Source organism: Crotalus tigris, unplaced genomic scaffold (genome assembly GCF_016545835.1).
Source record: "Crotalus tigris isolate CLP2741 ecotype Arizona unplaced genomic scaffold, ASM1654583v1 scf7180000017622.5263843, whole genome shotgun sequence".
Classification (NCBI taxonomy): domain Eukaryota; kingdom Metazoa; phylum Chordata; class Lepidosauria; order Squamata; family Viperidae; genus Crotalus; species Crotalus tigris.
This window is the reverse complement of record NW_024096517.1, coordinates 2,758,574-2,902,752: the sequence shown is the minus strand read 5'-3', so window position 1 is coordinate 2,902,752 and position 144,179 is coordinate 2,758,574. Positions and strand designations below refer to the sequence as shown.

General features: G+C 42.2%; 1 protein-coding gene across 2 annotated transcripts; it reads left to right on the top strand.

Moving 5' to 3' along the window:
- Positions 1-24,805: 24,805 nt before the first annotated feature.
- On the top strand, positions 24,806-129,890 carry PCDH19 (protocadherin 19). 2 transcript variants are annotated; one of them, XM_039330229.1, is made up of 5 exons: positions 24,806-27,505; positions 31,670-31,997; positions 85,871-85,929; positions 94,181-94,350; positions 127,457-129,890. In XM_039330229.1, exons 1-5 carry the CDS (start codon positions 25,359-25,361, stop codon positions 128,047-128,049), a joined length of 3,297 nt encoding a protein of 1,098 aa, XP_039186163.1. In that variant the 5' UTR covers positions 24,806-25,358; the 3' UTR covers positions 128,050-129,890. The 2 variants fall into 2 exon arrangements, with proteins under 2 accessions (XP_039186163.1, XP_039186154.1); XM_039330220.1 differs by having other exon boundaries at positions 94,178-94,350.
- The last annotated feature ends 14,289 nt before the right edge of the window (positions 129,891-144,179 follow it).

Genomic DNA, 144,179 nt, shown 5'->3' with positions numbered 1-144,179 from the left:
GCCTTGTTTTCTGCACCTAGTTTTGCAATATGTCCCTTTACTTTCCTGATTTCAAGAAGCATTATTACAGGAGTGTACCATTTTACTTTTCATTCTTTTTTTTTTTTTTTTTGCTAAAAGCAGCACAGATTGGTTGCTAGCCGGGTCTTATAACCCCTGCGGTGTCTCCCAGATGAAATGGCTTGTGTACTGCATCTTTTTTGGCTTTACTGTGATCTTTTCTGACTTTCAGGGAGAAATGTCAGAGCTATCTGTCATGCAGTAGAGGAGAAATTGGTGTAAAACCAAAGGAACTCACCCCCCCCTCCCCACAGCAGGGCAGGATTTAGCCCAAGTCAGATAAAACTTAACTGATTGATCTCTTCTTCCTTTGAAAAAAAACAACAACACCTCAGCAATGAGGTAAGTGGCTGGCGGCGGCCTTTGTGTGCACACCGGGTGACTTGTGTGGGCTTGGAGAATTGATTTTATTTGATTGATTGACTGATTGGAGTGTTTAGATCTCGTCCTCAGTTGCAGAAGTTTCCCAGAACAGCTTACAAAATCACAAAAATAAGCTTTTAGGCATAGATTTTTTTTTTTAAAAAAAGGCATGAATCAGAAGGAAAAAGGACGGGAAGGAAAATGACAACAAAGAAACAGACAAATAGCACTAGCACTTAGACTTATATACCGCTTCATAGTGCTTTATAGCCCTTTCTAAGTGGTTTATAGAGTCAGCATATTTTCCCCAGCAATCTGGGTCCTCACTTGACTGACCTTGGAAGAATTGAAAGCTGAGTCAACCTTAAACAGGTGAGAATCGAACTGCGGGCAGTCAGCAGAATTAGCCTGCAATACAGCATTCTAGCCATTGTGCCACCACAACTCTTGCTGGATTTGTTTGTGTTGGAAGTGAGCCTTTTGGGATGGATAGATCATACCCTTCCTAGATGGTCTTACTTTTGTTCTTTATAAGGCAACTAATCCTGACACCTTCCCTGCGAGCCAATGAAGTCCTCGCTTAGCTGGTAATTGCAGCTGGAAATGGGTGCTTTTCTGTTATCTTCTGCTTTCTTTTCTCAAAAGGCAACTGATTTTATTGCTGAGTATTAGTGAAAGGAGTAGATAATTAATCAGAAATTTTTAATGAGTCTAAAGTTCTGTAGGAGAAGCTACCTAGAAGTCATAAACTCAGACAAGTTAACTCTGCACAAATAAAGATGAGTAGAAGCTGCTGGCTAACTGAAACTGCAAGCAGAGGAAATATAGAAATAACTATAGGAGCCGAGCTTTGCTAACAGAAAACTAGATTGTGGTAGATGAAGACAGTATACATGTGGAAATAAAGGGGCCTCCTGGAGATGTGGGAAATGGATAAGACGCTTTGGGGTTAGTTTCTCGGATGTTTTAGACAAGAGATGTTGAGAGCGATAGGGAAGGAGGAAATCTGCAATGGGGGTAGGAAATAAAAGTGTGTCAATATCTGTTTAAGATGTGGCTGGACTCCCATGGGTGCTTCAGCTCACCAAGCCTTTGCAAATGCTTCTTTTAAAATAAAACTTTGTCGCTGGAATTCCAAGTGAGTTTGTTTGTTTTGGGATCTTGAGCCACGTTCCAAACATTAGGAATCTAGCAAAATCTATTACACCTCTGATGTGCTTCTTGTTATCATCTTTCCGTCTTGGAACACAGTGTGGTGCTGTGGTTAAGATGTTGGGCTGTGCTGTTTTCCCTCCCCCCCCCCAATTTTGTCAACTTTAAGATGTGTGGACTTCAGCTCCCAGAATCCCCCAGCCAGCACTGAAGTTCACATACCTTAAACTTGCTGTGTGTTTGAGAAACATTGTGTTAGGACGTGAGGAACTCAGATCTGCAGCCACTTCAGTTGTGGAAGTTCACAGAGTGACTTCGGGCCATCCAAATTTCCTACACCAACCTAGGAAAATGGAAGGAAGGTTTGCTATAGATTGGCCTTGAGCTGTGGCAATAAAAACGGGTCATAAATCTGATGAAGAAATAAATATTTCACATTGACATAGATTAGAATGTGTAACCGGGAAAAGCAGTTTGAGGATTCTGTGGCCAGCATTGTAAAATGGAATATGGTTTTCTTGTTTGTGGCTTAGCTTTTGTGGGATCCGGGCATTTTGTGGTTTATTTACTGAATCTTGATCAAGCAATAGCGACAGTAGCTGAAAACGAATTTTGCAGTGAGCAGGGTGTCTGGTATCCTAAATCAGCTCTGTAATTTTAGGAACTGGAGCAGAAAATCTAGTTTCTTGGTTCCCATTTCCAGCCATAAAAATACAGTAGTGACAAATTCAACAGCTAAGATTTTTCTGCCCTTGTTTTACTTAAGCTGCCACTTCTCTGTGTATGAGGCTCACCCTGTATGCATAGAAGGTTTCTTTTTAGGAACAAAACCGTTTTTTGAGGGGGGGGGTTCTTTTCTACCAAGATGATACGTTTTATTCTAAGTTTTTAAGTCTCTTAAGTGATCCAAAGAAATTGCATCTTTGTTGAGAATTATTTGCTAACTGGATATCTTTAATCCTCCGAGGGTAGAAGGATACAGCTGTGCTGATTGGGGATGATGGGATTTATAACCCATACCCAACTGGAGGACATCAGACAGCGGAAGTCTCGTCTACCCATCCTGTAGTAATTTTGGTGGTGGCTTTTTGCACACACCCCACTGCAGTTTTTAAAGCAATAAATGCTTTAATAGAAGTTCCATCTGTTGACCGCTGGTTGGTTCCTCTCTTAAATTTGAACATTTCCAAACGAGAGACGTTTGTTTTTGATAGGTGATGCAAATAAGCATAAAACACAGTTTGGAAAACAAAGACATATTTGTATGCCTAAATAAATAAATAAATAACTCAAAACAGCTCAACTGTAGTGCTGAAGTTAATTAAAGAACTGGGGCTTCTTTTAGCTGATATTATAATGAATCGCTGGAGTTTATTAGAGACTTCCTAACATATGGTCAGTCCCATTGCCAGATGCAGTTTGTTTGGCCCTGAAGATTTAAAATTATTCAAAACAAACGAGCAATTTCTTGATCATGTAGCTATCCGTCTCAAAAATACAGTGTGTTGTTGATCAGTTTGCAGTTCAGAGAACAAGTTGTCTGTATGAAAGATGGATTAATTACTCTGGTTCAGTCTTCCCCAACATGAGTTTCAACTAGCAACATTCTTTGAAGAGAGGATGAAGGAATAGAAATGTAATTTGAGCAAACAGAAGTATGGGGAGTGAATAATTATTCGTTTTGAATGAATTTCCAGATCAGATAGATTGCATCCTAGGATACTGAAGTAACTTGCTAATAATTTGGCAGAATCTTGATGTATTATGAGAAATTATGGAGAACTGACAAAGTTCCAGACAACCATCAATGTCCTTTTCTTCAAAGGAGGACATAAAGAATTATAGACTTGCTAATCTGACACGGATACCTGGAACAGTTCCAAGGTGGACATAAGTTTGTTTGCGATAGCGGTAAATATCTATAGTTTGGGTATAGGATGAGAGTGGAGGTTTGTTCTCCAAGCTTGTGGGTTGGTTTATAAACATTTCATTACCAGGCTAGACAACATCTTCAGCAGAATTTAAGGAATTTCAGAACACCAACAGTGACATTCCCTAAATTCTGCTGAAGATTTTACCTAGCCTGGTAATGAAACCCACAACCTCGGAAAACGAATCTCTACCCGCATAAGTTTGTTTTCAAGATGCTTTGCAGATCGATGGGCTGAGGGCTTTGTGAAGAAAAAGTCTTGTCAGACTAGCATTATCCCATTTTTATAAAGCTAGGTCTAAGTTTTGCAGGAGCTTTTGGGATGCTCTAGATTTAAAATAGCCTAATTCCAGTAACATATGTGATAAAGTAAGATATTTAGATACTAACAGGCACCGATAACGTAGATAAGTGTGATATAAGCGTGATAGATCAGTGTGATTGGATGGCAAAGAAATGTATATGAGCAGTCCAATCATGTACCTTTCAATTCACTAATGATCTGGGTGAAGATGGAGAGAGGGGATATTTATTAAATTTGTTTGGAGGGATAGCTAATAACTACAAAGACAATAATAAAATTTGAAACCAACTTAACAGATGAGAGAAATGAGTAGAAAATAACAGCAAGAAATTCCACAGAAACAAAAGCAGCAACAATAACATCTTTATTATGCTCTTAGTCCAGGCCAGAAATAGAATTACAAAGCTTAAAAATATAATAGTGTTAATATACTTGGTAAATGTCGGCTTCTATATCCAAGACAGCTATTCACTCCCATGGAGATACAGTAGCCTACTTGTGCAAAAAACCAAAATTTGCTGCTAAGTAAGTTACTGCTAGTCTCTTTCAGTAAGTAAATAATCAATATACAGTACTATATGTCTGTATGATCTGGGAAATTAGTTAATAAAAATTGAATTAGTCTCAGCTGAGAATTGGTATGAGGCTTGCAGTGTAAAAAGATGTGTTTGATTTGGTCTCATGTTCTCTGCTGTGCTGGGGCAGAATTTCTGGGAAGAAGGAAACATGCAATCTTCTTCTTCATTTAGGAAACAAAGATCAAATTCACAAATACAGACTGTGGATTATCTGGCCTGGCAATAACATTTGTGAAAGTTTGGAAAGTTTGTTGAACACCAGTTGAAAATGAGTCAGCAGTGCAGTGGGACTGCAAAAACAACGTTTTAACATTATTCACTTTTAATATTTATTGTCTTTAATGTTTTTTAACATTTTAATTGTCTTACATTGCAGCTTTACGATGTTAGAAACCAGCCAGCCAGATGGGTGGCGTACAAATGTACTAGATATTAATATTAAATCTATATTAATATTAAAATGGATTAAATAGCGTTAACAGAAGCATAATTTTCAAACTGTATGAAATATTAGCTCCATTCTTGATTAAGCCTATCTCAATGTCCTGTTCGGTTTTATATTTTAGCAAAAATCTGGGCAAAGTGAAACAGGCTTAAAGAAGGCAGCGTGGATGATTAGAGGGCTAGAAATCAAAGTTGAGACACTGAATTTTGAGAGAAGAAGTGGGAAGGAAATAGGACGGTTCTTTTCAAATTTTGGGAAGGAACTTCCATTGTGAAGAAGTTTGGACCTGCTTCTATCGTGAAGGACATGGAATAATAACTTAAGCTACAGAAAGGCAGATTCTAATTTAATTTACAAGAAATTTGCAGGCAGAAAAGAGAAGTTTGACAATAAAGCGAATTACCCAAAGAAGTGATGGTCTCCCCATCACAGAGTGAACCACGATTGGTTTGAGATGCTGTGCGTGGGGGTTCTGTACGCGGCAGACAATTGAACTAGGTACTCTCAGTGGCCCTTTCCAAGGTTATGATTCCATGTTTCTATGTTCTCAGATGTGGATGTGTACACATCAATGTGGCTCACACATTTTGCAAATTCTAAGAATTGAGTGTACTGTCCCAAAGGTGCTTTTTAAGGAAGCAAGTGGACTTTCTTTTTTTTTCTCTCTTTGAAGACGTTTCGCTTCTTATCCAAGAAGCTTCTTCAGCTCTGCCTGGATGGTGGGCAATGGGAGGATTTATACTCCTTGTAGACAGCCGGTCATTTGTATTCTTTTAGAGAGTCGTTGGGGCCATTTGGAGGCTTACCTGTGTCCTCAGGGTCACCTGAGTGGTGCAAATTTGTGTGGAGTCTTCTTGGCTGCAGGATGTTTTCTGCCCTGTGTCCCTTCACGGTTGAAGACGGGTGGAGGCTGTGGGAGATGAGTCTGTGTTGTCTGCATCTCCAACTGAAGCGCAAATGGTTCAGTCAGAGCTGAAGAATCTTCTTGGATGAGAAGTGAAATGTCTTCAAAGTAAAACAAGGAAGTCCAGTTGCCTCCTGAAAAAAGCACTTTTGGGACAATCGTGACCTGGAGGACTGAGAACCTCGTAGACTGTTGAGTGTATTATATATGAAAACCCACCACTGTAATTTACCAGCTGCCGATTATTGTAGTAATCAGTGCTCAGTCATTGAAGGGTGCCAAGAAATGGCTGCTCTCTACGCAGTTTTTATTGCTTAAATAGAGATTACAGGAAGCAAAAGTTTATACATGACAATAGCATTTCATTGGTTAAACTCCTAACCAATCCTCAAGAGCAAAAAGCCAGAGGCCAAAACCAGGGAATAGTTAATAGAATCTTGTTGTTTGCGTGCTAGCTGTTATCAGAGAAGCAAGATCACACAGACCCGCGTACTTTCACATCGCTATGGTGATGTGAGCAGGTGGGGAGATAGATGCAGAGAAAATACAAGCGTTGGAGGGGCAATTTTCCACACACGACCTATGCCTGTCTCTCATCTCTACAGATTATAAGTTAGGGGCAGTGTTTTTCAAACTTGATAACTTTAAGAGAGGTGGACCTCAACGCCCAGTATTACCCAGCCAGCATGTAATACAGGAGTTGAAGTCCACCTGTCTCAAAGCTGCCACTGTTTGAAAAAACACTGTCCTTAACTCTCATGTTGCATGCTGGCTGGAGAATTTTGAGAATCCACCTATTGTAAAGTTGGCAAGTTTGAAAAAAAAAACAGGCGTGAGAGTATTGAGTAAATGTACTCAACGGTGATTTGTTTTCAGTAAACGCAGTTCAAAGAAAAGCTGGCTGATGATTTGTGAAGAAGTTCAATGAAGTTCATCTAAACTTCCCTGGATGGACAGTGCAAATTCTAGCCTTGTGACTAGAAATGGATTCCAACTTCTGGGCTGCTGAGCCAACATCCTTGGGTGGTTGCTAGGAAACCAGATGCTCCTGCTGGGTGTAAAAAAGGAAAAAAAAAAAAAGAAAAACAAGTAGCAAGCTCTTTTTCTTTAATCTGTCACTTTTTTCCTCTGGTGGAAAATGAACTCTACGATAGTATCTACAAGTTGTGTCCTTGTTATAAACAAGTTTTCCAGCTTTTGTAAAACTAATTATGTTCCCGGGGAGAAGAAGGGGCCACTTAGAGATCAAAACGCAAATGTCAAGGTTCCGATTAAGGAAACCATGTTCTAAGTTGCCACAATGTTTACTCATCTTTGGTGTCTTTCTTTTTATTCCCAACTTCAGCTAGTTCAGGGGTTCTCAACCTTGGCAACTTTAAGACTTGTGGACTTCAACTCCCAGAATCCTGAGCCAGCAAAGCTGGCTGAGGAATTCTGAGAATTGAAGTCCACAAGTCTTAAAGTTGCCAAGGTTGAGAACCCCTGAGCTAGTTTGTAAACATGTTGGTTTTGTTTGTTTGTTTTTTCCCTTTTTCCCTCTCTCACCCCAAGTTTATCTGGACCAGTAATGGGATTATTAATCCATTTTGCTAGCAAGGCATGCACGCATGCAATAAGGCCGGCTGTATAATGGGGGCGAGCTTAGTTCCAAAGCTGCTAAATCTATTTTGAGTAGCAAAGTGGATGTGGTATTAATGACTCCAGCTAAACCCATCCTGATTAGGGGTGGAGAACATCAGATAATGAACTGGCTGACAAGTCACTCCAGCTTGCCTCCCTAACTGGATCTAGGAGCTCAAACGTGCTTGAAAACTGGGATTAAACAGTTATCTCCTAAAGACATCACTCTGATCCCTGCAATTTCATAATAGCAGTGGTGTCCTTTTGCGTCAGAACTGGGAAACTTGGCATTTATACTGCAGCATTTCCCTTTAGTGAAGGCCATTTGATTGCCAGAAACAAATTCAGGTCAGTTGTGGATAGTGTAATTAACACAAGGCCCATCATTACATGAAACTATGGGACTTTCAAAATGAAATGAGAAGGGGAAGGAATAAAAAAGATGGCAGCGGGAGAAAGAAGAGGACCTCTTATCCATTTAGGACTTTGGTTGTATTCATGATTGACCTAGCCTAATGTTTCTCAACCTTGGCAAGTTCAATTCCCAGAATTCTCAGCCAGCATTAACATGGGAGTTATCTGTTAATCGTAACTAAACTTAAGATGTGTAGACTTCAGCTCCCATGTTATATGCTTGCTGGCTGGGGAATTCTGGAAGTTGAAGTCCAGATTTAAAGCTGTCAATATTGAGAAACATTGAACTTATTGCTGACCATCATCTTTAACTCACTAAGTGATTATTCTTAAATGGAATACAGGCTTTGACATAAAAAAAAAAATAGTTATTTTCCCTGGGTTAGTCCGCAAAGGCCAAACTTGATGCTTGATTTAGCCATGGAAATCTGCTTTGAAAAAGACTCTCTTATCCTGGCTGTTATCATCTGCAGTAAATAGCAGATAAGATGAGTCAAGGACTGTTTGATTTAGCTCAACCCAGCTTTGTGCATCTTTAGTGTTAGTTTTAACTAAGGCTCTTTTCTTGCATAGTTCATGGGTTGTCAGTAAATAGCAGATAAGATGGGTCAAGGACTGTTTGATTTAGCCCAACCCAGCTTTGTGCATCTTTAGTATTAGATTTAACTAAGGCTCTTTTCTTGCATAGTTCATAGGTTGTGTACATGATCCAGAATACTGGATGGACTTGTTTCTGAGAATTTACATTTTCATGACCGTACAACCCAAGATGAATGGACATATCTCTTGTTTTCTCCCTTCTCAACAGTTTTCTGCAGGATTTCTTTGATGGCTTCCCACTTTTGTTACAGTTAGCACCACCGGTGGACCCTGTAACTCCTATGCTTCATCTCCAGGTATTAAAACCATTATTGGAAATGCATCTGTGTCGCTGTCCTAGATTCCAATCTCTCCTGACCTGTTTGTATTAATTCTTCTCACTCTCCAGTGTTCCAAAACGCTTCCCAATTTACCGTCATCTGCCAAATTCATTAACATGTTGTTTACACTCTCTCACAGGGTCATTAATGGAGGTATTAAATAAGAGCAGGCCAAACCCAGCTCCCCACAACACCCCATAAACGCTTCCCCCTGTTTCTAATTACCTTTGTTTATGACCCTTCAGATGGTCTTCAACCCACCGGGTGCTCATCAAGTGATTGGAATTAATTTTTCAAGGAAGGCTTCCTGCAACATAGTAGTGATTAGCTGACTGATTCCGGTTATATCGCTAATAGAAGGTTGTTTCTTTCATGGCTGCCCTTCCCCTCCTGTGATTTGCCAGCTGTTTTCTTCCTGGAAATCTGGTATAACAGGAACTGCTTCCAACTAAATTTCAGATTAATATGGTGCTACTATTTGTCCTCTGGTTTCAGAGGCAGTTTTCTGTCCCTGCGGAGGAGACTTCATTTATCCAATTCATTGCCAGTATGTCTTTGAATATCTATGGATAATGCCATTTCTTGCAGGATCCAATCTGAGTTAGTCACCAGAGGTTAGGGTTGCTGACTCAGATTGGATCCTGCAACATTATCCTGGGACATGTGTATTTCCCGCTATTCACAAAGCTGTTGCTTTGTTGAATTTGGTTTCTTGGTCAATTGTGCAGAATATAGGTATGATAAATGTTGAGCTATAGAAATTCATTGAGCTTGATTTGGGTTGAAGATGTTACCCAAATGTATCATCAAATGTCTGCAAATGAAAAACCAAGCCCAGAGGACGCTTAGAATGCACATAGCTTTATTGTTGCCAGATAATGGAAATTTCTTCCCACTCCTGCCCCCATTAATCTGTAGCCTCCGTGGCGGCCCAGTCTTCTCTGTCTGAAAAAGATGCTTTATAACACTATTATAACGCTAACAGATCTTCCGTATTGTGCCTGTCACAAGGAGAGCTGAGAAAATAACCAAAGACCCCTCACATCCTGGAGATGATCTGTTTCAACTCCTCCCCTTAGGATGCTACTATAGGGCCTTACGTGCCAAAACAACTAAACACAGGGACAGTTTTTTCCCTCGTGCCCTCACTCTGCTGAGCACCCAATTCTCACAGTGCTCTTATGTCTAAGGATATTTACCCATGTAGTAGGGCTGTAGTGTTATTATCCTTCTCATCCTCTCTACTACCTCCTCTTATTGGTATCATTATTATAATTATTGTTACCCTGTTGCTTTGCATATGTACACTAAGAGCGTCTGCATTGGAGACAAATTCCTTGTGTGTCTAATCACACTTGTTCAAATAAAGCCTATTCTATTCTATTCTATTCTATTCTATTCTATTCTATTCTATTCTATTCTATTCTATTCTATTCTATTCTATTCTATTCTATTCTATTCTTACTCTAACTTTAACTCCTATTCTATTCTATTCTATTCTATTCTATTCTAGTCTAGTCTAGTCTAGTCTAGTCTATTCTATTCTATTCTATTCTCTGTTCTGTTCTATTCTCTGTTCTATTCTATTCTATTCTATTCTATTCTATTCTATTCTATTCTGTTCTGTTCTGTTCTATTCTCTGTTCTATTCTATTCTATTCTATTCTATTCTATTCTTACTCTTAACTCTATTCTATTCTATTCTATTCTATTCTATTCTCTGTTCTATTCTGTTCTATTCTATTCTATTCTATTCTTACTCTAACTCTTAACTCTATTCTATTCTATTCTATTCTATTCTATTCTATTCTATTCTATTCTATTCTCTGTTCTGTTCTATTCTCTGTTCTGTTCTATTCTCTGTTCTGTTCTATTCTATTCTATTCTATTCTATTCTATTCTATTCTATTCTATTCTATTCTATTCTATTCTTACTCTAACTCTTAACTCTTAACTCTTAACTCTATTCTATTCTATTCTATTCTATTCTATTCTATTCTATTCTATTCTATTCTATTCTACTCTACTCTACTCTACTCTACTCTACTCTACTCTACTCTACTCTACTCTACTCTATTTCCTTTCATCCCATCCCATCCTATTCCATCTCATCCCATCCCATCCCATCCCATCCCATCCCATCCCATCCCTAGGGATTTACTGAAAATATGAGGTTTTTGAAAAGCTGCAGAATTTTGGAGCAATGAGTATACTATTAATGATAACAATAAGAACCCAAAAAAGCAAGCATCTGCCACACCATACCCCAGACTTAACAACTGTCCATAAGAAAGACGAAAAAAGTCTGGATAGTAGACATTGCAATACTTGGAGACAACAGAACAGAAGAGAAAAGAAGTAGAGAAATTCACAAAATACAAAGTCCAGCTAATAGAAGTAGAATGACTGGGACAAAAAAGAGCAGAGAGTGTACCGATAGTGATAGGCATTTTAGGTGTCAATCCCAAAACAACTGGAGCCCCACTTAAATGTTATTGGCATTGACAAAATCACCACCAGTCATTCTGATCTCTGCCTCTTATATGTGATATGGTTTCAAGGCTTCCGTTGGCCTTGTTTTAAATAAACATTACCATAAAAGAAAGACACCCCCCCCAAAAAAATCCTATACTATATGTTGCAATCTGTGCATGGATATTTGATTAATTCCTCTTCTTAAACCCTCAGAAATGTTACTTTATCCCACAGAGAAGAACCTTGTAGGATGAGTGTTATACTTTGAATATCAGGGTTGAAAATGTTTAACAGACCAAAGTAGCAAATTCATAGTTTCATTCAGGTCTGAGCTAATGAACTGCAGAATACCATGGAGAGCACATTATTCTTTACCTATGTTTGTTGCATTGTGTAAATCAAAAATCCCTCTGTGCAACAGCACCATTCTTTGGCAGCCTTGTTTTCATTAGAGTTCTGTTTAAAAAAAATCCGAAGAAATACATAGCAAATGAGGACCAATAAACCTCCTACTAAAAAATGTACGATGTGGTTGAGGGATCTCTTCCAGTTCTGTTTAACTTTAAAAAGTCTGGCACGCCTATGGGTTCTTTGCCGAAGGACCTCCAGCATTCCCTTTTCCATCTTTTCTTAGAACGAGCATGTATCCTGCAGCGTTGCTGTTAAGTAATAACCTTCAATCACTGTGTACATTTCTTTTTAAAGCAAGATTACGTTTGCAGCCTCTCTGGACAGTGTTTTGGAGAAAAGAACAAACACCACCCAGTCTGCATGTACACCACAAATGAATATGATAGGCTGAAATCCCCAACTCTACTTCTAGAACAATTTGGGTCAGAATTCTTATCAATAAAGCAGAATATTTTTAGCTCAGAGTTGAAATGAGGAGTCCTTGGTGCTCTCTGAGCTTGGTGGTTTTCTTGCAGACGTTTCATTACCCAAACTAGCTAACATCATCAGTGCTAGTCCAGAGAATTCCCATCATAGGCTTGGAAGGGACCGTGGATGTTCCCCCAGATGTTCTTCTACATCTGTAGTAGAGATTACCTTTGAAATGCACACGTCTGAGGGGGAGCGAGGGCGTAAAAGTGTCAAATCGCTCCCTGCTTACCTTTGCACCCATTCCCACAAACTCGGCTTCCCTCGGCTTCCCTCTGACTGCTCCACACAGCTAAAGTCTGTCTTTTTTCAGTTTGGCACCAAGTGCCTTTGGGAAGTCACAATGTCTCAGTTGCAATATGAAGATATATTAGCCTCAGCACTTTTGTAAAGATTGCTGAGATTGTATGTATGTCAAGTAAAGTACTTTAAGTGGTCTAAATAAAGCACTGTGGGATGCATTGGGGGAGACCATCGTTTTGCATAGCTTCAGAGACGAGACCAGAAATATATTGGTTAAGTTCTCTTGGGCCAAAGATCCTTCCTTTCTCTTGTATATCCCACAATGCTTAAAGTCCAGGCACAAATATTCTGGGGAGTATTCACTGATCTTGTCTGTGCTCCTTTAGGTTTAAAATTCCCAGGGAGAGGAGGAGATTGGTCTTTAAATGAAGGAAAACCTGGGGGACCCCACCCCAAACAAAAGCTTTATAGCATTTCAACAAAGCATCTTTGTTTTTGGGGTCCATCAAATGGCAGATTTAATGGGTATTCAGTCACAAAAATGAAGATGGGTCCGGCAAGCTCTAGAAATAAAACAGATACTTTAAAATGAAAATTAAAAAAAAGCATAAAATGTGCCACAATTCTTCAGTTTCCAGATTGAAATCCAATTAAGCCTCGTGCGCGTGCAGAAGAAGCACAGGTGGCCGTCGACCGGCCACCCCAGTTGAGCCCAAAGTTTCTGTTGTTAAGCGAGACGGTTGTTAAGTGGATTTTGCCCCGTTTGATGACCTTTTTTTGGGGCACAGTTGTGAAGTGAATCATGGTTGTTACGTGAATCTGGCTTCCCCGTTGATTTCGCTTGTCGGAAGGTCACAAAAGGGGATCACGTGACCCCGGGGACGCTGCGACCGTTGTAAATATGAGTCAATGGTCAAGGGTTTGAATTTTGATCGTGTCACCCTGGGACACAGCAAACATTCTAAATGTGAGAGTTGTCAGGTTTGAATTTTGATCACTTGACCCTGGGGATGTTGCAACGGTGGTGAGAAAAACAGTCATAACTCACTCACAATTTTCAGTGCCTTTGTGACTTCAAATGTTCATTAAATAAACTTGTAAGTCGAGGACTGTTTGTAACACATTCCTCTCTCTCTCTCTCTCTCTCTCTCTCTCTCTCTTCGTCCTTCTCTTCCTCCCTCCCTTTCTTTTTCTCTTCCTCCCTCTTTCTTTCTTTCTTTCTTTCTTTCTTTCTTTCTTTCTTTCTTTCTTTCTTTCTTTCTTTCTCCCTCCCTCCCTCTCTCTTCTTCCCTCTCTTCCTCCCTCCCTCCCTATTCCTCCCTCTCTTCCTCCCTCCTTCCCTCTTTCTCTTTCTCTCTCCTCATCTCTCTCTTCCTCCCTTTCTTCCTTCCTCCCTCCCTCCCTCTCTCTCTCTCTCTCCCCCTCCATCCCTCTCTTCCTCCCTCTCTTCCTTCCTTCCTCCCTCCCTCCCTCTCTCTCTCTCTCCAGACTGAATCAGGAAAAAACTTATAATCTGATCCGGTGCTGTGTAACATTTAAGGGATGCTGAAGATAGCTGTGGCTCACCCATAAAATGATCAACTAGCTGCTTCTGGCAAGTAGTAGTTCTCCAGGCTGAACTGGCAACTAGTGGCGAAGAGATTTCGTTCTAGGATTCCCAAGATCCCCTCTGGGTGGGGAAGCTTTGTGAGCTAAGTGGATGCGATGCGCATAAAGCTCCGAAACAGGGGTGAAGCTGGCAGTGCCACCAGCTGCTGCTAGATGTCCCCCTTGCGTCTTTAAAAAAGCCTGTGTCCAGATTTCTCTCTCTTCTGCTGCTTCGTGCTTTCGCAGATAGAGACACTATAGGAAGAAAAAGAAGACGCTTCTGCAGCGATTAGCCCCCCCCCAATGCATAAGAGGTTTATTCTTTTTTCACAATAAATTCCAGCTGCAGGGATTTGCTTTCGGTGACCGTTGGGCCGATACAGGTATTAAAATATAATAGGAACTGTGAGAGGGGAAGGGCTGTAACGACTCAAAAATAACAACGTGCAGATTTCCTGGCTCTACAACTGGATCCTGAAGTTGAGGAGAGCCCAGCATAGATTTGTCCACAAGGATATTCAGGGCTGGGTCTCTGCTGGGGCTGCCTCTTGGAGGGAGAAGCTGAAGGCAAGAGACAGAATATCTTGGGGTCATTTTTTTAAAAAAAGAGAATCCCTTCTTTTGTTTGTCAGCCATGTTCCCCAAGTTGAACTAAGTGTGTCAATCAAAGAGATGCTTCGGAGCGTCTGCTGTGGCTTTTAAAGTAAATTATACTTCAGTGGGATGCTTAAGATGGCAAAGTGTTGCTTCCCTTCCTGTTTTGTTTTGTTTTGTTTTTTGCCTGTAGCTGCAGAGAAAACTTAAACAGAATGAAGGGAAGGTGGCAAAGATACTTTCTCAGCTTTGGGGGGGAAGAGGTTACAGCTGTCTTGCACGTCAGGGTGGGCTTTGAAAGCAGAGGAGCAGACCCTTGTAAAAGTTGGCAATCTTATTTCTTTTGTGTGTGTGTGTGTGTGTGTGTGTTGTGTGTGTGTGTGGGGGGGGGATGTTTTGTTTCCCAAAGGAGCAGAGCTGCTCAGAAGCAATGGAGTTGAAAATAGGATCTTGGCAGGCATGACATATTCATCCGAGGGTGTGAAAAGCTCAATTTAATTCCTTCTTTTATGCACAGGGTCAGCTGTGGTTTATGTCTGCCTCTTCCAGGGCCAGGAAAAAAAAATGGCTTGGAAAAACCTTTCAAACTTCTGGGAGGCAGGAATACTGCAGTCTGGGTGCGGGCAAAATCATGGTCTTGTCTGCCTCTTTAAATCCTTTTTCGTCTTCAGAACTTCTCAATGTTAGGATATCTGCTCTGGAGTTTATCCTGGTTTGTAGCATAAGACGTGTACCTCTGTCTCTCCCGTACACGTTTATTCATTTACCTGAGTGTTCCTTCCATTTCTGATAACCTGTGGGGATTGCTAATGGCGGAGAGAGCCCGTTCAGACTTTTTCTCCAGCTCAATCAAATCTTGAAGGCGCCAGTTTACTTTTATTGATCAGTAGGTTCCTGACAAGGATTGCCACAAGCAGCAAGATCATCTGTTATTTATTTATTTTTTAAAAGACTCTCTGAAAGTGAGGCAGGCAGAGGCCTTTAAAAGAAAGAGAGATTACTCCTAAAAGCTTCCATACACAGGCTCTGAAATCAGCGGTGAAGAAGCTAGCAGGTTATTATTTAGCTGAAATGTCCCAAGTGAACATTTTTTAAAAATGGTTGCCAAACAGCAACAAGGGGACTATGGTCCAGCCATGAAAATATTCTCCATGTCCTTTCCAAATGTTTTTAACTGAATTGTCACAGCCTTGTGGAAAAGCTACAATCCGGAGAAGGATCAGATTTGACTTTTAAAAAAAATAAAAAAAATCAATATTTTCTAATGCCAGGGATGTTGCCACTTTGATTGGCTGTATGGGACAGTCCTCTACTTATGAACGTCAGCTGATAGGAACAAACCTGTCTGTAGCTCCAACCTAAGAGATCCTGGAAGGCAGAAGAAGGCAGAAAAGGGTTAGTTTATTGTATACTGCATTAAGTATGCTTGGCAGAAACATTTAGAACCATTCGAATTTATGAGGGCCATGTATCCTTGGCCAACATATTCTCCAATGAGCCTGAAGGCAGGACAAGAAGAAATGGATGGAAACTAATCAAGGAGGGAAGCAACCTAGAACTAAGGAGAAACTTCCTGACAGTTAGAACAATTAACCAGTGGAACAACCTGCCTCCAGAAGCGGTGAATGCTCCAACACTAGAAGTTTTTAAGAAGAGACTGGACAGCCATTTGTCCGAAATGGTATAGGGTTTCCTGCCTGAGCAGGGGATTGAACTAGATGACCTCCAAGGTCCCTTCCAACTTTATCATCATCATCATCATCAATAATAATAATAATAATAATGGTTGCACTGCTGTCCCCAGGATCATATGACTACAGGTTGGGCAGGCCAGCGCTTGTGACTGATTGCAGTGTGTCACAGTCATGTGGCCACAATTTGTGATTTTATTTTACTTTTTGCCCAGAACCCCAGAACCTATTAATGGATAGGTTCACTTATCAAACACCGTACTCTCTTAATGATTCCAGCATTTGCTTAGCAAGCCCAGAAACATATGACATATGACCATAAAGACTTGTGACCAGATTTCCAGTTCCAATGACATTCGTAAGATGAGGGGCTACCTGTACATACACACATATAGACACACACAGACATACACAGACACACACATGGAGAGATAGAGATAGATAGATAGATAGATAGATAGATAGATAGATAGATAGATAGATAGATGAGATAGATAGATGGATGGATGGATGGATGGATGGATGGATAGATGGATGGACGGATAGATGGATAGGGGATTAGATGGATAGATCGATAGATAGATAGATAGATAGATAGATAGATAGATAGATAGATAGATGGCGGGATGGAGGGATAGAGGGATAGAGAGATGGATGGACGGATAGAGGGATAGGGGGATAGATAGATAGATAGATAGATAGATAGATAGATAGATAGATAGATAGATAGGCAGATGGATGGATGGATGGAGGGATAGAGGGATAGAGAGATGGATGGATGGATGGATGGATAGATGGATAGGGTGATAGATAGATAGATTGATAGATAGGGAGAGAGAGGTGTTATGTTTATGTGCAAGGTTTTACAAAATTTTTATTACGGAAAAATACAATACTTGCCCTTCCCCCTTCCCTTTATACGTAAAGAGTATCCAGAATATGAGTCCCCTTGGATTCAAGTCTCTAACACTTTCAGCTAGGCACGTATTCGTGAGCTATGCTACATGACTGCCCTTTTTACATTTTCAAGTTCAAATATTGCATTTTGATATACATATTTATCCTGCCTATTTATTTATTAACCGCATGGTAATGTGTATGCTGCCGTATTTTCCAGAGGCGCTTGGTGATGTATGTTAAAATCAGAACCCATTAAACTAAATCAACCTAATGAATTAACCAATAAATGATATAAAATCACATCAGTAATAAAAATTATAAGCCAATATAAACAGGCATCCAAGGAGCAGAGTTAACTCCCTTCTGAATAGCTTCAGGTTTTATAGCCTTCTTGAAGCTCAGGAGCTCAGAAGATGCTATCCAGACCTCCAGCTAAAGGCTGTTCAAGGCTGGATCCAGTTACTGAAAAACCTGTATTTATTCTTCTCTCTAATTCTCCTGCAGCAGAAGGATCCTCAACCTATCCATAGGGAATGTGAATGCAACATGGACAGGATCCAAATTCTGAACCCTGTAGAGCTTCATCAGTCCAAACCAGCACTTTAAATGAAGAAACCTATTGCTTAGCCATGTTCCCGTACAATATGATGTTTCAGGTTAGGTAATCACGGTAGGGTGCATCAACCATTTGCTTGGGATCATAGCGCACATTAAGGCATGCCTTATGGTTTATAAATCACACTGGTTAGACTCAAAGGCTCTGCTACATCAACCAAGAATTTTTTTTAGCTTTGTATGTGTTTATCAATGTTGGACGATGAATAACAATAGTTGCATCAAAAACAAAGAATATGATGCTTTAATGTGCTACATGAGCCAGACCATCAAGGTAATGGGATTGGGGTTTGGCTTAATTTAATGTGTTGTATAACAAAGTCATTGTGGGTTTCTTTTAGTTTCTTATGATTTATCAGTTGTTGTTTGCAACTTATGATTAATGATTGTAACTATGATTATGACTTATGACCTATTACTTGCTGTTTATACAGTATGTATACTGTGAGTTTATGCACTGGAGACAAATTCCTTGTGTGTCTCATCACACTTGGCCAATAACAAATTCTATTCTATTCTATTCTATTCTATTCTATTCTATTCTATTCTATTCTATTCTATTCTATTCTATTCTATTCTATTCTTTAAAAATCTGACTCTATTCTCAATAAAGGTTCTATTCTATTCTATTCTATGCTATGCTATGCTATGCTATGCTATGCTATGCTATGCTATGCTATGCTATGCTATGCTATGCTATTCTATTCTACTCTACTCTACTCTATTCTATATTCTATGACTGATGGATAAATGCAGCATATTTGTTTGTGATTTTTTTTTTAGTTTAAACACATACACACTCACACACAAATAAAATGTACTTGGCTTATTTATATTTGTGTAAAAGTATGAATGGACATATGAATGCAGGAGACTGATCCAAACCAGACTACAGAAACAACTGATCTGGCAGGCTTCAGCTTGTGCAGTAGAAATATGTCTGATGTGGATGTGGATTGTAAGACTTCGGAGTTAGTGCCATCCATGATGGGTTTCCTGTCATAATGTATCTGGAATTCAAATTGAACCTTGGCAGATAATTCAATAGATGGCCTGTGTGTGTGTGTGTGTGTGTGTGTGTGTGTGTGTGTTGGAACACTCATTTTGCCTGTAATGGTCTCTAAAGCTCTAGTACAGGTAATCCTCATTTAGTGACCGTAATTGGGTTTGACAACTTGGTCATTACACAAAGTAGTTGCTAAGTACAACTACAACTGTGCTTATAATCTGAGTTCAGTTTTCTTTTGCTTATAGACTTGTGCAGTTGTAAATGTGAGGATTATTTGTAAAGTTACTTTCTTTTTCATCATTGCTGTTACTGTGAATGGTTGCTAAACAAGACAGTTGCTAAACAAGATCTACCTATACTGTATCTATTACTAAGAGATTGGGGCTGTAAAAATGTGGATGACCACTAGATGGCAGTAGAACAAGGTTTGTTATATCATGCCTGCCATCTATTGGTCATTGTGAAGTTGTAGAGATTAAATATATGGTAACCCTATTAGTATTTTCATAGAAAGCTGGAGAAAATCCTTGTCCAAGGTTCTGAAGTGAGGGATTGATGGTGCTCTCTGAGCTTGGTTATTTTCTTGCAGATATTTCATTACCCAAACTAGGTAACATCATCAATGCTGGTCAGGTTTAAAGTTCTAAAGCAGAGGTGTCAAACTGCTGACCTGCGGGCTGGATGCGTCATACCAAAACCGTGCCCACTCCATTGCCGGCAATGGGAAAAAAAGTCACGATACGATACGTTGCAACATGTCACGTAATGTCGTGAGTTTGACACCTGTGTTCTAAAGAGATGCCACTGGTTAGCATAACATCATTTCTGTCAGTTCTTCAAAGCAGACCAGCTGAGAAACAGACACTACAAGGAATAGTGGAAGTCTACATTATTAAAATAGGCTATACCTCAATAACAATATCTTGAAAGCCTAACAGTGTTTCTCCTTTCCTCCTATTATATCAAAGAGAGAGTCAAGGCAGATCAATCATGAGTTTCTTTCTCACACGTTCCTGACACTAAGCTCCTATGTTACTAGCATACAAAGTTATCTCAGTAAACTAGTGATCTGATTCTATGTAAGATGGTGTCCTTTCTTCTGAATCACTTCTTGAGGGATGAACCATATGTGGTAAGATCTCCACAGATGTCAGCTCCTAGTCCTACTTTCTCACTACTCCTGGCTTGTGAGACCTTACAAGGTGATGCTATGTCCTTTTGATTAACCTGGTGCTGGAAAAATCTAAACCAACAGGCATCTCATGAGCTTTCACAAACAAACACAGTTAACTCTCTGAAAAGGAGAAATCCAGATGAAAAGACTTGAACACCATTTCTTTCATGACATGACTCTCTTTCAAAGGCTGTCAGAAAACTACTTTCTTGCAATTATTTCTCCATCTCTTTCATCCTCCTAAATATATTTAATCTATCCTACAGGCTTGTTGTAAACATCAAAATGAGACAACTACTATTTTTACACCTAACCTATGATTAACCCAATCTTTCTTTCTTTCTTTCTTTCTTTCTTTCTTTCTTTCTTTCTTTCTTTCTTTCTTTCTTTCTTTCTTTCTTTCTTTCTTAAGTTCTGGATTTGCACAGCGCAACAAACCAAACACGAATCATACAAGTTAGGATTATCCAATGGAACAAAACAAAATGTGATTCATTGTGTTGTGCAAATGCACCCAGTTGAATTCTTTGAATATCTGAGAACATGAAGCCAATGCTTATGTTTATAGGTCATTGGAGGGGCATTGTGAAACTCCATGAAATTCATTGTTTTCATTATTGTCCCATTCCATTTTTATGAGCCAATCCGGTCTTAAGAATGCTACTTAGCTGCTAAGTCCCGCTGAATCCCTTAGGGGCCTAACTCCTAGGACACTAGGTCTAGGAAGGCAATCTTAGAATATTTGTAGGAGTTACTGACCATTTCTACTGTGGTTTCCATTATGGATTGCTTTGAGAAATTGGCTGTTAGGAAAGCGGGTAATAAAGAAAAACCTTTAAAATGGGCACATAGTTAAGTGCACTAAAATCAATGGGCACTTAATCATGTGTTGCACTATGGTCATGGCAATAAGTAGACTCAGCCCATCTGAATGTTGGGTCTTTATCTTATCCATCTTCAGACTCTGGTGTTGCTTATCCTATGAAAATGAAGGAAAATATTCCTGTGTTCTACTACACTACCATTGATTATTGATTAGATAGGACCCGAGCTGTGGATTGGTTTGAAGCTCTGGCACATTGTTTTTGTATAAAACAGAATCGTTCTCTGGTGATGCTTCTCTCTTGAGAGTAGATGCTTTGGATGGTGTGGCCTATAAAAAATTATGAATCTATTTTTAACTTTCACTGGTCTTAGGGATGCCCATCGGATCAATGTAATGGCTCCATCCATATTGCCTCAAGATCTAATCGTTAGTTTACTTGGCCCCAGTATTGTGTCAATTAAAGGAAGCACATGGTGGCTGGTCTCCTCTTAAACTCCATCATCTGCCCGCTCTCTAAATTTTAGATGAGTCATTCTTTGTGATGTGCCAGATAAAACATAACTTATGGAGACAGGTAGAAACCAACTTGGTACATTCCAGCAATAACTGTGAAGTTATTTCTTGCTGCGTGGAAAAATACCTGCTGTGGGGGGCAGATGGCAGCAATTACCCCTCCCTCTTGTCTTTTTAAATGCTTTTATTCTTTCCTTCACTTACTTTTCCCGAAAGGGGTCAGGACTGCATTATACAAACCACAGAAAGCAATATACTGAGCCTAACTAAACTAAAATCAAACAGAATAGACCCCTGGACAAGGATCTTATTCAGGGAAATCAATTCTCAAGGCAGTCGGATTGATTTATAAGCATACTTTTTAGTTTCATTGATTTAAGGATTCAGTGTGTTTGAAAAGAACCCCTGGAACATCTCTTTACAACTTTGGCATTCTATTCATCTAGTGACTGTAATTAACAAGCACACACCAGGAAAAGAGGAGGAGGTGTCTTCCCCTTTCTTTTTATAGCCCTAAATTTATTAAGACGAACTGACCTCATTCAAGGCACATTCCATGTTTGGGATTAATGCAGGTCCAGGCAACAGAAATATGCAAACTAATGCCAGGAGTGCTTTGCTCAGTGCAGTGAAGAGGGTGGAATTAGTTAATTTACCAATCTGTTGGAACCCTTTGGTTCATATAAAAGGCGTAGATGTATAGGTTATTTGAACACTTTCTCAAGCAAAGAAGTGTGTGTGGAAATTCTCTATGTGTAGGGCTGCTGATAAACCTCTTGTCTTCTCCTCTAGTGATTGAGTTTTGGTTTTGCAGATTAAAGGGGAAAAAAAATTGGCTTTGAAATAAGATTTCTTCCTGGACTGAAGGAAGTGGCCCTTAAATTGCAACAGAATTAATCTACTCTATTTTAGTAGAATTACAAGACCTTTCTCTGGCTGCAGTCAGGTCATTGCTCACCTGTCTTTTCAATGCTTCATAGCAATTGTGAATTTATAAGTAGGTTGTTTCAAAGGGCATTAAATGGAAAAGTTTACCTGCTGCAGAGTTAAAAGCGCACTCAAGGTTTGTGGAATAGAATGCAATGGGGCTCTGTTCACCCCGCATCCTGAGTTACGAACCACAGCTTAAGATCCCCAACAGCTGGGTTTGCTAAGCAAAGCAAGCAAACTAAATTATGGCTAAATGCCATCTTGCAGCTTAGCCTCGCATGCCGCCCCACTGTATGAAATATGAAACCGGGTTCAAACATGGCACTAACCACCACAGTGTGAGTTGGGCCTGGGCCTAGCAACACGCTCAGAACCCAGTTCCGTGACAGCACTTTTATTCAGTAGACTATGACTTGGTGCAGTGTCTGAAACCAGACCAGACTGAGAAAAAGGCATATATAGCACTGCAGTGCAAGACACCTTTTTTTTTTCTTTTTTGGCAAGATCCAGAATCCCCCCCCCTCCTGTTTTTTTTTTTTTTTTTTTTTTTAAAAGCTTCCTCTCTTTCTCTTTCTCCGGGTGAACAAAAGCCGGGTTTAAGAAGCAGATTCCAGACAAAGTTGCATCTTGGGGGGGGGGGGGATTAAGGAGAGGAAAAGGGCTGGAGGGATCTCTTCCTTCTCCTTCTCCTCCTCCTCCTCCCCCCTGCAGCTTCTCCCCAGCCAAGCTGCCCACCGCCCCCCCGTGCGTGGAACAAATCCATTTCACCCAAAGCTTTGGGGGGGGGGGGAAGCGTCAGGACCAGGGAAGCCAATGAAAGCCGCCCCGCCGCGCGCGTTAGCCGAGGCAAAAAAACGCATTAAGGGACGTTTCCAAACAAAAGCCAGAGCGGGACTTTTCTCCGCTCCCGGGAGCAACGCCAGGGAGCGTGACCGGGCTTGGCGGGTGGAGGGGGGGGGAGACGGGCTTCCAAGCTTGGCGTCCAGGGCGCATCTGGGGCTGGTCCTCCTTGCAAGGCTCGGCTGGCCCCGCGGGGAACGTCCAGGGGTGTGTTTGTGCGTCTTAAAAGCCTGGCCTCCCCCTCCCCCAGCGCCAATTCCAGCCTGAAATGAAGGGGGAGGGAGGGAGGGGAAAGAAAGGGATAGGAGAAGAAAGGGAAAAATAATTGCTCCCGAAACCCCCCCCCCCTTTCTTTTTCTTTCTTTCTCCTCTTGCACCCTCGGCTCAGACGCCGACACCAACACGCAGACACAGACACACAGACACAGACAAAACGCTACTGCTTTTGATTCCTTCGGGTGCCGCGCTTGTCCACTACACCCGCCGCCCCCCCCGCCCCTTTCCTCCTCGCCGGCCCCGCCCCTTCGGCTTGGAACGCGTTTCCCCGCGCTCCGATTGGCTGAAGCCCTGCCGTAGCTCGGGACCCGAGCCGCTGTACCGCTCCTGCTCGCGGGCGGCCGGCAGTTTTGCAGCAGCAGCAGTAGCAGCAGCAGCAGAAGCAGCAGCAGCCGCGGCGCGCAAGGGGAAGCCCGGCTCGGCAGGCGGGCGGGCGGGCAGAGCGGAGCGGAGGGGCTGAAAGCCGCGAGAGGGAAGCCAGGAGAAGGAGGCGAAGGAAGGCAGCCGGCCAGGAGTCGGAGCCGGCGGCCAGCCACCTTGCAAGGCACTGCGGGTGCGGGGCTGGCCTCTCCGCCAAGGCGCGCGCCGGAGCCTCCTCGGAACGGCGTCCGGAGAGGCGAGAGCTTCCCGTGGGCAACGTAAAGAAGGTGGAAGGGGGTGAGAAAAAAAAAAAGGCAAAGAAAAAAACAAAACTCCAGCGCGGGGCGATCCGGCGCTCCTGCAGCTGCCTCGAGAGAAGCTGCTGTTTTTGTTTTTTGTTTTAATTATTATTATTATTATTCTTTTGGCTGCCCGCCGCTTGGCCGAGCCGCGGAGTTGCTCCGTTGGCCGCCCGTGGACGATGAGCGGCGCCAGCAAACTTTCCGGGCTGCTGCTTTGTTCCCTGCGGCGCTGGGCGGCTGGGTGGAGGCCGAACGCCAGATAATCGATGGGGGCCCCGAGAGGAGCCGAGAGGCGCCCGGGAGAAGCTGGAGCCCGGCGGCGCTCCTGAGCGGCCCCCCCCGCCCCCGCCTGCCCTGCTGCCACCTTGCCTGGCGCTGCCCGGCCGAGAAGCTTCGCGGCGCGCCGCCTCGGCTTCCCCTCCGCCGCCTCCGGGAGCTGTCCGCGAAGAGAGAGAAAGAGAAGAGCGCGAAGGGGGTGAGGGGGGGGGTCCGGCGTGTCTCCTCGCCCCCCCCGCCCCTGCCTCCCCCCGATGCCTCCCCCGGCGATTTGGGACCGCCATCGCCGCCTCGCCTGCCCTTCGGTGGACTTCCAGGGCTAGGGACTCTCCGGAAAGGTTGCCGTCTCGCCGGCCTCCCTCCTTCCTTCCCCCCACCCCCTCGCCCAGCCTCCCCGCGACTTCTCCTGCGTGACTCCCTCTCCCTCCTCCCCGGCTCTTGGGGTGCCTCTTAGCCTCAGTTTCCCCCTCTGGATTCCCTTCCATTCCCATCTTCCACTGCCGTGGTTCCCCCCTCCCTCCCTCCCTCTCTTTCCGCGGAATTCGTTCGCTGCCTTGGTCCGCCGGAGGTTGGATTCCCTTCTCTTCCCCCCCCCCTTTTCTTCTTCTACTTTCTCCTCCTCCTCCTCCCCTCCCCAGCTACTCCAGTTTCTTCACTAAGGGTCTGTGCAAAATTGGGGAGGGGGAGTGGCGGCGGAGACAGAGAAAGGGGTAAAGGAGTGGTTTTTTTTTTTTTTAAGATTTGCGCATGCCAGGTGTAAGTCAGCTGAGGTCCCTCCTCCCCGATTCACGATTGTGTGTGTGTGTGTTTTTGAAAAATTGGGAATAGATTTGCCAATTGTGTAACTCCTCCCGATCTGGTGAGTGGAAGGGAAGCGGTTTATCTTCCTTAGGGCTAGGGAGGTTGCTGAATAAGGCTCCGCTGCACTTGGGAGAGACCGCTGCACTTGGGAGAGACCGCAGTGAAGAGACCAGCTTGTAAAGTGAGCCCAGAGAGAAAGGCTGCTTTTCTTTCCTTCCTTTCCCCTCTGATTCACTCCTTCTGTCTCTTCCACAACCCCATCCAGTCAAGCCTTCCGACTTCCCCTCCTTTCCCAGACACCAAATCAACAGGCACCCGGAGAGATAGGGAGGAGGAGGAGGAGGAGGAGGAGGGGGTGGCACGGAGGGGTGAGAGCTATGGATATTCTCTGCCCCCTGCTCCAATTTCTGCTCGCTGTCTGGTGGACTGGTGTAGGGGCTCTGATCAACTTGAAGTATTCGGTGGAAGAAGAGCAAAGAGCTGGCACTGTGATTGCAAACATTGCCAGAGATGCCCGAGACGCGGGATTTGTGCTGGATCCTCGCCAACCCACGGCTTTCCGAGTGGTGTCCAACTCGGCACCGCACCTGGTGGACATCAACCCTGGATCGGGGTTACTAGTGACTAAGCAGAAGATTGACCGGGACTTACTTTGCAGACAAAGCCCCAAGTGTGTGATCTCTTTAGAGGTCATGTCGAGCTCCATGGAGATCTGCGTGATCAAGCTGGAGATCAAAGACCTCAATGATAACGCTCCCAGTTTTCCCACCGATCAAATTGCGCTGGAGATCTCCGAGACAGCCAGCCCGGGGACCAGGGTACCACTTGAAAGTGCTTACGATCCGGACTCGGGCAGCTTTGGGGTGCAGAGTTATGAGATCACCCCCAACGATCTCTTTGGCTTGGAAACCAAAACCCGAGGGGATGGTTCTCGCTTTGCCGAGCTGGTGGTGGAGAAGAGCCTGGACCGAGAGACCCAATCTCATTACAGTTATATGATAACAGCTTTGGATGGTGGTGACCCGCCCAACTTTGGAACGGTGGAGTTAACTATCAGAGTCATTGACTCCAATGACAATAACCCTCTCTTTGAAGAACCGTCTTACACCGTTAGTGTGCTGGAGAACGTTCCTCCAGGCACACCAGTGATCCGCCTCAACGCCACTGACCCTGATGAGGGCACCAATGGGCAAGTCTTGTATTCCATCCACAGCTATGTCTCTGAGAAGGCCAGGGACCTCTTCCAGATCAACTCTCAGACAGGCCTGATCACAGTCACTGGTGCGATTGACTATGAAGAAGGTCACGCCTATGAACTGGATGTACAGGCTAAAGATCTGGGTCCCAACTCCATCCCAGCACACTGCAAAGTGACCGTCACTATACAGGATGCCAATGACAACCCCCCTCTCATTAACTTGCTCTCTGTGAATAGCGAGCTGGTAGAAGTCAGTGAGAACGCACCTCCAGGCTACGTCATTGCCTTGGTGAGAGTTTCTGACAGGGATGCTGGGGCTAATGGCCGCGTGCAGTGTAAACTGTTGGGCAACGTACCCTTTCGCTTGCAGGAATATGAGAGTTTCTCCACCATCCTTGTGGATGGACGTTTAGACAGAGAGCAGAGGGACCAGTACAATCTCACCATCCAAGCGAAGGACAATGGAATCCCATCTTTGCAGGCCACCAAGTCCTTTACCGTCAAGATCACAGATGAGAATGATAACCACCCTCACTTCTCCAAACCTTATTACCAAGTCATTGTGCAGGAGAACAATACCCCTGGGGCCTACCTCCTTTCTGTTTCTGCCAGGGATCCTGATCTTGGTCTAAATGGCAGTGTCTCCTATCAGATTGTCCCATCCCAAGTAAGGGATATGCCTGTTTTCACCTATGTCTCCATCAATCCCAACTCGGGGGACATCTATGCTTTGAGATCCTTCAACCATGAGCAGACCAAATCCTTTGAGTTCAAGGTCTTGGCCAAAGATGGAGGCAACCCTTCCTTGCAAAGCAATGCCACCATCCGAGTGATTGTCCTGGACGTCAACGACAACACTCCAGTGATAACAGCCCCTCCTTTAGTCAATGGGACTGCAGAAGTCTATATCCCCAGGAATGCTGGGGTTGGCTACTTGGTGACCGTGGTCAAGGCAGATGACTACGACGAAGGGGAGAATGGGAGACTTTCCTATGAAATGGCTGAAGGGGATCGAGGTTTTTTTGAGATTGACCAGGTCAATGGTGAGATAAGGACCACCAGAGCATTCGGGGAAAATTCCAAGACAACGTACGAGCTGATTGTCGTGGCCCACGATCACGGGAAAACATCGCTTTCAGCATCTGCCTTGATTTTGATATATCTTTCTCCGGCTCTGGATGCCCAAGAATCCATAGGATCTGTAAATTTGTCCCTGATTTTTATTATTGCTCTGGGTTCAATTGCTGCCATCCTGTTTGTGACCATGATCTTCGTAGCAGTCAAGTGTAAACGGGATAACAAAGAAATCAGGACTTACAACTGCAGGTAAAGTACCGACATCTTTGATATTAGCCCTTGTGTGACTGCTTAACATCAACCCTTTAAATGTGTCACTAAATAACTGTGTCTCTTTCTAACCCAGCAAAGACTTTACTTGCTTTCCAGATAAGGCCCTATAGAAAGGTCAACTGCAGATTCCAGTTGGGGTCAAGTGGATATATTAGGGTAATTTACATTCTTTGCCTACCCAGGATTGTTTAAAAAACAAAAAACAACTACACACACACACACACACACACACACACAAGTCCCCTGGCCATGGCATCAGGGTAGTGAAAGAGGGTAAATATAGGGAATTGTAATAATAGTGGTACAACAGGCTTTTGAAGTGCAATCTTGAACGGGCAACGTAATGTATCTCTTGTGTCCTGGTTTGGATGCCTTTCTTTTGTTTCTTTTCTTTTTTTCGAAGGAGGGAAGGCTCAAAAATGAGAGCTCTCTGGATCAGTTTGAGAGTCAGCTCCCTTCTAGCGATGCTTTTTCACAGTGGCTGCAGTCCCACTGCTATCCTGTCCCCGCCAGATGAGGTCACTGTGGCTGTTTTTTTAAGAACCCAGTTTGTTTTCTTCAAGAAGGAGTTGGTTGGGGAAAAAAAAGGGAATGTGAAAGCTGGTGGAAGAGAAGATAAAAGAACGCAAGGTTTTGCTAGAAAGATACAAAGATATTTTTGGGGGTTGGGAAGGGAAAGGCAGGCCTCTTTGAATTGTCTGCTTGGGGGGAGAGATAGGAAAAAAAAAATCCAGAAAATTTTGCTTCTTGTCTGCTGCTGTTTTTGCAAGGAGAAAAGGGTAGCAAAGCTAGCTTTCCTTTAACCCTCTTCCCCTGTTCCAACTTTATCCATTCTCTGCTAAAAAAAAAAAAAAATTCAGGGTTGCTTTTTAAGTTGCTTTTCCCTGTTTTGTTTTTCTTCCCAGTAGTATTTGAATGAAGCCTGGATTTATTTATTTTTTTATTATAATGGTTGGCAGCATTCAGGGATGTGTTTGTCCAAGACGGAGGGTTACATGCAGCCTTGCCCCCCCCCCCACGCCTGCTTTTGAAATCTTAAGACACGGATTTGCGTCCCCTTGAATATGTAACGGCTGTGTGATCATTGTCTGTCTTTTGCTATTTTCTGTGTCGCACAAGTTAGTAGACAAACGCTAACCACACATGAATATCAATTGGGTGCCATAAAGGAACAGCTGCAACTGCCTATAAATGGTTTAATCCTGTTACGAATGAAATAGCCATAACTTCTCCATTCCTTCAGTTCTCGGCCATTTCAGAAAGAAGGGGATGGAAATGAGTGTTGTCGTGCTTTTTTTTGAAAAACCCTGAATGCCTCCAGCCATTTGAAGCCTGGCGTTTCTTTAGTGACTTACTCACACTGTTCATATTCACAGAGTTTGGGACTTGTGTTTCTCACTAGAGTTTTACAGAGTGTTTATATCTCCCAGCTATACAGTTTCAGGGCGTGAAAGTATGTAGGCCACCCTCTGCAAATAAGTCCACTGTGTTTCCAGGGGTTCAGCTTTTAAACAAGATCTAATATGTTGATTTTTTTTTACCAGCTCAGCCCATTAAGCAAGAATAGGTGCTGAAGGAAAACAAGACTTCAGTTGAGTCAACGGCCCTCACAGATTTCCGCTTTGGTGTAAACTAGTTGGTTTAGCAGGATGGCTTGGGGATTAATGAAGTGCACCTTAATTAAATAATTGGCCAGTAGAAGAGAAAAACACACTTAAATAAGGCACAAATGAATGCCCGAGTAGGCAAGATTTCAGAGTCCTTTCAACCCACGAGATGTTGAACAGGGCAGGTCTATAGGAGCCCTTCCAGAAGTGAACTTCATCCAGTTCAGCAGGATTTCCTTTGGGGGGAAAATGTATTTAAAATATTAGCCGCTTAGTGAAAGTGTGCTGAGGTTTTCCTCCCCAGAAGCACCCTGTGGTTTTCTAAAATATGGCAAGAGGCATGCTACGAAGAATATATCTTGTTATTTGTCCATTGTGCCGTTGAAATCAGGGTTAGGGGAATGTAAATCTCCCTTAATGTGTGGTAGGGAGGCCCCGTCCTTTGTCTACCAAACCAGGGGCAGAGATGTTACATATATGGACAGGTTAGTTGATGCTTCCTCTCAGGTGCTGATAATTTGCATAAGCCTTCTGGATCCAAACTCTAAGCATCCAATGTAGGCATTTGGATAATCTCCATCTCTACCTGTTGCTAAATGGTCATTAATTTTATTTCTTGGGGGTTAAGCAAGAGCTGTTTGAGCCTGCAAGGCTGCAGTGATCGTTTGAGCAGATAATCCAGAGAGCCTGAAATAAAACAAATGGGAAGCACTTTCCATTTATTTGTTCTTTTTCTGTGTTGCTCCTTATGAAATCACACAGTCCTGCATCGGTGGCAAAACAAAGCTTCTTTCTTTCTTGCATTCCCTTCCGAAGAATCGCATGCTGCAGTGACACAGCCTAGCTATTAACCTGCAATAGGACGTGCCATTTTTTAAGAAAGTGGATTTTTTTTTTTATTCTTTGGAGACCGAGAGAAAGATCTTTTTGGATTTTCTCCGTGACTTTTTCCCTTCAGCAAAAGTCTCACCTTGCCTTTATCTGTCAGGTGAAGATTCTCATAGTTAGCCTTCCAGAAATGGGGCATCATCCCGGGGTGTGCACTTGAACTCCCAGAATTCTGCACAATGGGAATGCTGACTGGGGGGGGATTGTGGGAGTGAAAGTCCCCATATTCTGGAATGCATTCAGTTTAGGTCATTTGTCTTGTAGTTTTGTTGCAAAGCTAGCATAGGGAATGAACTTTAATGGTGGCATTTTTTTTTTTTGTTTTTTAAGCTCAGCAGGCTTGACTTTGGGAAATGAACATTTTCCAGCCTTTGGTACAAGTGAGATCTATTTCTGACTTTTAAAGCCTGGCCACAGTGCCTTCACATCTTCCTTTAATATCTACGTCTGTGTGGCACTGATAACAAGACACAGTCCCCAGTGGTAATACTGAGTCACAGTTACTTTAGGCTAACTCATCAAGATAACAACTGATTGCATTCTTGTCTCTAATTATTTTTCTGGCTGTTGTTTACTGATAACTTTTCTCCTCCTGCTCTTTCCTCTTTTCTCATTTTTCTTTCCCGGGTGAGAGATAACGGCGTATTTCGGTTAACCAGTTAAAGGTCAAGAAATGTGCGTGTGTGTTATGCATTCCTTTCAAAACACACTGCTCTCACCGCTGAATGGTCTTGCAGGAATGGTGTTTGATCCTGCCAGATGGGTGGACTGCATCTCCCAGAATTCCTGACCTTCAGAGCCTTGCTGAGAATCCTGGGGAACATGTGGTCCACGCAACTGGAGGGAGATGCCAGGACAGAAAACAGGAACGACTTGGGATGTAGTATCAGGTGGGATGTTTCAAGCTGTGAGATATCATGAGGAAGAACCACCACTGAGGAACAAAACCTACCAGATGGATCTTTTTGAATATTGTATTAATCTGGCAAATTGACTTCATGAGATAATTGGCCTGCAGAAATCCTGGCTGCTGGGGACCGAGTCGGTGCGAGGTAATTGACTCCAGTGGCTGTTTATAAGCGTGTATTATCTAGATAGAACACCTTTGGGCAGGCTGAAGGAACATAACCTGGTTTACTGCTCTGGGAAATGGCACGGAACAATCTCTCTGCCCATTTCCCTCCCTGCTTTCCCCATTTCTGCGAATCCATTTAAATAATTTTTCTGATCCTTATTACCAAAGGAAATGCATTTGCATACTCTTTTTTCAGTTCATGGATTTTCACATCATTATTTTTTTCCCCCCCATTTTCTGCAGGCTGAACCATATCTCGGGTAACTAGATATCGACCGTTCTCAGCAGCAGAAAAAAAACAAACAAACCAAAACCCCGAAAACAAGAGGAATATTTTTCTCCCTCTCTTTTATTCCTCAATGGTTGTCCTTGTGTGTCGGATCCACAAACTTGTTTACGCTTATGAGAGACACACCCCAAGACCCTTCGCTGTCAAAAAAAAAAAAAAGAGCTGAGCCGTCAGTCACTCTGCATGTGGATGGGAAATCGGTCTCTCTGGGATGCCCTCTTGACTAGCGTGCCGTGTGTGGATGACGTAAGGTTCTCACTTTGCTTTCTTGTGTCCTGCAGAATTGCAGAGTACTCCTACGGGCACCAAAAGAAATCCTCCAAGAAGAAAAAAATCAGCAAGAATGACATCCGCTTGGTGCCCCGGGATGTAGAGGAGACGGACAAAATGAACGTTGTCAGCTGCTCCTCCCTGACCTCCTCCCTCAACTACTTTGACTATCACCAACAGACTCTGCCTCTGGGTTGCCGCCGATCGGAAAGCACCTTTCTCAACGTGGAGAATCAAAACAACCGGAACGCTGGCTCTAACCACAACTACCACCACACCTTCACGGGCCAGGGACCCCAGCAGCCGGATCTCATTATCAATGGGATGCCTCTCCCAGAGGTGAGCTCTTCTCTTGGATCGAAGAGGGCTTTCCCTGCCTGGTGAAAAATCCCCCTCCCCAAAGGCAACCATGAACGAGCTTTGGTTGGAACTGGCAGCTTGGGGCTAAATAGGAAAAAAAAAGCATTTTTTGAGTTGATGTTGGCTGCCATCTTGGGTGACTTTAAAAATTGGACCAGCTTCCCCGAAGGTAACCTTCTCCAGATGAGCTGAACTCCTGTTCACATTATCTTTACGATGAGAATGGTAGTCCAGCATATTTGGAGAATGCCAAGTTGGGTGTGATGGATCCATCGAAGAGACATCTGAAAGTGACTGTTAGCTAGGATAACAATGCGGGCTTTTTATGTCTGGGTTCCTCCTGAATCCATGCAAATTCTTGAGCGTAGAACGTTGGAGCGTATGGCTGTCTCTGAACGCTTTTCTAGTACACCTGAATGGCCGCTCTGGGAAACAAGCTTAATGACTCCTGACCTGAGTTAACAGGTCTTGTTTATCTTTGCTACTTATTCTGGACTTCCTGTAGAGTCAAATGCACGGATTTGATTTGACTTGAGTGTGTTTTGTGGAGGACCATTGTATCCCTTGCATTATTGTGGCTTTCTCGGGGTTTTCCTCCATCTGATGTGGTTTAGTAGAGTTGTAGACTAAATAACGTATCAGCATTTACTCCATGTCAGTGTTGTGTTGATGGTAGCAGGTTGAACCTGTATAGACTAGTGAAGGAAAGCGACCTAGAAGATTGAAGTGCTGTTGTTTATTCACCAAACATAGCAAGCTCTTCATTATGACCTCATCTATCTTTGTAAAAAGGATCAATTCTTGCTGCTCAAGTTTCGGGCGTCTTAAGGGTAGCAGGCTCTTCTCTTAACTCTAAAGATCGCAAAATTCAGAGAAGGACCCTTAATAACTTGGTCAGAGATGGCAGTATTAGCTTCCAGAGTTTGATAATTGCCATAGGATTACTCCTGCTCTTTCTGAGATTTGGGCTGTTAACGTTTATGAGGCCAAAACGATGCCTGAGTGAGAAATGAGGTTAACTTTGCATAGGTAGTCCTTGACCTATGTGGCCTCCAGTGGCCAGGCATCCAAATTTTAATCATGTGACCATGGGGATGCTACAACGCTCATAACCGTGAAAAAATGGTCATAAGTCTCTTTTTTTCAGTTGTAACTTTGGTCTCTAAATGAATTGTGTGTGTGTGTGTGTTCCAAGAATGGACGGTCCAATGAAGATTAGCCATAGCCAACAGGCATAGAATACTCATTAATGCTTTTGGGTCAAGAGAAAAGTCCTGAAATGGGGATTCTGGCTGAAGGGCTGATTGGAACATGATTAGATAAATGCATGTCGGCTCTTATTAAAAGAGCTTCTTTTTTAGGCAAGGCTAGTTTTAATAGCAGACAGTAGATACGATTGTGGTACGTTAAATTCAGGCCACACGGTCAACTACTTTCTGAGTATTTGCTGAGGATTCAGTCTTAAACTAACCACACTGGCTACATTTGCAAAATACACTAACCCTCAAAAAACAAGCAAGGGTAACACACAGCAGCTTGCACGAATGCAGCTGCTGAGTGTACACTATACCTGAACTAATTACATACGTTGTGAGCATAGCCTAGTGACATGTGATGACTTCGGTAGGAGATAGATTTACGTTGCAAAGCTTAATTGGGGAATTCATGGGGGGAAGACAAATGTCTAAAAGATCAGAGTTCTCAATCAAATGTTCTCATGTTTGTTTCTGTTTCATTGTATAATGTGATGAGGGAAGAACTTGGTTTGTCCCCAAAGTCTTTGGAAACAGGTGCCTGGATCCAGTGAATAAATAGAAGGTAAATATGTTTTCTATTCAGATCTGGGGTTTGTTAAATCTGCTAGGCAAGCAAGAATTAAAGAGACACCAACAAGGTATCTTAAATCCAGGCTTGGGTTAAATACAAAACCTTTGAAAGAGCAAAAGCAGTTTCTAACCCTCATTTACCATGAGTCCATTAAGCTGGAGCCTCTTTAAAGCAGAGTTTTTTCAAGCTTGGCAACTTGGATTTCAAACTCCCAGAATTCCCCAACCAGCATAAACACTGATTTAAATGATCTGAAATGCTTCTTTTGGGGTTTCTCTCTAATGGGTTGAGTTGCAATTTGTGAGATGAGATGCCAAGGATTGGCCTAGGGCAGGGGTGTTCAAACTTGGCCCTTTTATGACTTGTGGACCAACTCCCAGAATTCCTCAGCCATCGTGCCTGGCTGAGGAATTCTGGGAGTTGGTCCACGAGTCATAAAAGGGCCAAGTTTGAAGACCCCTTGGCCTAGGGCCTCTTGATGGTTCTTCTTCCTTCTATTCCTTTCCCAGACTTCTCGCCGTCTTTCACAGGGACAATGGTAGTCTTCTACCTGGATTACAGGATTGCTCAATAGATGACGGTGCTTATATCTAACTACAAAATGAGATGAAGCTTTCTCTGTGCCTTGTCATGAGAGAGGTGGGATGCTTTGAAATGGAGGAAGCTTAGGGACACAGCTCTAGTCAAGTGGTGAGACAGTCATCTTGCGTGCAGGAGGTTCCATGTTCAGTTTCTAGCATCCTCAAGATCAGGGACTCTTGTGTCTTTTGATGAGCCAAGATTTGAAGCATCCCTTATTGACTATACCGATGAGTACTCAGTTCCTCAACTGGGAGGTAACAAATGACGGGGAGATGTTCTTTTCTCTTTGAACTTTTGGGATTAGCTACTCATCAGAGTAAAAAGTATAGAAATTCCTGGATTAATTGCATGGTCTGGTGCAAGATCCGTAGAGATTTTGAACTTCTAACAAGGAGATTTGGCTGCTATGTGCTTAAGGAGATGTAGGATGGATTATTTGACTGACACCACTGCAGATTTCCTTGAAATGAAGCCACCAATCCAAGGATACTCTTCCTTCATCCATTCATTCTTTTCAATTTTGAAGTGGAAATACTGTTGGGCCCACCAACATCCTTACAAATATCTAGTTTACCCCATCTCCTTGGATTTGAGATGGTTGGAGAAACATGCTATGATATATCAAAGCTTTTTGTTAGAAGACAAGCTCTTTTTTCTCACTGCTGGGAGTTGAAAATACTCATTCAGCTATAGTATGTACCCAATCCGGTTGGACATTTTTGATTAACACGGATTTGCTTCTCTTTGAATTACTTGGCATTAAGTAAATATCAAGTAGTTTTTTTATAATGGCATTGTCGTATTTCTTACTTTACATAGAATAACAAAGCTAAGAAGTTGGTGAAATATTGATGAGTTGTTCCATACTGCTTCTTGTTTTTATTTCATTTTGGGTTCCTGGCTAAATACATGGATTCCAAGCTTATTTCTTTGCAAAAGCAAATACTAACTATGGCTGCATCCACACAGGAGATTTGGAAGCTATACTTGCACAACTTGCTATGACAGCTTAGCTTTATCCTGATTATTTAGTTTTTGGTAGAGTTTTGCACACTTCCATTCACTAATTTATCCTCCTGTGTATTGAGTGAATGTGGAAAAGGGATCCTTTTAGTAACTCTTTTAGTAACTCAAGATATGTGTGATGCAGAACTATGTTTTAAATAAACTTTAACTAAGATATGTGTGTTAGACAAACATAATCTGTTACTTTGTTTGAAGCTGAGACTGGCAACCTGGTATTGGATTAATATGATGTGGGAACCAGAATGTTGAACTGGTGCAGAGGATTCACAATTTTTATTTCTTTTAGCGAGTGTTTCTTTGAGTCAGTTTTTGATTCCTGGTGACTACTTGGATAAATCCCTGCAGTTTTCTTGGGAATAGAATAGAGTAGAGTAGAGTAGAGTAGAGTAGAGTAGAGTAGTGTAGAGTAGTGTAGAGTAGAATAGAAAATATGAAATGGAATGGAATAGAATAGAATATTGTCATTTAAATGTACAGTAATCAGCATACATTAAAATAAAATTACATTGCATTCAGTTCTAAACCCCCCCCCCCATTATGCATATACCTACATACACACATATATATGACACAGGGAAACATCACAGTCTTTGCCATTGTCTCCTTCCTTGGGCTGAGAGAAAGGGACTGGTCCAAAGTCACCCACCTGGTTTTGTTCCTAAGGTGCGTCTAGAACTCACAGTCTCCTGGTTTGTAGCCTAGTGCCTTAAATACTACACCAAGCTGGTTATCAGAAAGCTGCCATGGTGGAATAATGATCACTGATGACTGAATGAGCCGATCAATTACAACTATCATCCCCTGCCCAGCGAACAGTAACTGTAGTATGTTTTGGTTTTTGGCGTAACAGTTTAAATAGAGGCAGTCCTGGGCATCTCTTCCTTGGTTTGAAGTAAATACCAGGGAGAAAAAGATGGTTGATGGGACTTATTTTTAGCCTGGCTTCATGCCACAGTTTGGAAATCTGAAAAAAATATAACGGTTGCTTGTACAAGTCTGACGTTTATTTCTGCAAAGGACTTAATAGATGTTTGTAGATCAGTTGGTCTGTGGACCTCAGTCTCTCCATCTGCAGTATTGTAATGATGATGGTGGTTTCTTACTTAAGGGGCGGGGGAAGATAGGCAATAGGTTAATTTTCCCAGACAGCAGAAATTAAGATGGAAAGTTGGTCAAGAGGAATACTATGCAACCCTTTTCTGTCTCCATTCCCTTTGTGTTCTGTGAGAAATATGGGGACTATGTCTGCTTTGTTGGTATCTGTCCATCTATCCATCCATCCATCCATCCATCCATCCATCCATCCATCCATCCATCCATCCATCCATATAACCAACCAACCAACCAACCAACCAACCAATCAACCAAATGTCTTCCAATAGACCTTGCCTTTTCTCTTCCTTAGCCTTCTCTGGCTGCATTTTCCTGTGTGTTTTCCCTTTTCGGATTGCATCATATCACACCCAAGAATTTCACATGCCAAACCCAGTACTTGGTCTCTTTAAGATTACCCACACCAAGTCAGCACCAAGGCAACTTCTGAATTGCTGCAGAAGTACTTGGCGCAAATAGTGAACTCAACAGACTGTAGCAGTTACAGTGAGGGAGAATATGCATATATATATAAAATGCAATTAAGGGCATGCAGCAGATGTAATATGACACCGTTCCAGAGAATTAAACCTCCATGTCAGTGCCAGTGTTGATACGGGATGTATAATCACATTTCTCCACTGCAATTGAATGGCATCGACCTGTGAATAATCACCCAGGTATTCCAAAGGTAGCTGCTCTTATAGTCTTGTACAGTACTTGGGTTATTATTTGACAACTGCGATGAGATGGAAGATGACCAACCTTTTGAGTTTCACGGGGTTCTTTAAGTAATGGAGCTGAAACAAAATTATGCTTATAAAGTCAAGGCTTTGAGGCAGGGTCTCTGGACCAATGGTGCAATCTATTTTTACTCCTAAGTTTATCCCAGGAATTGGTGATGAATGTTCTCAGGATGCTTGAGAATTTCTTTCAAATTTCTTTTGGTGGTGTTTTTGAGTTTGCTTTCTTACTGGACATGGTGAAGGATGTGTGGCTGTTAAGAGCACTATTTTCTGTTGTGTCTTCCGATGAGACTGAATGTTCCTTGGCTGCCTACACTTTCCAGGACTGGAAAAGTCCCATAGGAAGCTCTTTCCTGTTCTTCTCCTCTTTGGCATTTAATCCAAGTGTAGGAAGCTGAAGAAACTCCTAAGTGCTGGAGAGGTGATAGTATAGTGTAAGACAGGGTATATATCACATCCCTTTGCCCTTTTATAACAGAATGTCTGTGTTTGCAGAACAAGCTTGGCAAAATCAATTGAAGGCCCAGTATTTGCATTTGCAAAACTTGGTTAGTTTGAACTTTGATTTGTTTTGGGTCTCTTGGACTATTGTGCAAACCCAGGCTGTATGAATGCGGTAATAGTTGATGCTTTGTGTGACTTCAGAAAAATAAATGAAGAAAGGTATTTTATGAATATGAGCAGTAAGTGCAAGGGGCACTATTTTGCATCCGTGTGAATGGCGCTAAAATTCTCTTTTGAAAGAAATGTCAAAAGCAAATTCTCATCGGTTAAAGTAAGAATGGGTAGAGAAAAAAAAGAATACCATTTTTGTGTAGGGTGCATGGTCCACTCTACTTTGAGCAAACACCATGTGTTTTTTGGGGGACATGTCTAGCCTGTGTCTTACATCTGCCTCTGAGTTATATGATGCAAATAATTAACGATTTAAAAAAAACCTATAACGGTTCAAGAAGTTGAGAAAATGGCAGCTTGGGTTGGCCTTTAGAGCAAGGCCAACAATAACATTTAAGCACTTTACAGAATTACGTGTGGCGTGAACGGTGGGCTAAATTTGGAAGCGGTCAGAGTAACTAAAAGGCACTTTGTACAACTGGCGTTTCTTAAAGAGAGGCAGATTTGCACAGATGTTTTCGTCCTCTTATTTGTGAGCCGGGCATTCATTGTAGAGAGCTGTCTTTTCCTCAACATCAGCACTCTTTATAATGAGGACGACAACGATGACAAAAATGAGGATAATAATTAACAAGCAGTTACCTACCTACTTAGAAAGCAAGTCATTGCCAACCCTCATTGCACGGAAAGGATTCAGCTAATTGCTAGTACTTTTTAGCAAAGAATTTTGAACGTTTGAGTGGAAACTGCTAAAGATAACACACAGGAGGGAGGACTGCTTGGTTTCACCCTGTTTGTTTCCCCCCTGGTGTGTTTTCTTGGGCTTTGTCTATTTTGGATTTATTATTTATTAATTGTTAGATTTCTATCCCACTCTAATTACTCTGTAAGTAACACAAAGCAGTGAGCCTATATAATATACCTTCCTCCTCCTATTTTGCTCACAGCACAACCCTGTGAGGTGGGTTGGGCTGAGTGTGACTGGCCAAGTCACCCAGCCAGTTTTCATGCCTAAGGTGGGACTAGAACTCACAGTCTCCTGGTGATTGGCCCAAAATCACCCAGCCAGCTTTCATGCCTAAGGTGGGACTAGAACTCATAGTTGTCTGGCAATTGGCTCAAAGGTAATTTTCAAGCCTAAGGAGGGACCAGTACTTAGAGTTCCGGTAATTGGCTTGGCACCTTAACCACTAAGAGACTTATAGTTTTGAGTTACAGGGAGGTTTTTTTTCCTAACACTTCTGGTGGACATGTGGCTTTTCTCTTATTACTAGGATCCATAGGCAAAATGCTGCTTGGGGCAAGTTATGAAATCTCGTGAGCTTTATATGCCACTTACCGTGAGATTCTTCTTTGTATCTTGGTAGTGAGTGGGTATCTTTAAGGGAAGCGAGAAAGAGAAAAGTACCTAATAGAACATCTCTCTGTCTTTTTAGCCAGAGAAAGGCTAAGACTGGAGTTGTTAGGCAACTGGTCTTTTAAATCTCAAGGCTCCTTTTTATTGTAGCAGTTAAGAACTTTGAAGTAAAAAAATAAAAAAAGTCCCCGCAGAATAGGTGTTAGTAAAGCTTATTTCTTGTTCTGTAAAGCAGGCTTTCTTCTACCTTCCTTCCCCCCCTCCCCAGCTAAGATATAGAATTGTATACTCTAAAAACCTCTTTATAATACAGGCGAGGTCTAGTTTTTGTTCTAAAAGGGAGCTCTCCAAATTCTGAACCATTCGATGCTGAAGAACAGCTAAATATCAAGGCCAGAATGTTACATAAAGCAAGTGCATCTGATTCTCCCAATTCACCAGGTTTTGTTCTAAAAAGGGTAGCCTTGAAGAAGCTCTGGTTTCTTCACTGGCAACTTTATTTGGGTTTTGCCCAGATTTCTGAGAACATGCATTTTGGGAAAGATCTGGTTTTAATGAAGGAGAATATTGGTAGTTCAGGGTTGAAATGAGGGGTCCTTGATACTCTCTGAACTTGGTTGTTTTCTTGCAGATGTTTCATTACCCAACTAAGTAACATCATCAGTGCCAGAAGGGAGTGGGGTTTGTGGATAGGAGGAGGAGGAGGGGGGAGGGGGAAGAGGAGGAGGAGGAGAAGGAGGAGGAGGAAGAGGAGGAAGAGAAAGACTGTGGGGTCCTTGGTACTCTCTGAGCTTGGTTATTTTCTTGCAGATGTTTCATGACCCAACTAAGTAACATCATCAGTGCTAGAAGGGCGTGGGGTTTGTGGATAGGAGGAGGAGGAGGAGGAGGAGGAGGAGGAGGAGGAGGAGGAGGAGGAAGATTGTGGGGTCCTTGGTACTCTCTGAGCTTGGTGGTTTTCTTGCAGATGTTTCATTAGCCAAACTAGGTAACATCATCAGTGCTAGGGATAGCCCCCCCCATTCCATTCAATATCTGCTCTTTTATTTTTCTGAACATCAAGCAGTTCTTCCTTTGAGTTCCAAGACATATCACTAGCACTGATGATCAGATCTGATTTTTTTTTTCTTAATTACAGTGTCAGATATCGGAGGTTGAAGTTGGCAACAGAAGAAACCTGGAATTCTGGAGCAACACAACGTGGCTCCAGATGAGTTCACAAAGCCACAGGGTGTAGCACACGACCAGAGTAACTTTGCCTACATACGTAGCAATGGTTCTTTTTCTTTTTTCTTTTTAGCTTTTACTTGTTTCCAAAAGGAGTTGAAATTTGTATGAGATATTGGTGAAATGCCAATCAGGCCCTTTTAATGGAGACTCTCTGCTGTAGCTCAGAGAAGTAATGAGATAGCACCAGGCCATGTTACTCCAGTGTAAGATTCTTCGGAATAGCAGGGGTTTTTCTGGCTTAGCTTGTAGTTGGGGATTGTAGATCAGAACGGTCCAATGTTGGTGAAAACCAGCTTTTGGACAGCAATAAACAAATGTTGCTGGAAGGACGTGCTTTTGGTTTTTCATTTCCTGTTCTCAGGATGAATTCAGGCAACTCACAATGGAGAAAAGGCGTTTTCCCAATAAGTCTGTTTGTAAGCATTTTGGACAGGGGTATGTACGTCAGAACTCATGTTCCTAGGTTGAACTTGGTTTCCTGCAGGGAATCCCTGGTCTACAGTCCTAGCAGGATCATGCTGTGGAATTTTGGTGGCAAAATACCAGGTTTTGGTGGCATTCCACCCCCCCTTTTACATTGGTATAATTCCTTCAGCTTGACAATCATTTCAGATCACTCACTCCAGTGATGCCACACATAGAACTTGGCTGCATCGTCTGAACTCCGTCTCCTAAATGAAAGCTTATGGTGATGTGTGAACCCAGCCTCTGTGACTATTTTAATGAATCAGGTTCATGCAGACAATGGCTTAGCATGATGTATGATGAACTCAGCCTTATTTTGGGTGGTCTGATTCATCCCATCATTCAAGATGCTTTTAGTGTGGAAGTCTTATCTTAAACATTGGTACTATGTAGCTTTGCCTTTCTTGGAATAATAATAATAGTAGTAAAGTTGGAAGGGGCCTTGGAGGTCATCTAGTCCAACCCCCTGCTCAGGCAAGAAACCCTACACCATTTCGGACAAATGGCTGTCCAGTCTCTTCTTAAAGACTTTCAGTGTTGGAGCATTCACCGCTTCTGGAGGCAGGTTGTTCCACTGGTTAATTGTTCTAACTGTCAGGAAGTTTCTCCTTAGTTCTAGGTTGCTTCTCTCCTTGATTAGTTTCCATCCGTTGCTTCTTGTCCTGCCTTCAGGTGCTTTGAAAAATAGCTTGACTCCCTCTTCTTTGTGGCAGCCCCTGAGATATTGGAACACTGCTATCACCTGGTAGAATTCCGGGGGAAAAAAGATCTCAAAAACTGGTGGGTTACATTTGAGATATTGTTTAGCTGAGTAGATCATGGTCTAATTCTGCATGGGTATCCTATTTGCATAAAATGCTAGAAAAGCATCATCCCTGGCCTGGGTTGATTTGAAAACTGGTCTTTGGTCTGAGATACACTCTTATGACCCTTCAAACAGAAAATGCTCAATTCTTCCCCAATTGGTCCATTTTGCCAAGTACCTCTTGTAAAAGTTTAAACCTTAAACCTCACCCCAAGGTTAAAAAAAACTAACAACCCTGAACATTGCATCCTCCTTTAATTGAAATGTAGAAGTGAGTTTGTGTTAATTAAGAACAATACTTGAAAGGGCATTTGCCTCATTCACATTGCAGTGCAGTTGATTTCCCGGGTCTCCCCAAAGTGTAAAATTAAAGCTTTGGGTTAAATAAACAAGTTTGGGAGGTTTTTATGTGAAAGGAACAGCATGTCCTTGTAGTAGAAATTTATTTTTAAAGATGGAACTTGCCATCTGCAATTTGCGTAGGCATATGGATAATGAGTGTGTGTGTGTGTGTGTGTGTGTGTGTGTGCATGTATACATACACATAGACACATACAAACACACGAAGTGCTAACCCAGCCAGTTGATCAAGACTATTTTTTAAGTTGGTGAAAAATATTAATAAAAATTATTGGAGGTTTCTGCTGTTCGGTTATAGGAGAGCTGTTTGTCCCATATTATGTAGGACAGTTCAGGTGCATTTTAAAAATCCAGATGGCAACTGCCCAGCTGGACAACATCTGGAGAGTAGATTGAGTTGGTGTCTGGTCTTAGTCTTTCCCACTATAGTGAAATATATTATATTTCTATTGCGAATAACTGTCACAATTTGGAAATTTGCTCATAAAATTGAGCATATGCAGTTTTAATACAAACCGGTGATATTTTTTTTTACATTTTTTTTAAAAAATGAAGGTATAAATGATTACTCTGTTCAGAAGATTCATTTTTTATTGCAGAATAGTCTATTGGAATTTGGATCGGTATTAATTTCTATGTTACTATGGATTGTAGTTATTTTGGTGAGCTCTGGAGTGTTTAACAGGTGGGCAGGATGCTGGTCCAGGAACTAAACTGTGCCATTTGGTTTTGTTCAGATGAACAATTAAAAAGCTCCTTCCCAATGATCTAATCTAAGCTTCTGCTTTTTTTTTCGTATTTGTTTTGGTTTTGACAGTCACATTGGATGGATGGAAAATATCGTGAAAAATTATCAAAACATAAGTAATGCATATGCTCTGGTTTATAGAGCAATAGCAACAAAAAAAGTTTATTAAGGGGTCTCTAGAGACCCCTTGCAATTTTTAAGTGGTTTGTAGAGTGGGGAAAAAAACCAAAACCCTTTAAGAACTACTCAGTTTGATTCATCGTTTTAAGTGCTGCAGCTTCAGTGAAAATGCTAAAACCCATGCTGATAATATGATGCATGCAATGCTATTTTTATGGATTCAGAACAAAGTGATATATAACAGAATAACAAAGTTGCAAGGCACCCTGCAGGTCTTGTAGTCCATCCCCTGCTCAGGAAACTTACATCATTTCAGACAAATGGCTGCCCAGTCTCGTCTTAAAAACCTCCAGTGATGGAGTTGTGGGTGCTCCATCACTGGAGGTTTTTAAGACAAGCACCCACAACTTCTGGAGGCAGGCTGTTCCACTAATTAATTGTTCTAACTGTCAGGAAATCTCTCCTTAGTTCTAGGTTGCTTCTCTCCTTGACTAGTTTCCATCTGTTGCTTCTTGTCCTGCCTTGAGGTGCTTTGGAGAACAGCTTGACTCCCTCTTCAGCATTCTCTTAAAGCAGTGGTTCTCAACCTTTTTAATGCCGTGACCCCCAACCGGTCGTAAGTCGAGGACTACTCAACCGGTCATAAGTCAAGGACTACTCAACTGGTGCAGCACTGTTTGCAGAATGGGATTTTTGGTGGGCTCAGCAGGGCAGAGACAGCCTGGACAATTCCTATTGGCTTTTGAAAGCCAATAGAATTAGACTCTATTCAAGAGAGTCTATTCTATTGGCTTTCAAAAGCCAGTAGAATAAAAGGGAGTAGCACAGCTAAGGAAAAGGAGAAAAAAAATGGCAGACAGCCTTGTTTGGTGACCCCCGTGAAATGGTCGTTCGACCCCAAATGGGGTCCCGACCCACAGGTTGAGAACCACTGCCTTAGAGAGTCCTTGAGGCCATTTTAAGCTTTACCTGTGTCCTCAGAGTCACCTGAGTAGTGCAAATGGGCATGGAGCCTTCTTGGCTGCAGGATGCTTTCCTGGCAGCTCCTGAGATATGGGAAGACTATCATCTCACCCCTAGTCCTTCTTTTCATTAGATTAGACATACCCAATTCCTGCAACCTTTCTTTGTAGGTTTTAGCCGCCAGTCCCCTAAATATATAGTTGTGGCCCTCTTTGAATAATTGTTTGCTCAGAGGGTGACGGTGGATAGGCCATTGCTTTCTACAGCTCCTCTCTAAGTGGTGTTCCAGATGACCCACCCAATGTCAGGAGATTGATAAACCAGATCACCTTGTCTCCCTTGGTGTTTGTACTCCCCCCACCCCCCCCAAAGTCAAAACGTCCCCTGGATCCCTGCTCTATTTTCAGCCTTCTTTTTGAGGAGATTGTCAGCATACTTTTCCATTTTCTTGCAGCCTTTCTGCGGATGTAGCCCAAATTAAGAGTGACACATCATCGTGTAGGAGACAACTTCAGCTTCCAGCAAGGTGTCAGCCTTAGAGGGTAGACCAGATCAGGAAATAGACTTCATTGGAAGAGTAGCACTCTACTGGGTTGAGATGGGATATAAAATGAACTCTTGCCAAGCGGATTGTGCTTTGTCTTCCCAATAAATCAGGGAGGAGCCCCAAATATAAGGGATCCTCGATTTACAACAGTTCACGTTTAGTGACAGTCCAAAGCTACAATGGCACGGGAAAAAAGTGACTTACGACCATTTTTCATGCTTAACGACCATTGCAGCATCCCCAGGGTCACGTGATCAAAATTCAGGACATTGGCAACTGACGCCTATTTATGACGCTTGCCCCGTCCTGGGGTCACGTAAATCCCCTTTTGTGACAAGCAAAATCAAGGTGGAAATTCACTTTTAACAACCCTTGTTACTAACTTACCAACTGTGGTGATTCCCTTAACGACGTGGCAAGAAAATGGAGCAAAATGCACGTAGCACATGTTTCATTTAGCAACAGAAATTTTGGGCTCGGTTGTGTTCATAAGTTGAGGATTACCCGTACTATCTTGTGTTCCCAGGACTTAAGGCATATATTTCATCTCTTGTTGGTTGACGGGTTGGTTGTTTATTTATCTAACCTAATGTGTGTGGCTGTCCCATCTCACCAGCAAGTAAGATCTACACAAGGTTTCTGGTCTCTCCGGGATGTACCTAGTTTTTGTTTTGTTCTTTTTAACGTATACCGCATTAGCAAACAAACTAATCAAAATGGTGGTGGAATTTAGTATCAAAGTTACTTCCTCAACCTTAGAATAAAATAGAGCTGGATGGGACCTTGGAGGTCTTCTGGTCCAGCCCCTCGCTCAAGCAGGAGAACCTATATTATCTCAGACCGGTGGCTGTCTAGCCTCTTCTTGAAAATCTCCAGTGATGGAGCACCCATGATTTCTGGAGGCAAGCTGTTCCTGGTTGATTGTCCTCACTGTCAGGAAGTTTCTCCTTAATTCTTTTTGGTCAGTTTCCAACCATTGTTTCTCGTCCTTCCCTCTGGTGCTTTGGTGAACAACCTGCCCCCCCCCCCGCCTTGTGGCAGCCCTGATACCATGGGATGCGTTGTCCCAAATGTGTTTTTACAGGAGGCAAATGGACTTCCTTGTTTTCCAATTTCTCTGGGCAAAGATTTTTTAAGTCTTTCTAAATATATTCCGTCTCATGTCTGTGGTGCAGGAATTATTATTTTTTATTGGTTAAGCTCCTGAATAGATCGTTAACATGGGTGCACCTTAAAATCCTTTGGGCTATTTTTCTTTAACAATTAATCATAGGCAAATTTCTACGAATGTGCTTATGTCCTTCAAGGCAAAATGAATGCCCGTTTTCCTCCAGCCATCCAGCTTTCATATCCAGTGATGTCTTCCTGGTTTTGTGAACATTTGTGAAGGAAGAATTGTGAAGTACTCGAAAAGCAGAATCAAAGAAAATTGTCTTCCTTTCTCTCCCTTCAACTTGTCCTCCTATTCTTTGTTCTCTTGTTCATTGTCTGTCTTGGGGGGGGGAATGGTCAAAGTGTTTCATTTCAGGGTGTATGTGAGAGAGAGAGAAGGAGGAGGTGTGTATTTCAATTCTGGTGAGTGTTCTTCCTCTAATGTACTCCGTTTGTGGAAGTCGGCTTGCATCTGGCATGGGAACACTGAAATAACGGTAACAAATTGTGCCATTTAAAAGCATAGCAGGGGCCAAAGAATACCAGGCAAATTACGAAGGAGAGAACTGGAAGGAGGTTGGCGATGAGTAATGCTGTCTGTAGAACTTAAAAATCCTCCAGATCAGACAGTTTTCAGTGTACTGTGCTATCAAAATAGATCTTATTTTAAGACTGGCTCACTCCAGTTGGCTGTTGTAGATGAACGGATGGAACAGCGGGGCTGCAGCCGCCAAAAAAGCCAGTGCTATCCTAGGCTGCATTAACAGAGGGATAGAATCAAGACCACGTGAAGTTGAAACACAGCGTTGCAAATTGAGGATTAGCTGTAGTTCCCAGAAAGAGAAAACAAGAAACTGACTTGTCCCAAAGATGCTTTTTCAGAAGGCAACTGGATATTCTTGTTTTTCCTTTGAAGACATTTTGCTTTTCATTCAACAAGCTGATGATGATGATGATGATAATAATAATAATAATGATGATGATGATGAGGATGATGATGATGATGTTGTTGTTGTTGGAAGGGACCTTGGAGGTCATCTAGTCCAACCCCCTGCTCAGGCAGGAAAGCCTATACCATTTCAGACAAATGGCTGTCCAGTCTCTTCTTAAAAACTTCCAGTGTTGGAGCATTCACCGCTTCTGGAGGCAGGTTGTTCCACTGGTTAATTGTTCTAACTGTCAGAAAATTTCTCCTTAGTCCTAGGTTGCTTCTCTCCTTGATTAGTTTCCATCCATTGCTTCTTGTCCTGCCTTCAGGCACCTTGGAAAATAGCTTGACTCCCTCTTCTTTGTGGCAGCCCCTGAGATATTGGAATACTGCTATCATATCCCCCCTCGTCCTTCTCTTCATTAAACTAGACATACCCAATTCCAGCAGCCGTTCCTTATATGCTTTGGCCTCCAGTCCCCTAATCATCTTTGTTGTTCTTCTCTGTACTCTTTCTAGAGTCTCGACATCTTTTTTACATCGTGGTGACCAAAACTGGATGCAGTATTCCAAGTGTGGCCTTACCAAGGCATTGTAAAGTGGTATTAATACTTCACGTGATCTTGATTCCATCCCTCTGTTAATGCTTCAGCTCTGACCGGATGGTGGGGAATGGAAAGATTCATATTCCTTGCAGACAGCTGGTCATTTACATTCTCTTAGAGAGCTGTTGAGGCCACTTGGGGGTTTATCTGTGTCCTCAGGGTCACCTGAGTAGTTCAAATGGATGTGGAGCCTTCTTGGAACAGCTGAAAGGACCGTGTTGTAGACTGGAGATAGATGGTATTGTATCCCTCCCCTCTCTGTTGAGAGAGAGCTGTTGAATTTTGACCTAGATGGCCTCTTTGACCCCTCTTTCAAACCAGCGGTCCTCTCTGTCCAAAATGTGGACTTTGCTGTCTTTGAAAGAGTGGCCTTGGTCTTTTAAATCCAGATGGACTGTGACAACTTTGGGACGACTATGACTATGGATGACTGAGAATCTCTATAGACAAGAAACTGACTTCTCTTGTTCAACTGCAAAGTCCTTTACTCTCTCTTTAGATCCTATTTACTCTTGTAGTAGGCAGAAGCATCATTGTTCATAGAGGAGCCGTGTTCCTGGTTTGCTTTTAGAGCTCATACTTAGTAATTAAATCATGCTCAGCAGAGCTGTGCAGCTTGTTGGGAGTCTTAACATTGCACAAGATTCTGACAAATCTGTTTTTCTGATAAGGAGGTGAGGTCACCGTATCTCATTACTATTTTTCCAGTTTTGCAGCAAATGAGACCTGCATGAACAGGTCATTTCCCCAATTAGCACATCTTTCTTTGCTTCATTCCGACTGTCTTTTATTGCTGTGTGGTGCACAGATGCCAATTTGGGTGAATATGCTTTTTAAAGCTTCAAAAAAAAAAAAAAAAAAAGATGAACGTTGGTTTTAAAAATAGCCAGAAGGTCTTCTTGATTTCTCCAACCTCTCCCTGGTTCTTCTTATCATGCATGGATTAATAGGTTTGCTTCGCTCAGCTTAACTTTCGTTCTCCTGAATCAAAATAACGTGTAGGAGCTGTTGGTCTTCCATTCATAAGGAAGCAGTTCCTGTCCCATCTAGCCCGACCAGACTGGACAACTGATCCTACAAGGAAACCCACTAGATTCCTGGCAGATGGCCTGCAGAGGTAGCCCCATTGTCATAACTGGGAAAACTGGTCATAGGTCACTTTATTCAGTGCCGTTTTACCTTTGAACGGCTGGTAAATGAACTGTTGAAACTTGAAGACTACTGTAGAGACAGTGACGTTTTGATCCCTTGCTGGAATAGTGAAGCTATTTTCTCCTTGGCTTATCATACTTCCCAAGTATTTTTCTAGGCTTCAGGTGAAGTGCTTAAAAGACAGTCTGGACCCTCTCTTTCTACATCTCCGATTGACCAAAACTTCTTATATGAATTCAGACAACAAAGGCAGGTCTGTTTTGCTGTTTAAGGTCTTACCTCTTTTAGCTTTGAAGATGACCTTCCAAAACGTTGGGTCAAGGCCCAGAAGGTGAATAGACTGTTTTTGGTTTTGCATTCCCCCCCCCCCAAAGACTCCAATTTTATTTTATTTTCTCTCTTGGAGTCTCTGCAATTCTTCGTGATTGTCTCCAGGCAGTTTCTGACCACAGTTAATAGCTATTTTGGCCATGCTCTGGGATAGCAGCTGGTGTTCACAATTCATCTTTTACCCATCACTATTTTTCTGATGTGTGCAGATTCCTGCCTCTCATGAGAGCCCATGTTGGGAGGCTTCCCACCCGTACCCTCTCTTGTCTGTCAGCAAGAAATAAATATATTTGTTAGTGCCAAACAAATGGCTCAGTACAATAGCTCAGGGTGTCAAACTCAATTTCACTGAGGGTGGCATCAGCATTGCGGTTGCCCTCAGGGGGCCGGGTGGGTGTGGCCAGGGTGTGTGCAGCCTACTGGGTGGGCGTGGATGGAGTGGGTATGGCCTACGGGTTGGGCATGGCCAGCTCTACATCGTTTGCGTCAAGGGTGCCTGTGGGAGACTGGGCAGGAGTGGGACAGATCTGAAGGTCTCTGGCAGAAGGGGGTGGGACCAGGGCAAGCGCCAAGGCATGGTCCATTTCTTCATTCCTCACAAAAGGTGACACCTCCCCAGCATGCACCCAGAGGGCAGGGCCGACAGGACAGGGGCTGGTTCCTCGCTGTTTCTGGACGGCCTTGTGGAGCTAAGACTGAATGCGTTTCAGCATAGATGGCCACCACAAAATTGTACATTGGCTCCCGGCCGGCCTGGGCCAGGGCCAAGGCAGTGGGGGCCGTTCCCTCATTGTTTCCAGGATAGCTTCGCGGGCCACATGAAACCACTTCACGGGCCTTGTGTTTGACAAGCAATAGCTACTTCGCTGGTACATTTCAGGATGCAATAGAATGTCATCGTTGAAGCAGGCATAGAGAAAGATGTACTGGGGGAAAAAAAAGATTCTGAATTTCAATCTCAAATAGCCCTTGAAGACCCTTCAAGATGACACCAGCAAATGTTGGTGATGAGCCTTCCTGCCAGAATTGAACAGTGATTGTTTCATCATTACATTTGTTCTGACATAGTTATGCTTTTTTGAGGGGGGACGAGCGGTTTTGAAGATTAAAATAGAGTTGCTTTACAGTTCTTGCCTTATGACTGTTGGTTTAACAATGGTTAGACGTTATGGCAGTACTGAAAAGAGAAGCGCCAGAGCCTCAGAACCCAAGAATGGGTTTTATGGGGTCTTCCTCCTAATGGCATAAATATTACATTTTATTATATTGATTAAACTGTGTACCGCCCAGAGCCCCCCCTAATTGGGAGATGGATGGTTAAGAAGTTTGATTTATGACCTGTTCTATGACTGTCGTACCCGGTCACATGATTGCAGTTTGGATGCTTGGCAAGCAGCTTGCATTTAGTTGCAGCATGCTGCGTTCAGCTGATCATGATTTAACAGAATAACGGTTGGAAGGGACGTTGGAGGTCTTTTAGTCCAGCCCCCTGCTCAGGCTTAATGACCACGCGGTTCACTTAACAACTGCACAATTTGCTGAGCGGCTATTGTAAAAAGGGTTGTTAAATTGTTCTGGTCATGTGATAACTCCCTTAACCAAGGGTAGGCAACCCTGGCTCTTTTATGACTCGTGGACTTCAACTCTCAGAATTCCTGAGCCAGCATGGCTCAGCTTGGAAACTCTCCCTTTCTCCTCAGCATGGCTGGCTCAGGAATTCTGGGAATTGAAGTCCACCAGTCATAAAAGAGCCAAGGTTGCCTACCCATGCCCTTAATGATCACATCGCTTAGTGACCAAAATCCAGGTAATCCGAGGTATAAAATGCGGGGCAAATGCTCTTTGAAAAGCTGACTTGGGGCATGGATAAAACCTACAAAGCTGGTCTATGAGGTGGATTTTTTCCCCCCTCCTTTAAATTTGCTAGTTCTGCTTTTCGAAGAGACAGCATTTGGAGCAAGATCCATGCCCTGAACATTAATGCAAAGCTCTTGGACTTTTCTCATTCTCGTACCACCCAGTTATCATTTTAAACTGCTTGTGAACCCCCCTCAATCCCCAACCCAACCCAAAGAGGCAATGCCACTGGTGCATTTGGTGGGGAAATTGCTTTCGGTGTAAACAGAAGGCTTGCCGGCCTTGTCCTGATAGCATTTTTTAAACAACTTGCAATCTGGAGCAAACTAATGGCTTCTGTCAGCCAGACAAGTGATTATTACTCAGCCTGAAATTAATTCTCTGTTTAATGTGGAATTCTGGAAACTTGGCTCAAGGCCCAGGGTTGCAGACAATGGGGGAGGCAGCCGCAAAAAGTGAAAAAAGGACCCCAGTTTCCTCACCTAATAAAAAAACTCCCCAACAGTTGTTTGTAAAGCTTCTCGTGCTGAGATTCATCATTGGAAATGGATGGAAAAAAATCTTCTCTGTTCTCCTGGGAGATCTGTTTCTCTGCTGTCTCTGTAATGGCAGGGGTCTGCCACAGGGCCAACTTTACAATTGCAGCATTGGCGAATTGCATTAACTCACCCTAAATCAGGTATATGAAATTCTATTAAGCTAAATCCCCTCTGGCATCTTCTCCCTATCATCGTGGCTAGAGATATGCAGGCTAAGAGAACCGTAGATCGGCTGGCAGATCTATTAGGGAAATGATGGTTTTGAAACGATAACATTTGTCTTTGCCCTGTAGTCTTGCAGTTGTCGCTGTCAAGTGTAGCTTTACTTGCCCCCCTACTCTCCTTTCTGTCTCGCTCGGTCTTTATTACTTTTTTTTTCTTAGTAGTGGTTGCTGAAAAAAAACAACAACCCAAAGCCTTGCAGATAGTTCTTCCTTCTAGGTCAAGAGGGGAAAGAAGATGGCTTGTAGCCGAAAGTGCTAGACGGAAAGATCAAATGGTTCAAAGGCTTTTTATCGTTGCATAATGCTCTTGGAAAATGATGTTCTTGATGACTGCTCCAAAAGGAACAAGATAATGAAAATGTGGAGTCTAATCTTAGCCCATTTTCTGGCAAGTGGTTCCTGTCTCCTGCCTTCAGTGGAATTGAGGTCACTTTATAGCATCTAATTCAAAACTCCTACATGGCTGCATGCAATTCACATCTGATTGAGATTAAGAGAGGGAAATTCAGTTGGACAGTGACTATGTGAGGAGGATGGTGGTTGAAATGCAACATATCGGTTGGGTGTCATGAGTTGTGGGAACACTGATGTCTAAGCTCCCTAATGATGGGTTGATTGTAGATGAGAGAGAACGAAGACACCCAGATGTTGCCAAAAAGTACAGATGCCCTCAAATCCAGCTCATCTCCTGATCAATTCCATGGACCCAGCTGTGTAGGTTTCTCAATAAGAGTATAGAAATTAATTGGCTTTCTTGTTTTCTGGAGTGGTTTTTGACTGCTCAAGTCTTGCAAAGCTTTCAAACCCAGGTAGAATCAGCCAGGTACTGTATCTCGCTACCAGACTGTAATCTTGAATGGAAATTAAAAGACACAGATAACTCAGGATCATATTGACATGAACATAGACTTAATGACACGTAAATGATCATACAATGTAGGGATTGTAGGAGTTGAAGTTCAACACATCTGTTAGATTTTAGGAGTTATTAGAGCTGAAATGTTATGTCTATGCCTGATTGCAAGCAAGAGAAAAAAAAAAGAATCGATACTTTAATGGGAAATCTATGCTGGATTTTTCCAGCAAGGTGTACATCTATATATTTGCTTGTACCATCACCTGGTACAAATTGTCTGATTGAACATTACCATTTGTTATGGACTGATTCATATAGAACACTGTGCCACAAAGTGGCTTGTTTGGTTTTCAGTGAGCATGAGGTGCAAATCAGCTAATTATATTTGATTTAGCAAACCACGGTTAAGAGAGCTATGGTTTAACATGATGTGTCTACGTGGTTTGTATATGGCTAAGTTAATTTATGCAATTATGGGAGTTAATTAATTGACTACGGGAAGTCAAACATGCATTTTGAGCATTCAGGACACCTACAGGAGAACCCCCCCTCTCAGAATTGTGGAGATGGGCCCAGGATTTTGAAACTATTATTCTTGGAAAACCATCATTCTGCCTCATTGATACAACATATACTAGAGTTTAATGGTGGGTCAAAAATCTGTCTTGCAGTTTCCCAGACAATTCTTCCTCTGCAAAAGAAAGCTTCTGTTTTGCTATCCTATTCTCAGGGTGTTTGAGAATATATTTGGTGTTTCTTCCAGTTAGGGATCTTCAGCAGACTTTGATGGCAGATGGTGCTCTGTAGGGTTGCTGTCTCTTCCACATCTTTCTTTCCCTTTTCAGCCTCTTTGGTTGCCCACACTTCCCAGTTTAACAAAAGGTCCCTGGGGGGAATCTGGCGAGTCCCATCCATTGGAATTGAATGGAGAAGCCAAAGAGGCTGCAGGTTACTGGGAAGAAAATTGTACAATGAAAGAAAGTTTCCCATTAGATCAGTACAAGGATGCCACCTCCACTGGCAGCAAGGACAAGACTCCACCCTCACGCTCCGTCATGCGGAGATGATGCTGCAGGGTGCAGGTGAAGGGCGTGGCCGCCATGGCACTGCAGGGCCGCCTGGGCGATCTGTGGAGGCGGTGGTTGGCCCTGCAGGTAGGCAGGGTGGGGGCAGAGCAGGGGGCAGAGCGGTGGCGGGTGAGGCGGTTTTGGGGCACTCAGTCTCTGAAACAGTGGTTCTCAACCTGTGGGTCGGGACCCCATTTGGGGTCGAACGACCATTTCACGGGGGTCGCCAAACAACGCAGTCCGCCATTTTTTCCCCCCTTTTCCTTAGCTGTGCTACTCCCTTTTCTTCTATTGGCTTTTGAAAGCCAATAGAATAGACTCTCTTGAATAGAGTTTAATTCTATTGGCTTTCCAAAGCCAATAGGAATTGTCCAGGCTGTCTCTGCCCTGCTGAGCCCGCCAAAAGTCCCCTTCTGCAAACGGTGCTGCACCAGTGGAGTAGTCCTCGACTTACGACCGGTTGAGTAGTCCTCGACTTACGACCGGTTGGGGGTCGCGGCATTAAAAAAGGTTGAGAACCACTGCTCTAAAAGGTTTGCCATCACTTAGGTCATTTGGCCTGATCTGGGTTCATCCTGGCATTTTTCCTTTGGATGTGGGAGTTCACGCCTGGGATATTAAAAATAAGGAGAGCTCTGAATAAAGGAGAGAACTCTGAATATGCAGAGGGTTTTTTCCCATTAGAAGAGGACTAGGCAAACTGTTGTATCCTAGGAATGTCTTTTGGAGGGAAGTTGTAATCACTTTTACCAAATGACTGCCACGGGGAAAACATTCAACACGGTGGATTTTATCTTCCTGGGATAGCTTTGTTCCCTCTTTTCCTATTTTCTGGATAGGGTTTATATGGCACCCAAAGAGTGGTGCCATGACCCGCCATTTTTATTGTCCAAGAATAGCTGTACATCCCGGAAGCAACATAAAAATGTGCTCAGAAACCAGTATTTTGATCTGCAGCCACCCAGCTTCTTGCATTTTACAAAAGTAAAAAGAATCTTCAGTACAAAAAGAAAAAAGTTTGGTTTGGAGAAAGCCTGCCACTTGGCATATTGATGCCTTTAAGCTCCATATTATTTATCTGTAAGCTGAACCAGAATTTAGCACTGTGAGAAGAAACGTATTTCAGTCTTCAGCTTCCCAGGGCATTGCGTATGAATGGTGCTGCTGTTGAATTTGGAAATGTTGGCTTCCGTTTTCCCCTCGTGGTATACAATCATGAAGTTGATCAGATGACAGAAGACAAAATTATGCCTGGTGATTGAAACGGAATACTACCCAACCCTGTGGATTCTACCCCACTTTTGGCAGACTAGAAAATAAAACGTATTTACTCTTGGTGTGACAACAGAGACCTCATGGATTTCCTGATGGAAATCTCGTGACAAGCTAGTTTCCCACAGGACTTACAGTATATATTAAATACAATAAAAATGTTATTCAATGGAAAAGAACCCAACTCTCACGGGCACTTTTCTCCATATAAACATGATTGTGTTTAGGCTGCCAGAATATTTGCCATAACAAGATCTTTAATTGGATGCTGTTCCTCATTCTTGGGTAACCCCCCCCCCCCTTCGAAATCTTTGAATCCCATCTATATCATGACCCCAAATTATTTCAGTCTTACCAACCACTCATATAAACTGTGACTGTCTGAAGTTACAATAGTGCTGAAGAAGGAGTCTTACAACCGGCCCTTGAGGTTGCGGCCATTGCAACATCCCTGTGGCTGTGTGCTAACTATCTGGATGCTTGGCAACTGGCTCACAATTACAATGTCGCAACATTCGTAACTTTCAGGAAAACACGGTACCTATATCAGCATTTCAAACCCCCAACAAGCTGCTGTCATGTCATAGAATGCTTGCAAAGAAAAATTGATTCCAGCCTTAGAAATCTGGGTACACCCGCCCACCAGTTTTGTGAAGAAAGCAAACGGTTAAACCTTTTTGATAGATGTTATTTGCTTATTGCGTTTGGATATTGTTGTATCCTAACGTAGGACCTTCACAGTCAGAAATAACTGTAGTTAAAAGACCTAGAGTAAATAATATTCCACTCAAGCAAATCAAACATCCGCTCAAAGCGTTATTACCAATGTAAAAATCAGAATCGTTATATAATAAAGCTGATGGAGCAATCGGTCAACAAGCTAAGCTTGTTAAGCTTGGAAGGAGAAGTTAGCTCCTGGTGCTGTTAGCTGCAGAGAAGCAAAAGAGACCAGGGGAGTTTGGAAGCTGGAGGATTTCTCCTTAGACTTTGAATTCCTTTGTCCGTGTGACACTAAAGTGATTGTTTTGCCCAGCCTGTTGATAAAAGCAAAACCAATGGAATTAGAAAGGAAGGCTACAGTTTCATCTGGATAGAGAAACTAAAGAAAGTCTGTTCATTTGAGCCTTCCTTTTCCTTTCCTTTTCCTTTCCTTTTCCTTTCCTTTCCTTTCCTTTCCTTTCCTTTCCTTTCCTTTCCTTTCCTCTTTTCCTTTTCTTTCCTTTCCTTTCCTTTTTTCCTTTCTTTCCCCTTTTCCTTTCTTTCCCCCTTTCCTTTCCTTTCCTTTCCTTTTTTCCTTTCCTTTCCTTTCCTTTCCTTTCCTTTCCTTTCCTTTCCTTTCCTTTCCTTTCCTTTCCTTTCTATTTATTTTCTATTTTCCATATGGTGATGGGGAAAGGCTAGAATTTAGGATGCCTGGGATGGAGATGAGAGTGGAAATCAATGTGCTTCCAGGTGGGACCTCTTCTTCTTCCTCCTTTTTCTAGCTCTCCCCTCCCCCCAGTAAATTCACTCTTTGCTGCCATTTTTGTGTGTGAACAAATATTTTATTATGTGGCAGAGATACCTGTGCTTTTTTTTTTAGTGCTTTCCTTCCCTCCCTCCCTCCCTCCCTTTTCTGCATTCGGTGGCAACACTATTCTTCTCCATTGCATTTTGTCTGTTGAAGTTAATGGCATCGTCAATATGAGCGTGTGAGGTAATTCAAAATACTGAAATAACACTTGGGTTTATGTGTTCCCTGATTAGTTTTAGTGCCTTGGCTGGAAAGTTATTGATCCATCTGGTATTTCATACTTGAAACTCTACCTTTGATGCATTCTGTTTTACCAGAGAAGGGTGATCAGTCATCTCCCCTTGCCTCATCATCCCTAAAAACAACGCCCTGTGTGGCGTTGCCAATCTCTGCAAGGAAATTTTTTGTAATGGGGAAGAATGGAGTTTGCGTCATGCCACGTGTAGCTTACAGCAGGCCCAGCAGAGGGAGGTTGGATGCATCATAAATGTTACACATGGCAATGACTGATGACAAAGGTTTTCTTTCTTAGTTCAGACAAGCTTTTGGGGACATGGGGTGATTGTTGATTGAGAGTGGGAAGAATTGTGATGAGTGTTTTTTTTTTCCTGATAATTGAAACCCTGCCCTTGTTAAATGCCGAGTTTCAGATGCATTTGCTGAGAGGCGGAAAGACTTAAATGGTGGTACCTGAAATTCCTTTTTAGAAACCAACTAATTGCTGCAAAGTCTGTTGCAGGAAGATAACTTTGGAGAGATGTGGAGCTTTAATGTGATTCATTTTGGGATGGGGCACAGCATCCTCCTTCCCAAGTCACGTTTGTTTCTTGCTCAAAAACCAGATATTAAATTGGACGTGGCCGATTTACGTGGTCAAAGTATTGGACAAAGACTCTGCACTGTCCAAGGTAGCCATTTAACTCTGCCCAATCGTAGGAGCAACTGTTCAGGATTGCGGTAGTTTTGCATTGTGTTCTTTGCTTCGTGGAAGAGATTGTGAAAATGAGGACAGCTTACCTGATTTGTCAGTGACGTTTCCATTTTAAGTAGTGTATTTTGAAGGTGGTGGACGACTCCAAGGCTGTCATAATCTACTGAAGGACTTGAGAAATAAGGAATGATGTCAGAGAATTGACTGTATGTTCTGGTTCTCCAGAACACTGCATGCAGATGGGGAAATAAATGCTTTTGAGGTCATTGCATTACTTCAGGAGGAAGCTGGGCCTTCCATCATGACTCTCTTCTTTCTATAATCTATTCTATCTTTCTATAGTTTATCCAAACCACGGGTCACAAGTTCATTTATTTTTTACATAAATAGTGCATAAGGGGTTTCTGGTCATACAGAAAGGTAGCTATTGTGCTTCTTTTTTTTTTTTAAATCCAAAGAAGAAACATCTTTCAATTCTTGCCAGATCAAAGCAGGAAGCTCCTGCCCTGTTCACACAACATACTTAGGTGGCTCACCAGGAGAAGGATAAACATTTGCAAACTCTTAAACCTAATCTAATGAACTAGTCTTGCGCTGAGTTAAAGGTAAAGTAAAGGACTCTGTTTGGTTTCTGGGTGCTGACTGCAAAAGCACCAGGTCCAAATCCTGCTTGGATTTTGGCACAGACCTTTTTCAGCCAGTCTCCAGAAATCAGCGGGATTCCTCTCGGTAGATGGCTGCGGCTTGCAACATTCCTTGCCGGTTTCCCCATTGACTTTCTGGGGAAGCCTGCAGGAAAGATTGCAAATACGATGCCGCAATTGCAAGGCACCTGGCAACCAGTTGAAAATGCAGATGGGTTGCCAAGCATCCAGATGACAATCACATGACCATCGGGACGTTGCAGTAGCCATAACATGGGTTGTAAGCCCCATCTTCCAGTGCTGTATGGTTGTTAAGAAAAGACTATCTCTACGGGCCAACCCAGCTGTTTGTTACTTGGTCAGGTCCTCTTGGCACAACAAAATACGATGATGTGGAAGCCCAGCTGGACTGTGTTGCCATGGCACCTTAACAATGATTTGCCCTCCATATGTGGCTCCAAGCAAATTACTTTTCTGCTTCCGTGAATCGGTTTGGCATTAATGGGATCTACTTTCCATCTGATGTGAACTCTAATCCGTGCATTTAAAATAAAAACTCAAAATAACACAAAAGTGCAATTTCCACAGAGGTGTATTTTAGAAAATGACTTGATTGTTAAGGTAGTTTCCTGATGCTACTGAGGAAGAGGAAAAAAAGAAGATAGTTGTGGGGGGGGGGGTTATTATTCCCGCTAGGGTGGAAAGGAAGTCTAAATTACTATGGCTGTTAATTATTCATATTTTGTAGTGGGAAAAGAGGACAAAACACCAAGACTTGCAAATAAGAGACTGCAAAAATTTGCAAGATGGTATTGATTGTTGCTGGGGGCCATAATCTATTTCCATAAAGGGGGGGATTTTCTGGAATGCAGAAATGAAGAAAGAGGAGGAGGAGACGACAGTTGTAAGGGTTATTTTGACTGTTCAATGACCTGTACAATTACAAACTGGTAACAATTTGTGAGTGAGGGTTTGTGGGCTGCTCCCAAGATGTTTGGAGGTTCCTTATCATCTTTGGAGACCTTAACTCGTGTCCTTTGAGCTTAGAATGTTCTGTGAACTCGACTTTTGTGCTATATTCAAGAATTATAGCAAGCATACCATGATTTGACACCATGTATTGCTGCTGGCTCATAGAGAGGAGGAAACCCCTGGCCATCATAAACATAAGAGTAGAAGGTTGCTGGATACTCTTTTTCCATTATCTCTGTATATCCAAGCTACCAAGATTGCTGGAATGGAGCCTATATATTTTGACCCCAAGTGGTTAGCCCAATAAAGAGAATCCATATTAAAGAACAATCCTCTCATCATCACTGGAGAGCAAAACTGGAATCTTCTCCATCCCAAGTTCACTGCTGGACACTGAATATTTTTCCTTTAGTTTTCTTTTCTTTTCTTTTTTGTATGTCTGTCATCAAATTAGTGCTGACTCTTCATGACTGCCTGGAGAAGTCCCTGAAGTTTTCCTAGCAAGATTTTGAAAGTGGTTTGTCCTTGTCTCCTTCCTACAGAGGGAGAGGGAGAGAGATGGACTTAAGGTCAACCAGTTGGCTTAGTCTAGTGGCCAGGGGTAGGCAACCGTGGCTCTTTTATAACTCGTGGACTTCAACTCCCAGAATTCCTGAGCCAGCCATGCTGAGGGGAAATTGAGAGGTTTCCAAGCTGAGCCTTGCTGGCTCAGGAATTCTGGGAGTTGATGTCTACGAGTCATGAGGCCATAATTTCCCCAGGTTGGCTCAGGAATTCTGGGAGTTGAAGTCCACGAGTCATAAAGCAGCCTAGGCCTAGGCCAGAGGTAGGCAACCTTGGCTCTTTTATGACTCGTGGACTTCAACTCCCAGAATTCCTGAGCCAGCATGGCTCAGCTTGGAAACCTCTCCCTTTCCCCTCAGCATAGCTGACTCAGGAATTCTGGGAGTTGAAGTCCACGAGTCATAAAAGAGCCAAGGTCTACCCTGATCTAGCCCAAGACAGGACTAGAATTCACCATCACCTGGTTTCTAGCCTGGTTCGTTAATTACAGTATTACACCACAGTGGCTCTGTTGTCTTTAATAGGAAGCCTTTTCTCCTGCCAGTGGAAGCCACAGCACAGAACACCAAACCTCATAAAACACTTTGCCAAGTTAAACTTGGTGATTAGTAATCGGAAGAGAGAGAGAGAGAGAGAGAGAGAGAGAGAGAGAGAGAGAGAGAGAGAGAGAGAGAGAGAGAGAACTCCTTCCACAAAAAAGCCTACTATTATGATTTGAGAGGTTAGACAAAACAGACATTTAATCATCTTGTAAGGCAACCAGCGATGAACATGGATTTGAATGGATTTTTGACATTAGCCTGATTATGTAAATGAGAAGTCTTGATTTTATGAGGACTTGCTACAATACTATTAATGCACCCCAAGTATGAAGGATAAACCAGAGGCTTAAGTTGTAGAAACTGAGTAGATTTAGAAGAGATGCAAGGAAAAGGTCTTTCTGCTGTCAGAATGATCAAGGAGTTGAAACAGAAAAGCCTGTTGACTGTGGATTGGGGAGGAAAAAAATACCCCTGATGGCTTGTATTTAGGGGCAAGATGGAATCCAATTCATCTGGTAATGCTAGATTTTCCAGTTAAGTCAGAATAATAGGTGTTCTCATGGCTTAAGGAAGACATTTAGACAGGGGAGCAGACAATCACTTTTAAGAGGTTTGAAAATATTATGAGAGGAGAGACATTGCTGGTTTTGATACACATTTTCATTTCTCCTGCCCTTACCTTCACGTGTCACAATCTCTTCCCATCAATCTCTTTAGGAGATATAAAATTAGGACGAGTTAAAAAAATCCTTTTTTTAATGCTTCCAGATTTAAAGAGGGCGGGGGGGGGGACCTATTTTCTGTTTTCAACTTTGAAGCTCTGAATTTGGGGACCAAAAGGATCAAACGTTTTAAGTGGAAGGAATATTTGTAAGCTTTGGAAGCTGGTTGGGAGATCACATGATACCAGGATACTTCAACCATTGTAATTACGCCTTGGTTGCCAAGCGCCTGAATCTTGAATCAAGTGACTGAGGATGCTGCGACGGTTGTAAGTGCTTGCCCCAGTTGTAAAGTCATCTTTTCAGTGTCCTTGTAACTTCAAACGGTTGCAAAATGAATGATTGCGTGGTGAGGACTATATGTATTCGTTGATTAACACAGGGGCAGCCTACATTAATCTGTGGATATAGCAGAACCGCAAGAGATGGTGAGTTCTAGACCTGCCTTATAGACTAAGCTAGCCGGGTGACCTTCATCTGGTAGGTCTCTCTCTCTCTGTGTGTGTCTCTGTCTCTCTCTCTCTCTCTCTCTGTCTCTCTGTCTCTCTCTGTCTCTCTGTCTCTCTCTCCCTCCCTCCCTCTCTCTCTCTCTCTCTCTCTCTCTCTCTCTGTGTCTGTCTCTGTCTCTCTCTGTGTCTGTCTCTATCTCTCTCTCTCTCTCTCTCTCTCTGTGTGTGTCTGTCTCTCTGTCTCTCTCTTTCCCTCCCTCTCCCTCTCCCCCCTCTCTCTGTCTATCTCTCTCTCTCTGTCTCTCTCTCTGTCTGTCTCTCTCCCTCCCTCCCTCTCTCTCTCTCTCTCTCTCTCTCTGTATCTGTCTCTCTGTCTCTGTCTGTTTCTCTCTCTCCCTCTCCCTCTCTCCCTCCCTCCCTCCCTCTCCCTCCCTCTCCCTCTTTCTGCCCTTGGTCTGCTAGTCCTCTTCCCCCATTCTCTTTCTCTCTCTGTGTGTGTGTGTGTGTGTGTGTGTGTGTGTGTGAGAGAGAGAGAGAGAGAGAGAGAGGGAGAGAGAGAGAGAGAGACTGACTTGCGCTCCCCCCCCCTCTGTCTGTCTGTCTGCCTGTCTGTCTGTCTGTCTCTAGGAGGCATTGGCAAACCATTTCTGAAAAACCTTGCCAAGAAAACCTGCAGGGACTTTTCCATCCAGGCAATCATCAGGAGTCAACAGTGACTCAAAAGAGTCAGAATTTAATCAACACCTCCCGTTGACTCCTTCCCAGGTAATAGTGGGGTGGAGCGGCGGAGTGACCTTGCTCGATCATTGTTATCACTCTAGATTGGGGATCCAGGTTGGTAATTATTGGGGATTAATTTGAATGGACAGGAGAAGCCCACTTCTGGCAGGTTGGGCAAAGCAGCTGCAACAGCCGCACAAACAGATCTTACGAATCAGGTTAATTGCAAGTATTAGTAATTGTTGTTTTGCTCTTTACAATTATTGATGGTGTTCTACACACATACAAAAAATAAAAAATCCACATTGCATACATTGGCAGGATGTAACGGAAAGAAAATGAATTTATTCAAGACAGTTTTAAATACAGCTAGTCCTCAGCTTTATGACCATAGCTGAGCCCAACATTTCTGTTGTCAAGTCAGACATTTGTTAAGTGAGGTTTGCCCCATTTTGTGACCTTTCTTGCCACGGTTGTTAAGCGAATCACTGCAGCTGATAAGTTGATGGCCTGGTTGGTAAATGATTCTGGCTTCCCCTTTGATTTTGCTTGGCAAAAAGTTGCAAGAGGGGATCACGTGACCTTGGAAAACAGTATGAACAGTTGCCAGGCATCTGACTATTGATCACATGATCATGGGGACGTTGCAAAGGCCGGAACTGTGAAAAATGGCCATAAGTCACATTTTTCAGTGCCGTTGTAGCTTTGAACGGTCACGAAATGAACTGTTGTAAGTCAAGGACTACCTTTACACCAGCGGTTCTCAACCTATGGGTCGCGACCCCATTTGGGGTCGATCGACCATTTTTCGGGGGTCGCCAAAGGTGGCGATCCGCCATTTTTTGCGGCACCGTGCACGCGCGCCGCGCATGGGGGTGGCGCCATGCACACACGCCATGCATGGGGCACCGCCGCACATGCGCGTCGCGCATGGGGCGGTGCCGTGCACGTGCGCCCCGCGTGGGGGGTTGTCGCGCATGCGCACCGCGTGGGGGGGCAGTGCCGTGCATGCGCACCGCGCATGCGCAGAACGTTTGTGTGACGGGGGTCACCGTGACACAAACGTTGAGAAGCACTGCTTTACACGATCCTTCCTTTTTCCTGTTTCCTGTTTTCTCTTTCCTCTTTCCCTTCCCTTCCTCTTTTATCCATCTTCAATCCTTCTGACTCTTAAGTGGCTTACAGCCAAAAAATAAAAAGAAACCAAACAATCCATATAATAATAGATAAAAAAAAGCATCATCAAGGTCAACTTTTATGACATCTCTAATGTAAAACATCTATCACAATATTCAGTAAACTGCATCACTAGTGAGAGCAGCAACATACAACTCAGTTACATTTGTCCTTTGCTCCACTTTTCCTCATATTGTTCTTAAATATGGCAGCTAACCAGGGCGCTCCATTGTTAGAAGTGACATCTGGTATATGCCTACTCGCTGATCCCATTGTCTGTGGGATAACACACTGAAATGAGGATGCTATTATTTCATAACAATGGAAGGCTGGATTATTCAGCAAACTGACTGATGGGAAATTCAGCAGAAGAATACACTATAAATTGAGGGGATGTGTCTCCACAAGATACAGTGTGGATGACCAACTAGGTCTGCCTTTAAACCTAAAGGTAAAACTCTCCTTTAAGTCAAGCTTCAGGTCTGATCATTAAGACTCAGGCAAGCAGTTTTCTTGAAAATGTGAGGACATCTATTGATGAAAATAGTCCAAGGTGTTTTTCGATTTCTCTACCTAATTATTAGTCATGGGATTTCCTGATGTCTCTAATATTAATCAGGTCTGATGTTGCTTCATTTTTTTTGAGATTAGCCAAGGTGATAAGGTTACACAGCGTTTGGAATGAACTAAAAATGTCTTGTGTAGTCTTACTTTTTTGTATGATCCAGGTCTCCATGTTAAAACATAAGGTCGTTTGCTGTTGGGCAGTGTATGTAACTCTGAATATAGCCACAATGTTTTCTGAAGCCAAATTTAGGTTTTAACATTGTATATGCTAAATACACAATTATATTTATACATTGTATAGTAGTATGATGTATATTTATACATTGTGTCATAGTAGGGATAAATATATCTCTACTGCATGGGATATTTACCCATGTAGTAGGACTCTATTGCTATTATCCTTCTCATCTTTCCTATTACCTTCTCCTATGGATATCTTATGATTTATCACTTTGTTGTTTGTATCTTAATGATTTATGATTGATCACTTGTTGGTTGTATGTACACTGAGAGTTTATGCATCGGAGACAAATTCCTTGCGTGTTCCATCACACTTGGCCATTAAAGAATAAAGAATGAGTCCTGCCATGTAGACAGTTAAGTGACACCTACTTAGCTACAATATTTCCTGATATAATAGCTGGGTTGACAGTGCACCTGTTGAGCTCTCTGCCCCGTCTAATATTTAAAAAATATTTTCAATTTTTTTATGATCAGGATATAAAGGAATCAAAAGCAAAGCAAAGTGCCGCTCTTAAGCAAAACTGTTATAGTAGTCCTCAACTTACGACAATCACCAAGCGATTATTCGAAGTTACAACTGATCTGAAAGAGGAGACTTATGGATTCAAAGATCTGACAGTTGACCCCTCTCTATGGTCACAAGACTGAGCTTCAGGCGTTCAGCAGTATGACTGTCACAAGACTGCATTTTACAATTTTTGTCCCAAAAATCACTTCAGTTTTGGCCAAAACCAGTGGTGGGATTCAGCCGGTTCACACCACTTCGGCAGAACTGGTAGCTAATTTTTGTTGCCCAGGTCCAGAATGGACTTCCGGAAGCGGCATCCACACAGAGAACCGGTTGTTCACATATTTGAATCCCACCACTGGGCAAAATCATGTCCATAGCAAACCACTGGTTTGATTATCAACTCTGATGATTGCTTAATGACTTCCCCCAAAAAAGGTCATAAAGTCAAGTCAGTGACGTGTCCCATTTTATGACATATGGCTGCAATGGAATATTTATGGCATATGCCGAGGACTAACTATATTTCAAAAATGCCACTGGGTGTCCCTTGAATTCCGGAATCATTTTTAGGACATAAACAAGGCCCAAAGCTTTTATTTATTTATTTTGCCTTTTGGTACATGTACTGGACAAAGCCATCAGGCCAGGCATTTTTGTGAATGCTCATAGCATCATCTCAATAGTTTACTGCATATTTTGGGGGGGGGGTTTACTCTGGTGGTGTTTCGAAAGTTCTTTCAGGATCATGTGTGCTAAAATAGTAGGTTAGAAAAAACCCCAAACCTATAGCAAACACTGTGAAGCAGTCTAAATTTAAAGCATGATTTTATAAAAGACTTGCAGATGTTTCAAGGCATAACAACGCAACCCTGCGTGCACATTGTTTCAAATATTAAGGAAAACACCAAATACACAAAGAACTGCTAACATGCTAATGGTTAACAAGCACCCCAAACTGTACTAAATGTATAGATCTTTTCCGAGCGTAGTTATTAGCAGACAAGTTAATTATATCTGAAACTAGGCTGTTTCACATGCACTGCATTCATTGTTGTTGCATTAATTGATTTCACAAAGCAATGCATATTTTAAGATGGGGAAAAAAAGATCTGTGAAAAACATAGCTGAGGAGAAGAAAAAGGATTCGGCAGAAATGTTTTTGAACATCACCTTTATCTGATTCTGAAGCAAATTGGCAAGAAGGTTCGATCATGGCTTTTTACATAAGAGTGGAAAAGGAAGATGTTGAAGGAACACCTTTTTAATTCAAAGGTTAACTTGAAATGTAATTATGGGAGAAGAAATTCATAGTAGAGCTCTGGTGATAGGACTGGGAGGAATTAGTTTTTTAGTTCCTTAAGGTTGGATGGATGGATAGGAAGGATAATCCCTCTCAGCTGCCCATTGGGTTAGAAGATCCAGTGAGAGCAAGGAGAAATCCACAAACCCTTTATGGAGATTCTCAGTCATCCAGGTGATGGTTGTCCCACAGGTGCTTTTTCAAAAGGCAATTGGGCTTCCTTTGTTTTTCCTTGCAGACATTTCACTTCTCATCCAAAAAGCTTCTTCAGTTCTCTGTTCAGTTCTCCATCACCCACCATGAGGTTTATAATGTCTATTTTTAGTTTAAGGATAAACCATAGGATTATCTTAGTCGGGTAGCCCAAACGTGGGAGCTAAATGGAATTTTGACCCAGAGTTTCATACATGTTTTGGCTTAAGACAGTGGTTCTCAACCTGTGGGTCGGGACCCCATTTGGGGTCGAACGACCATTTCACGGGGGTCGCCAAACAACGCAGTCCGCCATTTCCCCCCCCCTTTTCCTTAGCTGTGCTACTCCCTTTTATTCTATTGGCTTTCGAAAGCCAATAGAATAGACTCTCTTGAATAGAGTCTAGTTCTATTGGCTTTCAAAAGCCAATAGGAATTGTCCAGGCTGTCTCTGCCCTGCTGAGCCCGCCAAAAGTCCCATTCTGCAAACGGTACTGCACCAGTTGAGTAGACCTCGACTTATGACCGGTTGGGGATCGCAGCATTAAAAAGGTTGAGAACCACTGGCTTAAGAGCTCAGGATTCCATATAGGTTTACACTCCCTCCTGTCCACCATCTTTTTAAAACTTAACCGTGCTGCTTTACTATAGCTGCTACAAGATTTCCAATAGCTCAACTCTGATAAATAGCTGGTGTTACTTCCCATTTTCAGGGGGACATATTTATGACCTCATTACGAATTGCAGCCCTGATCTGAGTTTCTTATCCAATATTCCCTTTCAGAACAAGAACCTACCACTTTAATGTTCCCTTGGCATTCTACTTTTATCTTCTGGTGCAGATGCAATAAAGGGATAGGAACCCCCCCTCCCCCAAATCTTAACTCATCTATTACCAGCTCTGCTGTTTATTTGGGAAGAAAGTCTGAATTGCAGGGGATTAGCACATATGCAAAATGATCTTTTTGCCTGAAGGATGCTAGGATGATTTCCCCTCTCCCTCCTGCCCACCATCTTTTTTTTTTTTTAGTGCTTATCATTTTATTGGGAGACCATAGAAGCTTATCTAAGTCATCTCACTCTCTTTAATAATCTCCATCAAAATCCAGTGGCCTTTATGTTACTGCGGCAATAATTAGAAGGTTGGTGGAGTTAAGCAACCGCCCAGACTGACTCAGAGAAACATTCATTGTGGCTCATTAAATTTGGAATTAGGACTTAAAAGGTCAGGGATAAGTATTCTGTTTATATTTCTGGGCAGTAAATCTAAAATGGACATTGCATCCATGCACCTCTCTTCCCCCTCTCTAGGAGCTCGGCTCGTCATTGGTTGAAGCAGCCGCTGGGTTGCCTGATGAAAAAGCAAAGTGAGCTCAGCCCGCATTGATCAGAGCTGAGATGAACAACCGTCTTCCCTGTAATTACAAAACGTCAATATCAAAAATAGCCAGTGCCTGGTGTTTAGCAGAGAGAAAACGAGGCGATTTTTGGTTGCTAAAGCGAAGGGGGAACAATCTTGGGGACTATTGAGTGTGTGTGTGTGTGTGTAGACTTGCAATAAGGGAAGGTCGAAAAATGGTTTCTAGGAAAGCTGGAAGAAAACAGAACTCTTTCAGACATTATCGAGCCTATTTGCGTGATTGGTGGTGAAATGGGTTTTAATGATAGATAGCGGTCTGAATAGCCTCTGTCTCTACCATTCCGTCTCGTTTTGGAGACCATGTTGAATAATAGAATAACAGAGTTGGAAGGGACCTTGGAGGTCTTCTAGCCCCACCCCCTGCTCAGACAGGAGACCCTGTACCCCACCGGACAAGGGGCTGTCCAGTCTCCTCTTAAAAACCTCCAGTGATGGGGCACCCACATCTTCTGGAAGCAAGCTGTTTATGGAGCTCAAACTGAAGGAAGGCTTACTGTCTGCATGACCCTTCAGAGCACGATAGTTCACCGGGATTCATAATCAAGGAATAAATAACAGAATTAGTGTGGATGATGACGCAGACGGGGGGGGGGGGGTAGGTGGAACAAAGTTCAAATGATCAAAGAAGTATGACATGCCTATTCCAAACAATTCCTCATTTGCTGGCAGTTGCTTTACAATCTGGCAGGATCCTATCAACGTAAAAAGCTGTTGTGCACCAGCAGGGCTCCATGAGTGTTGCTTTGTCATCAGTGACTAGATGTAGCTTTCCGGGTTTTAGGTGGGAGTTTTTTCAGCCTAGCTTGGGCTCCAGCTGATACCTTCTACAGCAGCGGTTCTCAACCTGTGGGTCGTGACCCCATTTGGGGTCGAACGACCATTTCACGGGGGTCGCCAAACAACGCGATCCGCCATTTTTTTCCCTCAGCTGGCGCAGGGGGCGGCGCCGCGCATGCGCGCCACGCAGGGGGCAGTGCATGGGGTGCCACCGTGCATGCGCGGTGCGCAGGGGGTGGTACTGCGCATGCGTGCCGTGCAGGGGGCGCCGCCACGCATGCGTGCCGCACAGGGGGTGCCGCCGCGCATGCACGCCGCCTCCTTATGACCGGGGTCGCCGGTATAAAAAGATTGAGAACCACTGTTCTACAGGTACCATAACATAGCACTACAACCCCCTTCTCTGACAGGAAGCCATCGTTGCTCTGGATAATTGGAAGAGATGGTATGCAACTCCTGACACTTTGCTCCCATAGAGAGAAGTCGGAATCCTCTCAAGGAAGCTTTGCCATAAGATTGGTGTCTGTGGATTCAGCTGCCTCTGATGATTGGTGGGTTCTGCTGCTGCCTCAAACTCCATTGGACGTAATGGGCGAGCATCACCAGTGAGTGGCTGGTGGTGATGAATCACAACCGTGACTGGTAGTAATTGGCTACCTGGTTGGGAGCTTGGACAGAGAGACGGGGGTCCAAATATGGTCACGACAGGAAAAACATCCTTTCTTTTGCACTGGTCCCAGTTGCCTCTGTTTGGGGAGGGTGCACAGTTTATGCCCCTCTGCTCTGGAGCGATCAGAAACTTTGCTTTGTTCAGGATTGACAATCCGGTCTGTGTGTTAAAAACAGAAAAGTAGGAGATGGTAAGAATGAATTTGCTAGGATGCTGCATTTGGGGGCTGAAAACACTTGTTGACAGGAAACGCGACTGCAGCCATTAAACGGGATGAAAATAGCACTTTGGAAAAAAGAGAGAAGAGGATGCATGAAAAGGATGATTTGCTTCATCGGGAAAGGAAAGAAATATATCCCATTTCTCTTTCCCCCCCTCCCCCGGGCAGCAGGGGATTATGGGACTCACCCGCCATGCCGTGATGTGATTTGTTCTGTTTTTGGCCTAGTGTGCTATACAGACTCACCTCTCGTGATTTGGTCTCTGGTGGTGTCAATGGTGTGGCATCTTCATTATTGCAAGGTAGTAAATGACGTTAGGTTCTTCTCTCCATGTGCACTTTTCTGGCTGCTGTTGCTGTTTTCCCCTCTGAAAAAGTGTGGAATGGAAGGAAGGGATGAGATGATATTCCTCGGGAAGTGTTTGAAGCTAGCAAAGTTGCATATGGGCAACGTTCCTCTACGTACGGCCCAACATTTCTGTTGCTAAGTGGAGACAGTTGTTAAGTGAGTTTTAAGGTGTTCAAACCAGTCAGTCCTAGAGAAGATCAACCCTGGCTGCTCTTTAGAAGGCCAGATCCTGAAGTTGAAACTCAAGTACTTTGGCCACCTAATGAGAAGGAAGGACTCACTGGAGAAGAGCCTAATGCTGGGAAAGATGGAGGGCAATAGAAGAAGGGGACGATAGAGAAGGAGGTGGCTGGATGGAGTCACTGAAGCAGGAGGCGTGAGCTTAAAGGGACTCCAGAAGATGGTAAAGGACAGGAAGGCCTGGAGGAACGTTGTCCATGGGGTCATGATGGGTTGGATATGACTTCGCAACTAACAACAACAAACCTTTCTTGCCAGCTGTTAAGTTAGTAACATGGTTGTAAAGGGAAGCTGGCTTTCCCATTGACTTTGCTTGTCAGATAGTTGCAAAAGGGGATCTTCCCATGATCCCAGGGCACTGCGACCATCATAATATGAGTCAATTGCCAAGAATCTGAATTTTGATCATGTGACCATGGGTCCTAAGTGTGAAAAACGGTCATAAGTCACTTTTTTCAGTGCTGATGGAACTTTGAACGGTCACCAAATGAACTGTTGAAAGTCGAGGAGTACCTATACATGGAAAAATGATCTTTTGGTGAAAAAAAGTGCCCCTGGCCCTCACTTTTCAGCCATCTTGTAACCAAAGCTGTGTATGGAACTAGATTGCCTGTGACTTTAGCAAACAAACCCAATAAATAATCCAAAGCAAGCATCCACAGCACACCTCCCTCAGTGAAAAATTCACCCAAAATGTATTGGAGGAAAAAAAGCTAGGGAGCAAACAAACATTTTTTACCAGATAAAAAAGACTGCATCTAAAAAAAGGATGTTTTGTTTTCGGTATGGTATGGTATTTGCAGCCTTAACATACTCCCCGAGATATTTTGTTACTGCTAGTGTCGAGAAAATGTGTTTGTGTTGTGAAAAAAATCGGATCTTGTTAGTTAATAAGAGCGACTGGTAGGTCTCATGGAGAGGACTTCAAAGTTATTAACTACGTGTTGAATTATGCCACACCAATGTGTTCTACAAGCATCTCCTGCAGATCGTTGGTGTGATATAGAAGATGTATGCTGATAGATGGGCAGGAGGGCGAAAATAGAGCCACTGAAGACTATCTTCCCCAAATGGGCTGTTGTATGCAAAACCAGCACGGGTGAGCTGATGAATACACGCAGCGTGATAAACCCCCTTTGTCTTTGTACAAGCTGTTGCCGATAGCTTTTAACGAATTCCACTTTGGCTGTTTCTGAAGAAAATCGATCTTTGTAATTCCTTTGTTCACGGAAGGCCACCATAGGGGTCAGTGATGGATTGCTTGTTGCTTTTTTTAAAAAAAAATAATCGTTTCTGATCCCAGATTTGTGTCCAACTCTAAAAGTGGCCAATTTGATTTGATGTAAGGGGATATTACTGACAAGGGATGAACAAACAACAAGTGGGCCCATCATGTTAGGGTCTAGATGTGTCGATCTCACCTTGTCATTGAATGAACTTGAGGGTTGAGTGAAATTTTCTGCCCCTTGAGATTGGAGGTCCTTGTGCTTCCACCCATTGCTCCTTGCCTTACTCTTAGGTGCTATGGAGAATACAAGATGTCTTCCCTGTGGTAGCCCTTCAAATATTAGAAGACTGCTCTCATGTTTTCCTCCCAGCCTTCAGACTTGAATTACCGTTGGAAGTTACCATATTTTGTAGGCATGTATTTCCCCAGGCCAAATAATCACGGAAATTATGAGTTGGCACGACTATTCCAATGGGTTGGAATACATTCAACACTATCTTTATAGGTTTTTGATGGCTTGCTCTGCAGGACACAGGATGGACAGCATATAGAAAAAACAAACCATGACTGAAATAATCTTACAAGTGTGGCTTGGGAAGACTCTCCATACTTGCCAAATGATTGGACTACGTGGTTTTGCTCCCTCCCTTCTCCCTCCTGGGTCCTTTGAAATAAGCCTACCTGCCTGACGTAAGCTTAAACACTGTTTTGATGAATGATGAATACGGATGTTGACATGTTGGGCATGCCAAAATGAAACTGGGAATTGGGGGAAGGCTGCAGTTGATTACTCTTTCTGGAAGATCTGTGTAGCAGTGAGTGAGATGGGTCTTGGTTCAAAGGTTTGTGCTATTCGGTGACCAAGAGTTATGTGGGAGCTTTCTTCATCAGCTGTGCAAACGGTGGTGATGAGGGGAAGATGTAACTTTTATGCTGTTGGTTTCTTTGCTATTTATAGGATAGGTCCTTGCGTGTTGCTCAGAGGACATGGTTGCATCATGTATGTGGCTCTGGCAGCCAATCTGGAAAATGGGGGGGGGGTATCTGGACAGGATAGCAGGAGCATCAGATGTCCCTAGATAACACATCAGGGCAAAACACTTTTTATTCTCTACCCAGAACTTCCCTGATGGGGTCAGCCTTTGAGGTAGGCCAGGTAAAGAAACAAGACACTGGGGACTTTATTGTTAAAGGGTAAATTAGGTAAAATCTTGAAGCCAGTCCAAATCCTTTCAAGACCACGAAGTCGGGGCAGGGTTCTTCTTGAGTCTTTTTCTTGTTGATGTCAACGTTTCCCAAGGCTGAGCAAATTTTTTCCTCTCTCAGTTCATTCTAAGAGCCAGATATAATTCTTCTACAAACAGGCAGGTGTGAACCAAGTCAAGTGAAGCAACTTTGCTAGCTCTTTTTTTTTTTTTATTGAAAGTTTTATAAATTTTACAAAAAGACAAAAATAATACAAAACAAAAAACAACATGTACAAAAAAAAAACTAAACATCACATATAAAAAAAAAACCCCATCCCCCACCCCTCACAAACACCCTCCCTTCCCCCCCCCTGAGCTTCCCAGAGCAGAATATAGGCTTAGTTAAAAATTAACAAATAAAAATAAAAAATTAAATTAAAAAATTTTATATTTATATATATAAAAAAAGTATCTATATATAACATTCTCTATATATGAAAATAAAACTTATGAAAAAGCTATGTGATATTTTTTAATACCCAATCTAAATTGTATAAATTTTATCCATTTATCCCAAACGGCAAGAAACTTCTCTTGCGTTTGTTGCTTTAAGAAAGCCGAAATCTTTGCCATTTCCGCCAGATAAGCTACTTTAAGAAACCATTCCTGCAATGTAGGCAAAGATTCCTTCTTCCAGTATTGTCCTACTAACAGCCTGGCGGCTGTAATCAAATTTAACATCAATACAACCTCCTTTGTATCACAATCTGTAACAATGCCCAACAAAAATAATTGCGGAGTAAATTTTACCCTCCTTCTAAAAATTCTCTGGATATTCCACCATATCTTTGCTAGCTCTTTTTGAGGGCTGCGTTTGCACCTAACCGACACGCAGTTGGCATGTATGGGAGCCAGCACAAAGTGAGGTCTATATCGTGCAAGCCCAGATAATTGTGGTTTATTTAACAAACTATGGATCAAATCAAATCAAATGACTCTTCTGATCATAGGACTGGACGATGTTTTCTTGGCAAATGGCACTACAGCCTCAGAGGTGAGACCTGACCCAAAAATCACTTTGATTTCATTTTATTTATATTTAGTTGCAATCAAGCCTCGTTCTACATATGGACTAATCGTGATTGAAAGAGTTTAGAGAAGAGTAACAAAGATGATTAGGGGACTGGAGGCAGAAATACATGATGAATGGTGGCAGGAATTGGGTATGTCTAGTTTAACGAAGAGAAGGTCTAGGGGTGACATGATAGCAGCCTTCCAATATTTCAGGGGCTGCCCCAAAGAAGAGGGAGTCAAGCCATTCTCCAAAGCACCTGAAGGCAGGACAAGAAGCAATGGATGGAAACTCATCAAGGAGAGAAGCAACCTGGAACTAAGGAGAAATCTCCTGACAGTTAGAAAAATTAATCTGTGGAATGACTTGTCTCCAGAAGTTCTGGGTGCTGGAGATTTTAAAGAAGAGATTGGACAGCCATTTGTCTGAAATGAGTATAGGGTTTCATGCTTGAACGGGGGGGTTGGACTAGAAGACCTCCAAGGTCCCTTCCAGCTGTGTTATTTTGTTATTCTGAAGCAGGTCTAGTAGAGGCACTCAAGGGTGATGGGCAATATAGAAATTTTATAAATAAAATAAAATAAATAAAATAAAATGACACTATAATGGGAGACCTGCAGATAACGCACAGCTTCATCAACCAACACACTCAACTGATGCCTGTTTTCGCCAAAATGCTGTCCTATGTTTGATTTTGATTCAGCCTGTTGTGTGAATCTAGCTACTGGGGCTTTTTCAGAAATCATGAAAATAAACCACAGTTTCATGCAGTCTATAAAATTATTGCTAAGCTTTACTTCTCTTCCCTGTGTGGTGGCAGACTTAGGACTCAAGGGTATGGAAAGAAAATAATAACAGGACTGGATTTTATTAATTCCTTAGTTGCAGAGAATTAAAATTTCCCCCCTTTTTCTTCACGGGGGGGGGGAGAACCTGGGAGACTTTCTTCCTAGTTCTTTCTAGTTTAAGAGTTGCTTGGATATCAAGGGGGGCATTCCACAGCTTTTAGCTTCAGTGGAATTCCTGTGAATGGCTCATGGACCTTCTTAATGAACAACCCTATTCTCTCCAGAAGGCTGCAACTAGTTAATAAGTAAATAAATAAAAAAAGAGAGATTAATCCATCTGAAAATGTCCCTGCTGGATGTCTGTTTCGGAGGGTTTCTGTTGATATATTTGTATTTTGTGTTGCTAAGACAACAGCTAAGAGCACTTTGAGAAATTATATATTAGTAAGCTGCATGGGGGCTCAGAGGCTTTTTCCGTTGATGGAGCGACGGATAAATGCTTGCCTGTAGAAATCAAACTGCACTCTGTGTGTGTGTGTGTGTGTGTGTGTGTGTGTGTGAGAGAGAGAGAGAGAGAGAGAGAGAGAGAGAGAGAGAGAGAGAGAGAGAGAGAGAGAATTACTTGGTTGAATTTGAGTTTTAAGCAGTGAGAGAGACATTCTTGCTGTTATTGGCTCATTCTAAAGAACTTGATTACAAAGGTGCCGACAGTATATTGGGAGTTGGGGTAAGAAGATGGAGATGGAGAAGGAGGTATACTTGGGATATTCCTCCTTCTTCATTGGTTAAAAGCTGGATGGCCTATTGTCCTCAAGAGCAGTAGTGCCCCAGGGCCTGAATTGTTGGGCTAGGTTGAGGATGTGATAATCTGGATGTGGTCCAGACTCAGTTGCACATACGAGATTAAAAGGGATATTGCAGCCAGGGAACATTGTTCAGTGTAGAAATTGACCAATAGCATCTTGAAATTGAAAAAAAAGGAAATTCAGACAAGGTCAAGCTTCATTGGAGGCTTTCAAGCATGAGGGTAGACCAGTGGTGGGATTCAAATATGTGAACAACCGGGTCTCTGTGTGGATGCCACTTCCGGAAGTCCGTTCTGGGCCCGGGCAACAAAAAAGTAGCTACCGGTTCTGCCAAACTGGTGCCAACTGGCTGAATCCCACCACTGGGGTAGACCACTATCTAATGGTTTGATGGATTCCTGAAATGATTTGGAGCTTGGACTGGATGATCTCCAAGATCTTTTCCAACTCTTCAACTTTCTTGTTTTGTGATTGCATGATATTTTACTATTTTTTTCCAGAATAAAACCACTTTCCTTGTTTTTGTTTTGAACATATAGTGTCCTTTAAAGTTAAATGGGCACACTGAGGTTGGCAAGAGGAATAAATTCCCAGCCACAGATCAATTCAGCACAACCTGGGTGGTAGAGAAAACAACAGTTGGGGTGCAGGGACGAAAAAGGATTCCAACCCTTGCGGTTGATAAGCTGGTTTAGGACAGAGGTGATCTCCTTGGCTCTTGAATGGCATGTCAACATACAATGATGGTGGTGCCAAGACTAAAGCTAAACTTGAATTCAAACATAATTAAATGAAAGTCAGTTATTGTCACTTTCCTGGTCTTTTCTCCTTAATCCGTGCTCACTTTCCTGTTAATTCACACAACATTCATCAATTAGCAACAATTCTGGGGGCTATACCAAGTTCAGACCTTAGGTTGTGGTTATTTGATACAAAAGTTCTTTAGTGATTTTATTGGTGGAAGGGGGTGGTTTCTTTTTTTGGGAGGGGGAACTTCAAAGTGGATGTGATAAATCCAACCCCCTAGTTTGGGATGAGCAAAGGAGGCAGGGTGGAGATTGATGCAGTCTTCACACATAAGACAACCGTCTCTTGTTAAGTAGCCCCACTTCCATCCTTGCTTATAAATCTGTACATTGGTAGAAAGCTCTCTGTATATTGTTACTGTACTGGATTTCTTTGGCAGTTGTTTGAGAACCCTTTTGTGTTTTGCTTTTTTTCCTTTTTAAAAGACTGCTGCAGGCTTTGGCTGTTTAATGTTTTCCCCAGAAGTCTTTGCAAACACAGAGATCAGACAGCATCCTTCCAAAGTGTAGAATAGTTCCATTAGAGCTGGCAAAAGCTAGTTTATAATCGCTCTGCGCTCACAACCGGCCCCCTTTCCTTAAATGCCTGATCTTGAAAGGTGCATTGCTCCGTTTCCTCCCTCACAGCAAGACTCCCATCTGCTCACCCTTTAACTTCAGCCATTCATGCACAGAACTTCCTTAACTCTTCTGCCCTGAGTCAGATAGAAAGTGACGAGTGTGTAAATGTGTGTGCAGGCAGCCTTCAGAGCTGGCAAGCAGAGGAGCTTTGCACAGATGGGGAGCAGAACAGCCTGGGCATTAGCAGCTGGCCTGAGGAGTTGGGGAGTAGACTGATTTTGCCAGAGCCAGCATAAGATCATCTGAATGGCTCCCAGTAGAGGACAAGTGCATTGAAGCCCTTCTGACAATGTTTTCTTGCCTCAATGGCACACACGAAAGCCACCTGCTTTGCAGATCCGGCTGATGGAACTATGGGTGAGGGAATATGCCAGGGGGAAGATTCAAGACTGAATGGGAGAATTAAGCCAGCCTAGGGATGACAATATGCTGGATTCTAAACCATCGTGCCCTGCCAATTTGTCACTTCATTTCTGCCTTCCACATTAATATATTCTTTTTCGGTGGTAGAGCCAGTGGTTGGAAACAGCCTCCAAAGCTGTCCCCCCCCCCCGACCTCTTGGTCGGTTTTCCGGAAACTTGAATAGTTTTGGACAACCTTTGCTTGAATCTCTGCTCGATGCCATCCTGCTTTCTGTTTCTTGTTTCATTCTTTGTTCTCGTGGTTTTTGCATGCTTATGTTTGTAGAGAACCACAAGGATGACATTGGAAAGGCTGCAGGGGGACGGTTAGCAAAACGTGAATTACATGAAAGGGTTTGAAAGAAATTCAAGGTTGCTGTGCCTTGACTTTCTTTGGCATCGGAAGGAAGGAAGGAAGGAAGGAAGGAAGGAAGGAAGGAAAGAAGCACAAATGCCATCAAGCTCTCAAGTTTCTGCTACTGTTATTTACTAATCGCATGTATATAGCTACCCATTTCACCCATATCGAAAAGTTCCACTCTTTCATATGGAGTCCCTTTCCTTCTTGAAAGGCTGACATGTTTTTATATGGAAGCTGATGTGGTCTCACCATTGTTACAATCGGGCTTGTTTGGCTTTAACCTCACCACAAAATTTTTAATTGTTGTTTATATGCCCTGTAAGCCACCAAAAGTCACTGGGTTGCAATGGGGCAGAAGTTAAGTAGGTAAAAAATTTTGGCGTGAAACACAGCACAGATTGCAATTTAACTCATTGGCGCTGCAGAGATGTGATTGTCTTTCCTGTTTTGAAGCTTGATATTGCTTAACTTCACTGATTCCAGACAAGGAGAATTTGAAGGAAAAGAGTAGAGGGTCTCTCTCTCTCTCTCTCTCTCTCTCTCTCTCTCTCTCTCTGTGCCAGTCCCCATCTGAAGTTTTGGAATGCTTCTACTATCTTGGCAGCAGCAAAAGGTTAAAAGATTGGTGCCAGTGAAAGCTGGGGGAGAACATTTGCTTTCTAAGATAAAGAGAGCGAAAGAAAGGGATGCAGGATTTTAGATGATTTGTGAGTTGAAGGTTTTCAGCTCCCGGCTGTTCTGCAAATCAGTTAAATGAAGAATGATTAGATCAGTTTCCTCCAACTGGTTCTTGGGAATTCTGGAACTTGGTAGGTCCTAAATACGCCTGAAAATGTGTTTAACAGAAAAGCTGGCTTGGGGGAACATGTATGGGAAAGCTGGCTTAGGGGAAACATCAGGAGTAGGCTTGCAAATGACAGAACTGGGTCTCTAAACAGCAGAGCATGTGTTTAAGCAGCCTGGCCCCCCAGCTGGCATGTTCCAGAGGCCCCGAGATGGCAGCTCCCTAGATGATCAGCTTGCATGGCTGAGAATCCTGGATGCTGCCATTCCAACCTCTTTTGGAGAGGGCAGAGTTGAGAGTGGGCTTGTTTAGAGACATACCTTTTGAAATGAAGTTTTTGTCTGGCTTCCATGGCAGCCAAGGATCACCAGCCTGCCTCTTCAAATTTGGAGGCTGAAGACGCCCTCTCAGCCTGCTCTACAGAAATTAATTGAAGTTTGAGTAATGGTGGAAGAAGCACTTAAAGGAGGCCCCAGGTGGGGGCTGACTCAGTTGGCACAGAGGCTGGGATACAAGGGGGCCTTGAGCCCCTCTGGTATGCTGCAGGCGACAAAGATAGTAGCAAAAGAAAAAGAAAAAGGCCAACCTGTCTACTTGGAAGAAATGTGACTCGGCAAATTAGTCAGAGCTGTAAGAAAGCAGCTTGATGGACCCTTCAGGGCAAGTAACCTTTTAGTTCCCTCCCTATGACTCTGCTTGTTTGCTGTCATGTGGACCGGAAATGGACTCTTCTTTGATATTTCTGAACGTAATACTTGTGTCTCTGAACTCTTCTGCAAAAAGCAGGTTTGGGGGCTTGTTTACTGATGTAATGGGGTGTGGGAGAAACCTGGGGAGGCTGGGTGAAGAGACACTGCCTAGGGCAGAGGTCCCCAACTTTTGGGGCACCAGGGACCAGTTCCGTAGGGAGAGGTTTTTCCATGGGCTGGAGACTGTGTGCTGCCTGCATCCCACGGATGGGGCTTTGCTTGTTTGTGCGGACCAGTTGCTGGCATGCCATGGCCTGGTACTGGTCCACGGACCTGGGGTTGGGGACCCCTGGCTTAGGGAACAGTTAGATAAAGGACTGCCTAGCCCACAGCTGGATAGTGGGCAGGGCAAGGGCCTCAGGAGAGACCCTCTCTACTTTCCTGGGCTGCATAGGGTGGGGGAAGAATTGTACTTTCATACTTGCAAGATGCTGTCCGTGTAGCATTACAACAAAGTAGAATTAGCTCCTCTAATTGTGATTCCTATCTGGTTTACCCCATGAGGCTGAGAGCTGCTGAAGAAAACTTTTGAGTTTGCTGTGTGTTTTGCGTTTCTTTGATTAAAGATTTATGACTGCGACAAATACCTCGAATTTGTGTCAGAAGCTGGCAGCTCAGAAGAGCGATGCCCTTTCCTTTCCTTTGGAGTTGTTGTAGAAAAACAACAGGAGCTCCAGTTTGAAGGAGTCAACAGGATAGGACAAAATTATGGGCATAATATTTCCCATCAGATGCCTCTGAAGAATTCATCGGTAGGATATAGAGATGACAATTTTCTGGCAATGAGCACACACGGTGGCTGCACAATTGTCACCATTGGTAGATTTCCCCTTGTGAAATTAATTACTTTTTTTGACACTATCTCAAGGTGAATATTCACAACTGATAGATGAAAAGAATGGTCAGGTAGCCCTTGATTTACCACATTTCATTTAGTGACCATTTAAAGTTACAACAGCACTGAAAAATGTGTCTTATGACTGTTTTTCACTGTTACGACCTTTGTGGCAGCCCCATAGTCTTGTGATCAAAATTCAGATGCTTGACCACTGGTTCATACTTATGACCGTTGCCGTGCCCCAAAGTCACGTGATCCCCTTTTGCGATCTTCTGACAATCCCAGTCTATGGGGAAGCCAGATTCACTTAACAACCGGGTTGCTAACTTATCCACTGCAGTGATTCACTTAACAACTGTGGCAAGAAAGGTCATAAAATGGGACAAAACTCACTTAGCAAATGTCCCATTTAACAGCAGAAATGTTGGGGTCAATTGTGGTTGGAAGGCGAGAACTACCTGCCTAAGGGGCTTTCAAGAATGTATTTGGTAAGAACGAGAAGGAAGTCCTTTGTGGAGGTTAGTCTTGGCAACTTTAAGACTTTAAGACTTGTGACTGTTGTGGAAATCTGGGAGTTGAAGTCCAGAAGTCCTAAAGTTGCCAAGGTTGGAGACCTCCGGTCTACACCTACCAAGCTTCTCCAAACAGGATCAACCTAGAATCTTTCCTCACGTGAAGGAGCCTTATGGGTAACAGGTAGATCAAAACACAGAACAGAGCTCTCAGTTATGTCAACACAACTACCAATCGTATAGCTCAGAGGTCCCCAACCTTTTGGGCACCAGGGACCGATTCTGTGGTGAGAGAGGTTTTTCCGCAGACCAGAGGGGGTGTGGTTTTGTGTGCTGCCTGCATCTCATGGATGGGGCTTTGCTTGTTTGTGCGGACCGGTTGCTGGCATGCCGCGGCCTTGTACTGGTGCATGGACTGGGGGTTGGGGACCCCTGGTATAGTTTTAAAACCAAGCACAGCCGGCTGTGGTATAAAACCTCAAAGCTCAGAAGTGCAGAACAGAAAGTGTCTTAAATCAGCAGCCCCCAATCTTTTGGGCTCCAAGGACCACTTCGGTGCACAGCATGTTTTTTCATGGACTGGGGAGGCGTGGTTTCACTTGCTGCCTGGTTCCCACACGTGCACAGATGGGGCTTTGCTCCTTTGCGCAGCCTGGTTCCTATGGATGACTGTGGACCAGTGCTTGTCTCAAGCTCCAGGTTTGGAGACCCCTGCCTTAATTAATGGGAGTGGTGAGAGAAAGCAGCACTGGAATTCAACTACAGTATTGAAATGCCAGTCTGACTGAGAAGGCCAAGAGAATGCCAAGCTATAATATAAAAAAAAAGTCTTGAGAAAACAGCATAAGAAAGATTCTCAAAAGATTTGTTTTATGTATAAGAAGGAGAAAAATTGGGATAGACTTTCAAGATTCTGATTCCCTTAAGATACTTTCCAAGACTCCTATTTCCTACATTTACCTGCCTTGAAGGCCTGACAGAGATGCACCCAAGAGAATAGCACTTTCATTCTGATGGAAGACAGTCACCTGTGCTAAATAGATTCATCTTGGATTGGAACAAAATAATCCTAGTTGCGACATCTCTTTTTATCTGGGAAGGTGCAAGTTGAATTTGAGCTTGCGATTGATGTCCCACTGGGCTGAGCTGAGATCCTGGCAACCACTGCTGAGTTCTTGCCAGCGAATCTGATACGGTGCATGTAAATTGGTATGTAGGCAAGGACCTTTCCTTTTATTCAGTCAGTGTGGTTCCTGTGTATGTTGCCGCTAATCCGTTCACTGGCCACACGGTGTGAACAAACACAGGCCTAGACTTCGGTAAACTCCAAGAAGGCGTTCGCTGGAATCCTCTAGGGTTGGCAAACCGTACATCGTGGCGGTAAATTCTCCGAGTCAGTATACTTAACCCTTCCTTTCTTTTGTACGACTTGCATCAGCATCTTTCCCCTACTTAATAGCAAAGCGATTCCAGCTTGAGGGAGGAACAAGGCTGAAGGCTTGCAAAGAAAAAGTAGAGGCGGGATGGGCCTCCTCTGCAGCCCTCATCTTCTCTCTGCTTTGCACTCTTTCGGCAGACTTGGGCCCAGCATCTGATGTCCCCTTGCCCCCTCTCTCATTCTTGGGTTAGCACAGCTGTAGCCATGACAGCCTCTTAAAAAAATGGGCTACGCTGCCAAAAATCCAGTTTCATAAACTGGAGGCTGCAGCATTTTTAGAAAAAGAAAGAAAGGAAGAACATTTTCCTGCTGAGACTCTGAGTGCTTTGGTTGCTAAACCATCCTGCAAGCACAAGAAGGGACGACAGGTCAGAGGCGGAGGGTTTTCTGCACGAGGTTTCCAGCTTGGCGATCCAGCAGTGACTACAAAGCCAGAACAATAACCGAGCCAGGTTGGCGAGGTCAACTTTCCCCTGGTTCGTTTGTTTGTATCCTGTCTTTATTATTTTTACAAATAACTAAAGGTGGCGAACATATCCAAAACATGATTCTCCCCCTATTTTCCCCACGACAGCAAACCTATGGGTTGGGCTGAGAGAGAAGGACAGGCCCAAAGTCACCTAGTTGGCTTTCATGGCTAAGGTAGGACTTGAATTCACCGTCTCCTGCTTTCACCGTCTCCTGCCTTAACCACTAGACCAGACTGGTTTTAGATCAGTGGTTCTCAACCTGTGGGTTGGGACCCCATTTGGGGTCGAGCGACCATTTCACGGGGGTTGCCAAACAACGCAGTCCGCCATTTTTTTCCCCCTTTTCTTTAGCTGTGCTACTCCCTTTTATTCTACTGGCTTTTGAAAGCCAATAGAATAGACTCTCTTGAATAGAGTCTAATTCTATTGGCTTTCAAAAGCCAATAGGAATTGTCCAGGCTGTCTCTGCCCTGCTGAGCCCGCCAAAAGTCCCATTCTGCAAACAGTGCTGCACCAGTTGAGTAGTCCTCGACTTACGACCGGTTGAGTAGTCCTCGACTTACGACCAGTTGGGGGGTCACGGCATTAAAAAGGTTGAGAACCACTGTTTTAGATCAAATTGGTTCTTCTTCAGATAAAGTCCTTATCCCTGGGAAGTACTTGTTTTTTTTTAATTGTATTGTGCTTGTATTTTTTGAATTGTTTTTTGAAAATTGTACTTAATTGTACTGTGCTTATATATTTTTTTGAAAAAGAGTTATGGTTGGTGGCCAGGGCTGCTTTAAACATTGCTAGCTTGGAACCAAAATGTAGCCTGCACATTTGTTGTATGTCCTTGCTTGTGATTATTCTAGGAAGGACTGCAGCCCTTTTCATTTATCATGTATTCGTTGAATGTGCATGGACTTCTTCATGTATGGAGTGTACATGTGTAGGGATTTGTAATTGTCCTAGGAAGGGATTGAAAAGTTGTCCTGTGGGTCCAGGCCTCCAGCAGATGTAGACATTGGGCTTCAAGTAAGGAGACACTGTGGTTCATTCTTGCCTGTTCAAATAGGATGCAACGTGAGTAATAATACAAAACCTGACTGGGGCGTAGGGTACTGGTGGTTCTGCTTTCAACTCTGCTAGTATTCCTTGTTAATAGCTGCCTTCCTCTTCTCTTGAGCACTTGTCCTTAAGATATCACAGGTAGGCTGGGAAAGGTGTGAGCAGTGCCTGAATCCATGCACAGAATGATTGACAGATGGATGGGTTGGCTCTTTAGAACGACAAATTATTTCTGGGTAGACTAACTGAGTGACAGAGTTGGAAGGGACCTTGGAGGTCTTCTAGTCCAACCTTTTGCTCAAGCAGGAAACCCTACCCCACTTCAGACCTATACCATTTTCCTCCTCCTCCTCCTCCTCCTCCTCCTCCTCCTCCTCCTCCTCCTCCTCCTCCTCCTCCTCCTCCTCCTCCTCCTCTTCCTCCTCCTCTTCTATTCTGAGTCTGCTTTCCTGTTCCATCTTCCAGGTTTTGGCCATTTCCTATTGAGGATCTTTAGTCTGTAATGTTTACACGAATTTCTCTCCAGATCTCTTTATCTCTTAGCTTCTCCTTGCTCCTCTGCTTTGATTCCCCCTCTTCTGTTCCCTTATCTGCTGCTTCTTTGTTCCTGACCACTCCAGCTTCGGTATATCTTACCCTTCTATAAACTGATCCGTTTCTGTCTTTTTTTTTTTTTTAATATATAGTTGATACTTCCCCCTGAGGAATCTAAATGTTTGTGAACATTCTGAGACATCGTAGCGGCTCCATCAGCAGGCGAGAGGCAGCTGATCGAAAGGCTGCAGCCTGTTTTTAGTTTATTATATATCAAGATAAAAGGAATTTGGATCTTTTTCTTCCAGGACCTGATATGCGGGATTTAACAGGACTGGGGTATTTTGAGATGAAGGTGGGGCGGGGGGAGAAGAAAAGAGGTCTTATTGCCAATACAAATTCCAAGGTGAAACAGCTGTCACATCTTCTTAGCCAACACATAACATACCTTGCTGGATATTTCTTCATGTCCAACTCGATTTTCATCTAGCCAAGCAACACAGAGTGGCCTCCTGGGAACTGTTTTCAGAACCTAACACGCTGCAACTCTAAAGTTGCCTTTCCTACCCAAACAATGGAATTTTGTAAAGAGTGTTAAAAAACAATCCACCCAACGTCAGCGTGAAGAATCAGGACAGTATGTTAAGATTTATGGCTCAAGCCTATTCACAAGAATCTGGTCAACTAAAGTTCAGTACTAAATTGGTGCCAGGTAGGAGTCAGGGGAATGCAAGAGGGGTTGCAATTGGACTGTTTGTGGCAATGTAATGATTCTAGGCTGATGATGCATTTAACGCCCCCCCCCTCCAATCTCTACCTGCTCTTCCCCTACATCCAGTTAAATAATGATGGTACCCTGATCTTTGTAGAATTTCTGCTAACTGTATTACATATGTAGAAATAAATGATTTCTAGAGCCCGTAATTGAGTTGACCCTTCATCCCTGTAGTCCTTGTGTAACTTTAAAAGTGTGCCATTTGTTTCATAATTTTCCCAAAGCAAGGTAGGATGCAACTAGAGATGTGATAATTGCTAAATTGCCCTAAAGCTTGTGATGTGAATTTGGTCCTCTGGTCTAACCATTCTTGTGGAGTTGTCCTAAAACAGTAGTTCTCAACCTGTGGGTCGGGACCCCATTTGGGGTTGAACGACCATTTCATGGGGGTCGCCAAACAACGCAGTCTGCCATTTTTTCCCCCTTTTCCTTAGCTGTGCTACTCCCTTTTATTCTATTGGCTTTTGAAAGCCAATAGAATAGACTCTCTTGAATAGAGTCTAATTCTATTGGCTTTCAAAAGCCAATAGGAATTGTCCAGGCTGTCTCTGCCCTGCTGAGCCCGCCAAAAGTCCCATTCTGCAAATGGTGCTGCACCAATTGAGTAGTCCTCGACTTACCACCGGTTGAGTAGTCCTCGACTTATGACCGGTTGGGGGTCGCGGCATTAAAAAGGTTGAGAACCACTGTCCTAAAAGAAAAGCAGGGCAGAAATGCAAGTTGTAGAGAAGCAGGGAAGTCAGCCAGCTGGTGGAATTTACTACCTACAGTGTGGCTGGCTATAATTATTTATTTGGAACAGATTTACCTCTGCCTTGAGTCAAAAAGTCTCACAAATGTATTTTGCCAAAGGTCAGGCTTACAGACTTATGGACTTACCTATGAGAAAAAACTGAGGAAGGGGAGGAGAGAGGGAGAGAAAAAAAAGCACTTTTCTCTGTATTACAGCTCTTTAAAAAGGATCAGCTAGGAGAAAAAGAACAGACTGCATGATGGAGTGGTTGCCACCTGTTGCCTATTGAAGAGGGAAACGGGTGGTGGAATACTGTACGTGTACATTATCTATTGATTTCTATAGCCACCATTTCATCCAGCACCTCTGGGCACTCTACATCATAAGCCATAAAACTGATTAAAACCATGCAAGGTAAATATATTTGGCACCTAGAAAAACCTGCTGCTTTGGATTTTAATGCAGCCAGGAAATGAGGCCCTTAATACACTCAAGGACCCAGGCACTAGTCTTGTGAAAAGCCAACAAGTTTGAGGTCATTCTGATATCCAAAGAGAGAATATTTCTGAAAGTAAAGACTACTGCAGAGAAGGCACATCTCCTGGTTTCATCCAGCCCATGTTTCTTGGCTGCAGGATCTAATCTGGGTCAATCCCAGGGATCAGAGCTTTTGTCTTCTGAGCTTTTGGACTCCTGATGGGCTCCAGCTGAGTCTGAAAGCTCAGAAGAGTAAATTCTGGTCCTGGTGACTGACCCAGGTTGGATCCTGCAACATTATTGTGGGACACGTACGTTCGCCTTCATTTCTTGGCTGATGGGACCCTCAGCATGCCTGCCTGAATTGGATGGATAGAAACAAATGGGAGAAGACGGTCTCTAAAGCAGTAGTTCTCAACCTTTTTAATACCACGACCCCCAACCGGTCGTAAGTCGAGGACTACTCAACCGGTCGTAAGTCGAGGACTACTCAACTGGTGCAGCACCGTTTGCAGAATGGGACTTTTGGCGGGCTCAGCAGGGCAGAGACAGCCTGGACAATTCCTATTGGCTTTTGAAAGCCAATAGAATTAGAGTCTATTCAAGAGAGTCTATTCTATTGGCTTTCAAAAGCCAATAGAATAAAAAGGAGTAGCACAGCTAAGGAAAAGGGGAAAAAAATGGCGGACTGCGTTGTTTGGCGACCCCCGTGAAATGGTCGTTCGACCCCAAATGGGGTCCCGACCCACAGGTTGAGAACCACTGCTCTAAAGTAATCTTCAGGGATTTCCTTAATCTCATTACCTATGACACAGACTGAACCTTCTGCTGTGTTACGTACAGTAAATGACTTGGTGTTCTCCATGCTTTGACTGGGCTGTGATGCCCTGAATGAAACGACCACGTTGTTGGTGACCCATGGCTAAGCTCTGCTGAAGTTCCCCTTTATGATTTTTGTCCCAACTGGCTTAGCTATTCCCAAATGCCAGCGAACTTTGTGTGTAACCATCTCTGTTTTCTTCCGTTCCTTTCAGACCGAAAACTACTCCTTTGATTCCAACTATGTGAACAGCAGAGCTCATTTAATAAAAAGGTAGGTGGGGTACTGGGTGTATTTGGGGGAGGGGAAAGGACTCAGCTTCACACCAAAGCCAAATTGTTTAATTCATTCCCATCGGCTTATTATTTCCTTTGCAAAATCTGCTCTCTTGATTTGGGGATGGGGCGGTGATGGCGGCGGAGGGGACAGCTTACTCAAAGTAAATAAGTAAAACTTTACATCTTAGTAAACCCCCGCCACTTTTGGCTTTTAAAGGCTTTTTTTTTTGTCAAACCCAACCCAACCCAATCCAAAACTCATTCATACATAGGAGTGGTGTAGAGTCAGGCAAAATTCTGTTATCCTGACAACTTAAAAATTCATAGAGTTTATTTCACTGTATAAAATACAAAATGGGGAAGCTGGTGCTGGAGATTTCTCTAAGCTATGGAGGAAGAGAATGGGGGGGGGGAGGAACTGCCACAGATTGATCCTGCATCTTTTTTTTTTTTAAAGAAGGATTTGGCAAGGAAAAATAATATTTGTATTATGATGTGTCCCCATCTCTTTAACTCAACTATTTCCTCCCCGTTCAAAGAATTTGTTTATTGCCCAATTTCTTTCAAGCATAAACCAGAAAGTGAATGTAATTCCTTGGGAATGTGTTGATAATAATAATTACTAACATCTCAGTAGACATTATCTGGAGCGTTGGAACTAGATTATTCTTTCCTTCTTGTATCCATCCAATACCTCCACTTTCAATGTCTTTAAATAAAGTTCTGAAATAGGATTCAGTTGCCAGGGACTTGGTATCCGCTTCTTCATCAATCAACCTCATCATGATTTAAAAGGGCTAACCATCTTTTGACCCGACAGGGATGATTGAACTTTTATTCTTACCTGCCTCAGCCTCACCGAGGCTGTGAATGATGGGGTTTAGAGTCCAACCTCAGGATGGCCATGGACTCTGAATGTCCTAGTCTAAAATTGGTGGTGGTGTCAAAGGGTTTTGGGTAGGTGCGTTTGCTTAACTAAATTGTTAGGTCAGAGATCTCATGTTCTATCCGTTTGATGGGAGGAGCAAAGATTATTTTGCGCAACCAAACAAATGAACGGTCCACGTGTGCAAAGAGCACGAAGACTATAAGAAGCTTGCTCGGCTTGAAGTTTTCTTCCTTCTTGACTTTTTAATGCCTTCTAAGCTTGGATTTCTTTAAACACATCACATTTTACTTAATTCTAATCTGGCTGGCTTTCTGGGCTGAATTATAATCATTCCATCAACTGATAAATTTTTTGAAGACACTTTGAGGTGACACCCTGCTGCTCGCTTCAATTCCAGGCCGGAGGTAGCAAATGGATTTCTTTCTGAGACCCTAAGGCACTTCCCGGATCGCTTTCATCCTTTCTTTATTTCATCCCATCTTTCTTTCTCCCCCCCCCCCAAAACTCACTTTGCCAACCTGGATTTCTGGTTCCCGGGTTCTCCGTAAATGTGCTCGCAATAAGGTCGGTGACTTTGAGAGCGTGAAAGAGAGAGAAGGAATGGCCGAAACCCCCCGAGTGTCAGCAATACATCTTCCTAGTTTTTATCTTTGAAGCTGCAGAAGACTCCTCGCTGTTTCCGTTACAACATACTCTGGGATTTTTCTCAATTTAATCTTGGTTGTCACAGGAAATCTTCCATTTAATTCACACAGTAGGTGGCTGCTCTAACCCATATGCCCATACGCGGAAAGGGAATAAGCATGGGTTTGCCGCGGTTTTAAATTTGCATGGTTGAATTACGCACTGTAGATATTTTTGTCCCATCTGGCAAAATGTGTTCGATTATAACTCCCGTAGATCCTGAGTTGAAGGAGGGCGGCTGAACTGTAGGAGATTCGTCAGATTTTGAGCCATCAGGCAATGTTTTAGTGCATCTTGTTCTTACAGCTGTTGGAATTCTTTTTAGGAAGAAGAAACTTGGGTGCAGATGAGGTGAAACAGGGATACAAACGACTGGGAATGTTGCTGGTGCTTTCCAAATCTGCTTATTGGATCTACCTGATCGTTGGTTCCTTTTCAACATCTTCTATTCTGACAAATGGCACCCTCTTTTTTGAGCCAGGTCGTTACAGGTCGTCTTTGATTGATGACCGGTTGCTTAGCAACCATTTGAAGTTATGGTGGATCCCAAAATGGGGACTTATGACCCGAATTCAAAGTTCCAACATCTGCTCCTCCCCCTGCAGTCATGTAAAATCAGGCAACGGTCATGTGGTGACCTATTTTAGGATGGTCACGACTTATGACCGAAATTGTGGGCTCAATTACAGTCCTAAATTGAGTACTACTTGTATTTAGAGGCTAAACTTGCTTGCCTATGAGAAGGATTGCATTCAAGAACTAGTCAATCTGGTTTCAAGTCCCCATGGCCAGGAACAATTGGTGGAAGCAGGGTTAAGAATTGTGGGGACTGAGCTTGGTTGTTTTCTTACAGACAGTTCAGCTACCTCTGACGTTACCTAGTTGGATAATAAAACATTTGCAAGATAACAACCAAGCTCAGAGAGCACCAAGGACAGTTCAATTCATGGGCTACAAATATTCTCTTCTATTGGTAATAGTAAGATTCTCTGAAGGACATTTTAATGCAAGAATTAGAGATATAGTACAGAGTCTTGAAAACTGCATCAAGAACCACCACGACCTTATTTATTAATGAATTCATTGAAGTGGACTCTTATTTCCCAGATTTTTGTTGTTGTTGCAATCTGGAGTAAGCTGCCTTTTCTGAGATAAGGTATTAATGAACTGCTCTTCTATCTGTTGATAGTTGATTTCTAACATTTCTCCTGATGTTTTCCAAGCCTCTTTATAAACTCACATCCGATAGATGGGAGTTTTTGTTTTGGCTTTAAAATAGGAGACCAAGAACAAACATTATAGATGGAGCCAGTGGGGCCATGTGTGCATGTGTATGTGTTGGATTGTGAGTGTGTTTGGTGCTGGGCTCTAATGCTGATTTTTTTTAAGGTGCTGCTGCTAAAAATACACATTCAGAACCCCCCCCCATAACTGTTACTTGATTAATTGGCGGCATTTTTGAAATCTATCAGAATCGGTTTTCATAATCAATTTGTTCTAACACAGTGGTTCTCAACCTTTTTAATGCCACGACCCCCAACTGGTCATAAGTCGAGGACTACTCAAGCGGTCGTAAGTCAAGGACTACTCAACTGGTGCAGCACCATTTGCAGAATGGGACTTTTGGCGGGCTCAGCAGGGTAGAGACAGCCTGGACAATTTCTATTGGCTTTTGAAAGCCAATAGAATTAGACTCTATTCAAGAGAGTCTATTCTACTGGCTTTCAGAAGCCAATAGAATAAAAGGGAGTAGCACAGCTAAGGAAAAGGGGAAAAAAATGGCGGACTGCGTTGTTTGGCGACCCCGTGAAATGGTCGTTTGACCCCAAATGGGGTCCCGACCCACAGGTTGAGAACCACTGTTCTAACAGATGAATTGGTTCAAATGCTGCGGTCTTAATTAGCATTGCAGTAACTACTTTTCATTCTCTTTCCCAGCTCTACTATTAGGTTGCGTCGGTCATCTGGGAGGAATTATTGTTAATGGGTTGGTGGAATTCATTCTGCTCTTTCAGAAGATCTGATTATCCTCCTGCCTAAAAATCCCGTGCGTTTAGGCGATGACGGTTGTAAGTAGGAGATGAGAAGTAGCGCCCGTTCCGAAGGAAGTGTTTGTTAAATAGGGTAGTTCATCATATTTAACCACGGTGGTAATTGCTAGTAGGGGGAAAATTGCCTCCTGTGTTGAATTGCTTCTTGTATTCCAATAAAGATTTCTTCCAGGGAGGGAAGCTATTCATGGTTTTCTCCTCCAGAGCCATCATGACAGGAAATGGACAGTGAAAATGATGTAGGCTCAAAGCTGAGGGTGGTGGGGAAGTGTAACTGAAGAAAAATCTCACTGTACTTTGAGAAAAATGGGCTTGGGGTGTAAAGAATTGATTTGTCTCCTCGTGGGAGTCTTGTGCTGCTGGAAGACACACGTGAACTGAACAAACAAGTCTTTATTGCAGTCTTAGACTGAAACATGTATTGTCTGGATTGGTAAAAGTTGAAGTAAGGTAGGTTCCCTGTTGGAAGCTGGGACTACTCGGAAGGTAGTTAAGTTTAAGAACAAGGAAAGAAAAAATCAAAAGTTCAAGAACAAAGCATCCAGAAATGGAAAAGATACAAGGGAACTGGAAGTCAGGCTAAAGCCAGGAAGCAAACAGCTGTACATCTTGTACACTGTCCAACGAACCATCTGAATGTTGATATATTGCTTCACTGGGTATGTGATATGTGTTTCCTTGGGAACAGTTATTTTGCTACTGAAGCATTATTGCTCTGCCTGTAACTCAGACTTTCCAATGATATTGATAAGAATTCAGGAATGTCTATTGCCGCAACTGTGTCGTGACACAAGAGAAGTTCACAGAGCCTTCATGGGCTTGCAGAGAAGACTTACTAACATCTGAGAATGCTAGGAGCAGTTTCTGCTGATTATAGTAGGAACCTGGTGGCCTATCACATTACAGCTCTTTTTCCTGAGGATCACAACAAAAGATATTTCAAGGGATTGTGCAGCCCTATAGACCTAGTATCTTTTCTTTGAAATGACCGTGGGGAGAAAGCTGGAATCCTCAGCTGATTTCCCCATTTTCCAAAGAGACCTTCTAGAGTTTTTGTCTGGTTCTTAAGCCACAGCATTAGCTTCTTCACAATACAAATTCTTCCCTTCTCCAAAGACAGTTTGAAGGCAGGCTGGTATAAAAATGGTAAAGGTTTCGCCTGCCCTGTTGTGTCTGACTCTAGAGGTTGGTGCTTATCTCAATTTTCTAGCCAAGGCAATCAGTGTTGTCCAAAGACACTTCCGCAATTATGTGGGTGGCATGACTATATGCTGAAGTGCAAGGAATTCTGTTGCCTTCCCACCGAAGTGGTACCTATTTATCTATTTGCTTTTGCAGGCTTTCAAACTGCCATGTTGACAGGAGCTGGGGCAAGGATGGAAGCTTAACCTGTCACGCGGTATTTGGGTCTTGAACTGTCAACTTTCAGGTTGACAAGGTCAGCATTTTAACTGCTAGGTCAATACCTCCCTCCCCTTTTAGACTGATATAGGGGGCAGATATAAGAGAATCTAGATTTCTTCCGTGGAATAATTAAATAGTGACATGTAGGGTTTATTTTTTCATGCTAGAGCAGCATCTATAGAGGTTGTAGGTTATTCTTGGCATGCTAAAGTTTGATAGTTGATACATTTGGGAGAGAGCATTGAATTAAAGACCCTGAAGAACTCAGTCAACAACATAGGTTCTTTTATAAAGTTTTAGGGTCCAGCTTTTCTAGTGTTTGAGCTGCCGAGGAACAGAACCAGAGTGGACTTCACTTGGTGCTGTGGAGAACCGATACCTATCCTGTGCAGGGTGGATCAATGGGCCAATGATATAAGGCTGGTTGACAAGTTCTGTTTAGTCTTTAAGTACCTTTCCTTAGATATTAAGGGATAAAACTAAGAGAAAGGGTAAGAATGTTAGCGAAGGGGTATTGCCGAAGTATTATTCTAATGAGTGTCACAAAATGGCTGAAATGTCAGCTAGTAATCCTCTGGTATGTGTTTAATCCAGCAAACCTCCCCCCCCCACTTTCTGGAGAGGAATGATTGCTGCCTTAACGTTGCAGTATGGAATCTTAAAAAACTTTTTACTCCTTTAATCTGTTTAGTCTTTTCTGAATTGATTTCTTACTAGCTTTCTGTAGCGCATGCATGCTGGATAAATCTTAGACTTAAAGGGATTCGGCAAATATGTCTTTACTTTAAAAGGTCATGTTTGAAGATGTTCCAGGCTTGGTGCTTGTCTATAGAGATGTTGTTCCTCTTCTCTGCATGCTGTTTCAGCTTCACTAGGACATCCCAACCTGATTGTTTAGATCAGGGGTGTCAAACTCGTCACGTCACGTGACATGTCACAATGTATCGTGACTTTTTCCCCATTGGGATGGGCGGCGGTTTCTGCATGATGCATCCAGCCCGCAGGCTGGCAGTTTGATATCCCCAATTTAGATGGAGACCTGACCTGGGCTTTGCAATGGGTTGTTTATCTAAAATCTTGCCTTTAAAGTCTACCTGCTTTCCAAGGTTCAGCTGCCAACATGTCCAATCGGACTCTTTAACAAGTGCATGCAAGCACATAATTTCTGAATGATTAGCTGCTGCCTTATTGGAAGAAGAGTTAGCTAATTAAGCAACCCTGATGGCAGCTAATTGGAACTGTAAGGTTAGCAAGCCATTTCCCTCCCAGTCACACGATCAGTAAGAATCTAACTCCTGGAACTGTGAGAAGCACCTTAGAATTATTTATTTGTTCTCTGCTGGGATATAGTTGTGGTGCTGGGTTTGCACAAGACAATAGGTAGTGAAGTCTGTTTTGAGTTGAACTCAAGGCTTGATGACTTCATGGAGACACCCATGTGGTTTTCCGGTTAACAAAGGAAGTGGTTTGCTATGGTTCTCTGACGGGATGAGTTTTTTTTTTTTTTAATTTCTTAGAAAGGTCCTTCAGGGCCACTTACAATATGTAGCAACTGCCTGCAACTCTTTAAAGCAGCTACATCTTTTTCCAGGATCAAACCGTTGCATTGATACTAAACAGCTTAGAGCTGGGGGAATCCCCTAATTAGCTTGGACATAATATTTAGCACTGAGCTCCTCTTAAGCACTAAAATTATTGTTGTTGCTATTATCAGATGATTATCATTTTTATTAAGGAATAACATGATAATAACATTTTAGGAACCTAGAAATTATTCTTGTTACTTTATTATTTGTTTGCAGCTCATAGTGCCTTCTCAGGTGGCAACCTATAAATATGTTAAATAATAACAGCATCCCGTTGAGGAAAAAAGCTGAATTTAAACCAAATGTGTCACTGAGTACATTCTCAGGCTGCTATAGTAGCTTGAAAACTATAGCTGGCTTGGGAAATAATGTCTTTGTTGCCTCAGGCAGCTTGGAAAATCTGTGTATTCTTAATAATTGCATCAAGTTCATGGGCCTTCTATTCAGCTGCTTTGTCTTCTTAGATCAGTGGTTCTCAACCTTTTTACTGCCGCGACCCCCAACCGGTCATAATTCGAGGACTACTCAACTGGTTGTAAGTCGAGGACTACTCAACTGGTGCAGCACCGTTTGCAGAATGGGACTTTTGGCGGGCTCAGCAGGGCAGAGACAGCCTGGACAATTCCTATTGGCTTTTGAAAGCCAATAGAATTAGACTCTATTCAAGAGAGTCTATTCTATTGGCTTTCAAAAGCCAATAGAATAAAAGGGAGTAGCACAGCTAAGGAAAAGGGGGAAAAAAATGGCGGACTGCGTTGTTTGGCAACCCCCGTGAAATGGTCGTTCGACCCCAAATGGGGTCCCGACCCACAGGTTGAGAACCACTGTCTTAGATATTTGCTATCTCCTGATGTGGTGGAATCTCCAGCTGGACTGGAGGAAGGTGTTAAGAGGAGCTTAGAGTCCTTGCACTGCAGAAAGCAGTGGTACAGGCAGGATATACACTAGAATCCCTGAACTTTTATCTAACCATTCCCAAGAGATTGCAGTCAGTCTGGTGACATTCTTGTAACGGAGGGGACTAACAATAAAGCTTCTGCTTGAGACCATCCATGAGCGATTCTGGTTGTTTGTGCTTGACCCCTGGCCTCAGAATTCTATACCTAAGTAAACCTCATAGAGTTTATTTTTACATCAGTGATACTCACGGGGATCTTCTGTTTGTGTGAATTGCAGCCTTTTCTCTTTGTGTGGCACGGACAATGTCCATAGGATGGCTTGCTGTTGTGCTTCTAGGGTCTTCTAGGGATTTTGCTCCCTCCCTCCAATCTGCCTGCAATGTTTCTTTGGTTCTCCTCTGCCTAAACACTCTCCCTGTCCTCACTCTGTTCCACAAGCAGGTATACTCGCAGGGTGGTCTTTTTTTCCTTTTCTTAAAAACCTTCTGGGTCTGTCTCCAGTTCCAGCTGCCTCACTACATGAGAAGATGGGTGAGCAGAGTGGCTAACTTGTTGTATTGGAAACGGTCTCTTGCCACAGCTTGTTTTTCCCAGTGGGAAGCCCGAAGTGCTGCAAAACCTGCCCCAGGCTTTGGATCCCCTCTGGGCAGACATTGGGGAGGAAAGGTGTGATTGCGTTTCTCCAAGTGGACTCTGCAGAGCAAAAATAACTCACCTTTCTTCCACCCAGCAGCTCAACCTTCAAAGATTTGGAGGGGAACAGCTTGAAGGACAGCGGGCACGAAGAAAGTGACCAGACGGATAGTGAACACGATGCTCAGCGGGGCCTGTACTGTGACACAGCTGTTAATGATGTTTTGAATACCAGTGTCACCTCCATGGGGTCTCAGGTGCCTGAACAAGGTAGGTTGCATCAATTTTGCAAATGCTGGGCATGGTAGAGCCTGCTAGTCCAAAAGAACGTGGGGAGTCATTAAGTCATCTTCCATGGGGTGCTACTTTCATAGAATGTTCATGAACATCTCAACTGCTCAAGAAAGAAGGGCCAGCACTGAACGTTAACAAAAGCAGCAACATCCTTGGGAAGAAGGGGAAAGGTCTGTGACAACAATTCATTTCAAGTCACTATAGTAAGCAAAAACGTCAGGAGAGGGCAGATGGTGGCCTAAGGAGGTTTGGAAGCCATCCTAGAAACTGAGAAAATGAGTTGGCTAACAGGGTTCAGGGGAGGAATGACTCTTTGAATGTCACCTTTAAAGTCACCTGCCCTGCATTTGGCTTCAAATTCCAGTCTAATGTTTCTGACCTATCTTTCAGGATCAGTGGGGTGAAGTAAAACTGCGGGCAATCATTTATGCCTCAGAAAACTGAAAGCTTCTTAGTCAACCTTTCTCCCAGAGGAATTTATGGGAGATATTGGAAACGCCTGCCTCTTTATTGTGCTTTTTATTCACAATGTTAAAAAGAAGAAGAAGAAGACCTTATAACAAATGTGATAGTGATTTTGTGTAGTGACTCAGGGTTCGTGAAAACATAGATTACTACAGGGAGAAGATTAGATGCTTCCTGTCTATATTTCTTGGCAATGCAGAAAAGGTTGCAGGTGTAACTGTGAGGCTAGTGACATACTCTGATAAGAGCTCCTACATACTTAGGGTGCTACTTCTCCAAGCGCTTTCTTCTCCATTCTCTTAGAAGGCCTGATTTTTTTCCCAAGTGCCTTAGTTCAGAACGAAGTCCCTCAAACATTTTTGGATGAGAAGCAGCAGGTTCATGCCGCTAGCTTTGTCGCGCGCCTTATTCAGACATGATGTCTTGAAAGCCATGGGTGTGCTGCTTGATCCGTGATGTTGCTCTAATTTTTTTTCCTGTCTTGGAATTGAAGTCCTAGATGGCCAATTTTCATCTGTTGCAGTGCTATTCCCCTTTTGCCGTTCAAGGTCATTTGAAAACTTCAGGCTTTTCCCGTGGCTGTTACAACTTTAGTTCCCAGAGCACCCAATTCAGCAAAGATGGCAAAGTGTATGTAAATACGCATTTAGAGATGTTATGGAAATTACACCCTGGTTTCTTAGCCATATACACACTGGAATACATGCAGCCAGCAGAACAGGTGGGCCAGTAAATATGACTTGCGGTGTTTAAATGTTTGTGTATTGCTGGCTGCTCCTTTTTTTCAGCTAGATTCTATCTGATGGTTGAAAAAAAGGGGAAAGTGATCTCTTTATTTAGGAGGTTTATCTCTTTATTTAGGAGGTTTAACTCCTGCCTTAGGCTTTCCAGGCTGGTCTGTTAACACAGGAGTAGTTGTGAATTGGCTGAGACAATCTACTAATTGAGTTACCACAGCTAGAGTCAAAATGGGGCTAATGAGAAGGAAGAGAGACAGTGGTGTGTTTGGGGGAAATTGTCAGAATCTCAAAACACCCTCGTGGAAGGGAACCTGAGCAGGCAAAACAACACTGAGATTTCTGTTGAGAGAAAAGTGATTGAGGAATGCGAGAACAAGCAAAGCTGGATGGGATATTTCATCCATTCCTTGTTTTCTTTTATGGCACATTCTCCTATGTAAACATTTATTTGTTGACTGTAAAAGTTTACTGCCCATTTCCCAGAGGAAGCAATGGACAAAATTAGCAATATTTAAAGCAATCAAAGCAAAATAAACTGTAATTGGAAGTGTTAGTAAGAACAGCAGTAAGGGTCTGACAAATAAAACATCTTGGGGCTGTTAAACGTTTTTTGCCAAATGTCTGTTTAAAGAGCCTTGTTTCTGCAGGCTGCCTAAAACTGTATAAAGCTAAGAGTCAATATGTTGGCCGAGATGTTCAAGGTGGATACGAACACAGTTCTGAAAGAGAAATGTAGAAATGTCTAGTTTTTAGGGCTGTTTTCTTGGGCAGCGATAGCATTTTAGGTTTTCTGTTTTCTTTTTCTAAAGAAAAACAAACAAACAAATGATACCTGTGTCAGCTTGTAAGCAAACCTGAAACTGTCTGTCCGTCTGTCTATCATCTGTCTGCCTGCCTGTCTGTCTGTCTGCCTGCCTGCCTATCTATCTATCTATCTATCTATCTATCTATCTATCTATCTATCTATCTATCTATCTATCTATCTATCTCTTTGCTCTAGGAATTTAGCAAATGTGAATGTATAGAGGAAACCAGAGGAAAAAAATATATATCTGCATATAACTTCAAAATGAGAGGCATTTCCTAAAAGTCTGAAAAATTTGCTGAAACTCAGAGGGTTTTCCCCCAGCGTAGATTGCAAATTCTTTACCTCTCATAATATTTCAACCTTAGCAAAACTCTCATGCTCTTCTATCAAAAGGAGAGAAACAACAGTGTTTGTGTCAGGGAGAGGTCTAAAGATCAGCTTCTACATTTTTCCTTCAAGTGCCCTCCAAGCAAGATTTTTTAAAAGCCTCCGGGTCTTTGTATGTATTAATCATTTATCCTTGTGAAGAACAATCTGAACAAGTCTATAAGAGGACTTTTCTTCTCTCTCTCTCTAAATACCTGTGTGCAGATCATTAGCTCTCTGTCATTCTTCTGCAAAGAGTTGCATAAAGAATTCTCATTCCATAAAATCAGTGCAGCTTGACTTCCAGAGCCTATGCAGTTTCTATCAGAGACCAGGATTCACAGCAAAGTTCAGATGACCATCTTTTAGGTCGAGGGTGTGTATCTTGGTTTCCAACCATGATTTGGTGATTTTTTTTGCCCTTGAAGCTACTTGAAATGGGGCACTTTCACTTTTTTTACACCACCAAACCAAGGAAAAGGACAGTTCCAGGTTCATCTAAAGAAAGGGGTTCAATAACCTTTTGCTGTCATATTAAGAAGCCCCCAGTTAGGAGAAGGTAAGTTGATGTTGTAAACATCTCTAAGCTTTGCTCAAATCTCACCCACCTGAAATTGAACAGGTACGATGCTTGTATGACAACCAGCATAGTGATTAAAGTATTGGTTCCAGTCCTGCCTTAGGGATGAAGCCAGCTGGGTAACTTTGAGCCAATCCATCTATTTCAAACTAACATTTAATTTTGGTTAAGGTTCTACAAAGGACAACTTTACATCTCATGTACAACAACAATAAATAATAATAAAAGTTGGAAGGGATCTTGGAGGTCATCTAGTCCAACCCCCTGCTCAGGAAGGAAACCCTATACCATTTTGGACAAATGGCTGTCCAGTCTTTTCTTAAAAACTTCCAGTGTTGGAGCATTTACCACTTCTGGAGGCAAATTGTTCCATTGGTTAATTGTTCTAACTGTCAGGAAGTTTCTCCTTAGTTCTAGGTTGCTTCTCTCCTTGATTAGTTTCCATCCATTGTTTCTTGTCCTGCCTTCAGGCGCTTGAGAAAATAGCTTGACTCCTTCTTCTTTGGGGCAGCCCCTGAGATATTGGAACACTGCTATCATGTCCCCCCTCGTACTTCTCTTCGTCAAACTAGACATACCCAATTCCAGCAGCCGTTCCTTGTATGCTTTAACCTCCAGTCCCCTAATAATCTTTGTTGCTCTTCTCTGTACTCTTTCTAGAGTCATAGCATCTTTTTTACATTGTGGTGACCAAAACTGGATCCAGTATTCCAAGTGTGGCCTTACCAAGGCATTGTAAAGTGGGATTAATACTTCACGTGATCTTTAATTTTGGTTAAGGTTCTACAAAGGACAGCTTTACATCTCATGTACAGATGTAAAGCTGTGACATCTGTCACCCAAATCAGTGGGTTGATTTGACTGATTTGACTCTCCATGAATGTTGCTTGCATGTTCAGTGGAAGAGGAGAAAGCCACCCTTAGCTGGGAGCATATAGTTGTTTGTCCAATTCACCCTTAATGGTTCCACTCCCCTGCTAGATCCTCCAAGCAAGCATTCAGAATCCCATGTAAGATTCACGGATTTTCTTTGCAGAAGAGAAGGGTTTTTAAATTATTATTATTATTTTAGGTTCCTAAGAGGAGTGATAAAAACATAGAGAGAAATGGTCTTGAATTTGTGACTCAACCTTAGCATGCTGTGAGCCGATTGAGCAGTAGGAACACAGATCACTTGGTTCCTGTATGGATGGATATGTTGAATTGCTTTCTAAATTGCAATAATTATTTCTGAATTGGCACCTTCACTTGGATACAAAAAGGTGTCCTCTGGTTTTCGGGGGGTGTTTTTTTTTTTTTTTTTTGAGAGAGGAGACATATGCATTTGGGATCATTTTATTTATTTATTGCCAATTCATACCTGGGTTTTCTATTCTTTTGAATAATAAATGCTTTAGCAATTTTGTTCATTTTCTGTCCATTTCTTGATAAATATAACAGACCGTGACTAACAAGGAGCATTGACCAATCGCCTTGGAAATAAAAGGTGATTTTCCTTCACTATAGAGGTGGTAAAATTCTTTTTGAAGAGGAAAAAAAAAGTCCTCAGATTTTCAGTTCCGGGTATATTCAAAAAAAGTGATTCCATTTAACCCCACAAAACCTTCTAAATGGGAGTTCAGGGAGGTGATTTTGAAGTTCCTGTCCATCATCTGTTCTTAATGGGACACTGGTGGCATTCTCTGCAATAATATATTTTCTGGACAGTCATCTTATGAGCAGAAATGAAAAGATTAAACATTTATAGATATAGCGCTCTGAAAGTTTAAATTCTTGTTCAGACCCTCAACCCTTGCTGAAATAGCTTAGTGGCTCTAGCGGTGAAGAAAAAGATTTTGGAAGATAAAATCTTTATGGGAATGAATGTTTGGGAGGGGTTTGCTGGATAATGTAGAGAAAGTGGTCATTTTTAAGCAGTTGTATTTGATTAACAGTATTCATTAATTGTATGAAGTTTATAATGACATACATACACACTGAGAGCTTCTGCACCAAAGACAAATTTCTTGTATGTCTAATTACATTTGGCCAAATAAAGCTTATTCTCTTCTACTCTACTCTACTCTTCTCTACTCTACTCTACTCTACTCTACTCTACTCTACTCTACTCTACTCTACTCTACTCTACATTCTATTCTACATGCTATTCTACATGCTATTCTATTCTATTCTATTCTATTCTATTCTATTCTATTCTATTCTATTCTATTCTATTCTATTCTATTCTATTCCATTCCATTCCATTCCATTCCATTTTCTATTTTCTATTTATTTTCTATTTTCCATATGGTCATGGGGAAAGGCTAGAATTTAGGATGCCTGGGATGGAGATGAGAGTGGAAATGAATGTGCTTCCAGGTGGGTCCTCTTCTTCCTCTCCTTTTTCTAGCTCTCCCCTCCCCCCGAGTAAATTCACTCTTCGCTGCCATTTTTGTGTGTGAACAGATATTTTATTATGTGGCAGAGATACCTGTAAAGGGAGATTGCTGATACAGAGGTCCTTTTAAAAGGAGTTGCTACTGTTAGTCTTTCACCTAGTAGTGTATAGAGGAAGTGCCAAATGCCTTAATGCATTCAGTGCAAATGTTATGTAAATTATATGGAAGTGTGAATGAGATATGTAAATCTACCACAGCTCTGCAGGAATTGCTAGCTTTTTCACAGATATTGGGCTGGTGATCCCCTGTTGCTCTAATATTTCCTGTTAGCTTTCCTAGGTGCAGATTCAGCAAGGTGGCTTTCTGAGACTTTCTACTGCTAGCATACAAGTGGGTTTGTGGAATGATGATGGGGATGAAATGTTAGTAGTAATTGTATTTAAAAATGATAGTTGCAATAATAAAAACTAATACAAACTAAAAACAATAGAAGGCTGAAAATATAACACAGAAGATGCAGAAAAAGATCGCAAAATAGAAAAGAAAAATATAATAAAGAAAAAAAAAGAAATACTCTGTATAAAAAACAGGTTATCCTTCATTGCAGCAAATATAAACAATTTTAGTAACTTATCACCTTCTCTTAAAATACAACGAATGATCTCTTCTTTCTATTTCTCATCTCATATTTCTAAAGAAATCCTTAAAAACTTGTCATTTAGTCCTGGTCAGCAAAAATCTATCAAATGTTACCAGTGTTAACATATCTTTTTTAATTTTGATCAAACAAACCAACTTCATATTCCTTCCCATTACTCTTAACAATTTTGATTCTTAGTCCTTTCCAATAAAGGACTTAAAACTGTTATTTAAAACTTATTTCACTAAGGATTGAAGGAAATTTACCCAGTGTTTTCAGACTTATCATTCCAAAGGATCCTAATTGTTGAAAAGCAGTTAATGAACCAATTTTCAAAAATTATTAGAAAAGCTAGTGACCTTCCAAAGGTTCCCATCATAGCCTGAGCAAGACAGCATTCCCTCACCTCATAAGCTCTAAACCCACTGGAAACCACTGACTTGTGATATCCTCACAAACAGCAACCATCTAGAGCAGACATGTCAAACTTGCGATGTCACACAACGTATTGGGACTCTTTTGTCATTACCAGTAATGGGGTGGGCATGACTTCCACATGATGCGCCCGGCCCACAGGCCAGCAGTTTGACACCCCTCATCTAGAGTATTTGTGGTTGAAGTCAACTCCTTTTCTTGCTTCGAGAGAAATGACAAAGAGCCAGTCTATTTGCCCACTCTTCATTCTGGTCTGATTGTTGCCTCTGGTCTTCAGTTCACCATTTCTTCCTTGGAAATTGAAGGTTACGCAGTTGTGTTTCCTTGTCTTTAAATAAGAATGGCGACTTAAATAAGAACAGCTCATTTGCTTTTACGCTGCATAACTATGTTGGGCATAGTTTTGCTACTACAGTGACAGAGTGTAACCTAGCTACCGGCTGATATATTTTTAAATTGACCACTTGCTTGTCTCCACTTTTCATCACTAGAATTCAAGGTGGTGTCCATTAAGTTTTCAGATGGTTTCCTATTCAGAACACTCTTAAAACTAGGAGTTTGATAGCATCTTTTCTGGCTAACAAATGTTATTAAGTGGCTTAAGGTTTTGTGAGCTGCAGCTCCCCTCCTCAGGTGCTTAGGATGGGTAGACTCATGTGAGATTAAATGGAGGTAAGGTGCAGCAGAAAATTGGGGGGGGGGGGAGAGGAGAAGGTTGGGAAGAAAAGAAAGAGAAGGTATCTTGTCCCAAAGATGCTTTTTCAAAAGGCAACTGGACTTTGTATTTCCTTGAAGAAGACATTTCGCTTCTCATCCAAGAAGCACAGAAGAACAGTTCTCATCCAAGAATTGAAGAAGCTTCTTGGATGAGAAGTGAAATGTCTTCAAGGAAAAACAAAGTCCAGTTGTCTTTTGAAAAATCATCTTTGGGACAACTATGACCTGGGTGACTAGATATCTTCTCCTTCCTTTCCCCTTTTTGGGGGAATCTCTTTCAAAGCAGGGCTGCCTTGTAAAGTTTATGAGTAGGTAGTAGTAGGATCTTCTTGACTTCTGCTTCTAATCTCATTTAGCTGTCAGAATTGTGCCCGGCCCTTCTTAACTTTTTGTTGGTCTTCCTGATTGATTAGAATAATTTCATCAGCCAGATAAATTGCTTTTAATTACTGTAATATGCACCCAATTTGGAATTCATTACTGCACTGAATTGTTTTCCTTTCCCTAATTGATATCAAATGGAATAATATATACCAGAACCCACACACATACGCTAATTTCTTTTGGCGGTATAAGCAGAAGGGCACCTGCCAACGTTAATAATCTGTTTATTTCCAAAGGTCCAGAATACTCCCACTTCAAATGTACCCCCTATCTTTATTTATTAGCTCTTCCATTGTTCTGAACTTTTGTGAGGCTGGATCAGTTTGGGGAGAAACAAGGCTCAACAGAAATCTGAAGGTTTTAAGACCTTGCAGCCTGTTGCAAGTGTGTAATTAAAGATATATCAATAGAGCTATAAAGAATTAGGCATATTAAACAACTACCTTGCCAAATGTACCGGTAACGTCTGTGTAGATTTTTTTTATGAGAATAAGGAACTGGTTTTACATGGCTTTCTTTTAGATATTTTTTCAACTTCCCAGTTGAACCTACTGTCCTATATTTCCTGATGTTTCTCATTCAACTATTTACTAAGGCTCATCCTGCTTAGTTCAGAAAATCAATGAAAGTTAATTAAGTGCTAACTAAGTTAAGAGAAAAGTTTACTAAGAAAACTAGGAAAAGAAAAAAGATTATGGAAGCTATATACATCTGGGCTTACACAATATATAAAGTCAGAGGTTTTGTGTCAAAGCAGTCCTGAGTTGCATCAACAGAGGGCTAACATCAAGATCACAAGAAGTGATAATAACTGCTTTATATTGCATTAGTGAGGTCACACTTAGAATACTTCATCCATTCTGGTCACCACGATACATAAAAGATGCTGAGATCCTAGAAACTTTGCAGAGAAGAGCAACAAAGGTGATTACGGGGTCTGGAGGCTCAGTCCTATGAAGAATTGTTGAGCGTATAGCTAGCCTATCAAAAAGAAGGATTGGGGGGGACATGATAACTGTCTTCCAGTACATGAGGGCTGTCCATGGAAGAGGGGATTGACTTATTCTCCAAAGCACCAGAGGGCAGGACAAGAAGGAATGGGTGAAAGTTTGTTAAAGAGAGTTCCAATATTGAAATAAAGAGACATTTTCTGGTAGTGGCTGAGGAATTCTGGGAGTTGAAGTCCACAAGTCTTAAAGTTGCCAAGGTTGAGGACCCCTGACCTATAGATCATGCTGCAGACCATCCCACCTTCTTGTGTTCAGTTGTGCTGGAGAGAAGTGTGGGACAGAGATCTCATGACCTTCTCCAACACCATTCTGCTCTTGCAGTCATGGGGTCTTCAATGTATTCCAACTCCTTGCTTCGGCATTTCAAGATTGGGCTTATGAAAGCGAATTGGATTCCAACAGCCTCAGATAAGGTAGATTTCTTTCTCAGCCTGCCGAGCCACCAGGGAAGCCGTCTGTCTGGAATAGCTTCTGACATTGCAAAGCTGCGCGGCGCCGTGCTCCATAAATGGTGGCGTGGACCAGATGCTCAGAGCATAATTGAAAATTCCATTTTATCAGAATAGCATTTGCTGTCAGAAAGTTTTATCTTTACTTCTACAAAGAGGTTGATTAGATCCCTCAGGGGCCGAATTAGCATCTCCGAGGCTGGATATCCTCTTTTGCAATTCATGGAGTTATTCCTCTTTTGGTTTCGCTCACATTGAATGCATATATATATATATATATATATATATATATATATATATATATATATATATATATGCATGCATGCATTCAATGTGAGCGAAACCAAAAGAGGAATAACTCCATGAATTGCATATATATATATATACATATATATATAGAGAGAGGGGGGGGCAGAAAACAGTGTATGTCAATGCCCTCTTGCAAGCTTGCCTGTTCCTCAAGTGGAGATGCTTCATTTCATTTCAGTACAAAGATGTTGAAGGGAAGAGAAAATATAATGCATCTTCAATAGTCTTTTGTGGCTGAGCTTTTGAGAAATGCTCGTTTCTAGCATATTTCTAGCATATGTAAGATCAGCTTCATTCATGTTAGCCTGAAGTAGATTATTTGAATAGGTAGGAATGGCAGGATCAAGAAATATATATGAAGACAAAAGCAAAGAAGCTAAGACAATGTCTGTCTGTCTATCTATCTATCTATCTATCTATCTATCTATCTATCTATCTATCTATCTATCTATCTATCTATCCTTTATCTCCATGTCTGTCATCTCTCTCTTTTACTCTCTCTTTTACTCGCTCTCTCTCTCTCTCCCTCCCTCCCTCCCCCCCCCCTCTCTGACGCCCAGCAACTGTATGTGACGGGGTTTCCAACCACATTCTCTGTTAATGCATATATGCAATACCATATCTTATTTAACTGTGATTTATTCACACAATACTCAGCCCACCTGAAACCAAGCATATGTTGGCATAACAGTGTTTAAAACCTGGTCAGAGGCCCTGGGTATTTGGGCAGAGATTTAACTCAAGAAGTGAAAATCAGATCTGAGCTCTGGGATCTAAATATGAAATATATATATCTCCTTACTTGGAGCTTAAGGGGTGCATCACAACACAAGACAGGAATCTTGACAGCCAAGTTACACAATAAGCAGCTTATCAGATGTCATAAGTAGCTTATTGTTTTGCCTTCAAGAAAAATAAAAGCCAAATTGCAACTATTTTCCTGCAGAAAATGTGAAGGGTGGGGAAGAGAAAGATTAAAGCTGTGTCTGCGCAAATCTCTTCTAGACCATTGGCTTGAAGCATAACCAAGTAAAATGCTATCATTCTGAATACAGGTAGTCCTTGACCTACGACCACATTTGAGCCCAAATTTTCTGTTGTTAAGTAAGACATTTGTTAAGTGAATTTGGCCCCATTTTACTACCTTTCTTGCCCCAGTTGTTACGTGAACCGCTGCGGTTGTTAAGTCGGTGACACAGCTGTTAAGTGACACTTGGTTCCCCATTGACTTTGCTTGTCAAAAGGTGGCAAAAAGCGATCACGTGACCCCCCCCCCGGGGACATGGCGATCATCATAAATAGGAATTGATTTCCAAGTTTCTGAATTGTGATCACATGTCTTCAGGGACGCTACAACGGTTCTAAGTGTGAAAAACGGTCATAAATCCATTTTTTCAATGCCCTTGTCACTTTGAACGGTCACTAAACAAACAGCTGTAAGTTGAGGACTACCTGTATTGAAGCTGATTAAATATTACAGAAATTGGGAAGCCTGTTTGTGGTTCGCTTCTCTCTACCCCACCACTCTGGACACATTCCTCCTGGTTGCAGCAAAATCCATAATCTTGGCAGGCGTCTTTCACTGAAATGAATGAATCTAGGGCGGGGGCTGGCTGAGGAATTCTGGGAGTTGAAGTCCGCAAATAATAAAAGGGCCAAGTTTGAAGACCCCTGATCTAGGGCAACAGGAATTTGATAGTGAGGGTAGATGTAATTGTGTCTTTACACTGGTAATGGGAGAGCATACCATTCCAGATGGCAATATGTTGATGACTTCTCCATCTCTTTAAAGGCCACTGAGTAAGGGTAAGGAGAATCAAAATGAAGCGCGTGGCCTTTCCTCCTGCTTCTCTGTGTTTAAAAATAAAAGACTGCTGTGTTGACCACCCTGTCCGCATCTCAGCTCTGTGTCAGTGTGGAAAATAATTTCAGAAAACACAGGTATCAAGGGAACCACAGCTAATTGGAAAGAAAATGCTGGGTTTCATTTAAGGATCTCACCTTTTATGTTCTTGTTTTTGTTAACACCTGCAGAGTTCCTCGATCATTTACATATTATCAGAGGGACAAGCACTTGGGAGTGGATGGTGATGGGGGATAAAGCAACAGAGGGCATCACCTGATTTTAAGCAAAGAGGGAAGAAAGAAAAAAAATTAAATAAGGCCTCTTTGCTTCTGCTGGCAATGGAAACATCCCAAGGACGATTTTAATTGAAAGAAAAGTGTTGGGGCTTTGAATACACTCACAGAGGTGCAACATGTGCAGGCACAGTAGTCCTCGACTTAACAACAGTTTGTTTAGTGACCATTCAAAGTTACAATGTGACTGAAAAAAGTGACTGAGAACTATTTTTCACACTTATGACCATTGCAGGGTCCCCAGGGGCAGCTGACACTGGGCAGCTGACTCATATGGTATAGGGTTTCCTGCCTGAGCAGGGGGTTGGACTAGATGACCTCCAAGGTCCCTTCCAACTTTATCATTATTATTTATGAGAGTTGCACAGTGTCCTGGGATCACATGATCCCTTTTGTGACCTTCTGACAAGCAAAGCCAATGGGAAAGCCAGATTGACTTAACAACCACGTCACTAACTTAACTACTGCAGTCATTCACTGAACAAATGTCTCGCTTAGCAACATAAATTTTGGGCTCAGTTGTGGTTGTGAATTGAGGACTTCCTGTATTTTGCTCTCCAAGGTCTGAACTGAAAGATTCAGCTCTTTGTCTACCCTCAGGGCAAGCAATAGTGGAGAATATCTGTTTTCTGAGTAGGGGCGAGGTGAAAAGACATTCAGATTGTAGTGCGTTAGCCCCATGACTCAGCTGATTTCTTCCTCGATCCCAAAGGATATGCACTTCAACCCTAAAATAGTCCTTTTCCTGTGTTAAAGAAATGTTTTACTTCTTACATTTGCATGAAAAACAACATTCCTGACTTCCCAGTATCGGCCAGACTAACCATTATTTCTCAAAGTATCTGGAAGCATGTGATTGAGGAAGACTGATTTTAAGGAACCGTTATAAAAATCAGCCAATAATAAAAGGCCAACTGTTTCCATTTCAGAGAACACCAGAACAAGGGTAAAACTGACCAGATAGGTTAAAACAGGGGTCTTCAAACTTGGCCCTTTTATGATTTGTGGACTTCAACTCCCAGAATTCCTCAGCCAGCCTCCATGGGTCATAAAAGGGTCACGTTTGAAGACCCCTGGGTTAAAACCTATAGAAACCTCTTGTCAGTTTCCCCTCTACAGCTCTTTCACTATAGAGTAGACCAGGGGAAGGCAACCTTGGCTCTTTTATCACTCGTGGACTTCAACTCCTAGAATTCCTGAGTCAGCACGACTGGGTCACAAATTCTGGGTACTGAAGTCCACAAGTCATAAAAGAGCCGAGGTTTGCCCACCCCTGGTGTAGACCAAGGTGCTAGATTTCCACTTTTTTTTTTTTTTAATCTTTGATGCTCCGGTGCTCTTCCTCTTGAAGTTCTCATGATGTTCCATCTATGGTTGGCAAGATGCTCTGAAACCTTACTGTGAACGTCCTCTTTTTGCCCACAGAAATAATCCTGTTCCGTCTGAGATTCAAGAATCTATCCGGAATTGTTTTAAGCCTCTTGAGTCATGTTGCCTCTTGTTTAGAAGAATTTTGCCCTGTTAAATATCGGAGGAGTTTCTTCCCTTTCTCTGAAGGATATTGCAGTGTTGTCTTGTTCTTCAAAAGCTGGGCTCTGCAGCTAGACATCCATTTCATATTTAGCAGTAGGGTAGGTGTGTGAATAAAAGGGACCTTCTGTTCAAACAGCACGGAAGCAAATTCCTGATCTGAAACCACGATCAGCCTACATAGCTAATGAGTCTGAAAACAGACTGAACCGCCAGAGGTGGCACTGAGAAGCATGCGTTATAAACTAACAGTCTCTTGTTAACCTTTTTGGTAGGGTTTTTTTTTTCCCGTGACACTAATTAAAGCTGAAATGGAACTACATTGTGTGGATTTCAAAACGGAAACAGCGAATTTCATAGAGCTGACTCCTTCTGCAGCTCACCTTTGCGTTCAGCATTTGCTTCTTAATTGAGACGCTTGCTTTTCACCGGAGGTGTGGCTGATTAACGTGGCAGTCTAGCAGCATTGAAAACAGCAGGGGAGAAAGAAAAAAAAGAGAAGAAGAATATATCTAACCTGTAATGTAATTTGTAAGCGGGTCCAATTTGGGGAAAAGAATATGGCTTGAAAGTGTTGTGTTTGCAGGGCTGCAAAACAAAGAAAGAACCAAAAATAATGTTCCAATTAAAATGGTTAGGGTAACTTAATAGCAGGGTGACTTGCTTAACCCGAGCAGCGCACTACAGCATGAGGAATGTGCTTGCTCGGAAAGCAGTGAATTGAATGAGAGGGTTGATTATGCGGTTAAATAGGAAATTGTGTATTTGCCATAGCAACCTGGATTAGGCTTGCCGCTTCTCTGAAACCCCAGACCCTATATTAAAGAAGCAGTAATTGTAAACACGAGCTCATCTGTAGGTTTGTCTGCGTTGGAATGCCAGTTGTGTTAATATTAATTGAAAAAAAAAATTAAAGTCAATTCGAGTTTGTTTCCCCCCATTTTAAAAATGAATCTCCTTTTTATTTATCAAGTAACAAAATGACTCAGACTGTTGTTGGAATAGGACATTGTAAATGTTGTCACCATGCAGGATTCCTGGCCTCCTTATTAATATTCTTTAACTAAAATAAGCAGCACATGGAATTGTTTGCAATTGCCCTCTTCTAGGATTTTTTTTTCTTAATTTCTCTACAATCTCTAAATTTCTTGAATGACTTCCATTCATGTCAGAGCTCAATCTGACCCCGAGGATTTTTTGAAGATCAGCCAGATCATGCCACTGACTGGGACAAATGCCTATTGTCTATGTTGGTAGAATTGGAAGATTTTTTGATGAAAAGGGGAAGATTTCTTCATGTATGTATATGTATACATGTGTATGTATATGCATGTCTGTCGGTATACGTATATGTACAAATGTTTTAAAGAGAACACAAATATAGAAGAAAAAAAGACAAACGTGTAGGAAAAAAATGAGAAGAAATAGAAAGAAGCAGCTTCTGATTCCCTTTGCAGCAAATAGGAGCATAATTCCAAAGTTATCTCTTATTCTATGATTATTCTATAATTAGCTAGGAAAATTTTTAAATTGATTATTACTTTGAAAGCTCTGTATTATAGAATCTATAAATATGTAAAGGAAATCATTTTATATCTTCAACAGAGATTTTATCCTGCCCATTGTCCAAGAACTCTGAAATATAATTCTCCATCAACCCCTTCCTCCCAGTTCCCATGAGATAGGTTGGGTTGATGGAGAATTATTGACCCCAAATCACCTCCCAGGTTGATGAGAGACTAGGATCTTCCAGGTGCCCACCTCTTTACCATTACATCAGCCTTCCTTTCACTGTTTACCTTCCTTCCTTCCTTCCTTCCTTCCTTCCTTCCTTCCTTCCTTCCTTCCTTCCTTCCTTCCTTCCTTCCTTCCTTCCTTCCTTCCCTCCCTCCCTTCCCTTCCCTTCCCTTCCCTTCCCTTCCTTTCCCCCTTCCCAGAAAATGTTGCACTATTGCTTGTGTCCTATGTGACAGCTGCACTGGAAGCTTCATTTCATAATAAATAAGCTGATTCTCATCCCCGGCTCCTTGATTTGCATATTGTTAACATATTGTGATCCTTGAATCTTCTATCTGAATGTCGTTGATGCATTGTTTCTTCATGCTTTCTCTAATCCTCTTTTTAGTGCCAATTCATAGTATAATAGATGCATCTTATTTGCAGGCATTTGCTTCCTGGGGGGGGGGGCATAGAGAAGGCAGTTGTGACTATTTTATCTGTTATTTTTTTAACACACTTTTTTTTTTGCTGCTGCAATCTTCTCTGTTAGATTTGTACTACTTCAGATCTTTCCTCTTTTTTAATATGAGGATTTTTTTTATTGTTATGATTGCATGCACCACATTGGACGATGGGAAAGGTGAAATTAAATAGGTTTTTGATTAAAAAAAAAGTAGAGAAAGTTTAAGCACTTTAATCCAGTATTCCAGTATTGGAGGGGCTGCCACAGAGAAGAGGAGGTCAACCTATTTTCCAAAGCACCAGAAGGCAAGACAAGAAGGCATGGATGGAAAATAATCAAGGAGAGAAGCAACCTGCAATTAAAGGGAGACTTCCTAACAGCAAGGACAATTAACCAGTCAAACAGCTTGCCTCCAGAAGTTGTAGGTGTTTCATCACTGGAGGTTTTTAAGAAGAGACTGGACAGCCACTTGTCTGAAATGGTATACTACTTGAGCAGGGGGTTGGACTAGAAGATCTCCAAGGTCCCTTCCAGCATCTGACTGACTGACCTCTCTCTGTTTAGTAGCTTGCATGCAAATGGCCCCCTCATCCTGCTCATGTTCAGCTTAATTCAGCTGAAAGGGTGAGCTCCACCATCTCCAGATTGTTTTAATAGAAAATCCTTCAAATTTTTCTAGTGCCTACAGAGTCCACCCTGTTTCTCTAGTGATGGATAGTGTGGAACTTGAAGACCTGTTGTGCAGACTGGAGAAAGCTTAGGAGAAAATGATAACTAGCCAGCTGTTGTTAGTGAAGAGACAAAACTCCTTGATGGATCTTTGGAAGGGTTTTAGAAAATCAGAAAGTCTCTTCCCTAAGGCTCACAGAGATATACTGGTTGTAAATGGGAAATAGTTCAGCTGCTGGAATTCTTGTAACCTCATGCCACGCACCTTAATCAGCTTTGTTAAAGACAACTCTGTGAGAATTATGCTTGGGAGAAAATCACTTTTGGTGTCCAGCAGTGGCAAAAAAAAAAAAAAAAAAAATGACAAAGCTTGCACTTTTGATTCAGGGCAGAGTTAGTTTTGATTGGAAGGGCATGTAAGATTATTATATTTAGTGCATTGAATGAATGCGACTCTTGTGGTTTGTAAAGTGTGGGGTTTTTTTTCCAGCAAAGGTGCTTGAGACTCTTGGGAGTTGTTACCCAATTTGTAATTTTTAACCTACAGAAGGGAGTAAACGGGAAATATATGGCCAGAAAGTGAACCACGTTCATAACTTCAGAAGCAAGCTGTGGTGGTGGTGGGGAGTCTGCAGGATGTAACACTAAAGTCAAGATAATGGCTACACTGATGTGATCAAATCTCCATCTGTTTTTGATGTGCATTGCTCATAAAATTCCTCTCTTTCTCTCTCCCAAGTCTACGGAGTTGCAGGTTTAATCCAAATTTGGGTGGCTTGCTTTAGTCTGTATAGCCATGCTGTTAGCAAGATTAGAAGCCTGGCTGGAAATGGCTTTAACCAGATTTAGTTTATAGGTACAGAAGGGGGGGGGGAGAGGAGAGAATTTAGAGTGGGTTTTTCTACTGTTTAAGGTTTACTAATCCTGCCTCTTCCCCCCCCTAAAATAGTTGTCCGAGATTAATCATCTGACTAATGTGTGTTTTGCATTCAATAAATTATTACTTCTATGTCAGTAGTTCTTCCCCATCAGTGTTCCACTGGGCATCAGAAACTTGAAGATATCCCACAGAATAAGACCTCTAATGCTTTCCTAGAATCCAGGAAAAATACTGTTTCTCCCTTTCTTCGCAGCCCCCTCCCCCTTCAAGGAAAGCATTCCTACAGGTAGGATTTTTAATACCGTATTCTCATTGTGAGGAGCATCTGGGAACCTTCTGCTTAATTGGGAAAATGTAATTAGTGCAAGCAGTTTTCTCCCTTGAAGAAAGAAACAGTCCCTGCTTCTTGTAGCTGACACTTTCCTGACACTGTCTCACAGGGATTGCTTCTCAGATTGTGGGCCATACTTCCGGAGGCAGGTTGTTCCACTGGTTAATTGTTCTAACTGTCAGGAAATTTCTTCTTAGTTCTAGGTTGCTTCTCTCTTTGATTATTTTCCATCCGTTGTTTCTTGTCCTGCTTTCAGGATCTTTGAAGAATAGCTTGACTCCCTCTTCTTTGTGGCAGCCCCTGAGATATTGGAACATTTGTTATCATGTCACCCCGGTCCTTCTTTTCACTAGACTAGACATACTTCTTGCAACTGTTCTTCATATGTTTTAGCCTCCAGATCCCCTAATCATCTTTCTCGCTCTTCTTCTCTGCACTCTTTCCAGAGTCTCAGCCTCTTTTTTTATACAGTGGTGACCAATATAAAACCAGTATAGATTTTTCTTTTTACCTCCTTATTTTATTGGCTTCCTGTCTTTCAAGGCACTTCATTACTTTCCCTCTTCCCTTCCGTTCCCGCCACAAAACTGGCAGCCTTTTTGTGACTTGTATCCTGCAAAACCTCTGCCACTTGCATTGCTACCAACATGTTATTTTCCTTCTGAAATGGCATGCCGAACATTTGCGTTTTGCTTCTCTTGATTCCGGCTGCCATCATCTCTTCTCCTGTCTCTCTTGGGCCCCATCCAATTTAATTAATTATACTTAGTATCTGGCGCAGCTTGTCAAAGTTCGCCTCCCTCCCCCCTCCTCCCCAGCCTCCTTCCAAAGTTTAATGTTTTTTTAATTCCGTTGCTTGCTGCATGGCTAAGTGTTTTCTAAATGACTTAGACTTCATAGTGACAAGAGGCGGCGTTGCATCTGTGCATGCCAGACAGCGAGGAGGCGTAGGGAAGGCTTCCCGCAGCAATTCTCCGGCGTGGTTTCCATAGGGCTACCTTCACTTGCTCCTAAGTGTCGATGGAGACCTGGATTGGTGTCACCCATAGAAGGACCGGATTCAGGCATCAGATCTCCTGCTGCCCCAGCCAGTTTCCCCCCCCCCTACTTTCTGAGAGTCTCTTTTAACTCCTGCTGATCCCAGGTAATATCATCATGCATGGTGTTACAACTCCTGTTGGTTGCTTAAACAGGGAGATTGCTGCAAAGGCCTGCCGTGAACTCCGATGGAGCAAAAGCTAGCTTTCTATTTCAATAAATGCTTAGAAAGTTTCCCAGATTTAGCCTTGATCTCTCCTGCAGCTTTTTAAAACCTCACTTTTACAACCTCCCCCCCCCCCTCCAAGCAGCAATCTTTTCTTAGGAGTCTGGAGGGGGAGGGAGATTGAATTGCTGCTAAGGTAATGCTGAAGATGAAGTAGTACGGATAGGGACCTTAAGTTAGTGTGTCCTGGATAATCCTTTTGAAGAAAATTCAAATACTATTCTCCCAAAGGAGAATATCTAGCTTATGTGTTTATTATAATCTTCCTTCCTTCCTTCCTTCCTTCCTTCCTCCCTCCCTTCCTTCCTCCCTCCCTCCCTCTCTCCCTCCCTTCACACTGTGGTGAAGAATGACACTAAAGCTGGTCCTCAACCCCTGGTCCATGGACCAGTACCAGGCCACAGCATGCCAGCTACCGGTCCGCACAAACAAGCAAAGCCCCATCCGCGAGATGCAGGGAGCACATAAAAGCACGTCCCCGCCGGTCCGCGGAAAAACCTCTCCCCACAGAACGCGTCCCTGGTGCCCAAAAGGTTGGGGGCCTCTGCACCAAAACACCATTTTAGCCTATAGCTTCTCTCCATGTAAGCCAAAGGAAACTGCTAAACACAAGCAACACCATTTCTCTGAATATCCAGTCTTAAATACAAGCATCAGTTTCACAGGCTCATGTTAAATTATAACCCATTTCATGATATCCATCATAGATAACGCAACAACACAGTATAACAATTTACTGGAAAATATCTAAGGTAGTCTCATGCTTCGGGAGGGGCTGTATAGGGCCCTTCGATCTCAGATTTTGCTTTCTTCCCATACAAAGATACGGAATTTAGAATCTAAAATGGAATAGCTGCCTCATTTGTAGACACAATGTTCTAGCGTATCGCCTTTGAGGGTGTTCATTTCCTACTCTTTCTTAAACAGTGCCAATGTAAAGGATATCAAGCCTAAGGACGGGAGGAGTTATTTCAACATAGTTTCTTTGTTGTTATCCTCCTATTGATAGGGATATCATTGCCAGATTAAAGCAACTATCTGCATAACTATTAGATATATCCTGTGAACTGCTCTTTTTCTGCATACCAAAGATTGCAATCTTGCAAAGCTAAGCAGGGTTGAACCTTCTTGATATCTGGATGGGAGATGATGAGAAAAACCCTTGCTCTATATAGACTGGTGTTCAAATTGATTCCAGTTTGCCCCAGTTAAAAATCCTGCCCAGCTGCTGTTCAGACTCCATTGATTCTCCTACTGTTATCCTTCCTCAAATTCTCAAAATTTCTGCATTATTTTTTTTTAAAAACCAAGAATAATGTGGTGGCCATTTTTGGATCAGCGCATACATTTGAATGGGATGTTTTAATAATTGGGTTCATTGTTGCGGTGCAGATTTAAATGCATGGCTTGCATTGAATCACATAGAAGACCAGAAATACTTGAATTTGTCTGTATGAGATTTGACAATAGGAGAGAGAGAAAAAAAAAATTACCTTTTAAAGATTAATTTGCTTTTATCTACTCTGGTCCCATTAAGCTGAAGGCAGCTGGTGTCAAAGGCATAAATGGAGACAGAAGAGTTTGCTTCCAATTGTAGGAGAATGTGTTTTAAACAGCCTCGAAAATGTTTCCCGCTCAGCGGGGTACGGTACACTCAAACAGTTGCATTAACAAGGAAATATATAACAAAGAAAGGGTATTTAGGACGATCCTCAGTATCCCGTAGTAATGAATTTTAAAGTTTTGTAATGAAGTCAAAGGCCTATATTCTTTTCTTGGTGAATAGAAGCTGGTACAGTAACTCCCATTAGCATTAATGGGAATTTGGTTTGCCAAATATAGAAACACAATGGAAGGAGAATGAAAAAGCCCTATCAGACTATCAAGTTCATTGCTCTTCTTAAAACCCAGCTGATTATCCTAAGCAGTTTCACTGGCCAGGGCGTGGGGCTTGAATGGATAGTTCTGTGGCTCTGGTGCAGCTGGGATATAGCCAAGGCTAGCAAGAACCCTTTGGGGTGCTGCTTACTAAAAAACAAGTTAGGAGTAGGCCTGGGGGGTGAAGCTCGTGGCTATACTATGGCTGCAGCTATGCTACAGTGTGTATCGTAATCCTCTTAAGAGGAAGATGAGGAATTCTTTAGAGGCAACAGGCTATAATCAATAAAGGAAAATATTTGTAGCTCAGAGTTGAAATGAGGGATCCTTGATGCTCTCTGAACTTGGTTGTTTTCTTGCAGACGTTTCATTACCCAAACTAGGTAACCTCGTCTGTGCTCATTGGGGAGCACTGATGATGTGACCTCGTTTGGGTCATGAAACATCTGCAAGAAAACCACCAAGCTCAGAGAGCACCAAGGACCCCACAGTCGTCATCCTCCTCCTCCTCCTCCTCCTCCTCCTCCTCCTCCTCCTCCTCCTCCTCTCCACAAACCTCACTCCCTTCTAGCACTGATGATGTTACCTAGTTTGGGTAATGAAATGTCTGCAAGAAAACCACCAAGCTCAGAGAGCACCAAGGACCCTACAGTCTTCCTCTTCCCCTCCTCCCCCTCCTCCTCCTCTCCACAAACCCTTTCTAGCACTGATGATGTTAACTAGTTTGGCTAATGAAACATCTGCAAGAAAACCACCAAGCTCAGAGAGTATCAAGGGCCCCACAATCCTCATCCTCCTCCTATCTACAAACCCCACTCCCTTCTAGCACTGATGATGTTACTTAGTTGGGAATGAAACATCTGCAAGAAAACAACCAAGCTCAGAGAGCACCAAGGACTCCTCAGACAGTACTCAGTATCAGAAAAATGCACACCAGTGTTTTTCTCAACCTTTGGAATTTCAAGATGGGTGCGGTTCCCAGAATTCCCCAGCCAGCTTGCATTAGACTGAATAGACAACATGTTTGCTGGGGAATTCTGGAGCTGAAGTCCACACATCTTAAAGTTGCCAAGATTGAGGAACACTGGTATATACAGTCTATCTTCCCTTAAGCTCTTGTGGAAATGTTTACATTGCTAGACTGTATCTCCCTCTCTTGCTGTTTCTTTTCTTCAGATTAAGGGAAGACACACTATATACTGTATATCTTGATAGATTCTATGCATTGCTTCCTGAACATTGCCAAGCTTCAGAAGTTAGATAACTCCTAAAGCTACTGCACTGTATAGAGTCATTTAAAGTGCAAGACCCCATGTGTCCAATTCCAGGGAGAGGAACGCCATAGAACGAGATCTGACTATCCACAGAATGTGATCTGGCTATCTACTGTATGCCAGGTATTTTTCCAATAAGGAAGGAAGCAGTCCCATTCTCCCTTCAGTATAGAGTATTTGTTGTTGTTGTTGTTAATTGCGAAGTCGTGTCCGACCCATCGCGACCCCATGGACAACGTCCCTCCAGGTCTTCCTGTCCTCTACCATCTTCTGGAGTCCATTTAAGTTCACACCTACTGCTTCAGTGACTCCATCCAGCCATCTCATTCTCTGTCGTCCCTTCTTCTATTGCCCTCCATCTTTCCCAGCATTATGCCCTTCTCCAGTGAGTCCTTCCTTCTCATTAGGTGGCCAAAGTAGTATAGAGTATAATCAATGATTAAAGTCTCCCTCAAGTTGATTTTGATTCCTAAGGAGCTTGTGAACAGATCCATGTTGGGTTTGGGCAGCAATATGATAAAGTTTCACCAGGGCCTAGTTTGTTAATGTATTAGATTTCTTCTCTATCTTTGGTTCAACAGTTCAGGGCAATAGACTCCCTCCTCCCATTTTTCCCAACAGCCACCTCATGAGACAGGTTGGACTGAAAGTGACTGACCCAAGATTGAACAGTAAACCATCAGGTCTGATGGTAGACCTGAACTTGGGTCTCCTGGTGCCAGTCCAACACTTTAACCACTCTACGATGCTATTTGTTTACTTGACTTCTCAAGATAGCCCAGCTCTCCTTGTATTTTTTTAGAGATCTCCCACTCAAGAACTGGCAATTTAGTTTTTCATCAGCAAAGGTCAGCTGGGTGTTCCCCACTGGTAGAACTGAGATACTCCTTTCCTAGATCCACTATTCAGGTACCTCCTTTGATGTGGACATATTTGCTGCATTGTTATCTAGACACTGAGAACATAGATGACAGAGGATACAAGCTCCAATGATGGTGGAGGAGAGACTCTTATGAATAATCATTAGAACTCATTAGTAAAGCAAGATTAGGGAGCCTTTGGTATCTGGTAGCTAAGCTGGGGGCTGTGCCTTAAATTCCCAGGTGCTGGAACAACAGCTATATACCCTCTGCGGGTTGACCTTTCTTGCTATATATTCTCTCTCCATTCCTTGTTTCTGCAAAGCCAGTACAATTTTCCCTCAGCCAGCCTCTTATAAAAATGTATTTGTTGTAATTGGATGGTGTTTATTAGGTGTAATCAGTATTGACTTAGAGGAAAATTGCTGCAATAAAAGCAGGAACTCACCAGCAACCGCACACATATACACTCATCATTGGGGTAGAGAAGAAAAAAAAACCCCATAAAATGCATGCAAAAGATGGATTAGTATTGACAGCTGGTAAATCCACCAGTTCAATGAACTTGAATGAATAAATGATGAAATAAATAAACTGACTCAATAAAGTTGTTTTTGGTAACCCAGCTGAGCTTTATCCCAAGCAGAACATTTAATCCCCTTTCTACATTTTAGATGTATGTCTGAACAAGAGGTCACAAGGATTGCATTCAGATCACTGGTTAGTGGTCAGTACATTGATTAGGTACTTTGGAAGCTCCTCTTTTGCATGTTCTGATTTTTTTAAGGTCCTCTGATCTTGTGATCCCCACCTCGGCTTCTGAAAAATAGAATAATAGAATAGCTGAGTTGGAAAGAACCTTGGAAGTTTTCTAGTCCAATCCCCTGTTCAAATAGGAAATCCTATACCATTTTAGACAAATAGTTGTCCAATCTCTTCTTAAAAGCCACCACCAGTGATGGATCACCCACAACTTATGGAGGCAAGCCGTTCCATTGATTAATTGTTCTCACTGGCAGGAAATTTCTCCTTAGTTCTAGATTGCTTTTCTCCTTGATTAGTTTCCATCGATTGCTTCGTATCCTGCCTTCGGGCCATTGGAGAATGGCTTGACCCCCTCTTCTTTGTGGTAGCCCCTTAGAATATCAAAGAGATATTCTCTCTTTGAGCGAATGAGCATTTGAAGCCCTAAATTTCTCCAGATAACTAGACCTATCTGAATGTGAGGTAGATATTGGAAGATTCAGGATTAGAGGATGTATAGAACATTAGTAGAATGTTGCAGGAATTAATGGAGGGAGGTCTAAATTCTTTGACCTCTCCAATGATTCTTGCGATTCACGCCCGATACAAGAAATTTCCTTAAAACAAGGAGGAACTTTCTTTCTTAGACCAACTGGAGGTGCCCACTCATTATTGAGATGGGATTATAGTTTGGGACATTGATTTAATCATTTTCATGTTGGGTTCCTGATTCAGACTTAATCCTCACCTTTTAGGTCCCAGAGAAAACTATTGATTGTGAAATGCAAACTTCAGCTAACAATTCCTGGAATCAAATAACCACTTTCTGGTATCTGAAAACTTTTCAACTGAATTGACTTATCTTTTTTCTCCCTTCTGTTATGAAACAGAGTTAAAATAGGAGATGATTTGTTAGAAAGTGTCATCTGTTATAATGACCCCAGAGATGCATTTAGAGCTGTGGATTGAACGTAAGAGTGGTGCTTATTGATCAAAGACGAGAGATATATGTGTTCTGTAATCCTTTGTTTTTCATTTACCTGGTTGACTTTTATTGTATGATTCATAGCTTTGGGGGGGAAAGGAAAGGTGGGGGAAGAGGAAAACAATAGAAAAATATTTATCTCATTTTTCCCTTTTACTATACTGAAGAATATAGGCAGCATTTCAGTTGTGAATTCTTCTCACCTTAGTCAACTGTATTATTTCAAGTTTTGCCTCTCCCTTCCCACAAATGACACTATGGGACTAATCATATCAATTTAGTGCCCAGGTTTGTCTTAAGGGGTTTTGATGATGTATATGTAGGAGTTTGACTATCCGAAGCTCTCTTTCTAAAAACACTCAAGAATAGGGTTATTGTTCACAAACAATGAAGATGGCGTGTTCCTTTGAGCATTCATTTTTCTGTAGAGATTGCAGAATTCTATTATCCATCAAAGGTTCATGTGAAGAAGCATATGTCTTTAAGCTGTGTGTGTATTTGTGTATGTGCTTGTGTCTGTAAGTAGTTGAGTAGGGCTTCACTCAGGATTGTAGAGAGTTGATTTAATGCTATATGGAAGATTAATGCGCGCACACACACACACACACACACACGCTGATATATGCACATAAAGACATTAGTTTCACGCATAACTAGCTCGGCAAACTGGATGGTGGAACTCTGTAGGAATTCAGTCACATATTGCAAACATACAGAGGTCAAGGTGGGTTATGTGTGTGAAAGCATACAACGTGCCTCAAAAGGGCTTACATCTGGATGATTTATTATCCACAATAAAGGTAAAGGTTTTCCTTGTCCAGTTGTGTCCGACTCTAGGGACGGTATTCCTCTCCGTTTCTTAGCTGAGGGTAACAGTGTTGCCTGAAGACATTTATGTGGTCATGTGGCCACCATAATTATACACCATGGCACATAGTACACTGTTACTTTCCCACCCAAGTGGTATCTATTTATCTACTCGCATTTGCATGCTTTCAAATGACTAGGTTTGGTAGGAGCTGAGGCAAGTAACGGGGCTCACTCTATCACACGGCAGTTGGGTCTTGAACCCGCACTGTCATCTTTCCAGCTGACAAGCTCGGTGTCTAACTGCTGAGCTATCGTGCCTCCTTCCTAATGCACAATAAATATACCATACAAAATGGTTATAAATAGGATGGGAACCTTTTTGGACACCTAAATGTGGTCCTTGGTTGAATTGCCCCTTATACCCTGAAGCAAAATGTAATATTTCTGTGTATGTAGTCTGGGAGAGATGGATAACCAGGGTGAACACTGAAAGCGATGTTTGATCCCTTTATGTTTACTATTTATTCATATTTATTATTCATGCATTCAAGCACAAATGTTAGGCCTGGACCCCAGTGGTATATTTGCATTTTATTTTAAGTGTGATATTTTTCCTACCTACTACCCAATTTTGTAAACAGGGATCTGAAGCGCTGCCATTTCCATGCTGTTTCTATCATCCAGGCCGTCTCATTCCCTTTCTCTTCGTTTTAGGGAAAGAGATTTTTCTAACACAGAAAAGTGATATTTGAATATGTTTCCCCAAGGCAATCAATTTACTTTTAATTTGTCTGGAACTAAGCCTTCCTTTGTTGCAAGGAGAAAGTGCTGTAAAATTTATTAGCTTCCGGGAAGATTTTGAAATGAATTTTTTTTAATGATCGTGGTGTTTGCTAGTACCCGGGAAAGATGCCGTTACTGATTGCACCATATGGTTGCCAAAAGTACACCAAAGTTTACCACTGCCTTGAAAATCTCTGTCTTCTTGTTTTAAAGCAGGATTCTACCCTACACCTAAAATAGGGCTAATTAATGGTTATGCTTCTTTTATTTCTTTGGTTCCAAAATAGGTTGGGATGGAAATAAAGTCATTCCTACTCCGTGAATCTTCTTCCGTCCTTTTTAATCTGCTACCTTAATGCTGTGGCTTCATAATAATAATAATTCATAATAGTAGTAAAGTTGGAAGGGACCTTGAAGGTCATCTAGTCTAACCCCCTGCTCAGGCAGGAAACCCTACACCATTTTGGACAAATGGCTGTCCAGTCTCTTCTTAAAAACTTCCAGTGTTGGAGCATTTACTGCTTCTGGAGGCAGGCTGTTCCACTGGTTAATTGTCCTAACTGTCAGGAAGTTTTCTCCTTAGTTCTAGGTTGCTTCTCTCCTTGATTAGTTTCCACCCATTGCTTCTTGTCTTGCCTTCAGGTGCTTTGGAGAATAGCTTGACTCCCTCTTCTTTGTGGCAGCCCCTGAGATATTGGAACACTGCTATCCTGTCCCCCCTCGTCCTTCTCTTCATTAAACTAGACATACCCAATTCTAGCAACCATTCCTTATATGTTTTAGCCTCCAGTCCCTAATCATCTTTGTTGCTCTTCTCTGCACGCTTTCTAGAGTACACAGTACACAGCTTCAGCTGTGGTTATATTTTGCATTCTGGTGCAAAGACCACATATTTCATTTGAGCTAGTTCTGTGTTTCCCTGAAAATAAACCACACACCGAAAAAAAGACCTACCCTGATTTGTGGGGGTGGGACTAATATAAGCCCTACTCCAAAAATAAGCCCTAATTAGGACCCTGCCCACTCCTTCCCACCTGGCTGCCACATACGTGTTGGTGGTTCTCTTATATACAATTATAGGAATGTTTTAAGGTACACAGAAGAATGTTTAGTTTTGAACCATGTACTACTGAAGTAGAACTGCGTACGAATGATGAACATATTCTTGCTAAAGTATATAAAATTTTTCAAATTTTATTGAAATTTGAAATGGAATAAAACAAAGAATGTGTGATAAAATGGCTAAAATATTGGTTGCAAAGAACAAATGGAACAGTGACAGATAGGTGGTCCTACTGAGAACACAAAGAGTTGGATGGCATCATGGGTGTGTTTGTGTGATTCGACCCTATCTCACCTGTGACTTGGTCAGAAATTTTGGGCTTGGTTGTGGTTGTAAGGACTAGAGGACTACCTGTAATAGATTACAGGTTACACAATCCAGTGGATACGAATTGTATAAATGCAAGTTATAGATAAATGCAGCTCAGCCCATCATTTTTGGGGACGGAGTGAGCGGCTCGGCTTGATGTTCTGGTGTTCAATATTGATAGATAACTTCATGGTTGTCTGCTCCTGATTCTTTAGCTTCTAAAAAATTGGATTTGGACTGGACAGCATTTCAAATAGAGAACTGTCCTTTAAGAGTCCTTCAAATAGAAGATTGGCTTCAATAAAATAAGACACAACACCTCCCTTGTTAAGTTGTCTTTTGAAAGGGAAGCTTTAGTGTCTAAATGCGCCGCCCAAGGGTGTTTTAAGAGCACATCTTGGTGAACAATGAGTTCCTCACCAGATACATGGAACCTGTCATACGATGATGGATACGTGCATCAGGAGGAAATTATAGATATTTAGCTCAGAGTTTGGCAGGTTGAAATTAAAGAGAAGATAAACGGATCACCAAGGTTTCTTTGGAATAGCACAGTAGAATTTGGGACTTGAGGAGGAACATATACTAATGTTGGCTATCATTTTCATTTTGCTCAGGAAAAAAAATGATAGCAACCTAGAAGATGTGCGGGTAGGTTTTGCCTCCCAGTTCCCAAATTTTGCAATTTTGCCAAGTGCACAAAGATGGACTTCTCGCTTTCATTTTTATTGTTCTTTGCAATGTATGTGTTTCAGTGTGTTTCTGTGCAGATGTACTGTGTGTATTGAGCATTTCCATATATGCTTGTTTGAAACCTGAACATTTATCCTTAAGGAACACCAAATTACTTAAATCCCAATAGTCGCATTCTCTAGTTCACAAAAATTAGGCATATAATTTTACCTTCTCAAGTTATAGGGAGAAGAAGCAAGACCGAATAACACAGAATTATTTCCTACAGTGCAAAAATCGCAACAGCTAGAAATTTTTTTTTTTAAAAAAAGAAGAACCCTATAAAAATGCTGATTTCTGCATATCGCACTAACTGCAGCACTTGTGCAAAATAGGCATGGCTCAGTATTTAGTTAAAGGCAAAGAGCAAGATAGCCATTAATACCTTTTTTTAAAAAAATAGAAAATAGAAGACTAATAGAAGAGAATATCTATAGTTCTGGCTTGAATTGGTGTTCTCTGAGCTTGGCTATTGGCTTGCAGACGTTTCATTACCCAACTAGGTAATATCTTCAGTGCTAGTGAGTATGAGGTTTGCTGCCAGTTGATATTCAGTAGCTTGCCCTGCCGGTTTTAGTGGGGTTGTGGTTCCTGTACTGTTTCCTGCCTCATTGTTTGTGTGGTGCTAATCCTTGCTTATCTGTATATGGGCTATTGAAGGGGATGTGTTTTAGTTTTTCAGGAAAAAAAATCAGGAAGAAAAGAATTCTCTAATCAAGGAACCTCTGAGGAGAAAACCACACCTCCACCAAGCTACTGTTTTTAAAGAGGCAGGGCAAGCTACTATATAGTAGTGGCCAAAATTGTGGAAACCTTTTGGGAAAAGTGTATTTTTGAGGTTTGATGGCTAAGAACACCACTTTTTTTGGAGTAGTACCATAAAATTATATATCAATGGAAAGATAATTTAATCAAGAATGTAATGCAACAAAGTTTGTTCAATTATCTGTACTGTATTCTATGAAAAGTGATAACCAAATAACCCGAAAAAGGAAGCATAACTTGCTTAGGTTGATCTCAGGTAGCTTTCCTTCATCTGATTGTAGCCAATGAGCACGAGTGTTTAGAGAGCCAATCAGATCACAGTAGGATTCAGTTATTGATGTCCTGTATTGAAGCTGAGAGGAGGACGTGCGTCAGTGTGTTATGTGATCACTGTCAAGTTGGTTGGGGGTTTTTTTGCATTCTTTCATTTAGTGAGCTTGTAAAACGTAATAAAATTAAAGTCATGGTGCCAAGAGTTGACTGGTTGCCCAGAAAGCGATGTAAAATAGTATTATTAAGTGAACAAGGCTACAGTTATAAAGAAATTAGAAGAAAAATGGGTGGAAACTTAACCAAAGGTGGCATTTCTACTGTACACTTTTCCCAAAAGGTTTCCACGATTTTGGCCACTACTGTATATAAACAGCACCAAGACTCAGACTCTCTTGCACTGATAATGTCACATAGTTGGGTAATGTAAGGTCTGCAAGCAAACAACCGAGCTCATATCCTCCACAGGGCTTTTCTAGCTCACGAGAACAAAACCAGTATGTTTAATGAACCCATCAACAATTCTTAGGCAGAAGTCTCTCTGTGTGCGTGTGTCTTGTAGCAGGAATCTCAGTATCTTACTTCTAGTGTTATTGTTTGGATTGCTCTTTATGTGATGCAGCAGAGAATATTCTTGAGATGTGGGATTCTAAGCAGTCGGTTCTTTCTTTGCGGCTTCCCTCCCTCTGCTTTCTAAGCCAGTTTCTTAAGGTTTGCTTTTCAGCAAGTATATTCTCTCTAAGTCCCAAAGCCGCTCACAGATATACATTTTGCTGCATTGGGCTGTGTGCTGAGAATTTTTATTAGCTGCTGCTGCTGCTTCTCCTTTTTTTTGGGAGGGGGGGTGCTGCTGCTGGAGTGTGGTGGAAATACAAATGGAGCCGAAAAGCTGGAATTAATGTGCAGATACACTGAGCATCTCAATGAACGGTCCTCAGCCAGTTGGGCTGCGAATCCTTAGCGAACTTGGCAACAACAGGGTTGAAAGTTTGCTACTGTCAAACCTTGAAGGCGTAATTCCACTCTGCTTGGTTAGCATTAACCCTTTGCGGCTTGCTTGGAAAAGGAGAGCGGAGTGATGTTAGGAGATGATGGCCCATTAAAGAAAAAGAGCTTTTCTTAAGAGATTTGGCTGAATTCCAAGACGGGAAAGTGCACGCCAAAATTACTCTGGGCCAGGAGAAAATGTTCTATTTCAGCTGCATCAGAAAATGCCTAGCGAGGGTGAGACTATTTGTCAATCAACCCCGCTGCCGACAATGGCTTTTCAGTTTCTCATGCAGAAACGGATCCCATCATCTGCTGTTTACTTGGAAATGCATGCCAGAGGTTGAACTGCAGACTATCTGTATGTGCTCCAACCTGAAGTGAAGGAGATTATATTTCAGGATGGAGATAAAGTATCAAAGAGAGGGAGAGGGAGGGAGAGAGAGAGGGGGGGGAGAGGGATGGAAGGGAGGGAGAGAGAGGGACAGAGAGAGAAAGAGAGAGAGATGGAGAGAGATGGACAGAGGGAGGAACAAAGAGAGAGAGGGACAGAGAGAGAGAGAGAGATGGAGAGAGATGGAGGGAGGGAGGAACAAAGAGAGAGAGAGGGGGAGAGAGAGAGAGAGAGACCGAAAGAGGGAGAGAGATGGAGGGAGGGAGGGGGAGAGAGAGAGAGAGAGGAGAGGGAGACGGAGGGAGGGAGGGACAAAGAGAGAGAGAGGGGGACACACAGAAAGAGAGAGAGGCAGAGACAGAAATAGGGAGGGAGAGGGAGGGAGAGGGAGGGAGGGAGAGAGAGAGAGAGAGAGAGAGATCACATGGCTCTCTTGTAAAAATATCCTTCTTTTCAAGACTTGGTTGCTTGAATTTAGTTAACACACTAATGTTAAAATGGATGACCAGGTACACTGCTTGTCTTTTGTCCAAGCAGTTGTGTATGTGAGTGTGCATTTTTCCAATGCTTTCTTTTTAAAAGGATCAGAAATGTTTATATCAGGGTGTCCAACCTTGGCAGCTTTAAAACTTGTGGACCTTGTGGCACAAGGATCCAGGCCCATTCCGTGAGCTGCTCAAAGCTACTTCTTTAATGTTGCAGTGCCTATTTACCAGAATCTGACCAGACTGACCGCATTCTCTTGGGCACAGTCAGATAAGGCTTCAGGTTCTCTGTGGGAGGTAAGACCTGTGCTGTTTCCTGTTAGGCAAGGACTCTAAGCTGAGCCCCCTCTTCACATACATACCCCACTCCTGCTGGAGATTCCACCCCAAAGACAGAGACTTCCTTGAGTTGAACTTTGACTCTTGGTGACTTTATGGACCCATCCAAGTTGTTTTCATTGCTACAGTTTATGGAAAGGCACCTTCTGGGATGATTTTTTTGTTCTAGTTTTCCAGCCCAGTTTACACTTATTGAGTTTCTGTGGAAGTATGAACCAGGTCTGACCCTCCGTCTCTATTCCGGATCAAGTGAGGTTGCTTAGGTTCTGCCCCTCGCTGTGAATAGAGGCATCCGGAGATCTGCAAAGAATCTGTACTAATTCAAGAAGAAATTGACTAAAACATTAGACAGGAAGGAGTGAGAATCTGTAAACTTAATTGTGGAGTTGATACCTGGATATCTCACATTGGGCAGGGTTGAAAGCCCCATGCCTTTTAGCGCTGGCATCGTGAAGGGTGGTGGTGGAAATGCTGACTTCACAAACACGGGTTTAATTTATTTCACATTGTAACTTGTTTGCCTCCAGCTGTTTCTTTTCTGACAGGCACAGCAACAGCAGTAAGAAATGCCAACTGACACGGTAGTCTGTTGAAAGTTGAACTTCGACTTGTAAAAAGAAGTGGGGGGGAGGAGAAGGGGGAGCCGCTGGGATTAAAAACAACCCTTTAAAATGTCATTTCACAAACGTCTGCAGCTTGTTACAGGAAACGGGAGGCATTTCGTAGAGGAGAGTGAACAAATGGCAACTTTTCTGTTCTATGGGCAAATTTACGGAGTGCGGATTCATGGAGTCCTCCCCAGGAAATTTGGAAAATGCGACTTGAATATTGATCGTAATTTCTTAGGACTCTTTTTTTTTATTGAAAATTTTTGAAATTTTTACAAAAAGAAAAAAAAAACAACCCTACCCATCCCACCCCAACCCTCCCACTCCATCCCCCAACCTTCCCAGAGCTGAATATAGGCTTAATTAGAATTTCTTAAAATCTTAAAAAAATTGAAAAAGTATAAACCATAGATAAGTCTAAATACATTACATGAACAAGTTATAAAGTAATTAACAATAATATATATGTAAAAAAAGCATAAATATTAAAAAAGAAAAATGCTTAAAAGGAAAAAAAATAAGAAAAAAGAAAGAAGAAAAGAGATATAAAAAAGTAAAATAAAAATAAAAAATATAAGGAAAGAGAAAAAAATACAATCTATAAAATATTAAAATTTATATATAAGTTATTAAAAAACTAAGTATTTTTTACATCCAACTTATGTTGTATAAAATCTATCCGTTTTTCCCATACCGCAAAAAACTTCTCTTGCGATTGATCCTTTAAGAAAGCCGAAATCTTTGCCATTTCCGCCAAGTAAGAAACTTTAAGAAACCACTCTTGCAAAGTAGGCAAAGATTCCTTCTTCCAATATTGCCCTACTAACAACCTTGATTTCTTAGGACTCTTGATGCCTCTGTGTCAGCCCTTTGAGGTCGCCCAGACAAAAAAACCAAAACCAGGAATGGTAACCCAAATCTGATCTTGCAAAGTCTTCATGCCTTTTGGGGTAGTCCTTGGCTTAACAACAGTTCATTTAGTGACTGTTTGAAGTTACAAACGGCGCTGAAAAAAGTGACTTTGGATCGTTTTTCACACTTAACGACCATTGCAGCATCCCCCTGGTCACGTGATCAAAATTCAGACGCTCGGCAACATTTATGGCGGTTGCGGTGTCCCAGGGTTACGTGATCCCCTTTTGTGACCTTCTGGCAAGCAAAGCCAGATTCACTTAACAACGATGCTACTCACTTAACAAAGGGAGTGATTCACTTAGCAACAGAAACCTTGGGCTCAGTTGTGGTTGTAAGTCGAGGACTACCTGAATTAAGGAGAGAGGGGCAAAGAGCAATATATACCCAATAAGTTAATCCCCCCTCCCATCCCATCCCCCACCCCAGATTTTGTTTCAACCAAATCCTGGAGCAAAAGAAATATCCTAGGTTCTGGCTTGCTAAATCCACCGGAAGAGTGTGACCGAGCTTCTTGTACAGGAACTCTTTGTTTCCTATATGAAACGAAACACATTTCATGCATCCCTTTAATAACCTTCTCGTCTTCTTTTGTCTCCTGACCTTAGATCAGAGTGAAGGATTCCACTGTCGAGAAGAGTGTCGGATCCTTGGCCATTCTGACCGATGCTGGATGCCCCGGAATCCTGCCCCCGCCCGGGCCAAATCTCCTGAACATGGAAGGAACGTCATGTCCCTCTCTATAGGAGCTTCCAGTGTGGATACAGAGCTTTACGAAGACTCTAGCACAAAGAGAACTTTTGCAACTTTTGGCAAAGACAGGAGTGAACCCGTTTCTGAGGAACGGGGCCCAGTCACTGTCAAAGGTAAAAGGACATTGGATCCACCCATCTGTAGCCCAAAGGTGAACGGGGCCGTCCGGGAGGCTGGGAATGGTTGTGAAGCTATCAGTCCCATCACCTCGCCCGTCCATTTGAAGAGTCCCTCGTCCAGCAAAGCGTTGGTGTCCTATAGCATATTTCACTGCCCGTCCAGTCGCGACTTAGAGCCGTTTGTAACCAATGGTCCCTCCAGGCCTATGGAAGCAGAGCCGAGGGGCTTGGACAGTGAGACCACAGTGCATGAAATTAACCCTCTTCTACAAGAATGTAGAGAGAAAGACTCACCCGGCGTGAAGAGGCTAAAGGATATTGTACTCTAAGCGGTCCCGCAGATGGAACAAACCCAACGCATCCGTCACCAAACACAATTCACCATTTTTAAGAGCTTACTGACAGTTCACCAGGCAAAAGTTGCTGTATTTAGAAGCTTTCCTTCAATGTATTGTTTATAAAAATGAAGCAATCGTTAATGTGACAATCTCATATGGTTCATCAGGGGGCTAGTGAAGCAAAATGAACACCATTTTTATTTTCCTTTCCCCCTATTTCCTCTCTAGCCGGGTAAGTGACGTAGGGCCCTTTGGGTTGACGGAAGTATTATCCATAAAGTGTTTGGAATTCCCGGTGGGTTTTTTTTCCAGATAAAGCAACCTTGGCAAGAAATGGGTTGACAATTGGGTCTCTGGCGAATTTTGGGGGGAAAAGCCCTCCGATTCTGTCTTAGGAGATCTGTAATGTGGTGCCCTTGATTTAGATGGGGGGCAGCTGTGTACTAGGAACTTGGTTGTACTTATTCAGGACCTCTTGATGTGGGCAAAGTGCCTCCCCCTCATTAGGGTTCAGTGTGAAAACAAACAAACAAAACCATTTGTAGTCGATACCTAATCCTATGGAGCTCCTGATCTGCCCTGTATCTGGAGTGAATTCATATTCTAAGATGGTGCTCTTTTGCTATGAATCTCCCTTCGATCTGGAGAGCTTTCTGCTACCCCATGCTTCTCTGTACTATTATCGTATTTGATATCGCAAAATCCTGTGTGTCGAGTGTTGGGGGGGGGGAAAGGGCTTTTCAAGTTTTTGGGTTCTTTTTTTGTTGTTGTAATTGTGGTTGTGGTTGTGTTCTATGAACAACAATCTAAGACTTGGGGAACCTGCAGAAATTTAAGAGTCCCAGTTTCTGATCATTTAGCCAGGTGAAAAAACTGTGCAGTTTTTTCTTCTTCTTTTATTTCTATACCTTGTTTGCAAAAGATGCAAAGTGCTGAGGTCAACTTCTTTCTTTCTTTTTTTCTTACAACCTCAAGGAAGGGTATGATGTTATTTCTCCAAACTTTGATTTCCAGGTGTTGACCTTGCCTATACATTACTCTTTTGGCTTATCTAGAGACCAGTGAACTGAGCTTAGAGCTTAATAAGTCATTCCTGTATACCAGTGGTTCCCAATCTTTCTGGCACAGGGACTGGTGAATTTTTCCACGGATTGGGGGTGGTGGTGGTTTCAGTTTCATTCACTCGCCTATCACTCACCTCCAGCTGTGTAGCCCAGTTCCTAACAGGCCATGGACCAGTACCGGTCCATGGTCCAGGGGTTGTGGACCCCTGTTATATACTATAAGGTAAGCATTCATTCCATAAGCATCCTATCCTAAGTAATGCACTAACTACGTGTATTGTCTTGTTTGTATGTAGTTTGGGTAGCCCAGTGGCCCAGATCATTGTACTTCATGTTGGGCTAAAATCTGCCTTGCGGTTTCTCAGAAGTGTTCTTTCCTTGCCAAAGACGCTTCTGTTTTTCTACCTTAACTCTCAGGGTGCTTGGGAATTTCCCTTGGTGGTGATTTGATTCAGCTTTCTTGTGGAGATGGTAGAGGATGTTATTGTTAGTACTGTTATTTTCTTTTACACCTCCTTCCATCTCTCTGAAGTCCGCCTGTTCCAACCATACTTCCTATTTGAAGAAACCCGGGAGAGGATTTCTCTCCTGCCAGCTTCCCTTGAAATTTAAGGTAAGTTAAGGTGTAAGATACCTGATATGCTCTAAAGCAGGGGTCCCCAACCCCCAGTCTGTGGACCAGCACTGGGCCACGGCAGGCCAGCAACTGGTCCGCACAAACAAGCAAAGCCCCATCCATGGGATGCAGGCAGCACACAAAACCACGCACCCTCCGGTCCACAGAAAAATCTCTCTCCACATAACCGGTCCCTGGTGGCCAAAAGGTTGAGGACCTCTGCTCTAAAGGTAGTCCTTGATTTACAACCATTCGTTGAGTGACTGTTCAAAATGACCACAGGGACTTGCGACCGTTTTCCACACTCATGACCGTTGCAGCATCCCCATGATCACATGATCAAACTTTAGATGGTTGGTTGGCCACTGGTTCGTCTTTGTGATAGTCGCAGTGTTCTGGGATCATGTGACCAACTTTTGCCACCTTCTGACAAACCCAAGTCAATGGGGAAGCCCGATTCACTTGACAACTGGGTTACTAACTTAACAACTGCAGTGATTCACTTAGGAACCGTGGCGAGAAAGGTGATAAAATAGGGCAAAACTCCCTTAACAACCATCTTGGGCTCAATTTTGGTCGTAAGTGGAGGACTACCTGGAGTGAGGTGATGGTGGTGGTGGTGGAATCTGGCTGGACATTTGCATGCATCCTTCTGCCACTTTGTAATGAAATCTGTGCAAGGACATCTCACGTCACCCATGGAAGTTCTCCAAAATTCTCCTTGCCTTTGGAAGAAATGTGAAAATCAAAGTCTTTTCCATCAAGCTGAAGGAGAACTGGTAGTAAAAAAAATAAATAAATCAGATTCCTATCTCTGTCTGGAGCTAATTGTACCACTGGCATTCTAACAAGGAAGGCGGGGGGTAGCAAGTTCAAGTTGGCTACATGGACCAGACTGTTGTAGTTTTTGCAGCTGTTTGTACCTACTCTTCCCCACCAACTCCTCACAGCTCTAGTCATATGGGCCCCCGTTCAGTTGGTCAGCCATAGTGGAGGCAGATGTGGGAGGGCTAAATTACTTTCTCATAAGCATTGTTCTAATTACTCATGAAAAGTTCCCTTTGGCTTCAAAAGCACATCTCTGTTGCTTACCATTATTTCAGAATTTTCTGACCTTCAGATATAAGAGGTATAACTGCCCCCCTTCTCTCTCTCTGAGATTATCCACATATTCCTGCTGGTGGAGTTTAGTACATAACAGAAAGGAGGAAGGTGCACCAGCCTTTGGTGCGTCTGCCCTGATTAGAAGCAAACAACTAACTACAGCAGTGGTTCTCAACCTTTTTAATGCCGCGACCCCCAACCGGTCGTAAGTCGAGGACTACTCAACTGGTGCAGCACCGTTTGCAGACTGGGGCTTTTGGCGGGCTCAGCAGGGCAGAGACAGCCTGGACAATTCCTATTGGCTTTTGAAAGCCAATAGAATTAGACTCTATTCAAGAGAGTCTATTCTATTGGCTTTCAAAAGCCAATAGAATAAAAGGGAGTAGCACAGCTAAGGAAAAGGGGGAAAAAATGGCGGACTGCGTTGTTTGGCGACCCCCGTGAAATGGTCGTTCGACCCCAAATGGGGTCCCGACCCACAGGTTGAGAACCACTGAACTACAGATTAGTAATTTCTGAAGAAATAAATCAGGGAAGGTGGTTCGGTCCATTCCTAACAGCAGCAGTCAACTGCTGGAAAGATAAGTTACAGATGTAACTTCAGGAAAAGCATCAAGCAACCATAAAAATGCCCAGTTGCATGTGTTGTCAGTGTTTCAGACAATCCGTTCACCCTGCATCAGGCTGAAGCTTTAGGGAACCAAATAGCCATTGGAAATGGAGGACAATATTCAGACTGATGCTCTTGTAAAGGGAGTACCAGAAATGAATATATTCTGTGTATTTGTGTGCAAGTATGTGGCCTTTTCAACTTCAGCATTAATTAAATTTCATACCTAGACTTAGAGAATAGTGGAATAGGACTTTACACAAACACTAAGAAGGTTGTCTGCCATCCACACTCCTCTGAAATAAGACTGTGGCATTCCTGGGGTCTGATCCTGTTAATGCTGAGTTTTAGGACTGTGGGCTGAAAAGAATGATGGTGTTGCTGAGGAAGTCATTGTACAAAGAAATCAGCAAAAGCTTTAGTGTCTCCTTAAATATGCACATGTAATGTTTGTGAGTTTGTCCTCTCCTGAAAGACAAAATGAAAATGTCTTTTCAACTATGTAAAGAAACATTTTGTAAAAAAAGAAAGCGAGAGAGAGGTCAAATTTAAACAGAATCTGATTTAGGGATAATTATGTAGGAGGTCCTGTCAGTGATAGCTTTGATTTGACCTATTTGTCATCGGTCCTTCCCCTATTCATGATTTTCTGCTCCCAACTTACTTAAGAGAGACACTAAAGATTAGTACTATGGAAAGTTACATTAGGGTCTTTCAAATAATTGCTCTGTCAATTCAAAAGAGGGAAAAAAGATTTATTGTGGAACAATTTTTATGGCCTTTCCCTAGCTGTATTAAAAAAAGGAGAAAGTTCTCCAGATTTATTTAATTTTTTTTAAAAAGCTACAAAAAATAACATCCATTGCTCCCCCTCCTGTTTTTTTTTTTTGGTCCTGGAAATCAAATAAGCTTGGAGTAATTTCTTTTCTTTAGAAAAAAAAGAAAAAAGAAAAAGAGTAGAAAAATAGATAAAGCTGGGTATTCTGCTTTGCCTTACGCTTCTGAGGCTGTCAGGAAATTTGTTTTGCCTGGTTATTTGAATTTTTTTAAAATAAATCAGTAATAAGAATTGCGCCCCCTTTAATTGTTGTAGGTAGCCTATGACTGCAGCAGAAGCATAAAGAAATGTTATCCATGGACACATTTGGAATAAAAAGCCCCTTGGCATCTGCCACCTTATTTTATTTTGTTTTGTTTCATTGCATAGCATTGCACAAAGAAATAGGAACAATATTGACATCATAAAGGTCAAAAGAAAAATGTGCCTGAAAGAAAAACATGTGGAACAGGGCAAAATGTTAACCAGAAGTTGAGAATCCAGAAGAGATATTCCACATCTAATCAAGGAGAGAAGCAACCTAGAACGAAGGAGAAACTTCCTGATTGTTAGAACAATTAACCAGTGGAACAATCTGCCTACAGAAGCTGTGAGTGCTCTAACACTGGAAGTTTTTAAGAAGAGATCGGACAGCCATTTGTCTGAAATGGTATAGGGTTTCCTGCCTGAGCAGGGGGTTAGACTAGATGACCTCCAAGATCCCTTCCAACTCTGTTATTCTGTTATCTCATTTTTAAATATTGTAGAGATGGAGTGTAGGGGTTCTTTTGAAGTGGTGGCATAATTTGCAACCCTTTGATTTTTTTTTAGATTTTTTTTTAAAAAACCAGCTTTATCATTTTTATAAATAACTCAAGATAAGCGAACATGCCTAATTCTCACTGTGTATGCTTTGTGTGAAAAAGGAGAGGGGAAATGGCAGAGCATCAGTGGAAGCAATGAAAATCAAGTTCCAATGTATGGAACCTGGTAATTTACTTTTCCATCTACTCTAACAAGCATTCTTCAGCCTGGTTGGCATTTCAGATCCGACAACTTGTACCCAGCATGGAAGTTTGACGGATGGATATAGCAGAATGGAAATAATTCCACCCTGAATGTTACAGAAAATTGGTATGCAAACGTCCTAGAAACTTCTTCCTGCTTCTGATTTCACCTCTTCAAAGTGATGTATTTGTTCTTCTTTTGAAGAGGCTGTCAGTCAAAGCTCCTGGCCCTGATTCAATTCTTTGCAAGCCTAGTTCCATGCTTAAAGCTGATTGGAACAGCTGCCTGTAACAATGCCAGTTTATTCTAGGAAATGAGAGAAGGGAGAGACACATTTCGGTGTCCTTATCTGTGAACAAGTGGGTGATTTTGGATGGCACCAATCATTTGACTGGGTTCATACTCTTACTGCAATAAGGAAGCAAAGATTTTTATGCACCTTCCAATATAGCTTTCTCCCCCCCACCACCACAGTGTCGGGTTGAAACATATGCAGAAATTTAGGGAATGGCTTTCTAAAGAGTCAGATTATTGCTTTATGCTTTCAGTGTTTCCTATACTGATTAAGTGTGACTTTCTAGGCATAGGTGTCTAGTAGACGCCACAATGATGTAATCATCAAGTGAATAATCTGTGTAATTTGCACAGTGTCATTTTGAAAGAGATGTCTCTTGCTCTCCTCTTCCTTATCTTCGTGCTTTCAGACATTTCCCCCTGAAAATGTCTTGAGGTTGAACTCAGGACCTCTTCCATGCAAAATGCAGTCTTGACCTTCCAATGGGTTTTCACCAGTTGGCTTTCTATGTCAACGTTGTTCTATAATGTTTTGTTTTCAGCTTAGCAAGTAAAGCAAAGCCAACTATTGTCATTGCCAAACATTTGCACAATGTGAGAACCTGGCCCCCATTTAAGCAAACTATGTTTCAGCACCATTTTTGTCCACCTTGTTGATTAAATAACGTTTGTTGGGTCTGTCAATTAGATAGAATCCTGAAGGGTCCTTGATGGTCTCTGAGCTTAATTGTTTTCTTGCAGACATTTCATTACCCAAACGAAGTAACATCATCAGTGCATTGAGGACTAGTTTCATTTCATTACCTAGTTTGGGTAATGAAACGTCTGCAAGAAAACAGCCAAGCTCAGAAAGCACCAATGACCTCTCATTTTAACCTTGAGCTACAAATATTCTCCTTTATTGATAGATTAAATCTTGTTCCCGATGCCAAGGGCTTTTTCACAGTAAGGGAGGAGGGCATGGAGCTGGATTGAAGTACTTTTAATGGGGGCCAGCATATGCATCCTCTATGTTTAGAAAGAACAAAGAGCATTGGCTTGTGACATCAGCATTCTGATGGTTGCCTTTATGAAAACAAATTTATAGCTTCTTAGCATCCTAGCTCCATAATTTCATTCTAGGAAATAATCATAAAATGCAGTACTTCCACTCCTCTTCCTCCTGCTGTTTCTAACTGTCAGAATTGCTTTGCTCACCTGTTGGGTATAATACGGTTTTGATTTCAAGCAAAGCTTCCTATATACCATCGTAATTTAATCAATGCCTATTGTCTGAATGGGCAGCTCCAAATATAGCATAACGTGAGTGAATTTAAGAGAGATTCCTTATAAAGGAGAAAAAAACACAACACGAAAATGTTATCTTTCATTTCCTTGGATCCAGCAATGATTGGGCAGGTGTCCCTTTGGTGAATTAGATTCTTCTCTTTCTTTTGGGGCTGTTGTTGTTGCGTGACCTTTGTTCGCATGGGAAGATCTGGTTAAAGACAATCCATGATGTGATGGGAACATGCGTATTTAATAGTATCATCCAGATGAGGCTGTTGCTTTCCTGTGTTTTTTTTTTTAATTGTGCAGCAGCAAAGACTTGAGAATTTCACACTGTGTGCTGCATTGTGCTTTTCCAACCCCTTTCCTCCCCAAATGAAAATAAGAATAAAAAAAAAAATACAGTGTAAAGAATGCATTGCTCCATTAATATGCTGAAACTACTCTCCCAATAGATGGGAAAGGAAATAAGACAACTCTTCCCAAGCAGAAACGTTTATTTTGCTGCTGGAGGAAAAGAGATGATTGTGACTCCACAGCTGCCTTTTGCAACATTAGATAGTTGTTGTGTCAAAGTTATGTTCGCTTTAGCGAAGGAACCTGGGAGAAATCTCTCTCTCTCTCTCTCTCTCTCTCTCTCTCTCTTTCTCTCTTTCTTTCTCTCTCTTTCTTTCTCCCCGTCTCCCCTCCCCCCCCTCTCTCTTCGTGTCATTTTGGTGAAAAATGGATTTATTTCTGGCATCAACTGATGTTCAGTTGATTCAAGCTGGGATGTTGTAATCTTTATGACAAAGAGATGACCTGGCACTAATTTGAGCTTTTCAGCAATGGAATGACCTGCCGCTAATCCAATCTAAGGTCTAAAAGTGGCAGAATACAGAAATGCCTGAAGTCCTATAGCAAAAAGGGACACATCCTGAATGTCACTGAGAATTGTGGCTTGATGGAGGATGGATCTTAGCGGGACTTGTCTACATTCGGTTTCTTCACCGTGTCTGTTGCTGACGATACAAAGAACAAACCTTGTTGTATATGCTGATATGTATGTTATGTACATTTTCACAGTGATTGAATCATTGTAAACAGGGAAAACTCGGGGTGGGTGAAGAGTCACCATGCTGTCTATTTTATGAAAATGATTTAAAAAAAAGAGAGAAAAAATGGCTTTATTAAATTATTACAACTGTTAAAAAAAAGATTGGTGTATATGCCATGTTTTTTCCCTTCAGTTTTTATTTCTTTAAAAAAAATCTGATGCAAACTTTTTGATGTGACTTTTCTTTTTCCTCTGCTTCAAAAATCAATGGCATTTTAGTATTAAAGGCAATTCTTGAATAAAAAAAATGGAATTGGTTAAACATGCCCGTGTGGATCTGCTTGTCAATGGAAAAAGAGGTCTGTCCGTAGATGATAAATTGTGCACTCATGCTGCAGTTTGAAATGTATTTATTTGATGGATATTCTACTTTTCCTTCCAAGAACAAAAGTCAGTTTATGTGGGCATTCTCCATCACTTTTTTTACACAACAACAACTTGGTGAGGAGATTGGAATGTGAGAAGGACTGGCCCCAAATCACCTAACTGAATTCAGTCTGGATCTCCCAGTACTTTAATCATTATACCACGCTAGCTAAAGAAAAATCTTAATTGTTAGTCTTCTGAATGGCCCTATGTTTCTATAATTGTAGATCAATGGTTCTCAACCTGTGATTTACAGACCCCTGGGGTGCCACAATGTCTGCGAAGGCTTGATGAAATATTATCTTGAACTAAATCTTGGAGGTCCGTGGCCATGGTCTATGCCAGGGGTCCTCAACCTTGGCAACTTTAAGACTTGTGGACTTCAACTTCCAGAATTCCTCAGCCAGACCCCTGGTCTATACCACAAAAGGTATTTAAAGAGAGTCCATAGTGAAGAAAAGGTTGAGAATCACCATTGTGTATTTTACTCATCAGACGTTTCTAAATGGGGTTTGCAGATGGTTTAATGAATTCCCATCCTGATTAAGGAACTCAGTTGAAGATTGAATCATTGATTGAAGATGATGATGAATTGGATAATCTGCAAAGCCCCTTCCAATTCATAAATTCTATGGAACAGGGAGAGCTGATGTAGAACAAATCATGCTTTTTAGGTGTATCGTCCCATTATTCTCGCCCCCCCATAGGCAGCAAATATAACTGCTACTTGGTTCTTTAATGCTTTACGGGAAAAAATTGGCTAGTTGGAATAACATGCCTCCAAATTATCAAGCCGGAATTGATTTTTTTTTTCTTATTATTAGCAGAGCAGGATATTGTATTCTCATCTAAGGCGCTCAATACTGTACATCAGAGTAAGACGAGACAGGTCCATGAAAGGTAAGATTCTGCTTCCTCCACTCCGCATTGCAAATTTGACCATCAGTGCCAAAATTCACCGGGAAATAATTGAAACTTGGTCTGTTTTTGATGGCCAAGATGAGCTGTACTGTCTTACTGTTGGTAACAGAATAACAGAGTTGGAAGGGACTTTGGAGGTCTTTCTGGTCCAATCCCCTGCTCAGGCAGGAATCCCTATACCATTGGTTCCCAACATTTTCTATACCCTGCACCCCTAGAATGCTTCTGATATATTCTTGCACTCCTTACGAAAGTTCGAAATAATGGCAACAAATTATGCATATACACTATAATTTTGAAAACCCAAGTTTTCTCATCCCCTGGAATATCATCTCACACCCCTAGTTGGGAACCCCTGGCCTATACCATTTCAGACAAATGGCAGTCCAATCTTATCTTAAAAACTTCCAGTATTGGTGTACCTATAATTTCCAGAGGCAAGTTGTTCCACTGGTTAATTGTTCTAACTGTCAGGAAATTTCTCCTTAGTTCTAGGTTGGTTGTCTCCTTGATTAGTTTCCATCCATTGCTTCTTGTCCTGTCTTCAGGTGCTTTGGACAAGAAGCAATGGATGGAAACTAATCAAGGAGACAACCAACCTAGAATTAAGGAGAAATTTCCTGGCAGTGAGAACAATTAATCAGTGGAACGACTTGCCTTTGGAGGTTATGGGTGCACCAACATTGGAAATGTTTAAGAAGAGACTGGACAACCGTTTGTCTGAAATGGTATAGAGTTTCCTGCCTGAGCAGAGGGTTGGACTAGATGACCTCCAAGGTCCCTTCCACCTCTGTTATTCTGTTACCAACTCACTTTGGCCATCAAAAAAAAAATCATGTTAATTCCACTGCACATCATTGTTCAGATGCTGTGAAATGCTGAGAGTACATCTCTTGACAGTTTCTGATAGATGACTCAGAGTAGACTTCAGTAAAATGCCAGATATTTGCTGTCAAATGTTGACTCCTGTGGCATAAAACCTTTGGATGTCAAATGTTAAATATAAAATACTCACAGAAGATGCCCCCGGAAGTTTTCATAAAGAATTTTAGTGTGCATGTGGATGCATCCAAACATAAGACTGTAAAATTGGGGGGAAGTCATACATCAAGGAGTCTTCACCCAGACTATATTAGCTGTATGGAAAGTCAGCTTGTGATAATTGAGTTTCCAAAATTTTAAAGTATTGATGGAATTTTTTCCAAGGAAAAGACATGCCAGCTTAAGGGGAGAGCTATTCTGGTCCCTTCAGATGCCCCTTCCTTGAAGGAAAAGCATGATTTAGGCTACTGGATGCATAAACTATAATCTGTCCCTTTCACTCTGAAGCAACCAGGAATCAGAAACCCAACTTCAAACTTGAGAGAAAGGCAAAATAAAATAAAATAAAAATAAATCACAAGCACCTTGAAAATATGAAAAGCCTCTCCATCTCTAATCTGTTGGAGAAGATATATTTTGAGATCTTGAGGGATAGGATTTGGCCCAGCGATACTTGGCTTTTGATTTGGAGAAAGAAACCTGAAATGACATGAAAGTGTAGAAAGCATTAGAAAGAAAGAAAATGAACCCAGAGGCTTATCACCTTTTTTAAAATCCCAGTTTCATTTCATCATTTCAATTTCATTGATTCTCCAGAGGAATAATGCAGCTGATAGAGCTTAAGCTGACATTCCTTCAGCAGAGATCTTCAGGATTGTATATTTGACCCACAAAGACACTAAGTGGTGTATAGCTTTGGTCTTTGGGATTTACCCTTTACTACCAGCATGGAGTTGTTCGATAGAACAAAGCTCTGATATGACATATTTCCCTTCCTGCTTTTCCTGGCTGGCTGTCAACAACCCTTGTCTCTTCTAGCACAGTTTGGGATCTCAACGGGTTTAGATGATCATCATGTTGGTATTGAAGTTTCATAAATAACAGGCCTCAGAGATGCAGGGTAGGTTGGGCAGATGATTTATGGACCTCCACACACATAAGAGGTCCAGGGAACCATGCTCTGTCTGGGGGGAAAGTGCCCAGTGTTATTCTTTTCAAGGGCAGTGGCCACACAAACATTGTTTGATCCAGACCGCTGGTGTTAAGGCAGCGTGACACCTCCAAAAACTGCTTTGCGCTGTTGGAAGACTGGAGCCTGAGCTTTTAATGCGTTTGTGATTTATAGTCCGTGTACGAAGCACATCCACAGGTCACTTGGGCGTAGAAGCGTCATTGATGTTTACTGGAAAAACTTCTGTTTTCATATTTTCAATTACTTTCTCAGATACACCACCATTCTACAGGGTGCTGAAGCATGCGTGAAGACGAAGGCTTTGTAGTAGAAACGATGGGGAAAGGAATATTTCAGCTCTGGATCTAAGAGAGGGGCTTGTGGGTATGTCTCTCTCTCTCTCTCTCTCTCTCTCTCTCTCTCTCTCTCTCTCTCTCTCTGCGTGCGCGCGCGCGCACACACACACACACACACACACACACAATTTGGTATTGAAACTGGTCTATTTAGATCAGGGGTCTTCAAACCTGGCCCTTTTATGACTTGTGGACTTCAACTCCCAGAATTCCTCAGCCAGCGTGCCTGGTTGAGGAATTCTGGGAGTTGAAATCCACAAGTCATAAAAGGGCCAAGTTTGAAGACCCCCAATTTCGATATTTGCAGCATGTGTTCCTTCTGTCAAGTTGCTTAAGGTAATACATACAGGTAGTCCTCGACTTACGACTATAATTAAGCCCAAAGCATCTGCTGCTAAGTGAGAGAGTGAATTTTGCTCCATTTTACGACCTTTCTGGCCACAGTTGTTAAGTGAATCACTGCAGTTGTTAAGTTAGAAACACAGCTGTTAAGCGAATCTGGCTTCCCCCATTGACTTTGCTTGTCAAGGTCGCAAAAGGGGATCACGTGACCCCAAGACACTGCGACCGTCATAAATATGAGTCAGTTGCCAAAGGCGCTTTTTCATGAGGTAACTGAACTTGCTTTTTTTCTCTCTTTGAAGATGTTTCGCTTCTCATCCAAGAAGCTTCTTCAGCTCTGACTGGATGGTGGGGAATGGAAGGATTTTTACTCTATTCCCCACCAACCAGTCAGAGCCGAAGAAGCTTCTTGGATGAGAAGCGAAATGTCTTCAAAAAGAAAAAAAAAGAAGTCCAGTTGCTTTGTGAAAAAGCACCTGTGGGACAACCATGAGCTGGGGGACTGAGAATCTCCATATTCAGTCAGTTGCCAAGTGTCCTGAATGTTGGTCACGTGACCATTGGTTGCTGCAACAGTCATAAGCCTGAAAAACGGTCATCAGTAAGTTGAGGACTACTTGTGTCAAGGTGGCCACTGGGTGTTTAGAGTCAAAGGAATAATTAAATTAATTATTAATTAAATAATTAGATATTTAATATCTGCCAATATTAAATGAGACCAAGGTGCTTTGAGAACAAGGATTTTATCACCAAACGATGCACGGCCGGGGATGATGAAGCATCCTGTCCTAATTGCAGGCACCTGTGCTTCCTTCTTTCCCGCCCATTTTATCTTTTACCTCAGGGACAGCATGGCAGAGCAGCCAGAGTTGCTGCAACGTTGACACAAGTTGTGGTTGACACAGCCACAACCTAAACTGAGAAGTGCAGATAGCAAAACAAACAAACAAAACAATAACAACAAAACCATGTTTTCCTTCAGAAGGAACTAGACGGTCTGGATGAAAAAATAAACAAACAAAAAAAAGGACAGCGACCTAGCATGACAAAACACAGCAGGGAAAGGTGAAAAAGCTTGACATGGTATCCATTAACAGAAGAAAAAGTTGAAATTTAACTGGGGGGGGGGAAGGGGAAAAGGCTCTTGTAAGAGGCTCTTTTAAATATGAAATGTTGATATGTAATAATAATAATAATAATAATAATAATAATAAGAAGAAGAAGAAGAAGAAGTTGGAAGGGGCCTTGGAGGTCATCTAGTCCAACCCCCTGCTCAGGCAGGAAACCCTATACCATTTCAGACAAATGGCTGTCCATAATAGTAATGTGTAATAGTAATAGACAGAGCAGCGTTTCAACCTTGGCAACTAGAATGGGCAATAATAATTAGCAATTGGCAATAGTAAAAATATACAACAGTGTTTCCTAACCTTGGCAAGTTTAAGGTGTGTGGACCTGAACTCCAGAATTAGTAATAAATAGCATTGTGTAATAATAATAGTATAGTGTTTCTCAATCTTGAAAACTTGAAGATGTGTGGACTTCAGCTCCCAGAATTAGTAATGATAATTAGCAATTAATAATAATAATATATAGCAATGCTATTCAACCTTGGCAAACTGAAGATGTGGGGACTTCAACTCTCAGAATTCTCCAGCCAGCATGAGTTTAACACGAACAGCATTCACTTTAACATCCTAAAGTTGCCAAGGATGAGGTAATTATAATAGTATAGAGGAATGCTGCAATGGTCGTAAGTGTGAAAAATGGTCATAAGTCTCCTTTTTCAGTGCCATTGTAACTGAACGGTCACTAAATGAACTGTTGTAAATCAAGGACTACCTGTGTAGGACAGAAGTGATAGGCAACAGTCACTTTTAGAGTTGTAAGTTTCACATTTCCCTTTCACGTTTTTGTTTTGCAAAATAAAAGGTGTCCCAATCCTTATAGGGACATATAAATAAATGACCTGGTCCAGGACCCAATGCTTTTGTGTCTCTCTTGAGTCAGGGTCAAGCTAATTAGGCTTCTTTAATAAAGACCTATGATAGACCTTATGCCTAATTATAGGAATGAGAGTCTGCAAAGCTAAAAGAAAAAAAAAAAGCTCATCATTGTTGCTTTGACTGTAATCATTAATGAGAACAATCTCAGGAAGCACTTTAACCTAAGGGAGGGGAATTAAAAAATCAGCACAACAAAAGGACAAACAACAGCAAGAAAACCCAAACATCCCCCTTCTAACGAATAAAGCTCTCTTGCTATCTAGCAATGCAAATTTAGCAGGAATTTGGATGCATGAAAAGGTTTTCTTAATACAGGTTGCTAGGATTAGGCTTACTTCAGATGGGGGATTAAAGGAATGTTCGTTCAAAGTAACCTTTTCCCAACTTGGAATAGGAAATGGGTGGAGGTTGTGACACTCAGAGTTCCCCTTTGGCGTGGTCAAAGTTACTTGCAATCCCAACAAAGCTGGCCAGTGCTAAACTAGGAAAAATTGAACAGGAAGAGAGGAGCAAAGAAACCCTAGAGCAGGGGTAGGCAACCTTGGCTCTTTTATGACTCGTGGACTTCAATTCCCAGAATTCCTGAGCCAGCCATTCTGGGAGTTAAAGTCCACGAGTCATAAAAGCCAAAATTGCCTATCCCTGCTCTAGAGTAACCTCAGTTTTCCTTGACACTGTTCATATGACCTTAATCCAAGCCAAATCGTAGTTTGCTCTATCCAGTTGTCTAGGTCTTAAATATCATCATGAACTCTAAGTTGCCATGCTAACTGGGTTCACCCAACCCTCTAAAATCTGGTTGGCTAATTTGTGGGACAAGTGGAAGATAACCTCAGTGGTGCTTTCTTTCTGTGCAGCACATCCTAGGATCTGATGGCCATAATTTTGAAAAAGGGGATACCATCTGATTCTCATCACTTTATTTGGGATTCTTCCACTTATTCCCAAATGCTAGATATTGTTTGAATCCCTGGGTGGTATTTCCTATTCCTTGAGTTCTGACTGTCAGTCAATGGCTACTATTTCTTTAAGGACACTGAGAAAGACTCTGAGGAGGAGGAGCTAATTTAAGGAGTTGGCTAGCCAAATTGTAAACACCTGCCAGTAGACCCAGCATACTGCTGATGTGTTTTTTTGGCTGGGGATGTTCTTTTGTGGCTTTTTCAGCTCCATTTTGTTGTGGCCTGCTGCTTTGTATTATCTCCTCCACACCTTTGAGCTATCACTGAATTGGAGCCTCCTAACCTTGTAGGACTGTGCACTTTCTGGTTCTTGCCCTTTGAGAAGGGCATTGCAGACAATAAGAAGGGGTAGGAAATGCATATGCAAATGATGAAATCACTGGAGGCATTATCCTCTGGAGAAAAAAACTCCATTTTGGGGTTCAAAAGCAAAGGTAAGTCCCCTGTTACACAAGAGAAGGTGAAAAAGGTTAGAAGGCTGTTTTTCTCCCTTGTCTCACAAAATTGAACTTCTGAGGATCATCCAAGGAAGTGAAGAGGGAGGCTTCAGGTCAGAAAAAGAGGGAAAGAAAGTAAACTAAGGCTTTCTTATAGTCACCCATGCCATAGTCACCTGCTCTTTCAATTACTGTTAATGGAACTGCTCCTTGAAGACTATTTGGAAACTGCAACTGGTCCAGAATGCTGTGGCATTTGCAGTTTCAGGTGTCCCTTGGTTTAGATGACTAGATGACCTCCAAGGTCCCTTCCTCCTCCTCCTCCTCCTCCTCCTCCTCCTCCTCCTCCTCCTCCTCCTCCTCCTCCTCCTCCTCCTCTTCTTCTTCTTCTTCTTCTTCTTCTTCTTCTTCTTCTTCTTCTTCTTCTTCTTCTTCGTCTTCTTCTTCTTCTTCTTCTTCTTCTTCTTCTTCTTCTTCTTCTTCTTCTTCTTCTTCTTCTTCTTCTTCTTCTTCTTCTTCTTCTTCTTCTCATTATCATTATCATTATCATTATCTGAGGAACATCACTGCTGCATGAGCTGTGCTGGCTTCCAGTTGTGTTCTGGATACAATTTAAGATGCTGTTTACCAGTGTTAAATCCCTACAGGGCACAAGACCAGGTTACTTGTCTGCCTAGAATCATTGTATGAGATGAGTTGACCATATAAATCCTGTAAATAAAATCATAAAGTATGGTGTTTTTAAGTAGAGCAATGTTTCTCAGCTTGGCATTTTCTAGATGTGTGCACACACTGACTCACCATGGCAATTCTTGAGAAAGCTGGGAGTTGTTTTATATACCTGAAAGGTACCAAGGAAA

What these genes read in the sequence shown, in the direction of transcription:
- PCDH19 (XM_039330220.1), top strand. Translation starts at nt 25,359, where the DNA reads ATGGATATTCTCTGCCCCCTGCTCCAATTTCTGCTCGCTGTCTGGTGG. An exon ending in AGAGCTCATTTAATAAAAAG is followed by an intron (nt 85,930 to 94,177) that starts GTAGGTGGGGTA and finishes TCTTCCACCCAG; the next exon opens with CAGCTCAACCTTCAAAGATT. An exon ending in GTCTCAGGTGCCTGAACAAG is followed by an intron (nt 94,351 to 127,456) that starts GTAGGTTGCATC and finishes TCCTGACCTTAG; the next exon opens with ATCAGAGTGAAGGATTCCAC.